Source organism: Bufo bufo, chromosome 4, assembly GCF_905171765.1.
Source record: "Bufo bufo chromosome 4, aBufBuf1.1, whole genome shotgun sequence".
In the NCBI taxonomy this organism is placed as follows: Eukaryota; Metazoa; Chordata; class Amphibia; order Anura; family Bufonidae; genus Bufo; species Bufo bufo.
In genome coordinates this window covers 629107432-629251610 of record NC_053392.1, presented here as the reverse complement: position 1 = coordinate 629251610, position 144179 = coordinate 629107432, and the positions used below count along the sequence as shown (strand labels likewise).

The following is a 144179-nucleotide window of genomic DNA, read 5'->3' as shown; positions in this document are numbered from 1 at the left end:
AAGAAAGCAAAGTAAAAACCATCAGATGTAGATACTGTGGAAACAACCACCCCTGGAGCAGAGACCACTGTCCTGCATATGGAGAAACCTGCAGTAAATGCAAAAAGCAAAACCATTTCTCTAGAGTCTGCAGCAGAAAGCAAATGGCAGAATACATATGGCGGCACAGATCAAGAGCAGCAGCTCAGAAGAATCCGTATTCACTATTATTCATCCAATAGGAGCAGTAAGCAGTCCGGGAGCAGTAAGCAGTCCGGGATCACAGTGGTTTGTACCACTAGAACTCAGCACTGACAGAGAAGCAGGGGAAAGGTTACACTGCCAGTTAGACTGTGGGGCCACCTGCAGTAAGCAGTCCGGGATCACAGCGGTTTGTACCACTAGAACTCAGCACTGACAGAGAAGCAGGGGAACGGTTACACTGTCAGTTAGACTGTGGGGCCACCTGCAACCTTATGACATAAAAAGACTATTGCAAAATTGTTAAAGAAGGAAAGCCAACATTACAGAAGAGTAATGTCAAATTAAAATGGTACAATGATACCTATGGGCCAATGTAATCTAAATTGTACATATAAAAGATAAAACATATACACTGCAATTCCAAGTTGTCCAAGGTAAACACGAACCACTTCTCTCAGCAGAAACATGTCAGAGAATGGGCCTCCTCACACTGAATGTAGAACATAATGTATTATTACAGGATGACCAGCAAACAACTACAACTTCACCCTTTTCTTATGAAATGATCACAACTGAATATAGAGACATTTTCAAAGGACTAGGGTGTCTACCTGGAGAGTATCACCTAGAAATAGATGGAGCAATACCTCCTGTTCAACACCAACCACGTAGAGTGCCGGCTCCACTGAAAGCAGACTTAACCACCTCCGGACCGCCTAACGCAGGATCGCGTTCCGGAGGTGGCAGCGCTGCGCACAGTCACGCATATACGCGTCATCTCGCGAGACTTCCTGTGAACGCGCGCACACAGGCGCGCGCGCTCACAGGAACGGAAGGTAAGAGAGTTGATCTCCAGCCTGCCAGCGGCGATCGTTCGCTGGCAGGCTGGAGATGTGTTTTTTTTAACCCCTAACAGGTATATTAGACGCTGTTTTGATAACAGCGTCTAATATACCTGCTACCTGGTCCTCTGGTGGTCCCCTTTGTTTGGATCGACCACCAGAGGACACAGGTAGCTCAGTAAAGTAGCACCAAGCACCACTACACTACACTACACCCCCCCCCCCCGTCACTTATTAACCCCTTATTAGCCCCTGATCACCCCTAATCACCCCTGATCACCCCTGATCACCCCATATAGACTCCCTGATCACCCCCCTGTCATTGATCACCCCCCTGTCATTGATCAACCCCCTGTAAAGCTCCATTCAGACGTCCGCATGATTTTTACGGATCCACTGATAGATGGATCGGATCCGCAAAACGCATCCGGACGTCTGAATGAAGCCTTACAGGGGCGTGATCAATGACTGTGGTGATCACCCCATATAGACTCCCTGATCACCCCCCTGTCATTGATTACCCCCCTGTAAAGCTCCATTCAGATGTCCGCATGATTTTTACGGATGCACTGATACATGGATCGGATCCGCAAAACGCATCCGGTCGTCTGAATGAAGCCTTACAGGGGCATGATCAATGACTGTGGTGATCACCCCCCTGTCATTGATTACCCCCCTGTAAAGCTCCATTCAGATGTCCGCATGATTTTTACGGATGCACTGATAGATGGATCGGATCCGCAAAACGCATCCGGACGTCTGAATGAAGCCTTACAGGGGCATGATCAATGACTGTGGTGATCACCCCATATAGACTCCCTGATCACCCCCCTGTCATTGATTACCCCCCTGTCATTGATTACCCCCCTGTAAAGCTCCATTCAGATGTCCGCATGATTTTTACGGATGCACTGATAGATGGATCGGATCCGCAAAACGCATCCGGACGTCTGAATGAAGCCTTACAGGGGCATGATCAATGACTGTGGTGATCACCCCATATAGACTCCCTGATCACCCCCCTGTAAAGCTCCATTCAGATGTCCGCATGATTTTTACGGATGCACTGATAGATGGATCGGATCCGCAAAACGCATCCGGACGTCTGAATGAAGCCTTACAGGGGCATGATCAATGACTGTGGTGATCACCCCATATAGACTCCCTGATCACCCCCCTGTCATTGATTACCCCCCTGTCATTGATTACCCCCCTGTCAAGCTCCATTCAGATGTCCGCATGATTTTTACGGATGCACTGATAGATGGATCGGATCCGCAAAACGCATCCGGACGTCTGAATGAAGCCTTACAGGGGCGTGATCAATGACTGTGGTGATCACCCCATATAGACTCCCTGATTACCCCCCTGTCATTGATTACCCCCCTGTAAAGCTCCATTCAGATGTCCGCATGATTTTTACGGATGCACTGATAGATGGATCCGATCCGCAAAACGCATCCGGACGTCTGAATGAAGCCTTACAGGGGCGTGATCAATGACTGTGGTGATCACCCCATATAGACTCCATGATCACCCCCCTGTCATTGATCAACCCCCCTGTCATTAATCACCCCCCTGTCATTGATCACTCCCCCTGTCATTGATCACCCCCCTGTCATTGATCACCCCCCTGTAAGGCTCCATTCAGATATTTTTTTGGCCCAAGTTAGCGGAATTTTTTTTTTTTTTTCTTACAAAGTCTCATATTCCACTAACTTGTGTCAAAAAATAAAATCTCACATGAACTCCCCATACCCCTCATGGAATCCAAATGCGTAAAATTTTTTAGACATTTATATTCCAGACTTCTTCTCACGCTTTAGGGCCCCTAGAATGCCAGGGCAGTATAAATACCCCACATGTGACCCCATTTCGGAAAGAAGACACCCCCAGGTATTCCGTGAGGGGCATATTGAGTCCATGAAAGATTGAAATTTTTGTCCCAAGTTAGCGGAACGGGAGACTTTGTGAGAAAAAAATAAAAAATATCAATTTCCGCTAACTTGTGCCAAAAAAAAAAAATTTCTATGAACTCGCCATGCCCCTCATTGAATACCTTGGGGTGTCTTCTTTCCAAAATGGGGTCACATGTGGGGTATTTATACTGCCCTGGCATTCTAGGGGCCCCAAAGCGTGAGAAGAAGTCTGGTATCCAAATGTCTAAAAATGCCCTCCTAAAAGGAATTTGGGCACCTTTGCGCATCTAGGCTGCAAAAAAGTGTCACACATCTGGTATCGCCGTACTCAGGAGAAGTTGGGGAATGTGTTTTGGGGTGTCATTTTACATATACCCATGCTGGGTGAGAGAAATATCTTGGTCAAATGCCAACTTTGTATAAAAAAATGGGAAAAGTTGTCTTTTGCCAAGATATTTCTCTCACCCAGCATGGGTATATGTAAAATGACACCCCAAAACACATTCCCCAACGTCTCCCGAATACGGCGATACCACATGTGTGACACTTTTTTGCAGCCTAGGTGGGCAAAGGGGCCCACATTCCAAAGAGCACCTTTAGGATTTCACAGGTCATTTACCTACTTACCACACATTAGGGCCCCTGGAAAATGCCAGGGCAGTATAACTACCCCACAAGTGACCCCATTTTGGAAAGAAGACACCCCAAGGTATTCCGTGAGGGGCATGGCGAGTTCCTAGAATTTTTTATTTTTTGTCACAAGTTAGTGGAAAATGATGATTTTTTTTTTGATTTTTTTTTCATACAAAGTCTCATATTCCACTAACTTGTGACAAAAAATAAAAAGTTCCATGAACTCACTATGCCCATCAGCGAATACCTTGGGGTCTCTTCTTTCCAAAATGGGGTCACTTGTGGGGTAGTTATACTGCCCTGGCATTCTAGGGGCCCAAATGTGTGGTAAGGAGTTTGAAATCAAATTCTGTAAAAAATGACCTGTGAAATCCGAAAGGTGCTCTTTTGTATATGGGCCCCTTTGCCCACCTAGGCTGCAAAAAAGTGTCACACATCTGGTATCTCCGTAATCGGGAGAAGTTGGGGAATGTGTTTTGGGGTGTCATTTTACATATACCCATGCTGGGTGAGAGAAATATCTTGGCAAAAGACAACTTTTCCCATTTTTTTATACAAAGTTGGCATTTGACCAAGATATTTATCTCACCCAGCATGGGTATATGTAAAATGACACCCCAAAACACATTCCTCAACTTCTCCTGAATACGGCGATACCAGATGTGTGACACTTTTTTGCAGCCTAGGTGGGCAAAGGGGCCCACATTCCAAAGAGCACCTTTCGGATTTCACAGGTCATTTAACTACTTACCACACATTTGGGCCCCTAGAATGCCAGGGCAGTATAACTACCCCACAAGTGACCCCATTTTGGAAAGAAGAGACCCCAAGGTATTCGCTGATGGGCATAGTGAGTTCATGGAAGTTTTTATTTTTTGTCACAAGTTTGTGGAATATGAGACTTTGTATGAAAAAAAAAAAAAAAAAAAAAATCATCATTTTCCACTAACTTGTGACAAAAAATAAAAAATTCTAGGAACTCGCCATGCCCCTCACGGAATACCTTGGGGTGTCTTCTTTCCAAAATGGAGTCACTTGTGGGGTAGTTATACTGCCCTGGTATTCTAGGGGCCCAAATGTGTGGTAAGGAGTTTGAAATCAAATTCAGGAAAAAATGAGGAGTGAAATCCGAAAGGTGCTCTTTGGAATATGGGCCCCTTTGCCCACCTAGGCTGCAAAAAAGCGTCACACATCTGGTATCCCCGTATTCAGGAGAAGTTGAGGAATGTGTTTTGGGGTGTCTTTTTACATATACCCATGCTGGGTGAGATAAATATCTTGGTCAAATGACAACTTTGTATAAAAAAATGGGAAAAGTTGTCTTTTGCCAAGATATTTCTCTCACCCAGCATGGGTATATGTAAAATGACACCCCAAAACACATTCCCCACCTTCTCCTGAGTACGGAGATACCAGATGTGTGACACTTTTTTGCAGCCTAGGTGGGCAAAGGGGCCCATATTCCAAAGAGCACCTTTCGGATTTCACAGTTCATTTTTTACAGAATTTGATTTCAAACTCCTTACCACACATTTGGGCCCCTAGAATGCCAGGGCAGTATAACTACCCCACAAGTGACCCCATTTTGGAAAGAAGAGACCCCAAGGTATTCGCTGATGGGCATAGTGAGTTCATAGAACTTTTTATTTTTTGTCACAAGTTAGTGGAATATGAGACTTTGTAAGAAAAAAAAAAAAAAAAAAATCATCATTTTCCGCTAACTTGTGACAAAAAATAAAAAGTTCTATGAACTCACTATGCCCATCAGCGAATACCTTAGGGTGTGTACTTTCAGAAATGGGGTCATTTGTGGGGTGTTTGTACTGTCTGGGCATTGTAGAACCTCAGGAAACATGACAGGTGCTCAGAAAGTCAGAGCTGCTTCAAAAAGCGGAAATTCACATTTTTGTACCATAGTTTGTAAACGCTATAACTTTTACCCAAACCATTTTTTTTTTTTACCCAAACATTTTTTTTTTTATCAAAGACATGTAGAACTATAAATTTAGAGCAAAATTTCTATATGGATCTCGTTTTTTTTTGCAAAATTTTACAACTGAAAGTGAAAAATGTCATTTTTTTGCAAAAAAATCGTTAAATTTCGATTAATAACAAAAAAAAGTAAAAATGTCAGCAGCAATGAAATACCACCAAATGAAAGCTCTATTAGTGAGAAGAAAAGGAGGTAAAATTCATTTGGGTGGTAAGTTGCATGACCGAGCAATAAACGGTGAAAGTAGTGTAGGTCAGAAGTGTAAAAAGTGGCCTGGTCTTTCAGGGTGTTTAAGCACTGGGGGCTGAGGTGGTTAAAGGGGAAAAGGCGTGAATGGAGCCTTAGATTGCACACAGGTGACATCATGTCACTAATTATGTGCCTTCTGAAGGTAATTGGTCGCACCAGAGCTTTTTATGGGATTCCTAACAAAGGGGGTGAATACATACGCACAGGACAATTTTATTTTTATTTCTAAACAATAGTTTTATTTATATATTTTTCTCATTTCACTTCACCGACTTAGACTATTGTGTTCTGATCCATCACATAAAATTCAAATTAACAAAACATTGAACTTAAGGCTGCAATGTAACAAAATACGAAAAAAGTCAAGAGGGGTGAATACTTTTGCAAGGCACTGTATATGTATTTAAGCTATATGACAGCTATATGTATCTAAGCTATATGACAGCTATATGTATCTAAGCTATATGACAGCTTAGATACATATAGCTGTCATGGGCAGCACGGTGGCTCAGTGGCATGTCCTCTCCGGACAGCACGGTGGCTCAGTGGTTAGCACTGGTGCCTTGGAGTGCTGGGGTCCTCGGTTCAAATCTGACCAAGAGCAACATCTGCATGGAGTTTGTATGTTCTCCCTGTGTTTCCATGGGTTTCCTCCGGGTTCTCCGGTTTCCTCCCACACTCTAAAGACAGACTGATAGGGGCCTTAGATTGTGAGCTAATGTCTGTAAAATGCTGCGGAATATAGTAGAGCTATGTAAGTGCATAAAATAAAATAAATAAATATAACCTAGATAGGAGGAGGGAGCGGGCACACTTATCTTGAATATTTCCGCCCCGCTGCCGCTGCGCGGTCCCTCACAGGAGGACCCGAGGAGGGAGAGGGGGCGGGCACACTTATCTTGAATATTTCCGCCCCGCTGCCGCTGCGCGGTCCCTCACAGGAGGACCCGAGGAGGGAGAGGGGGCGGGCACACAGGCTCTGACGTCTCGTGTACAGAGCCGGGCCAGGGAGAAGCCGGAGCCTGGTGGATGACGTCGGCCGTTCAGAAATCCTGCAAAATAAATAATGTGAGTGAATTACAAATGTATTTTTAATAACCTTATAAGCCACCATAACATATATAGATATAACTCGGATAACCCCTTCTTAGCTGTGTTTGTCCTTTCCCTGGCCTCTACCTAGCACTGTCAGCAGTTTAGCATAGTCAGAACTCCTGACAGGTTCCCTCAGCCTGACCATCACTCTATGCTATCGCAGTGGTGTGGCTGCTCGGCGTCGGACATTGCTCTTATCTATGCGCGGCTCCTCTGGGTTTCTTCCACGTTCTGCCCTTGTAAATATACAAAGAAGAGTCTAAAATTAGAGGGCACATAAAACCCGAAATATATTGCTACAAATCAGTGTAAGGGTCCATTCACACGTCCGTATGTGTTTTGCATATCCGCAAAACACGGACTCCGGCAATGTGCGTTCCCCATTTTGCGGACCGCACATCGTCGGCATTCTCGTAGAAAATGCCTTTTCTTGTCCGCAATTGCAGACAAGAATAGGACATGTTCTATTTTTTTGCGTAACGGAAGTGCGGATCCGCAAATGCAAATGCGGACAGCACATTCCGGCCCCATTGAAAATGAATGGGTTCGCACCTGTTCCTCAAAATTGCGAAACGGATGCGGACCCATTTTGCGGACGTGTGAATGGACCCTAAATTACACCTGAAAAGGATATTTACTAGATACCATAAACGTGGAGGACGCTCCCAGAGGAAGGGTGAGGTGGAGCACGCTGCGGACTGGTCACAGCCGTGTGGAGGTGTATGCACAGCACTTACATTTATGGTATTTAGCACGTTCTTTCTCAGGTGTGTCAGTACACACTCATTTTTTTGCATTACATTCAGGTTTTGAATGCTGTGTTATTAAGCCATGACTTGGCCTGCACTGCCCTTTCTACTCCTGTGATTGCACTGAATCATGGCCGTCATCTCCTCCGCCGACTAATTGCTTTAATGTGTAGAGATGGCCCGAATAGTTCCCGGCGAACATAGCTTGTTCACGTTCGCTGCGGCGGGCGAACATATGCGATGTTCGATCCGCCCCCTATACATTATCATTGAGTAAACTTTGACCCTGTACCTCACAGTCAGCAGACACATTCCAGCCAATCAGCAGCAGACCCTCCCTCCCAGACCCTCCCACCTCCTGGACAGCATCCATTTTAGATTTATTCGGAATCTGCAGTCTCAGTGAGAGGAAGGACAGTGCTGCTGCTGCTGATTCAATAGGGAAAGCGTTAGCTAGGGCAGTGTTCTGTGTCCACAGACTCATCTGCTGTAAGGACAGCGTCCAGACAGCATCCCAAATAGCCCTTTTCAGGGCTGGTACATCAGTCTGCTTTATTTATTTTATATATACATATATTGCAGTTGCCTGCCCGTGTGTGAGAGGCTGCAGGCTCAGTCACAGACAGTACTGTGTGCACACCATTCATACAGGGGGTGACAGAAAATACCTCGCAGATAAAAAAAATTATATTTAATATTTTTCTGTGATCTAATCCCATTTGCAAGCCCGTGTGTGTCAGGCCCCCACACAGACTGTATTGTGGCCACTGGCTAGTGGCTAGACCTCCACTCATACCGTTACAGGGTGTCACTCACTCACTGTACTGTGCCCACTGCCCACCACTTATATAGGGTGGCACAGTACCTTGCACGCATAGTAACACTTATCTAATAAAAAATGACAGGCAGAGGCAGGCCACGCCGCAGGGGCCGTCATGGTCGTGGTGCTGTGATTTCCACTGGCCCTGGAATAATGCCCAGTGTTCAGAAACCACGTTCCCTGAACCCAAAAAATTCAGAGAAAATAGTTGACTGGCTTACACAGGACACCTAATCTTCAACAGTTTCCGCTAAGAACCTTGACGCACCATCCTCCTCCAGCTCAGCTTTGGTCACCTGCTCTCAAGTTACCACTTTCCCGCCCGCCACCACCACTACCACCACTACCACCACTAGCACCACAGCCGCTTCACTTGATCCCTCAGAGGAGTTATTTATACATCATTTGGATGAAATTAGTGATGCACAACCATTATTGCCAGAGGATGGAGATAACAGGGATATGTCTCAGTCAGGCACCATTACACACATGGACGTACAGTGTGATGATGATGATGATGTTGTACCCGCTGCTGCTTCCTTTGCTGAGGTGTCAGATACAAGTGAAGCGGTTGATGATGACGATGTGTCCGTGGATGTCACGTGGGTGCCTGCTCGAAGAGAAGAAGAAGAGGGGGAAAGTTCAGAAGGGGAGACAGAGAGAAGGAGGAGACGAGTTGGAAGCAGGGGGAGGTCGTCGCAAGGAGCTAGTGGCACAGTCAGACAGCATGTATCAGCACCCGGGGTCAGCCAGACAGCACGCCAATCAGCACATGCTGCTGCCACCACCAGAATGCCGTCATTGCAAAGCTCAGCAGTGTGGCATTTTTTTGTACAACTGCTTTGCGAAGGCACATGATCGCACATCACAAACGCCTATGGGATCAACACATGATGACGAGTAGAAGCAGCACACAAGCTCAAAGCCACCATCCTCCTCCTGGTCCAGCATCTTCAGCCACGTCAACCACTGCTGTCCTCCTTGCCCCCTCTCAACCATCCGCCACTCTGCCTCTCACCTTCAGCAGTTCCTGCTCATCTGCCCACAGTCAGGTGTCTGTCAAGGACATGTTTGAGTGTAAGAAGTCAATGTCACAAAGTCACCCCCTTGCCCGGCGTCTGACAGCTGGCTTGACGGAACTCTTAGCCCGCCAGCTTTTACCATACCAGCTGGTGGAGTCTGAGGCCTTCAAAAAATTTGTCGCTATTGGGACACCACAATGGAAGGTGCCCGGACGAATTTTTTTTTCAAAAAAGGCAATTCCAAACCTCTACTCAGTGATTGAAAAGGAAGTCATGGCATCTCTGGCACACAGTGTTGGGGCAAGGGTCCATCTGACCACTGATACCTGGTCTGCAAAGCACGGTCAGGGCAGGTATATCGCCTACACTGCGCATTGGGTCAACCTGCTGACGGCTGACAAGCATGGAATGCGTGGCTCTGCAGCGCAGTTGGTGACACCGCCATGACTTGCAGGCAGGCCTACTGCCACCTCCTCTACTCCTCCTACTCCATCCTCTTCCATAACCTCCTCGGCTGAGTCCTCTTCTGCTGCGGCGTCAACTGAATCCCCCCAGCTCCCCAGGGGCTATTCCACATCCCGGATACGACAGTGTCACGCCGTCTTGGGGTTGACTTGCCTGAAAGCAGAGAGTCACACCGGACCAGCACTCCTGTCCGCCCTGAACGCACAGGTGGATCAGTGGCTGACTCCGCACCAACTGGAGATCGGCAAAGTGGTGTGTGACAATGGAAGCAATTTGTTGGCGGCATTGAATTTGGGCAAGTTGTCACATGTGCCGTGCATGGCACATGTGTGTAATCTGATCGTACAACGCTTTGTGCATAAGTACCCAGGCTTAAAGGACGTCCTCAAGCAGGCGCACTTTTCAGACATTCAGCGCCGAAGCAACATGCCAGTGAGGCGCTTGATTTGCGACAGCCTGACACGTTGGAATTCAACACTCCTAATGTTCGACCGCCTGCTCCAACAAGAAAAAGCCGTCAACGAGTATTTGTATGACTGGGGTGCTAGGACAGCCTCTGCGGAGCTGGGAATTTTTTTGCCACGTTACTGGACGCTCATGCGCAATGCCTGTAGGCTCATGCGTCCTTTTGAGGTGGTGACAAACCTAGTCAGTCGCACCGAAGGCACCATCCCATTTGTTTTCTTCCTGGAGCGTGCCCTGCGAAGAGTGCTGGATCAGGCTGTAGATGAGCGTGATGAGGAAGAGTTGTGGTCACCATCACCACCAGAAACAGCCTTGTCATCATCGCTTGCTGGTCCTGCGGCAACGCTGGAAGAGGAGTGTGAGGAAGAGGAGTCAGAGGAGGAATGTGGCTTTGAGGAGGAGGAAGACCAACCACAGCAGGCAACCCAGGGTGCTCGTTGTTGTCACCTATCTGGGACCCGTGGTGTTGTACGTGGCTGGGGTGAAGAACAGACCGTCAATGAGATCAGTGAGGATGAGGAACGGGACATGAGTAGCTCGGCATCCAACCTTGTGCAAATGGGGTCTTTCATGCTGTTGTGCTGGTTGAGGGACCCTCGTATAAAAAGGATGAAGGAGAACGACCTGTACTGGGTGGCCACGCTACTAGACCCCCGGTATAAGCAGAAAGTGGCGGAAATGTTACCAAATTACCGAAAGTCAGAAAGGATGCAGCAGTTCAAAACAAAACAAAAAAAATATGCTTTACACAGCGTATAAGGGGGATGTCACAGCACAACGGGAATCTAACAGGGGAAGAGGTGAAAGTAATCCTCCTCCTACCACGACCACGGCGGCAAGGACAGGACGCTTTACAGACATGTTGTTGATGGAGGACATGCGGAGCTTTTTCAGTCCTACACATCGCCACAGCCCTTCGGGATCCAGCCTTAGAGAACAACTCGACCGACAGGTAGCAGACTACCTCGCCTTAACTGCAGATATAGACACTCTGAGGAGCGATGAACCCCTTGACTACTGGGTGTGCAGGCTTGACCTGTGGCCTGAGCGATCCCAGTTTGCGATAGAACTTCTGGCCTGCCCCGCTTCAAGTGTCCTGTCAGAAAGGACCTTCAGTGCAGCAGGAGGCATTGTCACTGTCAAAAGAAGTCGCCTCGGTCAAAAAAGTGTTGATTACCTCACCCTCATTAAGATGAATGAGGTATGGTTCCTGAAGGGACTGACAGTGGGGGATACGTTTGACTAACAAAGGGCCTGATGACATGCCTTGGCCTCAAAATGGTCCCCACGCTGCTGTATTTAATGTCTGCATACCGGATGACTTTCGTGAATTCTCCGCCACCAACTAGGGTTCAAGCCGCAATGTTTTAGTGCACTTTCTGCCTTGAAAACATCATTTTTTCCAGCCACTGCTACAACAGCGGCTGCAACAATACCATTATTTTTCAGGCATGTGTACATGCCTAATTTTTCTGGCCTCTGGTGCTGCACTGTGGCTGCAAAAACAAAACAAAAAAAAAAGGCACATACAAGTGTCAATTCCCCTTCGTGATCGTTACCTTGTTGTGAGTTGTTGCGATCATCACCAGTGGCGTATCTATCATGAGGCAAGCAAGGCATTTGCCTAGGGTGGCACTTGCCAATGGGGCGGCAAAATGCCTTGTTTGCCCCTGTCCCATCCGTCTTATATGTTGCTGCCGGTATACTCAGAAGATCCGATGGTATATTCTAACCCCCAGGCGTTCCCATGGTGACGGGGACGCTTGCCTGGGTGTTAGAATATACCATCGGATCTGTGTTTTCACGATCTCAGTGAGATCGTAAAATCTCAAATCCGATGGTATATTCTAACCCCCAGGCGTTCCCATGGTGACAGGGACGCTTGCCTGGGGGTTAGAATATACAGGGCCACGCCGCTCACAGGAGAACATTTATAAACGAATCATTAACTTTGATCATTGCTAATCTCTTTACTGGATATCTTACTCACTGACGTCACGCGCCTGCTCCTCCCACTAGGCGGCGCAGTGAGTGAGCGCTGCCCGCACTGCCTGCTGTTACCAGAGCTAAGAGTCAAGACAGAGTAAGATATCCAGTAAAGAGATTAGCAATGATTAAAGTTAAAGTTAATGATTTGTTTATAAATGTTCTCCTGTGAGCGTCGGGGAGGGGGATCTGTGGATGGCACTATTTAGGGGGGAGATCTGTGGATGGCACTATTTAGGGGAGGGGATCTGTGGATGGCACTGTTTAGGGGAGGGGGATCTGTGGATGGCACTGTTTAGGGGGAGATCTGTGGATGGCACTATTTAGGGGAGGGGGATCTGTGGATGGCACTGTTTAGGGGAGGGGGATCTGTGGATGGCACTGTTTAGGGGAGATCTGTGGATGGCACTGTTTAGGGGAGGGGGATCTGTGGATGGCACTGTTTAGGGGGGATCTGTGGATGGCACTATTTAGGGAAGGGGGATCTGTGGATGGCACTGTTTAGAGGGGAGATCTGTGGATGGCACTGTTTAGGGGAGGGGGATCTGTGGATGGCACTGTTTAGGGGGAGATCTGTGGATGGCACTATTTAGGGGAGGGGGATCTGTGGATGGCACTGTTTAGGGGAGGGGGATCTGTGGATGGCACTGTTTAGGGGAGGGGGATCTGTGGATGGCACTGTTTAGGGGAGATCTGTGGATGGCACTATTTAGGGGAGGGGGATCTGTGGATGGCACTGTTTAGGGGGGATCTGTGGATGGCACTATTTAGGGAAGGGGGATCTGTGGATGACACTGTTTAGAGGGGAGATCTGTGGATGGCACTGTTTAGGGGAGGGGGATCTGTGGATGGCACTGTTTAGGGGAGGGGGATCTGTGGATGGTACTATTTAGGGGAGGGGGATCTGTGGATGGCACTGTTTAGGGGAGGGGGATCTGTGGATGGCACTGTTTAGAGGGGAGATCTGTGGATGGCACTGTTTAGGGGAGGGGGATCTGTGGATGGCACTGTTTAGGGGAGGGGGATCTGTGGATGGCACTGTTTAGGGGAGGGGGATCTGTGGATGGCACTGTTTAGGGGAGGGGGATCTGTGGATGGCACTATTTAGGGGAGGGGGATCTGTGGATGGCACTGTTTAGGGGAGGGGGATCTGTGGATGGCACTGTTTCGGGGAGGGGGATCTGTGGATGGCACTGTTTAGGGGAGGGGGATCCGTGGATGGCACTGTTTAGGGGAGGGGGATCTGTGGATGGCACATATGAAGGGGTGGGGTTTTGAGAGAAAGGGGTTTGGCCTTGACAGGAAGGGGTGGGGTTTAGAGAGAAAGGGGTTTGGCCTTGACAGGAAGAGGTGGGTCAAATTTATATTAGGGGGGTGCCCGAGTTTAGTCTCGCCTAGGGCAGCACAAAACCAAGATACACCACTGATCATCACCTCTATGAGTGTGTTGGCAATGTTGCCACACCCCAGATGATAAGGCCGTTGCTTCATTATGACCAGACCAAAAGCGATCGGCTGGATAATTCTTCATAGAAAAAACATAATTTTTTTAAATTTTATTTTATTTTAAGTTGTATGGGTGGGTTTTTAATACATAAAATATAAAAATCATAATAAAGTCTCTTAATAGTTTATTAGAAATAATGCAGACAATTTAAAAAATCCCCATCAATTCCAATACAAAGCAAGTACAAAGCTCAGAACTAAATTATTCCAGGATGTTGTAATGGTTCGTTAATTCGACAATGGTTAATCAATTCGACACACGTCCCCGTATAGGGGACGTAACAGGGATTAAACTGATAGGAATAGTACTAGTTAAGACACCACTCATATAGGGTGTCACAGCACATTGCTCCGTGCACGCGCAGTGCCCCAACTTGGGAGTAAGAGGACCGACCAAGCTGCTTTTTCCATCTCCCGGTTCCTAAAATCAATTCAGTTTGGTGTATCAGAGTTTGGTCTGTCACTGTGAAGGCAGTCGAAGGTACCCGGCCTAAATTTTTTTTCACAAAAGGCAATCCCACCCTGATATGGGACGTAACAGGGATTAAACTGATGAGAAGAGAGAACTACAGAAAATAGCACTCATATCCGGTGGGGCAGTAAATTGCACGGCGCAGACGCAGTGACCGTGGCGTGGATTCAAACAAAGGGGAGGGAGCCAGCGTTTTTTTAACCATCTCCCCGTTCGAAAAATCAATTTAATAAATGGACCCCAGATTGGGGACATAACAGGGATTAAACTGATGAGAAGAGAGAACTACAGAAAATACACTCATATCGGGTGTGACAGTAAATTGCACGGTGCAGACGCAGTGACCGTGGCGTGGATTCAAACAAAGGGGAGGGGGGGCGTGGCCTGTGAGTGCATGGAGTAAGACGCACCGTTCACTGCTCCTGCTAGTATCCTGCTCTGTTACACTGGTAGCACACTTAGACTGCTTGGAAAACCTTACCTGGTGAGAGGAAAGTGTCCGGTGACTGCTGTGTCGAGATTGGGAACCTGGAAATGCCGAGAAAATCGAGCAAAGCGGTTAAACAAGACCGCCTGGAGATGGGCCAAGATGGCGCCGAAGGTGGAGAGGTGGCGGCGCTGCAGGAGATGGTGAGCCAGAGCGCGGCAGCTAAACTAAGCAAATATGCCAGACTTGATGGCGGAGTGGGCGACTGGGCTAGTGATAAAGGGACTGATATACCTACCTCCTCTGATCAGAAGGACAGTTCCATGGATGGCGACGATCCGGTCTCGGCCGGTCAGCCTCTGCCCAAACCTGCAGGCCCTGCAAATGCTTCAGTGGGCCCTCGTGCCGAATCTGCAAAGGAACCCACTCTGAAGGATATAATGGCTGCCGTGGCAAGTTGCAACAGTACCCTGAAAGTGCTCACAGTACAAGTTGGCAGCCTGCGATCAGATGTGTCTATAATCAGGCATGACCTGCACAAGATTTCTGAGCGCACCTCTGAATTGGAGAAGAGGGTGTCCTCATTGGAAGACGTAATTCAGCCTTTGCAAATGGCGTCTAAGACAAATGTGAAAGATATTGCTGCCTTATATGCCAAAGCGGATGACCTAGAGCAGTGGTCCCCAACATTTTTTGCACCAAGGACCGGTTTCATGCAAGACAATTTTCCCAGGGACCGGGTGGGGGGGGGGGGGGGGGGGGGGGGGCGGGGGTTCTGTGGGGGGGGGGGGGTGGGGGGGGCTGACTTATTCACGCGCATAACAAAACACAAGGTGCATATTAAAATATATAACACTATATAATGACTATATAAACTGACTATGGTCTCTGCTGCACTGGTCTCTGCTGCACTGGTCTCTGCTGCACTGTACTGTATTTTTCGCCCTATATTAGATGCACCTAGTTTTAGAGGAGAACAATAAGAAAAAAATATTTTTCATTACACCTCAGGTCAGACCAGCAATCAGACCCCCAATGTTAATCAGACCTCAGATCAGACCCACAATGGCTCAGATCAACCCCCAATCTATCAGCCCCCAATGTCAGCCATAAACCCTCCCAATGTCAGTCATAAACCCCCCCAATGTCAGCCATAAACCCCCCAATGTCAGCCATAAACCCTCCCAATGTCAGTCATAAACCCCCCCAATGTCAGCCATAAACCCCCCCCCCCAATGTCAGCCATAAACCCTCCCAATGTCAGTCATAAACCCCCCCCAATGTCAGCCATAAACCCCCCCAATGTCAGCCATAAACCCCCTCAATGTCAGCCATAAACCCCCCCAATGTCAGCCATAAACCCCCCAATGTCAGCCATAAGCCCCCCAATGTCAGCCATAAGCCCCCCAATGTCAGCCATAAGCCCCCCATTAGCCCCTCATGTCAGCCATAGGCCCCCCATTAGCCCCTCATGTTAGCCATAAGCCCCCCATTAGCCCCTCATGTCAGCCATAAGCCCCCCATTAGCCCCTCATGTCAGCCATAAGCCCCCATTAGCCCTTCATGTCAGCCATAAGCCCCCCATTAGCCCCTCATGTCAGCCATAAGCCCCCCATTAGCCCTTCATGTCAGCCATAAGCCCCCATTAGCCCCTCATGTCAGCCATAAGCCCCCCATTAGCCCTTCATGTCAGCCATAAGCCCCCCATTAGCCCCTCATGTCAGCCATAAGCCCCCCATTAGCCCTTCATGTCAGCCATAAGCCCCCATTAGCCCCTCATGTCAGCCATAAGCCCCCCATTAGCCCTTCATGTCAGCCATAAGCCCCCCATTAGCCCCTCGTGTCAGCCATAAGCCCCCCATTAGCCCCTCATGTCAGCCATAAGCCCCCCATTAGCCCTTCATGTCAGCCATAAGCCCCCATTAGCCCCTCATGTCAGCCATAAGCCCCCCATTAGCCCTTCATGTCAGCCATAAGCCCCCCATTAGCCCCTCGTGTCAGCCATAAGCCCCCCATTAGCCCTTCATGTCAGCCATAAGCCCCCATTAGCCCCTCATGTCAGCCATAAGCCCCCCATTAGCCCTTCATGTCAGCCATAAGCCCCCCATTAGCCCCTCGTGTCAGCCATAAGCCCCCCATTAGCCCCTCATGTCAGCCATAAGCCCCCCAATGTCAGCCATAAGCCCCCATTAGCCCCTCATGTCAGCCATAAGCCCCCCATTAGCCCCTCATGTCAGCCATAAGCCCCCATTAGCCCCTCATGTCAGCCATAAGCCCCCCATTAGCCCTTCATGTCAGCCATAAGCCCCCCATTAGCCCCTCGTGTCAGCCATAAGCCCCCCATTAGCCCTTCATGTCAGCCATAAGCCCCCCAATGTCAGCCATAAGCCCCCCAATGTCAGCCATAAGCCCCCATTAGCCCCTCATGTCAGCCATAAGCCCCCCATTAGGCCCCTCATGTCAGCCATAAGCCCCCCATTAGCCCTTCATGTCAGCCATAAGCCCCCATTAGCCCCTCATGTCAGCCATAAGCCCCCCATTAGCCCTTCATGTCAGCCATAAGCCCCCCATTAGCCCCTCATGTCAGCCATAAGCCCCCATTAGCCCTTCATGTCAGCCATAAGCCCCCATTAGCCCCTCATGTCAGCCATAAGCCCCCCATTAGCCCCTCATGTCAGCCATAAGCCCCCCATTAGCCCCTCATGTCAGCCATAAGCCCCCCATTAGCCCCTCATGTCAGCCATAAGCCCCCCATTAGCCCCTCATGTCAGCCATAAGCCCCCCATTAGCCCCTCATGTCAGCCATAAGCCCCCCATTAGCCCCTCATGTCAGCCATAAGCCCCCCATTAGCCCCTCGTGTTAGCCATAAGCCCCCATTAGCCCCTCCTGTCAGCCATAAGCCCCCCATTAGCCCCTCATGTCAGCCATAAGCCCTTCATTAACCCCTCATGTCAGCCATAAGCCCCCCATTAGCCCCTCATGTCAGCCATAAGCCCCCCATTAGCCCCTCATGTCAGCTATAAGCCCCCCATTAGCCCCTCATGTCAACCATAAGCCCCCCATTAGCCCCTCATGTCAGCCATTAGCCCCTTATGTCAGCTATAAGCCCCCATTAGCCCCTCATGTCAGCCATTAGCCCCTCATGTCAGCCATAAGCCCCCCATTAGCACCTCATGTCAGCTATAAGCCCCCCATTAGCCCCTCATGTCAGCCATAAGCCCCCCATTAGCCCCTCATGTCAACCATAAGCCCCCCATTAGCCCTTCATGTCAGCCATTAGCCCCTCATGTCAGCCATAAGCCCCCATTAGCCTCTCGTGTCAGCCATAAGCCCCCATTAGCCCTTCATGTCAGCCATAAGCCCCCCATTAGCCCCTCATGTCAGCCATAAGCCCCCATTAGCCCCTCATGTCAGCTATAAGCCCCTGATTAGCCCCTCATGTCAACCATAAGCCCCCCATTAGCCCCTCATGTCAGCCATTAGCCTCTCATGTCAGCTATAAGCCCCCATTAGCCCCTCATGTCAGCCATAAGCCCCCATTAGCCCCTCATGTCAGCCATAAGCCCCCCATTAGCCCCTCATGTCAGCCATAAGCCCCCATTAGCCCCTCATGTCAACCATAAGCCCCCCATTAGCCCTTCATGTCAGCCATTAGCCCCTCATGTCAGCCATAAGCCCCCATTAGCCCCTCATGTCAGCCATAAGCCCCCATTAGCCCTTCATGTCAGCCATAAGCCCCCCATTAGCCCCTCATGTCAACCATAAGCCCCCCATTAGCCCCTCATGTCAGCCATTTGCCCCTCATGTCAGCCATTAGCCCCTCATGTCAGCCATTAGCCCCTCATGTCAGCCATAAGCCCCCATTAGCCCCTCATGTCAGCCATAAGCCTCCATTAGCCCCTCATGTCAGCCATAAGCCCCCATTAGCCCCTCATGTCAGCCATAAGCCCCCATTAGCCCCTCATGTCAGCCATAAGCCCCCATTAGTGCAGCGTACTCAAGTTGTGTGCAATAGGTGTTTCTGGGTGATGTAGTGCAATAGACACTAACCTGGTACGGCTGACTCTCTGCAAGGGCAGGTATAGGTAAGGAATAGTTCGTGACGCCAGTGCCAAGTAAACGGTGGCACGCCGTTTGCAGATGCAGGAATAATTGAGGAAACGTAGCTTTAAAACAGAACTCCAACTTTAGTAGTTTTGCAAGCAGAGACAATATGGAAATGCAGTTCCTTAGCATACAGTCGATTTTGCAATTCGGTCGATGCAGGCAATTCAGTTATAGCAGGGTAATTACAGAGTGTTGAACACAGGACTTGCAGCACAGGAGCTTGCACTCTAATTCTGTCTGATCCTGGAATACAGCAATTCTTCACCAAGGCCCATTAACCTAATTCTGGCTTTATATCCTTGGCTGTGGCTTTTATCAGTACCTCCTCTGTCTTTCTGAGTACCTCTGGCTTTCCTGATCTTTGCCTCTGTCTCTCTCAGCTTCTGGACACTTCCTCAGGCTCTAGAAACTTCTGAGCTGTGGTCCAGACTGGCCTTTGCTTCCCTGTCTGGGCCTTATATAAACTAGGGCTCTCTAGCTCCCTCTAGCGACTAGAAGCTGGAATGACACCCCTGCAGGCCTGTACATGCAAGTTTCACAGTAACAGGGAAATACATAACATTACATTACATGACATTTTATAAAACTGACATATACCAACTTCTCCATAGTTAAGGAGGGACGACAGCACACCAAGTGACACTTTGGTAGTGACGGGTATTACAGTTCCCGTACACTACATACCCCACTGCTTTAAGCTGAGTACGACCTCGTACTCCATCATGGGTCGCCCAACTGGAATCTCTACCTGAAATAGAAAATAGAGACATGCAGGCATACATACATGTAATTCATCTGCATTTACATTTACATCAGGTCCAATTGGCAAAAGTGAAGGGTAGTGACAAGGGGCGTCGTTCTCTTCTCTCAGGATAGTGAATGGACGGGGGCGCTGACCTGGCACAGCGTAACATTATAACCAGGATAGTCCATGACAATGAATAAGTCCATGATAGAACAGCAAAATGGATAAAACAGTATAAAAGTTCTTGGAGGCTCAAAGAACAAACATGAGTCCGTACCCAGGTTATTTCTTATTAATCACAGAGGCTCTCATGCGGTGGAGTCCATCTCTGGGCACATTACTTTTAAAAGAGTAAGAATCTCAGAGGCTCAGGTACTTTTGAGTCTGTCTCCGGGCACGGTTCCTTAGTATGAAGTTGCACAATAAAAGGACAGCAAAATAACGGAACTACCCAGGAGTTTCCCGTGGGTGTATCACAGGCAAGGGCTCATGTGGAGGAGTCCATTCTTGCGCACAAATGTCAAGTAAAGTATTGCCCGTGGCAACTGTTTGGGAGGAGACACCACCAGAATAATCAAAGTCTCCTAAACGGACTGGTGGGCGTCCCCTGGTCATCCGGGTAGACCTTCTCAAAACAGGGGTCTCCTCTTCCCTTAGCAACGAGGTAGGAGGGAGAGGAGCAACAGGAGGGTCTCCATCCGTGAGACCTTGGTCAGGAACAGCTGGAACAACAGGAACAACTGGAACAACAATATCAACGAGAGGGGGTACTGGATCCGGAGCATCTTGAACCGGCTCTTCTGGAGGTGAAGCTACAGTAGGTGCCGGAGCAGGCACCAGCAAGTTCAACCAAGGTGTCAGAAGCCAATGCATGGGATCAGCGTCATACCTCAGATTACTAACAGCCTGCATAGGATCCTCGGGCTGTAGTGCTGACTCTGACACAGGATATTCAGATCCAGAACTCTCGTCACTAGGTTCTGGTGTCAGGCAGAGCTTTAACCGGTTTCGGTGTACAATTTGGGATCCCTTGTCTTCCCGGGTGATCTCATAAGTGTGAGTTCCAACATTTGGGATTGCAGTGACAACATAAGGACTTCGCTCCCACTTACTGTCCAATTTGCTGGTACGACGGTTATTCTTTAACCATACCACGGCCCCTATGGTCAAGGGTTCTGCATGGGCTGTCTGATCATAGTCCCTCTGCTGTCGGTCTCTAGCAAAGTCCATACGTTCCTGAACAATGGCTTTGGCTGCATCCAATCGCCTTTGGTGCTCAGCAACCCAGTCGGTGTTAGGTAATGGGTTAATGCAATCAGGTACATGTATGTCCAATGAATGATCAGCAGGCAATGTCCCTTGGCGCCCAAACATCAAGTAAAAAGGGGTATACCCGGTGGAACAATGTATGGTATGATTGTATGTGAACATGAGCTGTGGCAACAGACTGGGCCAATCTCCTCTGTTCTCAGGAGGCACGGCCCTCAGCATCTCTATCAAGGTCTGATTCATTTTTTCACATAATCCGTTACCTTGAGGATGGTAGGGGCCGTCGTCCGGATCTTCTTACAGTTGTGTAAGCGGCACAGTTCATGGAACAGATGGGACTCAAAAGCAGGTCCTTGATCGGTGAGGATCTTTTCTGGACATCCATAGGGCAGGAGGAAGTGCTTCCAGAACATTTCGGCTGTAGTCTTGGCTGTCTGGTCTCTCACAGGCACTGCTACAACAAACTTTGTGAAATGATCAATAATAGTCACGGCATAAGCATACCCTGAGCGACTAGGCTCCAGTTTTACATGGTCGATGGCGACAAGTTCAAGAGGACGGGTACTTACAATGGGTCTCAGTGGTGCCCTCTGATCATGGTGCTCACTTCGTTTCAAGGCACAGGCTACACACTCTCGACACCACTTCTCCATGTCTTCTCTCATGCCTACCCAGTAAAACCGCTGGCGGATAGTAGCTTCAGTCTTTTGGACCCCAAAGTGACCGGATTGATTGTGGTACATCTCCAACACCATACCTGCATCTCGTCGGGGTATGAGAATCTGGTGTACTCTTTCATTGGACACTGGGTCTAGGCTTCTCCGTAGCAATAGGCCCTTTTGTATGAAGAGTTGATGGCGCTGTCTCCACAGTTTGATGAGCTCAGGATCTGCACTCTTACGCCGGATCCTCTCAGGGGCTCTGCCACTAGTAATGAAGTCCAACAACTCACCCAGCACTCTACTTTCAGACTGTAGTTTCACCCACCTTTCTTCTTTAGGATCAGGCCTACTGGAGGGTGAAGGAACTGCAGCTCTGTTATTGGTAGCTCGAGCCTGGTCCTGTTGAGCAAACTTGTTATAGAAAGCCGGCATCTCTACATCTCCCAAGCATCTCGTACATCATCAGGAGCTGTCTCTGTGGGAAGTCTGGATAAAGCATCAGCATTATCATTAGTGCGTCCAGCACGATACTTTACAGAGAAATTATAGTTGGCAAGGCGAGAGGCCCATCTCTGCTCCAAGGCCCCCAATCTAGCTGTATTTAGATGTGCTAGAGGGTTATTGTCCGTGAATGCAATGAACGGGGTGGCGGCTAGATAATCCTTGAATTTTTCTGTCACCGCCCACACTAATGCCAGGAACTCTAGTTTGAAGGAACTATAATTCTGGTCATTTTTCTCAGCTCCTTTCAGGGAGCGGCTTGCATATGCTATCACTCTCTCTTTTCCCTCTTGGATTTGGGCTAACACAGCTCCCAGGCCTCGCTTGCTAGCATCAGTATAGAGATGGAAGGGTTTGCTATAATCTGGATAACCTAACACTGGAGGCTCGGTCAGTTTCTTTTTTAGCAATTGGAACGCTATCTCTCTTTTCTCATTCCACTCAATGGGCACAGGAGTTCTAGGGCTTTTCTTGGTTGCCCCCTCAAGAGTTCCTGGATAGGATCAGCTATTTGAGCAAAATGGGGATTAAAACGTCTATAGTAGCCGGCAAAACCAAGGAAACTCCTCACCTCTTTGACGGTAGTAGGAACCGGCCAATTACGGACAGCTGCTAATTTATCAGGGTCAGGTTGCACTCCCTCTCCGCTTACCACATGCCCCAGGTATCTTACTGCAGGTTTGAGCAGGTGACACTTGGATGGCTTTACCTTCAAGCCATATTTGATAAGGATTTCAAATACTTCTGCCAAATGTTTCAGATGGTCTTCATATGTTTTGGAGTACACAATGACGTCATCTAGATACAGCAGCACTGTTTCGAAGTTTTTGTGACCCAAACACCGCTCCATTAGTCTCTGGAAAGTTCCCGGGGCATTACATAGCCCGAACGGCATACAATTGAATTCATACAGGCCCATGGGAGTGGTGAAAGCAGTCTTTTCTCTATCTGCAGGGGCCATGGGTACTTGCCAGTAGCCACTGGTCAAGTCCAATGTGGAGAAATAGGCAGAGGAGCCCAGAGCAGTTAGTGACTCCTCAATGCGGGGCAGTGGGTATGCATCTTTGTGGGTTATTTGATTAATTTTCCTATAATCCACACAGAAACGGATACCACCGTCCTTCTTCTTTACAAGGACCAGGGGTGCAGCCCACGGACTACGGCTGTCCCGGATTACATTAGAGTCCTTCATCTCTTGGATCATTTCCTTTACAGTCTGATATGAAGTAGGCGGTAAAGGTCGGTATCTCTCCTTGATAGGAGGATGAGAGCCAGTAGGTATGGTGTGTTGTATGGCACTCACCTCTCCATAATCAGTGGCATGCTTACTGAAGGCCTGGTGGTGCTCCTTGACAAGCTGTAGAATCCCTTCTTGTTGATGTTGGGGGGTAGTCTCGTCCCCGACATGGAGCTCTTCCCACCAGGGCACTTGTGGCTGGGTCACCGGCGAACATCTGCTGTCTGCAGCTGGCGGCTTTTCTGTCACTGGAAGACGAATGATGTCTTGGAAGGACACCTGGGACAGCTGGGCAACAGGGCAATGCTTAGTAAGCGCAACAGGATGATTACTCAGATTAATCAGACGGACAGGTACTTTACCTTGGGAGACGTTCACCAGGCACTTGGCAGCTCTCACATAAGGATAATCCTCCATCTGGATTGGTTCTACCAGGGCTGGATAATCTCGGCCTTCGACTCCCAGGACAGCACGACACCACAAAAGAGTTTGAGAATTAGGAGGCAAAGTCACAGGCTTAATATCACGGATCCTGGCAGTACAAATTTCTCCTTTCCCATTAGCAAACCTCTGCTGGGCACTTAACACAGTAATAGTCTTTTGAATCACCCTTCTGGATGCAGAGGAAGCTGTGGGCAAAGTCTGATGTAATACAGCAAGTATTTCTGAATAACAGTTCTTGAAGACATTGGTGCCTAGAATGACAGGATGTCCTCCTCTGTCACCGGCCTGTACTACGATCACTCCCTGTTGAGGCAGGGTTACTTCTCCCACCTGCAGGGTGGGTTCCCAGTATCCATGAACCTTTACTGGTTTGCCATTGCTGGCGATAATTTCCACCCAGGATTCAGGCGGTTGGGTCAACTGGTTGGTGTCCCAGAACTTTTCAAATGCAGGCAGCTGAATAGTAGTGACCTGAGACCCAGTATCTAATAGGGCTTCAAAGGGGATCCCGTTGATCTCTATATTGATTTTAGGATGGGATCCTACATAACGTGGCATCCAATTTGGATCCTCTGGACCTAGTGTTCTACCTCCCGAGGGTTGGTCCTCAGCCTCAGGGGTTGCCCGTTTAACTGCCAGCACGTGGATTCTGTGTGTCCCAGCTTTTTGCAGTATGTACACACGGGCTTCTTGCGACCTCTATTACGCCTCCCAGGATCCCTGGGGTGAGTCTCTTGGTAAGGAGGTGGGAACGGCCTAGGAGGTGACAGGAACTCTTCTTCTAGCATTATGGGTTTTTCCCATTCCTCTATTTTTCTGCACACTTTCTCTAGACTTTTAGTGAGGTGATTTACTTGCTCTGTCAGCATGGCGATAGTATCAGTAGCTGACACTTGAACAGCTTGGCCGGCCTCAGCTCGGTTAGTGATAAGCGGTTTTGGCTTGCAGGCTGATGACTCAGATAGGGCGCTCAACTCAGGAGATACTGTGGACCCCCAGAATTTTTATAGCCAGTTCTTTAAAGTCCAGAAAGGCACTGTTAGGGTGCTGGGCGGACAGCATCTTTAACTGGGTCCTTATTTGTTCCCTAGACACCCCGTTGATAAATTGTTCCCTCAGGGTCTGGTCCCGGTTATCAGCCTCTTTGGGATCTATCTGGATTACAGCCCCTAAAGCCTCCTGAAGTGATAGGGCATAGTCACGGAGGGACTCACCGGGCTTCTGTCTCTTGCCAAAGAAGTGCATCTTTATCTCTGAGGCAGTCCTAGTTTCAAAAGTGGCTCTGAGGCGGGTGAAGATCTGTTCTAGAGTACTCCGCTCAGTAGCAGGCCATGATAACACTTCCCTGCGGGCAGCCCCCTCCAGTTGCGCTAGCATGATTTCCATTTGCTGGTCGGCATTTATAGGGTATAATCGGAATAGTGCCAGCAACTTTTCTTCAAAGTCCCGTAGGGTATGGGTCTCTCCCCTGTAGCGGGGGAACCATGGAGCCCCGAAATAATAAGGCATGGTAAAGGGCATCATGCTGGGGGCTGTCGGTTGATTAGGAGCCGCAAGCTCTCCTGGGGCCGGCTGCTCAGGCACTCCTGGCTCTGACATAGTAGTCTATTGAGAGGTGACCGCTGGCGACTAAAGGGGCCGATACACTCCCCTTCCCTCCGGTTACAAGTGCTTACCGGTATCGCTGGTCTTGCGCAGGCCAAGTCTCGCGAGGTTCCGGACGTCCTGAGACCGCGGTGACGCAGGAGAAGCAGGGCCGCGGCGGTGCGATGATGAAGAGGGGCGGGACTCTCTGTGTCTTTGCAGGGATCCGCCCACGAATGTCCTCAGCGGCGCGGGAAACTTTACTCCAGGCAGCCGGTGGCCATCTTTAGCAAAACGCTGTCCATTCACTGACAGCAAGCAGGATTGTAAAAAGTCCACAAAACCACACTCCAATGCGGCGATTTTCTTCCTCTGGGTAGCGCAACACTGCACAGCGCTTTTTAGAGGTTTTTGGTACACTTTGGGTATGATTTTCAGTCCACAAAGTCCACTTGAATAAAACAGGTAAATTGTCACTTTGGTCACAGGGCAACTGTATAAGGCACAAAGTTCACGCTTCTTGCACTAGAAAGCGTGCGTATCCTGTTCGTGACGCCAAAAGAGAGGTGCAGCGTACTCAAGTTGTGTGCAATAGGTGTTTCTGGGTGATGTAGTGCAATAGACACTAACCTGGTACGGCTGACTCTCTGCAAGGGCAGGTATAGGTAAGGAATAGTTTGTGACGCCAGTGCCAAGTAAACGGTGGCACGCCGTTTGCGGAAAGCAGAAATAATTTGAGGAAACGTGGTGTTAAAACAGAACTTCAACTTTAGTAGTTTGCAGGCAGAGACAATAAAGGAAATGCAGTTCCTTAGCATACAGTCGATTTTGCAATTCGGTCGATGCAGGCAATTCAGTTATAGCAGGGTAATTACAGAGTGTTGAACACAGGACTTGCAGCACAGGAGCTTGCACTCTAATTCTGTCTGATCCTGGAATACAGCAATTCTTCACCAAGGCCCAATAACCTAATTCTGGCTTTATATCCTTGGCTGTGGCTTTTATCAGTACCTCCTCTGTCTTTCTGAGTACCTCTGGCTTTCCTGATCTTTGCCTCTGTCTCTCTCAGCTTCTGGACACTTCCTCAGGCTCTAGAAACTTCTGAGCTGTGGTCCAGACTGGCCTTTGCTTCCCTGTCTGGGCCTTATATAAACTAGGGCTCTCTAGCTCCCTCTAGCGACTAGAAGCTGGAATGACACCCCTGCAGGCCTGTACATGCAAGTTTCACAGTAACAGGGAAATACATAACATTACATTACATGACATTTTATAAAACTGACATATACCAACTTCTCCATAGTTAAGGAGGGACGACAGCACACCAAGTGACACTTTGGTAGTGACGGGTATTACAGTTCCCGTACACTACATTAGCCCCTCATGTCAGCCATAAGCCCCCATTAGCCCCTCATGTCAGCAATAAGCCCCCCATTAGCCCCTCATGTCAGCCCCATGTCCCTCATGTCAGCCCCATGTCCCTCATGTCAGCCCCATGTCCCTCATGTCAGCCCCATGTCCCCCAGGTCAGCCATCAGCCCCCAGTGCAAATAAAAAAAAACAAAAAAAAACACTTACCTCTCCTGCTCCTGGTCACCATTGCGATCCTCTTCATCCTGCTGTCGGCTGGCTGTGTATAGCGGCGCACAGCGTGAGGTCACAGAGCGACCTCACGCTGTGCGCAGTCCTGCACAGCCGATAGCCGAGCCGAGGACCAGGAAGTGGTGAGTACAGATCCTTCACCGCTTCCTGTCCTTCTGTACTAATGAAGCGCTTCCATAATGGAAGCGCTTCATTAGTACAGAGTTAAAGACTGCCCTGATCGCCGCGGCCCGGCTAACAATCCTCCACGGCCCGGTCCTGGGCCGCGGCCCGGCGGTTGGGGACCGCTGACCTAGAGAACAGGTCGCGGAGGAATAACCTGCGAATTGTGGGAATGCCAGAGAAGACGGAGGGGGCCAATGCCACTGAATTAGTGGAGAAATGGTTGCACCAGTTATTCCATGAGAAGGGCCTATCTTCCCTGTATGCGGTTGAGTGGGCGCACAGAGTCCCTACGCGGCCGCTCCAGCCAGGCAGGCCTCCTCGCCCCATACTGGCGAAGATTTTGCATTTTAAAGATTGGGACACTATCCTGCGTCAGTCCAGGGACAATGATGAGATGGTCCTGAACGGGGTCAGAGTGTCCATCTTTCCAGATTATTCTAATGAGGTGCAGCGGAGGAGGAGCCGATTTATCGACATCGAGAAAAGGCTTAGAGGGCTACAGGTTCCATACGCCATGTTGTTCCCGGCTAAATTGCGAGTGGTGGCATTTGGATCCACCAGATTTTTTGAGGATCCAGATGAAGCGGCACAGTGGCTGGACGTCCACGAGCGGCAACTGAGAAGTGGAGCCCTGGACACTTGAAGGAAACAGTTTGCTGTTTGGGTTTATATACATGGGATTACACCCTAATGTCACTTTAGTGTTACACCAGTTAAGAAGTGCACTGTGTGTTGCTACCACATGGTAGATCCTGAGGCGGGAGTAGGAGGTTGGGGGAGTGCAATGTGTTTCCCAGTTGTGGAGAGGATTCTCTACCTGAGGGAGAGTATTGGAATCAGTAATGATTATTGTTCAGTAATGGGCAAGGTGCTTACAGATTGCCCTGTTTTAGAGTTGGATGTTGGTGAGGGGGGGGGGGGGTTGGGGAAATTGTTTACAGTAACCTGATTAATGGGGAGGGTGGGGGGGTTAGGGAGACAGATAGGGGATGGGTGAGGGGCGTGAACTCTGAGCGGGTGATGGTTGAGTGGGGTGTGAGATCCAGATATGTCGCAATGTTTCACCATGACACAGGTGATTAAAGTGTTGAGCTGGAATGTGAGGGGTATGGCAGATGCACGGAAATGACAGTGTATATTTCAATATTTGGGACGGTTTCAGCCGGCTATCTGCTGCCTGCAGGAAACGCATTTGTCCAATGATAATGTGCAGTGGCTGAACAAAAACTGGGTGGGTCATGTGGTACATGCAATCCATTCCTCTCACTCCAGGGGTGTAAGTGTGATTGTGCATAAAAGTATAAGGTATGAACATCTGCAGCAATGTGTGGATGCTGAGGGCAGGTATGTATGTGTTGTGTGCAAGATCGATGGGATTCAGGTGGTGTTGGTGTCAGTGTATGTGCCTCCACCGTTTGCTTCTCCCCTGATACGGGATATTATGACCTTTGTGGCGGACTTCCCTGGGTTACCATGGCTACTAGTGGGGGACTTCAATTGCACATTGAATGACTCCTTAGATAGATGTCGGGTGGAAGGAGCCAGTGGATCACCGGGGAGTGTGATGTATGGAGACTGCGTAACCCGGATGAGCGGGTGTTTTCATGTAGATCTGCTACACACCATTCACTATTGCGCATAGATCTGGCTTTGGTGAATGATGTTATGCTACCACCGATCAGGGATGTCATCTATCACCCTCGGTCGTTGTCTGACCATTCCTTGGTGCAGGTTGACGTGTTCCTGGGCGTGCTCAGACAGGGACCGAGGTTGTGGAAATGTAACCCACCATGACTGAATGTGCTTGGTGACCTATCCGGGGTTTCTCTGGAGGTCAGGGAGTACTTTACTATCAATGGAGGGACGGCTTCAATACACGGAGTCTGGGATGCCATGAAAGCGTTCTTGAGGGGTGTACTAAAGAAATTAGTAAGCATAAATCTAAGTCCAGAGAGGCAGACGTTAAAGCTCATGTACAAGTAGCAGAGGCCGAGAGGATGTTTGGTAGATCCCCTACCCTGGTCAATAGTGAGGCGCTGGCGGTGGCTCAGGAACAGTTGAGGTGTCACTTATTACAGGCCGCAGAGAGGAAACGTAGTTTTTACCGCCAAAGATCTTTTGAGGAGGGGGAGAAAGTAGGTCATCTGCTGTCAGTTGTTTCTCAGGCACAGAGGGGCTCCTCCTGCATACAAGAACTAAGGGATGGAACTGGGAATAGTAGCCAGGACACAAAAGGGATATTAGACATTCTAAAAGGTTTCTATGTGTCTCTATACGCCTCCACTGTCTCTAGTTCTGAGGAGGCCTTGTCCGCCTTCTTGGCAGAGGCACAGTTGTCAGTGCTGTCAGACGAGGATAGGGAGAGATTAGAAGAGCCGATCTCACTTGAGGAGCTGGAGGCCGCTCTTGGGGAGATGGCGAATGGTAAGGCGCCGGGGGCAGACGGCCTACCAGTGGAGGTATATAAAAAGTTACAGGGGGTACTTCTCCCTGAGTTACTCAAGGTCCTTGAATATTCTCTGGAGACGGGTTCGCTACCACAGTCTATGCAGGAGGCAATCATCGTAGTTATTCCTAAGCCTGGGAAGGATCCCAATTTTCCCGATTCTTATAGACCAATTTCACTCTTAACAGCGGATGTGAAGCTCCTGGCGAAGTGGTGTTTGTTAGGAGAGGATGTCCTCAGAAGTTTGAGAAGTTGTGGAATGAATGGTTGTCTCATACTCATGTTGTAATATAAGATGCTTTTGAGATATTCACGCTCTGATTAGGGGGGGGAGGGGGGGTGGGTTGGGCTGAGAGTAAGGTCTAAAGTAGTCAAGTAAATGTGCAATTGCTTTTTCCTATATGCACATATTGTACAATGATTGGTGGAGATATACTCGTTATATTGTTATATGCTATTGTTTTATACCAATTTTGCATTTGTGATTTGAAAAAATGAAGACATAGACTGTCATGTAATAAGTCAATTTTATTTGAACAATAAAAACGATTTGATTGAAAAAACAAAGGGGAGGGAGCCAGCGTTTTTTTAACCATCTCCCCGTTCAAAAAATCTATTTAATAAATGGACCCCAGATTGGGGACGTAACAGGGATTAAACTGATGAGAAGGGAGAACTACAGAAAATACCACTCATATCGGGTGGGGCAGTAAATTGCACGGCACAGACGCAGTGACCGTGGATTCAAACAAAGGGGAGGGAGCCATTGTTTTTTAACCATCTCCCCGTTCGAAAAATCAATTCAATTCACCTTTCGGGGACCCTTGGTGTTGTACGTGGCTGGGTGGAGGAAGAAACCTTCAATGACATCGACGGGACATGGCTAGCTTGGTATCCAACCTTGTGCAAATGGGGAGTTTGTGGTTGGGCAAATGGACTGTTTGCGGTTGTTTGCGGTGCGTTAAACGGGGAGTTTGGTCTGTCACTGTGAAGCGGGCGTAACCCTTACACTACCTGATCGATACAACATCATACCTGATCGTATACACACACTGGATGTTTTAAACCACGTTGTTCAAAAAAAAAATTGGGATTGTTAGGTGATTTATGCCTTTTATGGATTAAAATCCAACTCTGCGTCAACTACATAATTTTCCATGGGAGTTTTGCCACAGTCCAGGTGTTAGTCCCCTTGAAACAACTTTTCCACCACTACTGTGGCTAGAAAGAGTCCCTGTGGGTTTTAAAATTTGCCTGCCTATTGAAGTCTATGGCGGTTCGCCCCGGTTCGCCCGTTCGCGAACATTTGCAGAAATTCGCGTTCGCCGTTCGCGAACGGAAAATTTTATGTTTGCGACATCTCTATTAATGTGTCTTCTTGTCACGTATGTGTCATGGCGGCCGTGTACTGCACGTGGAGGCCACTGTCGCTTTCACGGACACATAGACTTGTATGACCGTGTTTGATCTGCAACGTGGACTATGTCGTGCCCCAGGGTCCGGATATGAAAACACTGAAATCAATGGGTCCGTGTAACACGGACAAGACACGGATGTCAATCACCGGCGTGTGAATGAGGGTTTTCACACCACGTTTATTTTATATCAGTTTTTTTTTTAAACTGGATCCATTCCAAAAACGTATGGAAACCGACGTCACTTTTTATGATACAACAGATTTTTCCAAAACTAACCAAAAAAGGCGGGGCTTAGATTGTGCGAGCTGTGATTGGTGGAGTTTTTGGACAAGGAGCCGGATATTTTTGTGTGCAGTCACGGATCCTCCTATTACTTTTAATAGATTTTTATTTTTTTTGCCAGATTGTGGCAGGAAGCGATGCTTCCGTTTTTTTTTTCTGGATGCAATAGTACAGACGTCCGCGCTCTTCCAACCAGTTAAAGAAATGACAGGAATCCAACTATTTTATTTAATTTTTTTACATAGGAGTCGATGCATCAGTTTGTGTAATGTTTCCGGATAAGTACAGCAGAAAATAAACGCCGTGACGTGTGAGAGGCCTGCGCCTATGAGGACACGTCCCCCTGATACATGGTTTCGCTCCTCATTCCTGAGCCCCGTCTTGTCCTGCTGCATGATAATTAGACGTACAGGTTCCCGGCGCCATAATACCCCCCCCCGGGGCTTTCCTGACATTTCTAATATTTGGACAAATGTATTTTCGGAAGGGTTAATAACAGGGACCCTGGGGGCGTTTTCCACCCGTCGGGGGCAGCGCACACGACGAGGCCTCCCGCAGCTGGATTTCTACTTTTTTTAATCCTGTTTCTCTTATGTCAGAGGAAGGCAGAAGGGCTTTAAAGGGACACTCCACCTCTCACTAATAGAGATCCGTCTCCTGTCTGTTGTAGGAAATATTTAATGTCCAATAAAATATAAACTCTGGATAATTATTTTCTTAGAACTCGGTGAAGTCCCTCTGTCACTCCTCCTGGAAATGTATGCACACTCACTTGCATTCTGACGCTGCTCCACAAACCTGCAGTAAAATGCATTGAGAGGACTCCTCGTCAAGTCCTCTCCATTATGGACATGAGCCCAGGAGTCCTGTCAATGCATTTTACTGCTGGTTTACCCCCTGACAGAAGAGGAGAGGTAGGTACACATTGTGACTGACCTCCGCCCTCACAGGCTACATTCACACGGCCGCACTTTCCGCAGACCCTATTAAAGAAATGCCTATCCTGGTCCACAAAACGGATAAGAATAGGACACGTTCTAGAATTTAAGGACAGCCGCACGGATGCGGACAGCACAAGGATGACATCATTTTTTATGGCCCATGTAAAAAATGCGGACCGATAATACGGCAGTGTGAATGTGTTTACACACTGCGGCCACAACCTTGCAAACCTGCAGGAAAAACCCTCACTGAGGACTGATTTAATGAGGTCTGATTGTATCTAAGTCACAATTATTTACAAACACAATGTAACTGATAGCGCACAGACGTACCGCTCATGTCTTATACTGGGCACATGGAGTAAACATCTGAGGGAAGAGAGAAAAGTAAGTGAACCCTTAAATTTAATAACCTGTAGATCTTCCTTTTAGCAGCATCACCTTAACCAAACTATTCCTGTAGCTGCAAAAAAGAATTTAGGACCATTCCTCCCTACAAATGTGCTTCAGTTCACTATTTCAGGGATGCCTTGTGTGCACAGCATGTCACATCATCTCCATAGGGTTACGGTCAGGACTCTTCAGGTCATGTCACATCATCTCCATAGGGTTACGGTCAGGACTCTTCAGGTCATGTCACATCATCTCCATAGAGTAGGACTCTTCAGGTCGTCACAGCATCACCATAGGGTCAGGGCTCTTTAGGTCATCACAGCATCTCCATAGGGTTAAGGTAAGGACTCTTCAGGTCATCACAGCATCTCCATAGGGTTAAGGTAAGGACTCTTCAGGTCATCACAGCATCTCCATAGGGTTAAGGTAAGGATTCTTCAGGTCATCATAGCATCTCCATAGTATTAAGGTCAGGACTCTTCAGGTCATGTCACATCATCTCCATAAGGTTAAGGTCAGGACTCTTCAGGTCAGGCCACCTCTTCTTCATAGGGTATGGGCCTATACATATGAGTAGGGATGAGCGAACCTGAACTTGTAGGAAATCCGTTATGGATTCCATTAGAATATAACGGAATTTGATGACGGAATTCAAAACGGAAGCCTTTAAGAGGCATTTAGTTTTGATCCGTCACAATAGAAGTCTATGGGCAGCATAACGGATCCGTCTGTTTTTTATAATAGCAATTTGCATATACTCCAGAATGTTATGAAGAGTGATCAGATGAATTGCATAGTCCTTCTTTGCCATGAAAATTAACTTAATCCCCAAAAAACCTTTCCACTGCATTTCATTGCTGTCATTAAAGGACCTGCTGAGATCATGTCAGTAATCGTCTTGTTAACTCAGGTGAGAATGTTGACGAGCACAAGGCTGGAGATCATTATGTCAGGCTGATTGGGTTAAAATGTCAGACTTGACATGTTAAAAGGAGGGTGATGCTTGAAATCATTGTTCTTCCATTGTTACCCATGGTGACCTGCAAAGAAACGCGTGCAGCCATCATTGCGTTGCATAAAAATGGCTTCACAGGCAAGGATATTGTGGCTACTAAGATTGCACCTCAATCAACAATTTATAGGATCATCAAGAACTTCAAGGAAATAGGTTCAATTCTTGTTAAGAAGGCTTCAGGGCGTCCAAGAAAGTCCAGCAAGCGCCAGGATCGTCTCCTAAAGAGGATTCTGCTGCGGGATCGGAGTGCCACCAGTGCAGAGCTTGCTCAGGAATGGCAGCAGGCAGGTGTGAGCGCATCTGCACGCACAGTGAGGCCAAGACTTTTGGAAGATGGCCTGGTGTCAAGAAGGGCAGCAAAGAAGCCACTTCTCTCCAAAAAAAACCATCAGGGACAGATTGATCTTCTGCAGAAAGTATGGTGAATGGACTGCTGAGGACTGGGGCAAAGTCATATTCTCCGATGAAGCCTCTTTCCGATTGTTTGGGGCATCTGGAAAAAGGCTCGTCCGGAGAAGAAAAGGTGAGCGCTACCATCAGTCCTGTGTCATGCCAACAGTAAAGCATCCTGAGACCATTTATGTGTGGGGTTGCTTCTCATCCAAGGGAGTGGGCTCACTCACAATTTTGCCCAAAAACACAGCCATGAATAAAGAATGGCACCAAAACACCCTCCAACAGCAACTTCTTCCAACAATCCAACAACAGTTTGGTGAAGAACAATGCATTTTCCAGCACGATGGAGCACCGTGCCATAAGGCAAAAGTGATAACTAAGTGGCTCGGGGACCAAAACGTTGACATTTTGGGTCCATGGCCTGGAAACTCCCCAGATCTTAATCCCATTGAGAACTTGTGGTCAATCCTCAAGAGGCGGGTGGACAAACAAAAACCCACTAATTCTGACAAACTTCAAGAAGTGATGATGAAAGAATGGGTTGTATCAGTCAGGAATTGGCCAGAAGGTGATTGAGAGCATGCGCAGTCGGATTGCAGAGGTCCTGAAAAAGAAGGGCCAACACTGCAAATACTGACTCTTTGCATAAATGTCATGTAATTGTCGATAAAAGCCTTTGAAACGTATGAAGTGCGTGTAATTATATTTCACTACATCACAGAAACAACTGAAACAAAGATCTAAAAGCAGTTTAACAGCAAACTTTGTGAAAACTAATATTTGTGTCATTCTCAAAACTTTTGGCCACGACTGTATATATATAACTTGATGGGGAGAGTGCAGTTCTTAGACGCAGAGAAAGGGTTAATCACGGCTATTCCGCTTCTTCTTGGTTTTGATTTCCTATAAAACTAGAAATCTCTGAAAGTGGAAGTAAATTTCTGCCCCTGGATGTAAATACAAAACGAGAGGAGGATCCGGTTCCCAGGGGTGTACCCCTAGAGCGCCCTCTCAGCTCACCGGAGAAGACAAAGGGATTTCTGCTGGCCGGAGCGATGGAGCAAAGTGACAGAAGGTAAATACACTGTTATGGGGGATCTGTGGATGACATTGTTATGGGGGATCTGTGGATATGCACTATTATGGGGGATCTGTGGATATGCACTATTATGGGGGATCTGTGTATACACACTGTTATGGGGGATCTGTGGATGGCATTGTTATGGGGGATCTGTGGATGACACTGTTATGGGGGATCTGTGGATGACACTGATATAGGGGATCTGTGGATGACACTGAAATAGGGGATCTGTGAATGACACTGTTATGGAGGGGATCTGTGGATGGCACTGTTATGGGGGATCTGTGGATGGCACTGTTATGGGGGATCTGTGGATACGCACTGTTATGGGGGATCTGTAGATGACACTGTTATGGGGGATCTGTAGATGACACTGTTATGGAGGGGATCTGTGGATGACACACTGTTATGGAGGGGATCTGTGGATGACGCACTGTTATGGAGGGGATCAGTGAAAAGGAGTTTAAGAAAAGGAGCAGGAAACTAAGGTTGGATATAATTTCCTTGTGTGTTGTTGGCTTTATTCTAGGTAGTCCTCCAACTACAGCCGACAGGGTCTAATTGTAAATCATATTTACTGTTTTACTTTCTTACTGTTGTAATCCCCATTCAGTATGTGTTGCACAATTGACAGCGCCGTCCAGTGCACATCTTGCATGATGTCTGCAGTCCTGGAACAGCCCTTCGAGGGTGGATATCTTTGTTCAAGATGTGAGCAAATTACCCGCTTGGAATCGCTAATCGAATCTCTAAACGGGCAAGTTGCAACACTGAGAGGCATTGACAATTTGCAAAAGAGTTTGCTTCTCACCGAGCAAGCGCTCTATGGGGTAGATGAGGGGGAGGGGGAGGAAAGTGAGGGAGCTAGCTGGGTAACAGTTAGACAGCGGGGTAGAGGGAGGAGTGCGGGGAGGCTAGCCCTGATCTGACACAAGGTTGGCAGATGAGGGGGATGTCAGTTCAGGGACGGCACTGCCGCAGCCGGACACTTCCTCTGCCAGTCAGGGAAAGGTCAGCTCCGGTAAGAAGGGGACCAGGAGAGCAGGGCAGACGGGTGCTGGTAGTGGGAGACTCCAGTATTAGGGGAACAGATAGGGAAATCTGTCACAAAGACCGTGATCGCCGAACAGTGTGCTGTCTGCCTGGCGCTAGAGTTCGACACATCGCGGATCGGGTTGACAGATTACTGGGAGGGGCTGGAGAAGATCCAGCGGTCATGGTCCATATCAGAACCAATGACAAAGTTAGAGGAAGGTGGAGCGTCCTTAAAAATGATTTCAGGGATTTAGGTCAAAAGCTTAGGGCAAGGACCTCAAAGGTAGTATTTTCCGAAATACTGCAGGTACCACGGGCCACACAAGAAAGGCAGCGGGAGATTAGGGAAATTAACAAGTGGCTCCAGAACTGGTGTAGGAGGGGGGGGGGGTTTGGGTTCCTGGAGAACTGGGCGACTTCTCTATCGGCTACAGGCTCTATCGTAGGGACGGGCTGCACCTCAATGGGGAAGGGGCAGCTGTGCTGGGGAGAAGATGGACAGAAGGTTGGAGGAGTGCTTAAACTAGGGACTGGGGGGAGGGAAATTACACTATAGAAGGGGAAGATAGTGCAGATAGAGACCGGGGGCAGGTAGTGGGACTGGGGGGGTAATTACACTATAGGAGGGGAAGATAGTGCAGATAGAGACCGGGGGCAGGTAGTGGGACTGGGGGGTAATTACACTATAGGAGGGGAAGATAGTGCAGATAGAGACCGGGGGCAGGTAGTGGGACTGGGGGGGTAATGGAAGGAGGGACCAGAACAGTTCAGAAGGAAAGGTGTAGGGTAAAAAATATACATAAGCCTCTCAAATGTATGTATACTAATGCCAGAAGCCTGACTAATAAACCGGGGAGCTGGAATTAGTGATGTGTGAGGAGGACTATGACAGGGGGAATAACTGAGACATGGCTGGATGATAGCTATGACTGTGGGAATAACTGAGACACGGCTGGATGAGAGCTATGACAGTGGGAATAACTGAGACACAGCTGGATGATAGCTGTGACAGTGGGAATAACTGAGACACGGCTGGAGGATAGCTATGACTGTGGGAATAACTGAGACACGGCTGGATGATAGCTATGACAGTGGGAATAACTGAGACACGGCTGGATGATAGCTATGACAGTGGGAATAACTGAGACATGGCTGGATGATAGCTATGACAGTGGGAATAACTGAGACACGGCTGGATGATAGCTATGACAGGGGGAATAACTGAGACATGGCTGGATGATAGCTATGACAGTGGGAATAACTGAGACATGGCTGGATGATAGCTATGACAGTGGGAATAACTGAGACACGGCTGGATGATAGCTATGACAGTGGGAATAACTGAGACATGGCTGGATGATAGCTATGACTGTGGGAATAACTGAGACACGGCTGGATGATAGCTATGACAGTGGGAATAACTGAGACATGGCTGGATGATAGCTATGACAGTGGGAATAACTGAGACACGGCTGGATGATAGCTATGACAGTGGGAATAACTGAGACACGGCTGGATAATAGCTATGACAGTGGGAATAACTGAGACATGGCTGGATGATAGCTATGACAGTGGGAATAACTGAGACACGGCTGGATGATAGCTATGACTGTGGGAATAACTGAGACATGGCTGGATGATAGCTATGACAGTGGGAATAACTGAGACATGGCTGGATGATAGCTATGACAGTGGGAATAACTGAGACATGGCTGGATGATAGCTATGACAGTGGGAATAACTGAGACATGGCTGGATGATAGCTATGACAGTGGGAATAACTGAGACACGGCTGGATGATAGCTATGACAGGGGGAATAACTGAGACATGGCTGGATGATAGCTATGACTGTGGGAATAACTGAGACATGGCTGGATGATAGCTATGACAGTGGGAATAACTGAGACACGGCTGGATGATAGCTATGACAGTGGGAATAACTGAGACACGGCTGGATAATAGCTATGACAGTGGGAATAACTGAGACATGGCTGGATGATAGCTATGACAGTGGGAATAACTGAGACACGGCTGGATGATAGCTATGACTGTGGGAATAACTGAGACATGGCTGGATGATAGCTATGACAGTGGGAATAACTGAGACACAGCTGGATGATAGCTGTGACAGTGGGAATAACTGAGACACGGCTGGATGATAGCTATGACAGGGGGAATAACTGAGACATGGCTGGATGATAGCTATGACAGTGGGAATAACTGAGACACGGCTGGATGATAGCTATGACAGTGGGAATAACTGAGACACGGCTGGATAATAGCTATGACAGTGGGAATAACTGAGACATGGCTGGATGATAGCTATGACAGTGGGAATAACTGAGACACGGCTGGATGATAGCTATGACTGTGGGAATAACTGAGACATGGCTGGATGATAGCTATGACAGTGGGAATAACTGAGACATGGCTGGATGATAGCTATGACAGTGGGAATAACTGAGACATGGCTGGATGATAGCTATGACAGTGGGAATAACTGAGACATGGCTGGATGATAGCTATGACAGTGGGAATAACTGAGACACGGCTGGATGATAGCTATGACAGGGGGAATAACTGAGACATGGCTGGATGATAGCTATGACTGTGGGAATAACTGAGACATGGCTGGATGATAGCTATGACAGTGGGAATAACTGAGACACGGCTGGATGATAGCTATGACAGTGGGAATAACTGAGACACGGCTGGATAATAGCTATGACAGTGGGAATAACTGAGACATGGCTGGATGATAGCTATGACAGTGGGAATAACTGAGACACGGCTGGATGATAGCTATGACTGTGGGAATAACTGAGACATGGCTGAATGATAGCTATGACAGTGGGAATAACTGAGACATGGCTGGATGATAGCTATGACAGTGGGAATAACTGAGACATGGCTGGATGATAGCTATGACAGTGGGAATAACTGAGACATGGCTGGATGATAGCTATGACAGTGGGAATAACTGAGACACGGCTGGATGATAGCTATGACAGTGGGAATAACTGAGACATGGCTGGATAATAGCTATGACTGTGGGAATAACTGAGACATGGCTGGATGATAGCTATGACAGTGGGAATAACTGAGACACGGCTGGATGATAGCTATGACAGTGGGAATAACTGAGACACGGCTGGATGATAGCTATGACATTGGGAATAACTGAGACATGGCTGGATGATAGCTATGACAGTGGGAATAACTGAGACATGGCTGGATGATAGCTATGACAGTGGGAATAACTGAGACACGGCTGGATGATAGCTATGACAGTGGGAATAACCGAGACACGGCTGGATGATAGCTATGACAGTGGGAATAACTAAGACACGGCTGGATGATAGCTATGACTGTGGGAATAACTGAGACACGGCTGGATGATAGCTATGACAGTGGGAATAACTGAGACATGGCTGGATGATAGCTATGACAGTGGGAATAACTGAGACATGGCTGGATGATAGCTATGACAGTGGGAATAACTGAGACACGGCTGGATGATAGCTATGACAGTGGGAATAACTGAGACATGGCTGGATAATAGCTATGACTGTGGGAATAACTGAGACATGGCTGGATGATAGCTATGACAGTGGGAATAACTGAGACACGGCTGGATGATAGCTATGACAGTGGGAATAACTGAGACACGGCTGGATAATAGCTATGACAGTGGGAATAACTGAGACATGGCTGGATGATAGCTATGACAGTGGGAATAACTGAGACACGGCTGGATGATAGCTATGACTGTGGGAATAACTGAGACATGGCTGGATGATAGCTATGACAGTGGGAATAACTGAGACATGGCTGGATGATAGCTATGACAGTGGGAATAACTGAGACATGGCTGGATGATAGCTATGACAGTGGGAATGACTGAGACATGGCTGGATGATAGCTATGACAGTGGGAATAACTGAGACACGGCTGGATGATAGCTATGACAGTGGGAATAACTGAGACATGGCTGGATAATAGCTATGACTGTGGGAATAACTGAGACATGGCTGGATGATAGCTATGACAGTGGGAATAACTGAGACACGGCTGGATGATAGCTATGACAGTGGGAATAACTGAGACACGGCTGGATGATAGCTATGACATTGGGAATAACTGAGACATGGCTGGATGATAGCTATGACAGTGGGAATAACTGAGACACGGCTGGATGATAGCTATGACATTGGGAATAACTGAGACATGACTGGATGATAGCTATGACATTGGGAATAACTGAGACATGGCTGGATGATAGCTATGACAGTGGGAATAACTGAGACACGGCTGGATGATAGCTATGACAGTGGGAATAACTGAGACACGGCTGGATGATAGCTATGACAGTGGGAATAACTGAGACATGGCTGGATGATAGCTATGACAGTGGGAATAACTGAGACACGGCTGGATGATAGCTATGACTGTTGGAATAACTGAGACATGGCTGGATGATAGCTATGACAGTGGGAATAACTGAGACATGGCTGGATGATAGCTATGACTGTGGGAATAACTGAGACACGGCTGGATGATAGCTATGACTGTGGGAATAACTGAGACATGGCTGGATGATAGCTATGACAGTGGGAATAACCGAGACACGGCTGGATGATAGCTATGACAGTGGGAATAACTAAGACACGGCTGGATGATAGCTATGACTGTGGGAATAACTGAGACATGGCTGGATGATAGCTATGACAGTGGGAATAACTGAGACATGGCTGGATGATAGCTATGACAGTGGGAATAACTGAGACATGGCTGGATGATAGCTATGACAGTGGGAATAACTGAGACATGGCTGGATGATAGCTATGACAGTGGGAATAACTGAGACATGGCTGGATGATAGCTATGACAGTGGGAATAACTGAGACACTGCTGGATGATAGCTATGACTGGGCGGTTAATGTACAAGGTTACAGTCTGTTTAGAAAGGATCGTCAAAACCGGAGGGGAGGGGGGGAGGGGTTCTCCTTTATGTAAAGTCCTGTCTAAAGCCCACACTCCGTGAAGATATAAGTGATGGACATGGACATGTGGAGTCTCTGTGAGTAGAGATACATGGAGCTAAAAACAACAATAAATTACTAATAGGAGTTTACTATAAACCGCCTAATATACCAGAGTCCACAGAAAATCTACTACTAAACGAGATAGACGAGGCGGCAAATCATAATGAGGAGGTTATTATGGGGGAACTCCGCAGATATAGACTGGGAAACTGAATCTTGTATATCTCATAAAGGAAACAGGTTCTTGGCAATAACCAAAGACAATGACCTCTCCCAACTGGTTCAGGACCCGACTAGAGGGACGGCCATACTGGACTTAGTACTAACCAATAGACCTGACAGAACAACAGACGTGCAGGTCGGGGGACACCGGGGAAATAGTGACCAGAAAGTAATAACCTTCAAATTATCATTCAAAAGAGCGTTTTTTCAGGGAGGAACAAAAATACCAAACTACAAAAAAGCTAAATTTAGCCAACTAAGAGAGGCCATAGGCCTAACTAACTGAGACAAAGTCCTCAAAAATAAAAATACAGCCACAAAATGGGATATCTTTAAAAGTATCCTAAAATCTCATTGTGAGAGGTACATACCGTATGGGAATAAAAGGTTAAGTAACAAAAAGAAACCAATGTGGATAAATAGAACTGTAAAGAAAGCAATAAATGACAAAAAGAAAGCATATAAATCACTAAAACAGGAGGGTAGCACGGAAGCACTGAAAAACTATAAGGAAAAAAATAGAACATGTAAAAAACTAATAAAAGCGGCCAAACTAGAGACCGAGAGATTAATTGCCAAAGAGAGTAAAACTAACCCTAAAATGTTCTTCAATTATATAAATGTTAAAAAGTATAAATCTGAAGGTGTTGGCCCTCTACAGAGTAATGAGGGGGGAGTCGCAGAGAGCGCCGAGGAGAAAGCAAAGCTGTTAAATATTTTTTTCTCCAATGTATTCACTGAGGAAAATAAACTGTCAGATGACATGCAGAATGTAAAAATAAATTCCCCAGTAAAAGTGTCCTGTCTGACCCAGGAAGAAGTACAACAGCGACTTAAAAAGATTAAAATAGACAAATCGCCAGGACCAGATGGCATACACCCCCGTATCCTAAGGGAATTAAGTAATGTCATAGCCAGACCCTTATTTCTGATATTTGCGGACTCTATACTGACAGGGAATGTCCCACAGGATTGGCGCATGGCAAATGTGGTGCCAATATTCAAAAAGGGTCCAAAAACAGAGCCTGGAAACTATAGGCCGGTAAGTCTAACATCTGTTGTGGGTAAACTGTTTGAAGGTTTTCTGAGAGATGCTATGTTAGAGCATCTCAACGGAAATAAGCAAATAATGCCATATCAGCATGGCTTCGTGAGGGATCGGTCATGTCAAACTAATTTAATCAGTTTCTATGAGGAGGTAAGTTCTAGACTTGACAGCGGCGAATCAATGGATGTCGTGTATCTGGACTTCTCCAAAGCATCTGACACTGTACCACATAAAAGGTTAGTATATAAAATGAGAATGCTCGGACTGGGAGAAAACGTCTGTATGTGGGTAAGTAACTGGCTGAGGGATAGAAAACAGAGGGTGGTTATTAACGGTACACACTCAGATTGGGTCACTGTCACTAGTGGGGTACCTCAGGGGTCAGTACTGGAGGGGTCACTGTCACTAGTGGGGTACCTCAGGGGTCAGTACTGGAGGGGTCACTGTCACTAGTGGGGTACCTCAGGGGTCAGTACTGGAGGGGTGACTGTCACTAGTGGGGTACCTCAGGGGTCAGTACTGGAGGGGTCACTGTCACTAGTGGGGTACCTCAGGGGTCAGTACTGGGCCCTATTCTCTTCAATATATTTATTAATGATCTTGTAGAAGGCTTGCATAGTAAAGTATCAATTTTCGCAGATGACACTAAACTGTGTAAAGTAATTTACACTGAAGAGGACAGTATACTGTATATATACTACAGAGGACAGTATACTGTATATATACTACAGAGGACAGTATACTGTATATATACTACAGAGGACAGTATACTGTATATATACTACAGAGGACAGTATACTGTATATATACTACAGAGGACGGTTTACTGTATATATACTACAGAAGAGAGTATACTGTATATATACTACAGAGGACAGTATACTGTATATATACTACAGAGGACAGTATACTGTATATATATACTACAGAGGACAGTATACTGTATATATATACTACAGAGGACAGTATACTGTATATACACTACAGAGGACGGTATACTGTATATACACTACAGAGGACGGTATACTGTATATATACTACAGAGGACAGTATACTGTATATACACTACAGAGGACAGTATACTGTATATATACTACAGAGGACAGTATACTGTATATATACTACAGAGGACAGTATACTGTATATATAAAACTACAGAGGACAGTATGCTGTGTATATACTACAGAGGACAGTATACTGTATATATACTACAGAGGACAGTGTACTGTATATATTCTACAGAGGACAGTATACTGTATATATACTACAGAAGAGAGTATACTGTATATATACTACAGAAGAGAGTATACTGTATATATACTACAGAGGACAGTATACTGTATATATACTACAGAGGACAGTATACTGTATATACACTACAGAGGACGGTATACTGTATATACACTACAGAGGACGGTATACTGTATATATACTACAGAGGACAGTATACTGTATATACACTACAGAGGACAGTATACTGTATATATACTACAGAGGACAGTATACTGTATATATACTACAGAGGACAGTATACTGTATATATATATACTACAGAGGACAGTATGCTGTGTATATACTACAGAGGACAGTATACTGTATATATACTACAGAGGACAGTGTACTGTATATATTCTACAGAGGACAGTATACTGTATATATACTACAGAAGAGAGTATACTGTATATATACTACAGAGGACAGTATACTGTATATACACTACAGAGGACAGTATACTGTATATATATACTACAGAGGACAGTATACTGTATATATACTACAGAGGACAGTATACTGTACATATACTACAGAGGACAGTATACTGTGTATATATACTACAGAGGACAGTATACTGTGTATATATACTACAGAGGACAGTATACTGTATATATACTACAGAGGACAGTATACTGTATATATACTACAGAGGACAGTATACTGTGTATATACTACAGAGGACAGTATACTGTATATATACTACAGAGGACAGTATACTGTATATATACTACAGAGGACAGTATACTGTATATATACAAACCGGATTCCAAAAAAGTTGGGACACTATACAAATCGTGAATAAAAACTGAATGCAATGATGTGGAGGTGCCAACTTCTAATATTTTATTCAGAATAGAACATAAATCACGGAACAAAAGTTTAAACTGAGAAAATTTACCATTTTAAGGGAAAAATATGTTGAATCAGAATTTCATGGTGTCAACAAATCCCCAAAAAGTTGGGACAAGGCCATTTTCCCCACTGTGTGGCATCTCCCCTTCTTCTTACAACACTCAACAGACGTCTGGGGACCGAGGAGACCAGTTTCTCAAGTTTAGAAATAGGAATGCTCTCCCATTCTTGTCTAATCCAGGCCTCTAACTGTTCCATCGTCTTGGGCCTTCTTTGTTGCACCTTCCTCTTTATGATGCGCCAAATGTTCTCTATAGGTGAAAGATCTGGACTGCAGACTGGCCATTTCAGTAGCCGGATCCTTCTCCTACGCAGCCATGATGTTGTGATTGATGCAGAATGTGGTCTGGCATTATCTTGTTGAGAAATGCAGGGTCTTCCCTGAAAGAGATGACGTCTGGATTGGAGCAGATGTTGTTCTAGAACCTGAATATATTTTTCTGCATTGATGGCGCCTTTCCAGACATGCAAGCTGCCCATGCCACACGCACTCATGCAACCCCATACCATCAGAGATGCCGGCTTCTGAACTGAGCGTTGATAACAACTTGGGTTGTCCTTGTCCTCTTTGGTCCGGATGACATGGCGTCCCAGATTTCCAAAAAGAACTTCGAATCGTGACTCGTCTGACCACAGAACAGTCTTCCATTTTGCCACACTCCATTTTAAATGATCCCTGGCCCAGTGAAAACGCCTGAGCTTGTGGATCTTGCTTAGAAATGGCTTCTTCTTTGCACTGTAGAGTTTCAGCTGGCAGCGGCGGATGGCACGGTGGATTGTGTTCACTGACAATGGTTTCTGGAAGTATTCCTGAGCCCATTCTGTGATTTCCTTTACAGTAGCATTCCTGTTTGTGGTGCAGTGTCGTTTAAGGGCCCGGAGATCACGGGCATCCAGTATGGTTTTACCGCCTTGACCCTTACGCACAGAGATTGTTCCAGATTCTCTGAATCTTCGGATGATGTTATGCACAGTTGATGATGATAGATGCAAAGTCCTTCCAATTTTTCGCTGGGTAACACCTTTCTGATATTGCTCCACTATCTTTCTGCGCAACATTGTGGGAATTGGTGATCCTCTACCCATCTTGGCTTCTGAGAGACACTGCCCCTCTGAGAAGCTCTTTTTATACCCAATCATGTTGCCAATTGACCTAATTAGTGTTAATTGGTCTTCCAGCTCTTCGTTATGCTCAAATGTACTTTTTCCAGCCTCTTATTGCTACTTGTCCCAACTTTTTTGGGATTTGTTGACACCGTGAAATTTGAAATCAACGTATTTTTCCTTTAAAATGATACATTTACTCGGATTGAACGTTTGATCTGTCATCTACGTTCTATTACAAATAAAATATTGACATTTGCCATCTCCACATCATTGCATTCAGTTTTTATTCACAATTTGTTTAGTGTCCCAACTTTTTTGGAATCCGGTTTGTACTACAGAGGACAGTATACTGTATATACACTACAGAGGACGGTATACTACTACAGAGGGATCTGGATAGATTGGAGGCTTGGGCAGATAAGTGGCAGATGAGGTTTAATTTTCAAGAGACCCTTTAGACCCGGGATCATCAACTTATAATTTAATTCAAATAGCCTAGTTACCTAGACTAATAAACTCCCGTTTCTGGTCAGTTTAAAACGTAACATTTATTTCATTTCATTTATTAGAAAAATAACATAACGAGAGAACAAAGAATAGTTTAAAATTCTAGGTGCGGTAGGGCACTAGTGGCTGGGATAGGGGTTACTTCACCCATATATTCTGCCTCCTAGCATCCGTTCATCCCACTTTTTCCTTTTTATCAGTAGTAAATATACTTTATTTGCCTAGATGAACATAATGCTAGAGACACACTTGTTCATTCACCCTGAATCATTTGATTTAAGTGATTTTCCTTTTGTGCGATTCTCCACCACTAGTGTCCAGGCACGATTGAGTCTGCAGTTACTCCGTGCTGCGACACTTGGTCCTACCTACTCCTAATCTAAAAACTAACACAAGAGCTCCCCCAACATGTTTCACCACTACATGTGGCTTCTTCAGGGGATGGAGCTACTATCAACAAGAATGCTTAACAGCTGAACCCTTTTAAGCATTAGGGGAGGGTCATTGAGTGTTCTGTGGCCAAACGCTGCCAAGCATTCCTGTATGACAGACCAGTAACCCAATCATAATACCTTCATGATGTTTTTCCGTCCTTCCGTCACTTCCTTTGTTCGTATGGTGGTTCTGCGCATGCGTGAAAACTCTAACCTCCGATTCGAGAGAACATAAGGGTATGCGCATGTGTGGAGTCTTTAACTTTTTTAGTATACTAACCTTGCGCATGCGTGGGAACTTTGACTTTTGAGTCAAAAGAATTACATCACAGCGCATGCGTCGGAACTTAGGTTTTATTCTATTAGCAATATATAGTAACGTTGCGCATGCATGAAAACTTTGACATTCGGATCTGAGATATTACATCAAGGCGCTTGCGTCCAAACTTAGATTCTGATACATTGGTGATGTATGATGCTTTTGCGCCTGCGTGTAGACTTTAACTTTCAGACCGAAGAAATATCATCACGGCTCATGCGTCGGAACTTAAAATTCGTATGGTAACATTTATATGCTGCTATTGCGCATGCGTGAAAACTTTAACTTTCAGGTTAGAGGGGTAACATCACTGCGCATGTGTGTGGACTTTGATATTTTTATCATTTTGTTGAATCCTTCATTCACATGCTAATATTATATATACATAACCATAGGATCCCTATATTTACATCTGAGCCTAAGATGGTATTGTTTTCTCTGCACTTCTTCTCTTTATTCATTTCGTTTTACATTATCAGATATTATATGCATATATAGTTCTTATAGATTCTATCCCCCTCTTAGGGAACTTTTATTTTATATTCTTAATCTAAATGATTGCTTGGACTTGCCTTTTATAATTGTTATTTTTATTTTTATTTGAAAGTTCATTATTGTTTTCATCTTTTGTCCCTATATTTATAGTGGGGAATACGGTTTCATATGGTTCAATGGACTAAGGGTTACTGTCTTTCTTCTTCCAGGTAATTATACTTTTCTCTTTTTTTCTTTTTTTCATAATAGTACTATTTACTTTTTTAAGGTATACCTACTAGTATCTAGATAAAGGCTGTGAAGGAAAATCCTTCATTAAGGCCCTGTGGACTCATTGTACCCAACCTAGCTCCGTCTTACGATTCTGGGGCATAGAGAAAATATTCGTAGGACCAAGGGGGGGAAATCTTGATAAAAAACTGCTACAGAGTGAGGCTCGTTGGATACATAGGTTGGGTACAATGAGTCCACAGGGCCTTAATGAAGGATTTTCCTTCACAGCCTTTATCTAGATACTAGTAGGTATACCTTAAAAAAGTAAATAGTACTATTATGAAAAAAAGAAAAAAAGAGAAAAGTATAATTACCTGGAAGAAGAAAGACAGTAACCCTTAGTCCATTGAACCATATGAAACCGTATTCCCCACTATAAATATAGGGACAAAAGATGAAAACAATAATGAACTTTCAAATAAAAATAAAAATAACAATTATAAAAGGCAAGTCCAAGCAATCATTTAGATTAAGAATATAAAATAAAAGTTCCCTAAGAGGGGGATAGAATCTATAAGAACTATATATGCATATAATATCTGATAATGTAAAACGAAATGAATAAAGAGAAGAAGTGCAGAGAAAACAATACCATCTTAGGCTCAGATGTAAATATAGGGATCCTATGGTTATGTATATATAATATTAGCATGTGAATGAAGGATTCAACAAAATGATAAAAATATCAAAGTCCACACACATGCGCAGTGATGTTACCCCTCTAACCTGAAAGTTAAAGTTTTCACGCATGCGCAATAGCAGCATATAAATGTTACCATACGAATTTTAAGTTCCGACGCATGAGCCGTGATGATATTTCTTCGGTCTGAAAGTTAAAGTCTACACGCAGGCGCAAAAGCATCATACATCACCAATGTATCAGAATCTAAGTTTGGACGCAAGCGCCTTGATGTAATATCTCAGATCCGAATGTCAAAGTTTTCATGCATGCGCAACGTTACTATATATTGCTAATAGAATAAAACCTAAGTTCCGACGCATGCGCTGTGATGTAATTCTTTTGACTCAAAAGTCAAAGTTCCCACGCATGCGCAAGGTTAGTATACTAAAAAAGTTAAAGACTCCACACATGCGCATACCCTTATGTTCTCTCGAATCGGAGGTTAGAGTTTTCACGCATGCGCAGAACCACCATACGAACAAAGGAAGTGACGGAAGGACGGAAAAACATCATGAAGGTATTATGATTGGGTTACTGGTCTGTCATACAGGAATGCTTGGCAGCGTTTGGCCACAGAACACTCAATGACCCTCCCCTAATGCTTAAAAGGGTTCAGCAGTTAAGCATTCTTGTTGATAGTAGCTCCATCCCCTGAAGAAGCCACATGTAGTGGTGAAACATGTTGGGGGAGCTCTTGTGTTAGTTTTTAGATTAGGAGTAGGTAGGACCAAGTGTCGCAGCACGGAGTAACTGCAGACTCAATCGTGCCTGGACACTAGTGGTGGAGAATCGCACAAAAGGAAAATCACTTAAATCAAATGATTCAGGGTGAATGAACAAGTGTGTCTCTAGCATTATGTTCATCTAGGCAAATAAAGTATATTTACTACTGATAAAAAGGAAAAAGTGGGATGAACGGATGCTAGGAGGCAGAATATATGGGTGAAGTAACCCCTATCCCAGCCACTAGTGCCCTACCGCACCTAGAATTTTAAACTATTCTTTGTTCTCTCGTTATGTTATTTTTCTAATAAATGAAATGAAATAAATGTTACGTTTTAAACTGACCAGAAACGGGAGTTTATTAGTCTAGGTAACTAGGCTATTTGAATTAAATTAGCAGATGAGGTTTAACACTGACAAATGTAAAGTTATGCACATGGGAAGGAATAATGCAAGTCACCCGTACATACTAAATGGTAAAACACTGGGTATCACTGACATGGAAAAGGATCTAGGAATTTTAATAAACAGCAAACTAAGCTGCAAAAACCAGTGTCAGGCAGCTGCTGCCAAGGCCAATAAGATAATGGGTTGCATCAGAAGGGGCATAGATGCCCGTGATGAGAACATAGTCCTGCCACTTTACACATCACTGGTCAGACCACACATGGAGGACTGTGTACAGTTCTGGGCTCCTGTGAACAAGGCAGACATAGCAGAGCTGGAGAGGGTCCAGAGGAGGGCAACTAAAGTAATAACTGGAATGGGGCAACTACAGTACCCTGAAAGATTATCAATATTAGGGTTATTCACTTTAGAAAAAAGACGACTAAGGGGAAATCTAATTACTATGTATAAATATATCAGGGGTCCGTACAGAGATCTCTCCCATCATCTATTTATCCCCAGGACTGTGACTGTGACGAGGGGACATCCTCTGCGTCTGGAGGAAAGAAGGTTTGTACACAAACATAGAAGAGCAGTAAGACTATGGACTCTTTACTGTAAGAGCAGTGAGACTATGGACTATTTACTGTAAGAGCAGTGAGACTATGGACTCTATACTGTAAGAGCAGTGAGACTATGGACTCTTTACTGTAAGAGCAGTGAGACTATGGATTCTTTACTGTAAGAGCAGTGAGACCATGGACTCTTTACTGTAAGAGCAGTGAGACTATGGACTCTTTACTGTAAGAGCAGTGAGACTATGGACTCTTTACTGTAAGAGCAGTGAGACTATGGACTCTTTACTGTAAGAGCAGTGAGACTATGGACTCTTTACTGTAAGAGCAGTGAGACTATGGACTCTATACTGTAAGAGCAGTGAGACTATGGACTCTTTACTGTAAGAGCAGTGAGACTATGGACTCTTTACTGTAAGAGCAGTGAGACTATGGACTCTATACTGTAAGAGCAGTGAGACTATGGACTCTTTACTGTAAGAGTAGTGAGACTATGGACTCTTTACTGTAAGAGCAGTGAGACTATGGACTCTTTACTGTAAGAGCAGTGAGACTATGGACTCTTTACTGTAAGAGCAGTGAGACTATGGACTCTATACTGTAAGAGCAGTGAGACTATGGACTCTTTACTGTAAGAGTAGTGAGACTATGGACTCTTTACTGTAAGAGCAGTGAGACTATGGACTCTTTACTGTAAGAGTAGTGAGACTATGGACTCTTTACTGTAAGAGCAGTGAGACTATGGACTCTTTACTGTAAGAGCAGTGAGACTATGGACTATTTACTGTAAGAGCAGTGAGACCATGGACTCTTTACTGTAAGAGCAGTGAGACTATGGACGCTTTACTGTAAGAGCAGTGAGACTATGGACTCTATACTGTAAGAGCAGTGAGACTATGGACTCTTTACTGTAAGAGCAGTGAGACTATGGACTCTTTACTGTAAGAGCAGTGAGACTATGGACTCTTTACTGTAAGAGCAGTGAGACTATGGACTCTATACTGTAAGAGCAGTGAGACTATGGACTATTTACTGTAAGAGCAGTGAGACTATGGACTCTTTACTGTAAGAGCAGTGAGACTATGGACTCTTTACTGTAAGAGCAGTGAGACTATGGACTCTTTACTGTAAGAGCAGTGAGACTATGGACTCTTTACTGTAAGAGCAGTGAGACTATGGACTCTTTACTGTAAGAGCAGTGAGACTATGGACTCTTTACTGTAAGAGCAGTGAGACTATGGACTCTTTACTGTAAGAGCAGTGAGACTATGGACTCTGTACTGTAAGAGCAGTGAGACTATGGACTCTTTACTGTAAGAGCAGTGAGACTATGGACTCTTTACTGTAAGAGCAGTGAGACTATGGACTCTTTACTGTAAGAGCGGTGAGACTATGGACTCTTTACTGTAAGAGCAGAGAGACTATGGACTCTATACTGTAAGAGCAGTGAGACTATGGACTCTATACTGTAAGAGCAGTGAGACTATGGACTCTATACTGTAAGAGCAGTCAGACTATGGACTCTTTACTGTAAGAGCAGTGAGACTGTGGACTCTTTACTGTAAGAGCAGTGAGACTATGGACTCTTTACTGTAAGAGCAGTGAGACTATGGACTCTTTACTGTATGAGCAGTGAGACTATGGACTCTTTACTGTAAGAGCAGTGAGACTATGGACTCTTTACTGTAAGAGCGGTGAGACTATGAACTCTTTACTGTAAGAGCGGTGAGACTATGAACTCTGAACTGTAAGAGCAGTGAGACTATGGACTCTATACTGTAAGAGCAGTGAGACTATGGACTCTTTACTGTAAGAGCAGTGAGACTATGGACTCTTTACTGTAAGAGCAGTGAGACTGTGGACTCTATACTGTAAGAGCAGTGAGACTGTGGACTCTATACTGTAAGAGCAGTGAGACTATGGACTCTTTACTGTAAGAGCAGTGAGACTATGGACTCTTTACTGTAAGAGCAGTGAGACTATGGACTCTTTACTGTAAGAGCAGTGAGACTATGGACTCTTTACTGTAAGAGCAGTGAGACTATGGACTCTTTACTGTAAGAGCAGTGAGACTATGGACTCTTTACTGTAAGAGCAGTGAGACTATGGACTCTTTACTGTAAGAGCAGTGAGACTATGGACTCTTTACTGTAAGAGCAGTGAGACTATGGACTCTTTACTGTAAGAGCAGTGAGACTATGGACTCTTTACTGTAAGAGCAGTGAGACTATGGACTCTTTACTGTAAGAGCAGTGAGACTATGGACTCTTTACTGTAAGAGCAGTGAGACTATGGACTCTTTACTGTAAGAGCGGTGAGACTATGGACTCTTTACTGTAAGAGCAGTGAGACTATGGACTCTTTACTGTAAGAGCAGAGAGACTATGGACTCTATACTGTAAGAGCAGTGAGACTATGGACTCTATACTGTAAGAGCAGTGAGACTATGGACTCTTTACTGTAAGAGCAGTGAGACTGTGGACTCTTTACTGTAAGAGCAGTGAGACTATGGACTCTATACTGTAAGAGCAGTGAGACTATGGACTCTTTACTGTAAGAGCAGTGAGACTATGGAGTCTTTACTGTAAGAGCAGTGAGACTATGGAGTCTTTACTGTAAGAGCAGTGAGACTATGGACTCTTTACTGTAAGAGCAGTGAGACTATGGGCTCTATACTGTAAGAGCAGTGAGACTATGGACTCTTTACTGTAAGAGCAGTGAGACTATGGACTCTTTACTGTAAGAGCAGTGAGACTATGGAGTCTTTACTGTAAGAGCAGTGAGACTATGGACTCTTTACTGTAAGAGCAGTGAGACTGTGGACTCTATACTGTAAGAGCAGTGAGACTATAGGCTCTTTACTGTAAGAGCAGTGAGACTATGGACTCTTTACTGTAAGAGCAGTGAGACTATGGGCTCTTTACTGTAAGAGCAGTGAGACTATGGACTCTTTACTGTAAGAGCAGTGAGACTATGGACTCTTTACTGTAAGAGCAGTGAGACTATGGACTCTTTACTGTAAGAGCAGTGAGACTATGGACTCTTTACTGTAAGAGCAGTGAGACTATGGACTCTATACTGTAAGAGCAGTGAGACTATGGACTCTTTACTGTATGAGCAGTGAGACTATGGACTCTTTACTGTAAGAGCAGTGAGACTATGGACTCTTTACTGTAAGAGCAGTGAGACTATGGACTCTTGACTGTAAGAGCAGTGAGACTATGGACTCTTTACTGTAAGAGCAGTGAGACTATGGACTCTTTACTGTAAGAGCAGTGAGACTATGGACTCTTTACTGTAAGAGCAGTGAGACTATAGACTCTTTACGGTAAGAGCAGTGAGACTATGGACTCTTTACTGTAAGAGCAGTGAGACTATGGACTCTTTACAGTAAGAGCAGTGAGGCTATGGACTATTTACTGTAAGAGCAGTGAGGCTATGGACTATTTACTGTAAGAGCAGTGAGACTATGGACTCTTTACTGTAAGAGCAGTGAGACTATGGGCTCTTTACTGTAAGAGCAGTGAGACTATGGACTCTATACTGTAAGAGCAGTGAGACTATGGACTATTACTGTAAGAGCATTGAGACTATGGACTCTTTACTGTAAGAGCAGTGAGACTATGGGCTCTTTACTGTAAGAGCAGTGAGACTATGGACTCTTTACTGTAAGAGCAGTGAGACTATGGGCTCTTTACTGTAAGAGCAGTGAGACTATGGACTCTTTACTGTAAGAGCAGTGAGACTATGGACTCTTTACTGTAAGAGCAGTGAGACTATGGACTCTTTACTATAAGAGCAGTGAGACTATGGACTCTTTACTGTAAGAGCAGTGAGACTATGGACTCTATACTGTAAGAGCAGTGAGACTATGGACTATTACTGTAAGAGCAGTGAGACTATGGACTCTTTATGGTAAGAGCAGTGAGACTATGGACTCTTTACTGTAAGAGCAGTGAGACTATGGACTCTTTACTGTAAGAGCAGTGAGACTATGGACTCTTTACTGTAAGAGCAGCGAGACTATGGACTCTTTACTCCAAGAGCAGCGAGACCATGGACTCTTTACTGTAAGAGCAGTGAGACTATGGACTCTTTACTGTAAGAGCAGTGAGACTATGGACTATTACTGTAAGAGCAGTGAGACTATGGACTCTTTATGGTAAGAGCAGTGAGACTATGGACTCTTTACTGTAAGAGCAGTGAGACTATGGACTCTTTACTGTAAGAGCAGTGAGACTATGGACTCTTTACTGTAAGAGCAGTGAGACTATGGACTCTTGACTGTAAGAGCAGTGAGACTATGGACTCTTTACTGTAAGAGCAGTGAGACTATGGACTCTTTACTGTAAGAGCAGTGAGACTATGGACTCTTTACGGTAAGAGCAGTGAGACTATGGACTCTTTACTGTAAGAGCAGTGAGACTATGGACTCTTTACAGTAAGAGCAGTGAGGCTATGGACTATTTACTGTAAGAGCAGTGAGGCTATGGACTATTTACTGTAAGAGCAGTGAGACTATGGACTCTTTACTGTAAGAGCAGTGAGACTATGGACTCTTTACTGTAAGAGCAGTGAGACTATGGGCTCTTCACTGTAAGAGCAGTGAGACTATGGACTCTTTACTGTATGAGCAGTGAGACTATGGGCTCTTTACTGTAAGAGCAGTGAGACTATGGACTCTTTACTGTAAGAGCAGTGAGACTATGGACTCTTTACTGTAAGAGCAGTGAGACTATGGACTCTTTACTGTAAGAGCAGTGAGACTATGGACTCTTTACTGTAAGAGCAGTGAGACTATGGACTCTTTACGGTAAGAGCAGTGAGACTATGGACTCTTTACTGTAAGAGCAGTGAGACTATGGACTCTTTACAGTAAGAGCAGTGAGGCTATGGACTATTTACTGTAAGAGCAGTGAGGCTATGGACTATTTACTGTAAGAGCAGTGAGACTATGGACTCTTTACTGTAAGAGCAGTGAGACTATGGGCTCTTTACTGTAAGAGCAGTGAGACTATGGACTCTATACTGTAAGAGCAGTGAGACTATGGACTATTACTGTAAGAGCATTGAGACTATGGACTCTTTACTGTAAGAGCAGTGAGACTATGGGCTCTTTACTGTAAGAGCAGTGAGACTATGGACTCTTTACTGTAAGAGCAGTGAGACTATGGGCTCTTTACTGTAAGAGCAGTGAGACTATGGACTCTTTACTGTAAGAGCAGTGAGACTATGGACTCTTTACTGTAAGAGCAGTGAGACTATGGACTCTTTACTATAAGAGCAGTGAGACTATGGACTCTTTACTGTAAGAGCAGTGAGACTATGGACTCTATACTGTAAGAGCAGTGAGACTATGGACTATTACTGTAAGAGCAGTGAGACTATGGACTCTTTATGGTAAGAGCAGTGAGACTATGGACTCTTTACTGTAAGAGCAGAGAGACTATGGACTCTTCACTGTAAGAGCAGTGAGACTATGGACTCTTTACTGTAAGAGCAGCGAGACTATGGACTCTTTACTCCAAGAGCAGCGAGACCATGGACTCTTTACTGTAAGAGCAGTGAGACTATGGACTCTTTACTGTAAGAGCAGTGAGACTATGGACTATTACTGTAAGAGCAGTGAGACTATGGACTCTTTATGGTAAGAGCAGTGAGACTATGGACTCTTTACTGTAAGAGCAGTGAGACTATGGACTCTTTACTGTAAGAGCAGTGAGACTATGGACTCTTTACTGTAAGAGCAGTGAGACTATGGACTCTTTACTGTAAGAGCAGTGAGACTATGGACTCTTTACTGTAAGAGCAGTGAGACTATGGGCTCTTCACTGTAAGAGCAGTGAGACTATGGACTCTTTACTGTATGAGCAGTGAGACTATGGGCTCTTTACTGTAAGAGCAGTGAGACTATGGACTCTTTACTGTAAGAGCAGTGAGACTATGGACTCTTTACTGTAAGAGCAGTGAGACTATGGACTCTTTACTGTAAGAGCAGTGAGACTATGGACTCTTTACTGTAAGAGCAGTGAGACTATGGACTCTTTACTGTAAGAGCAGTGAGACTATGGACTATTACTGTAAGAGCAGTGAGACTATGGACTCTTTATGGTAAGAGCAGTGAGACTATGGACTCTTTACTGTAAGAGCAGAGAGACTATGGACTCTACTGTAAGAGCAGTGAGACTATGGACTCTTTATGGTAAGAGCAGTGAGACTATGGACTCTTTACTGTAAGAGCAGTGAGACTATGGTCTCTTTACTGTAAGAGCAGTGAGACTATGGACTCTATACTGTAAGAGCAGTGAGACTATGGACTCTTTACTGTAAGAGCAGTGAGACTATGGACTCTTTACTGTAAGAGCAGTGAGACTATGGACTATTACTGTAAGAGCAGTGAGACTATGGACTCTTTATGGTAAGAGCAGTGAGACTATGGACTCTTTACTGTAAGAGCAGAGAGACTATGGACTCTACTGTAAGAGCAGTGAGACTATGGACTCTTTATGGTAAGAGCAGTGAGACTATGGACTCTTTACTGTAAGAGCAGTGAGACTATGGTCTCTTTACTGTAAGAGCAGTGAGACTATGGACTCTATACTGTAAGAGCAGTGAGACTATGGACTCTTTACTGTAAGAGCAGTGAGACTATGGACTCTTTACTGTAAGAGCAGTGAGACTATGGACTCTATACTGTAAGAGCAGTGAGACTATGGACTCTTTACTGTAAGAGCAGTGAGACTATGGACTCTTTACTGTAAGAGCAGTGAGACTATGGACTATTACTGTAAGAGCAGTGAGACTATGGACTCTTTATGGTAAGAGCAGTGAGACTATGGACTCTTTACTGTAAGAGCAGAGAGACTATGGACTCTACTGTAAGAGCAGTGAGACTATGGACTCTTTATGGTAAGAGCAGTGAGACTATGGACTCTTTACTGTAAGAGCAGTGAGACTATGGTCTCTTTACTGTAAGAGCAGTGAGACTATGGACTCTTTATGGTAAGAGCAGTGAGACTATGGACTCTTTACTGTAAGAGCAGAGAGACTATGGACTCTACTGTAAGAGCAGTGAGACTATGGACTCTTTATGGTAAGAGCAGTGAGACTATGGACTCTTTACTGTAAGAGCAGTGAGACTATGGTCTCTTTACTGTAAGAGCAGTGAGACTATGGACTCTATACTGTAAGAGCAGTGAGACTATGGACTCTTTACTGTAAGAGCAGTGAGACTATGGACTCTTTACTGTAAGAGCAGTGAGACTATGGACTCTTTACTGTAAGAGCAGTGAGACTATGGACTCTGTACTGTAAGAGCAGTGAGACTATGGACTCTTTACTGTAAGAGCAGTGAGACTATGGACTCTTTACTGTAAGAGCAGTGAGACTATGGACTCTGTACTGTAAGAGCAGCGAGACTATGGACTCTTTACTGTAAGAGCAGTGAGACTATGGACTCTTTACGGTAAGAGCAGTGAGACTATGGAGCTCTCTGCCTGAGGAGGTGGTGATGGGGAGTACAATAAAGGAGTTCAGGAGGGGCCTGGATGTATTTCTGGAGTGTAATAATATTACAAGTTATAGCTACTAGAGGGGGGTCGTTGATCCAGGGAGTTATTCTGATGCCTGATTTTATTCCCCTAAAGTGGGGAAAATTGGCTTCTACCTCACAGGTTTTTTTTTTGCCTTCCTCTGGATCAACTTGCAGGATAACAGGCCGAACTGGATGGACAAATGTCTTATTTCGGCCTTATGTACTATGTTACTATGACACTGTTATGGGGGATCTGTGGATGACACACTGTTATGGAAGATCTGGGGATACGCACTGTTATGGGGGATCTGTGGATGACACTGTTATGGAGGGGATCTGTGGATGACACTGTTATGGGGGGACCTGTGGATGACACACTGTTATGTGGGATCTGAAAGGTTAAATAGAATAAACAAAAGAAGAACCAGGGTGCATTAAGAAGCAGATTTCTTTCAAGATCTGAGGATGACACTGTTATGGGGAATCTGTGTATGGCACTGTTATGGAGGGGATCTGTGGATGACACTGTTATGGGGGATCTGTGGATACACACAGTTATGGGGTCATCTGTGGATGCCACTATTATGGGGGATCTGTGGATACGCACTGTTATGGGGATCTGTGGATACGCACTGTTATGGGGGATCTGTAGATGACACTGTTATGGAGGGGATCTGTGGATGATGCACTGTTATGGGGGTCTGTGGATGACACTGTTATGGGGATCTGTGGATGACACTGTTATGGAGGGGATCTGTGGATGACACTGTTATGGAGGGGATCTGTGAATGACACTGTTATGGTGGGATCTGTGGATGACACTGTTATGGGGGATCTGTGGGTGGCACTGTTATAGGGGATCTGTGGATATGCACTGTTATGGGGGATCTGTGGATATGCACTGTTATGGGGGATCTGTGGATATGCACTGTTATGGGGATCTGTGGATGACACTGTTATGGGGTACTGTGTATACGCACTGTTATGGGGGATCTGTGGATGAAGCATTGTTATGGGGGATCTGTGAATATGCACTGTTATGGGGATCTGTGGATGACACTGTTATGGATGGGATCTGTGGATTACACTGTTATGGGGGATCTGTGGATGACACACTGTTATGGGGAATCTGTGGATACGCACAGTTATGGGGGATCTGTGGATATGCACTGTTGTGGGGGATCTGTGGATGACACTGTTATGGAGGGGATCTGTGGATGAAACTGTTACGGGGGATCTGTGGATACGCACTGTTATGGCGGATCTGTGGATGACAATGTTATAGAGGAGATCTGTGGATGACACTGTTATGGAGGGGATCTGTGAATTACACTGATATGGGGGATCTGTGGATGATACTGTTATGGGGGATCTGTGGATGATACTGTTATGGGGGATCTGTGGATGACACTGTTATGGGGATCTGTGAATACGCACTGTTATGGGGGATCTGTGGGTGACACTGTTATGGGTATCTGTGGATGACACTGTTATGGGGATCTGTGGATGACATTGTTATGGGGGGGGATCTGTGGATGGCACTGTTACGAGGGATCTGTGGATGGCACTGTTACGGGGATCTGTGGATACACACTGTTATGGGGGATCTGTGGATACGCACTGTTATGGGGGATCTGTGGATGACACTGTTATGGAGGGGATCTGTGGATGACACTGTTATGGGGGATCTGTGGATGACACTGTTATGGAGGGGATCTGTGGATGACACTGTTATGGGGGATCTGTGGATACACACTGTTATGGGGTCATCTGTGGATGCCACTGTTATGGGGGATCTGTGGATACGCACTGTTATGGGGATCTGTGGATACGCACTGTTATGGGGGATCTGTAGATGACACTGTTATGGAGCGGATCTGTGGATGATGCACTGTTATGGGGGTCTGTGGATGATGCACTGTTATGGGGGTCTGTGGATGACACTGATATGGAAGGGATCTGTGAATACGCACTGTTATGGGGGAACTGTAGATGACACTGTTATGGAGGGGATCTGTGGATGAAACTGTTATGGGGATCTGTGGATGACACTGTTATGGAGGGGATCTGTGGATGACACTGTTATGGGGGATCTGTGGATGACACAGTTATGGAGGGGATCTGTGGATGACACTGTTATGGAGGGGATCTGTGGATGACACTGTTATGGAGGGGATCTTTGGATAACACTGTTATGGAGGGGATCTGTGGATGGCACTGTTATGGAGGGGATCTGTGGATGACACTGCTATGGGGGGATCTGTGGATATGCACTGTTATGGGGGATCTGTGTATGACACTGTTATGGAGGGGATCTGTGGATACGCAATGTTATGGGGGATCTGTGGATGACACTGCTATGAGGGATCTGTGGATGACACATATATAGCATCTTATGCTATATGTGTGTCATCCACCGATCCCCCTCATAAAAGTGTCCCTGTGTAAATAGTGAATGACCCCATACAGGGGTCGAGTGCCGGCAACTGATATTGGAATGGCAGCGGGGCCCGGTGCAGTCACTGTATTCTATTACACCGGTCCCCACTGACTGTAGTATTCATATGTAACCTGTAGGCCTAGGAGCTCAATGGAGCAGGCGGAGCAGGCGCGTGACGTAGTGAGTGACGTTACGCTGCCGCCCGGCCTGCCTGCTACTGGAGTTTTGAGTGAGTACCAAGTGGATTGCGATACTGCTTCAGAGGATTTCTATAGTTTAACAATAGTTGCCCCATAATATGCACTGCCATTTTACCCAACGTTTGGGGGGGGGGGGGGGGGGGGAGTGCGTCTTATAGGGCGAAAAATACGGTAATCTTCCAAAATGCTTGTTAAATACTAAATGACATGCCAAAATATCTCCAACACAAAAGGTACAAGTGCTAACTATTTAATCAACTAAAGTACATAATAGTATTGCCAAGGAGACCAAAAAGAGTCACAAAGCTCCTCAACAGTTCAAAAAACAGTGTTACAGCCACAATACCCATCCCAGTGTCCCCCACTTACCCAACGCATTTCGCCAGATGGCTTCGTCAGGGGAAGTCCCTCTGTGTGTTTTATTCTATTGAATCATATACAAACGGAAAATGCAAATGTGATCGCACACTACATCCAGCCCTCTGCCCTGCCTCCATGCTGGATGAGACATTGGTTTATATTTTGCCCAAAGCATAGTAAGCCACTCACCACGTCAAGGTCGCCTCTATGGAGTGGTCCCTAACACTAGTTCCTACCTGTTCATGGGCCATGACAGCCACACAAAATCCAGGGAATGCAGGTCAGCATGCAAGCCAAGTACACTTTGCTTGTAACCCCGTCCGGTGCCATTACAGCTTTCATCGGATCCAGGGATGCAAGTACCAACATGCATGCTGATCCCACCATATACTTCTCCTGGAGCCAAATGGCTAATGGTAGGTTCTATATAAGCAGACTCAGTTTTATACTGACTTTAAAACCAGCCTCCAGGACAGATTAACTGGTCAGGTGTGCTTGACTCAAAGGAGATCGCCACGCCTCCAATACATACCACAAAGAAAAAAGTGGGGGGTTGAGTCCGCACAACCTGTATGTAGGTGCACATCACTATGGAGAAATACATATACAAACGGAAAATGCAAATGTGATCGCACACTACATCCAGCACTCTGCCCTCCATGCTGGATGAGACATTGGTTTATATTTTGGCCAAAGCATAGTAAGCCACTCACAGCATCAAGGTCGCCTCTATGGAGTGGTCCCTAACACTAGTTCCTACCTGTTCATGGGCCATGACAGCCACATAAAATCCAGGGAATGCAGGTCAGCATGCAAGCCAAGTACACTTTGCTTGTAACCCCGTCCGGTGCCATTACAGCTTTCATCGGATCCAGGGATGCAAGTACCAACATGCATGCTGAACCCACCATATACTTCTCCTGGAGCCAAATGGCCACTGGTAGGTTCTATATAAGCAGACTCAGTTTTATACTGACTTTAAAACCAGCCTCCAGGACAGATTAACTGGTCAGGTGTGCTTGACTCAAAGGAGATCGCCACGCCTCCAATATATACTACAAAGAAAAAAATATAAGGGGTTGAGCCCGCACAACCTGCCTGCAGGTGCACATCACTATGGCGAAATACATACACAAACGGAAAATGCAAATGTGATCGATTTTATGTGGCTGTCATGGCCCATGAACAGGTAGGAACTAGTGTTAGGGACCACTCAATTGAGACGACCTTGACGCGGTGAGTGGCTTACTATGCTTTGGCCAAAATATAAACCAATGTCTCATCCAGCATGGAGGGCAGAGTGCTGGATGTAGTGTGCGATCACATTTGCATTTTCCGTTTGTATATGTATTTCCCCATAGTGATGTGCACCTGCAGGCAGGTTGTGCTGACTCAACCCCCCACTTTTTTCTATTGAATCATGTTGACTCCATTGTGTGTCTTTTACTGTATACATTTAATAAAGATTCTCTGCTAATAAATTGGCCGTGTGTCGTTTCGTGACCTGGGCATGCACATGCAGTTTGTAGGTTTGGTATAGTCTTTATGTGGCCCTGACAGGTCGTTTCTATAGGTTCTTTTTATCACTATTATAGGTAGCGTTAGATACAGAAGAAGCCATAATTACCCTAGGGGGGTTGCTTCGTCTCGGATTTTGGTGGCGTGTTGCAGGGGCGTGCCATCGAGGTCGGATGAGTGGAGGTCTCATCTGGGGACTCGCCCCTATCTCCAGAACAAAACTCCCAAAGTGGCTGCTCTCCATTCACTGCTATGGGAGTTACAAACATGCTCACTCTGCAATTTTTGGAGGTGAGTATAGAGCGCACTGGGCATGCATGACCACCTTTATGTTCTCCGTGGGACTGCCAGAAATAGCCGAGCCAGTGCTCGGCTTTCTTCAGAACTGCCATAAAGGTGAATGAAGGGTGGCCACGCTTGTGCAGCATGCTCTCTATCACTTCAGAAGCCCTTTTCTGGGGATGGGTCCCAAAGGTGGAAAACCCTCGCCTGTCTGACTTTGATGGCGTGTCCTAGTGATGTGCCAGGGTCTGAGATGAGACAATCCCTTTAACTCCAGTTTTTCATTAAACCAATTCAATACAATATTGTGACAGTCTAGTGGATGCCGGCATATAGACATACATCATAGACATCTCCTGACGTAATATTGCAACATTATGTTGTTTAAAAGCTGTTTATCTAGTGACACACATCAGGAGTCAGGACGTGTCCATCACAGAAGAGAGAGAAGGAAGGACACATCTGTATACTAGTGACCTAGATGGGTTGGTCATTTTCTGTGAGACTAAAACCCAAATCTATGGAAACCCTAGGATTTTCCGATGCCCTCAAATCTTGCTACCTGGCAAATTAGTGCTCATTGTAGAACCAAAAGACGGCCGTAGAAATCGAACTGTCCGCTGTATCCAACTTTTTAATGGATGGGATGCAGTTTCTACAGACTGGATGACACTGTGGATGATGTTCCAAGGGCAACTTGACCCTTGTATCAGTTAAACATGCCTCACCACAGTATGGAAAATGTGGGTTAATACTAAATCTGTTCATCATAACTTTCGATTTATCTATTTTACGCTTTATGCATTTTATGTGGTAAGTAAAACCACAATACTCGTCAGCAGAGCATTTCACCACTTCCTCCCTTGGACACAGAACAACAAAGTGTGAAGTGCAGGAATTTGTTTATTGACAAAGAAAAATACAAAATTATTTTCCATACAACTTGATCTTTAACATCATAAAATTTCTCATTTTTACCCCCAAACCCCCCCCCCCCCTTCCTTTCAATGCGTCTCCTACGCCTTCCAAGGTCCAAGACGTAGAAGGGATGACGGTGGGGTGAAAGCAGGAAGACTTAAGACTTCTAAATCCCGCATATCTTATTCTATTTCTCCTCAATATTTCTTTGCTTGTATACATTTTTTTAATATCTCTTAATCTTATTAACCAGATTTAACCATATATAAACACTAGGAATATTTCATGAAAACCATCCTCACGTGATTAAAAGTCTACAGACGCCCTTGAATGGTTGGACTCTGTTGAGAAATAGGACTCTGGCTCAGCGTAGGGGAGCGGTGGGGCGGAGTTGGCGGGTTGGGGTGGGGGGGTCGCGGAGCGGGAGGGGCGTAATGGAAGAGGTTGACAGGGTGAATTCCTTTTGTGAACCAGTCTGGGGGTGTGGGGAGAGGGGGGTTGGCGTGGGTGTGAGTGCGGTCGCGGTTGTCGCTATGGGGTAGTGGACGACTCCCTTACAAAGCTAAAACGTAATGAATGACAACGTTTTAACTTGGAACGTACGAGGGCTAGGGGATAAAACAAAGCGGATTATTGTTTTTGACTTGATTTCTCGACATCTCCCCGCAATTGTGGCATTGCTTAAAACTCACGCGTCACCGGAGATCCCCATATACCTATTGAAGAAATGGGCAAAAGATCAATTCCAATCCAGCTTTTCTTCATACTCCCGTGGGGTCAGCGTATATGTGCACAAAAATGTTGACTACGCATCGGTGGAACATCAGTGTCACAACCAGACAGCTGAGAAGCTCTGACAGAAGCCTTTCAGAACCTCCTCCTTGAGTTTTCTTTGTTTTGGTTTTCAGTTCCTCATCTCGTTAGCCTCTCTCAGCTGTCATGCAGTTGGACTGATTTCTTCCCTTTAAATTCCTCCCCATAATGCAGTAGTGTGCGGCTTATACAACTTCCTGGAGTGTGTGTGCATGCTGTTCCTATTTCCCAGTCTTCTGCAAGATAAGTGCTGTATATTTATTTGTGATTTTCTGTTTGCTGGATCTTAGGTGACCCTGACTCCCTCCGTGCCTAGTGTAGGGAGCCGGTGGTCGTGTCCCCTCACTATTGTAGGGTCTTCAGGTGTTAGATAGTCGAGGTACGTGGATATGCGACCATCCACCTTTGGGGTGTTCGCATAGGCTGAGCAGTCAGGGAGAGTGTGCCAGGTCTCATGCAGGGGTCTCCCTTTTGTTCCTTAGTTGTGGATCCAGTGAGTCATAGATTATTTTGCATTGTCTTGTTTCCTGTACACCATCCGTGACATTATAAGCCGCCAAAACCGTCTCAAGCATGGATCTGGTTTCACTTTTGGCTGAACGCTTCCAGGGTCTTTCATTGGAGGTAGCTGATCTCCGTAAGACTTTTTCTCAGTTTCAAGTGACCGGTTCAGCTTGCGTTCATGGAGTTTGTGCTGAGCCTAAGATCTCGCTCCCGGATACGTTCTCCGGGGGTAGTGAGAATTTTGTGCGTTTTAGAGAGGCTTGCAAACTCCATTTTTGCCTTCTTCCCCATTCCTCTGGTGATGAGGAACGGAGGGTGGGGATCATTATATCGCTGCTCAGGGGTAACGCTCAGTCCTGGGCCTTTTCGCTGCCGGAGGGGGCACAGAAATCATTAAAGGGCATAGTTCACAATATCCGTTTAATTGTTAATGATACTCATGTTGTGGATGTGTCATGTTTCGTCCTTAGCGGTTTGCCTACTCCTCTAGTGTTGGGGCTACCCTGGCTCACTAAACATAACCCCACCATTGATTGGCAAGCGAGACAAATAAATGGTTGGAGTGACTTTTGCAGAGAGAATTGCCTCATAACATCTGTTTCTGAGGTTTCTACTAAGATTGTACCACCTTTCCTCTCTGAATTTTCAGATGTCTTCTCTGAGAGTGGAGTTCAGGATTTGCCCCCGCACAGGGAGTACGATTGCCCTATTAATCTCATCCCAGGCGCCAAGCTGCCTAAATCTCGTTTATACAATCTTTCCCAACCTGAGAGGGTCGCTATGCGTGCTTATATCTCTGAGAGTCTTAGAAAAGGACACATACGACCCTCGAAGTCACCTGTTGCCGCTGTTTTTTTCTTTGTTAAGAAAAAAGATGGTTCTTTAAGACCTTGTCTGGATTTCAGGGAGCTGAACAGTATCACTATTCGTGACCCTTATCCGCTTCCTCTGATCCCGGACCTGTTTAACCAGGTTGTTGGGGCTAAAGTCTTTTCCAAATTAGACCTAAGAGGGGCATACAACCTGGTCAGGGTCAGAGAAGGAGACGAATGGAAGACGGCCTTCAATACCCCTGAGGGCCATTTTGAGAATTTGGTTATGCCTTTTGGTTTGATGAATGCCCCAGCCGTTTTTCAGCATTTCGTGAACAGCATTTTTTATCATTTAATGGGAAAATTTGTATTAGTGTATTTGGATGACATTTTGATTTTTTCTCCTGATTTCAAAACTCATAAGGGACACTTACGTCAGGTCTTGCTCATCCTGCGGGAGAATAAATTATACGCAAAACTGGAAAAATGTGTGTTTGCGGTTCCAGAAATTCAATTTCTGGGGTTTCTTCTCTCCGCTTCTGGTTTTCGCATGGACCCCGAGAAGGTCCGCGCTGTGCTTGAGTGGGAGCTTCCTGAGAATCAGAAGGCGCTGATGCGTTTTTTGGGCTTTGCCAATTATTACAGGAAGTTTATTTAGAATTATTCCTCTGTTGTTAAACCACTCACTGATATGACCAGAAAGGGGGTAGATTTTTCTTCCTGGTCGGTAGAGGCGTGTAAGGCTTTTTCTAATATCAAGGAGAGTTTTGCTTCCGATCCCTTCCTGGTACAACCTGATATTTCTTTACCCTTCATAGTTGAGGTTGATGCTTCTGAGGTAGGTGTGGGTGCAGTCTTGTCTCAGGGTTCCTCTCCTGCCAAATGGCGACCGTGTGCCTTTTTCTCGAAGAAACTCTCCTCCGCAGAGAGAAATTACGATGTGGGAGATAGGGAATTGTTGGCCATCAAGTTGGCTTTTGAGGAATGGCGCCATTGGCTAGAGGGAGCCAGACACCCTATTACCGTGTTTACTGACCATAAAAATCTGGCCTACTTGGAGTCAGCCAAGCGTCTGAACCCGAGACAGGCCAGATAGTCTTTGTTCTTTTCAAGGTTTGATTTTGTTGTCACGTTCCGCCCTGGGGTTAAGAATGTGAAGGCAGATGCCCTGTCACGTTGTTTTCCGGGAGGTGGGAATTTTGAAGACCCGGGTCCCATTTTGGCTGAAGGTGTGGTGGTCTCTGCTCTTTTTCCTGAATTGGAGGCAGAGGTGCAGGCAGCCCAGTCAGAGGCTCCTGATCTTTGTCCTCCTGGGAGGTTGTTTGTGCCTCTCGCTTTGAGACACAAGATTTTTAAGGAACACCACGATACGGTCCTTGCTGGGCACCCGGGGACAAGAGCCACACTGGATCTCATCGCTCAGAGATTCTGGTGGCCTGCGCTTCGTAAGTCGGTTGAGGGTTTTGTGGCAGCCTGCGAGACTTGCGCTCGTGCCAAAGTCCCTCATTCACGTCCATCAGGTTCTCTCCTTCCCTTACCCATTCCTTCCCGTCCTTGGACACATCTGTCCATGTTCATAACGGACCTGCCTAGTTTCTCGGGGAAGACTGTTATTCTGGTGGTGGTAGACCGTTTTAGCAAAATGGTGCATTTCATCCCTTTTCCTGGTTTGCCCAATGCTAAGACGCTGGCGCAGGCATTTATTGACCACATTGTCAAATTGCATGGTATTCCTTCAGACATAGTCTCTTATAGGGGCACGCAGTTTGTTTCCAGATTCTGGAAGGCTTTCTGTTCTCGCTTGGGGGTTCGGTTGTCATTCTCTTCTGCTTTCCACCCGCAGTCGAATGGCCAGACGGAGCGAATCTGGAGACATATCTGCGCTGTTTTGTGGCGGAGAATCAGTGTTCTTTTTTGTCCTTGCTGAGTTTGCTTTAAATAACCGTCGTCAGGAGTCCTCTGATAAGTCACCATTTTTTGGTGCATATGGGTTTCATCCGCAGTTTGGGACTTTCTCGGGAGAGGGGTCTTCTGGTTTACCTGATGAGGACAGATTCTCCTCGTCTTTGTCATCTATTTGGCAAAAGATTCAGGATAATCTAAAGAGCATGAGTGAGAGATATAAACGTGTGGCAGATAAGAGACGTGTGCCTGGTCCGGACCTGAATGTTGGTGATCTGGTGTGGTTGTCTACCAAGAATATCAAATTGAAGGTTCCCTCCTGGAAGTTGGGTCCTAGGTTTATTGGGCCTTACAAGATCCTGTCTGTCATCAATCCTGTTGCCTACCGTCTTGATCTCCCTCAGACTTGGATGATCCATAATGTTTTTCATAAGTCCTTATTGAAACCTTATGTTCAACCCATTGTACCCTCGCCTTTGCCTCCTCCTCCGATTATGGTTGATGGGAATCTTGAATTTCAGGTCTCTAGGATTGTGGATTCTCGTCTTGTCCGCGGTTCCCTCCAGTACCTCGTTCATTGGGAGGGTTATGGTCCTGAGGAGAGGATGTGGGTCCCAGTGACGGACATTAAGGCCACTCGTCTCATCAGGGCTTTCCATAGGTCCCATCCTGAGAAGGTGGGCTCTGAGTGTCCGGAGTCCACTCGTAGAGGGAGGGGTACTGTCACAACCAGACAGCTGAGAAGCTCTGACAGAAGCCTTTCAGAACCTCCTCCTTGAGTTTTCTTTGTTTTGGTTTTCAGTTCCTCATCTCGTTAGCCTCTCTCAGCTGTCATGCAGTTGGACTGATTGCTTCCCTTTAAATTCCTCCCCATAATGCAGTAGTGTGCGGCTTATACAACTTCCTGGAGTGTGTGTGCATGCTGTTCCTATTTCCCAGTCTTCTGCAAGATAAGTGCTGTATATTTATTTGTGATTTTCTGTTTGCTGGATCTTAGGTGACCCTGACTCCCTCCGTGTCTAGTGTAGGGAGCCGGTGGTCGTGTCCCCTCACTATTGTAGGGTCTTCAGGTGTTAGATAGTCGAGGTACGTGGATATGCGACCATCCACCTTTGGGGTGTTCGCATAGGCTGAGCAGTCAGGGAGAGTGTGCCAGGTCTCATGCAGGGGTCTCCCTTTTGTTCCTTAGTTGTGGATCCAGTGAGTCATAGATTATTTTGCATTGTCTTGTTTCCTGTACACCATCCGTGACAATCAGATTGATAGTGATGGGAGATACGTCTTCCTTCATGGCTGGATTAGCATTTTGACATTTTTTTACATCCCCCCCTCCATTTGCCATGACAGTCCTTAATGAACTTGCCACGTTTGTATATAACAGAGAGCGGTGTCCGGTATTAGTATCGGGGGACTTTAATTGCGTCCTGGACCCCGAAATGGACAGAGTATCCAATATCGTAAAATATAATGGGACTCAGGGAAAACACGTATTATTCCAGGGGTTTTGTCAGGAAACGGGGCTAATAGACATTTGGTGGAAGCTATATGGCAATAGGCAGGTGTTCTCATGCTTTAGTAAGACATATAATGCCATGTCTAGAATTGATATTGCAATGGCCAACAGTGATATGATCGCCTTAATCTCTAAAATGAAATATGAGACTCATGGAATCTCAGACCACTCGCCGATCTTGAACTCTCACTGGTTATCTATCATAAAAGACCAAGACAGGATAAATAAGGAATTAGCCCAATTTTGGACACAAAATATGGGATCAACCCATATTCACTTTGTGTGGGACGCGATGAAAGCGTACCTTCGCGGCCTGTACTATAGTATAATTATAGTAAAAAGGGCAGAGTTTCTTAAAGAAGAGAAAGGTCTGGAGGAGAATTTAAAATATCTGGAAGTAACCCTCATAGGATCATTTTAGTGAGTCGGGAAAGCCAGGCAAATTACTAGTCTCCATAATATCTAACCAAAGAGGATGTAATAAAATTAGGCAGATCCAAACAAGTGATGGGCAGATTACGAACAAGGCAGAGGAAATTGAGGGGGAATTTGTAAAGTATTTGTAAAGATGCTCGCCATGTGCCGAGCATCGAGATGCTCAAGCCGAACAGGTGTTCGGCCGAGCATGCTCGATCATCACTAATCATTTAGTCAGAGATCATGTAGACAGAGGTCATGTAGTCAGGATCATGTCGTCAGAGACCATGTAGTCAAAGATCATGTAGTCAGAGACCATGTAGTCAGAAATCATGTAGACAGAGGCCATGTAGACAGAGACCATGTAGACAGAGGTCATGTAGTCAGAGACCATGTAGTCAGAGATCATGTTGTCAGAGACCATGTAGTCAGAGATCATGTAGACAGAGGTCATGTAGACAGAGGTGATGTAGTCAGGATCATGTCGTCAGAGACCATGTAGTCAGAGACCATTTAGTCAGAAATCATGTAGTCAGAGGTCATGTAGACAGAAGTCATGTAGACAGAGGTCATGTAGACAGAGGTCATGTAGACAGAGACCATGTAGACAGAGGTCATGTAGACAGAGACCATGTAGACAGAGGTCATGTAGACAGAGACCATGTAGACAGAGGTCATGTAGTCAGAGACCATGTAGTCAGAGACCATGTTGTCAGAGACCATGTAGTCAGAGATCATGTAGTCAGAGATTATGTATAGAGATGAGCGAATTTCATATTTTGAAATTCGTTCACTGGTAAAAGGTGAATTGCATTATGGATTTCATTACCACGGACCATGACGCAATTCTATGACGGAATGCATAACAGAAACGGGACGGATCCGTTTTTCAGCCCTTAGACTTCTATTATGACGGAATGCCTCTAAAGGCATTCTGTTATGCATTCCGTCATAGAATTGTGTTATGGTAACGGAATCCATAACGCAATTCACCTTTTAGGGTACTTTCATACTAGCGTTCTGATAATACAGCCGTCTGCATCCGTTATGAACAGATCCGGTTGTATTATCTGTAACATTGCCAAGACGGATCCATCATGGACTCCACTGAAAGTCAATGGGGGACGGATCCGTTTACTATTGTGGCAGATTGTGGCAGAGAAAGCGGATCCGTCCCCATTGACTTGCATTTTGGGTCATGACGGATTCGTTTTGCTCCACATCCCAGGATGGAAAGCACGCTGCTCTCCGGTATGAGAACGCAACTGAAAGCATTTTGGAGCGCTCCGTTCTGTTCAGTTACGTTTTGTCCCCATTGACAATGAATGGGGACAAAACTGAAGCGTTTTTTTCCAGTATTGAGACGCTATGACGGATCTCAATACTGGAAAATATTAACGCTAATGTGAAAGTAGCCTAAGCCAGTAAACCAAGCGTGAACGAATTTCATAACCTGAAATTCTCTCATCTCAAGTTATGTAGCAGGAGTCATGTAGTCAGAGGTCATGTAGTCAGAGGTCATGTAGTCAGAGGTCATGTAGTCAGAGGTCATGTAGTCAGAGGTCATGTAGTCAGAGGTCATGTAATAAGAGGTCATGTAGTCAGAGGTCATGTAGTCAGAGGTCATGTAGTTAGAGGTCATGTAGTCGGAGGTTATGTAGTCAGAGGTCATGTAGTCAGAGGTCATGTAGTCGGAGGTCATGTAGTCGGAGGTTATGTAGTCGGAGGTCATGTAGTCGGAGGTCATGTAGTAAGAGGTCATGTAGTCAGAGGTCATGTAGTCAGAGGTCATGTAATCAGAGGTCATGTAGTCAGAGGTCATGTAGTCGGAGGTCATGTAGTAAGAGGTCATGTAGTCAGAGGTCATGTAGTCGGAGGTCATGCAGACAGAGGTCATGCAGTCAGGGGTCATGTAGTCAGAGGTCATGTAGTCGGAGGTCATGTAGTCAGAGGTCATGTAGTCAGGGGTCATGTAGTCAGAGGTCATGTAGTCGGAGGTCATGTAGTCAGAGGTCATGTAATCAGAGGTCATGTAGTCAGAGGTCATGTAGTCAGAGGTCATGTAGTCAGAGGTCATGTAGTCAGGGGTCATGCAGACAGAGGTCATGAAGTCAGGGGTCATGCAGACAGAGGTCATGAAGTCAGAGGTCATGTACTCCAGGTCCTGAAAAAAAAAGAAGTTTAGAACTGAGCACGTCTCATTATCTAGTGATTAACCCTTTATCTTCTACATCCTGTTGTAGTCTGCCTTTTGTGATCCAGTTTGTGTTGCAGCGTAATCCAGAGGCTGCACATCGCTGCCGCAGACCGTTACTACCCCAAGGCCCCGACATCCACTGGTTTTATCCTTTTCTTATAGACCAGCCTCAGGAGAAGAAGAAGACGAGAGCACCCAAGAGACGAGGGAGTCCTGCAGCAGCCAACTGTCCAGTATGTGACATTACCGCAGCCAGTAATCGCCGTCTGTACGTGTTCAGACCTGACTGTCATATTGCTTGTGTGTTCACAGGTCTAGAGATGGACTGCTCGGAGACATACGGCGATCAAACAGAAGGTAAATAGGACCCTTCGTTATTTCGACGGTTCTCGCCACTTGTGGTCCTGGACGGACAAACTGCTGATTCTGTCAGTTCTGAGAAGGGGGCGCTCTAAGTACCTGTAGAAGGGCCGCTGGGCCGAGCGTATTGTCAGCCGGCGGTCTAATGCAGGGATCAGCAACCTTCAGCACTGCAGCTGTGGTGAAACTACGACTCTCCCAGCATGTTCCATTCACTTATTCTGAAAACAGCTAGGCACGTGTGCATGCTGGGAGTTGTAGTTTCACCACAGCTGGAGCGGTGAAGGTTGCTGGCCCCTGGTCTGCCGTGTATGGGAGCATGCAGGAGAGAAGGATCCGTGTCCATTTGTTTTTTTTGCGGCCCGTATGCGGAACCATTCACTTCAATGGGGCTGCAAAATAAAACAGAAATGACTCCGTGTGATTCGCAAAATGAGGTACGCACACGGCCAGTATTCGTGTTTTGAGGATCCACAATTTGCAGACCACAAAACATCCAGCGGTCGCGTGGCACGTTTTGTTTTTTTCTTCTTCTGAACTGTCAGAAGAACAGAACCCCCCCCCAGAAAAAAATAAAAGAAAAAAACGGATCCTTTACTTTAACCATTCGTTGTGCTCATATTGAAATGTACGCCGTCCATCAAATATAAAACAGGAGCCTTAGCCCCTGAAATTGCATAGGTTACGTGTAGGGCATACACAAACACGAGGCGCGGCAGCCGCCAGCTCATGACCCATAGAACAGTCCTCCATCTTGTGTCTTATAAAGAATGGTTTGGAGAAGTTTTGATCCCGATGTCCGGCGTTTTCTTTCTGCTGCAGGATCCAACAACCAGGAGATGAAGAGCGCCTCCAACAGCCTGGAGATGAAGAGCGCCTCCAACAGCCTGGAGATGAAGAGCGCCTCCAACAGCCAGGAGATGAAGAGCGCCTCCAACAGCCTGGAGATGAAGAGCGCCTCCAGCAGCCAGGAGATGAAGAGCGCCTCCAACAGCCTGGAGATGAAGAGCGCCTCCAGCAGCCTGGAGTCCTGTAGGTACCAGCGCGCGCCCCGCCGCACTGTCTGTCACACCGTCATCCGTCTAATCTCTTGTATTGTTTAAGACATGGACTGTTCGGAGGACAAAGAAGAAGAGGAGGAAGAGGAAGAGGAGGAGGAGAGCCGGAAGGAAAACGAGGATAACGGTAAATGCTCGGTGAGGCAGGAAATCGCCCATTGTCGTTACCGACTGCCGCTTTCTTCTTGATAAAGTCTTATCAAAAATATGATAAAACATTTTCAAACATAGGCGAATGAGGCGGGGGCCGCAGTGAGAGCCCCTCGCCTGGACTCGGCCCCTCTCAGAATGAGCAGCACCTTCTGCTGTGACCGGCCATCAGTGGAGCGTCAGGAGGGATCTGGGATCTACCTGTCCTTCCATCTCTCAGTGACGTTCATGTACAAAATCTATAAGTAATGATCAGGAGAAACCTCATAGCAGCCTACAATAACCTGCAGATTGTCCTCTCCTGCTGCAGCCTACATTGGGTAGATGGGTAGAAGGACATGCTCCCTCCAGAGCAGGATTATACCAGAAGAGGATGGCCGCCTGTAAACACCATAATATGATCTATGAAGAGGTCCACAGGATAGGTCGTCAATATCAGATCAGTGAGGGTCCTACTCCCGGCACCCCTATCAATCAGCCGACAGAAAGCAGCGGTGCACCGAAGCCAGCACAGCTCAGTAATGTAATGTACACAGTGACTGCACCAGCAGAATAGTGAGTGCAGCTCTGGAGTATAATACAGGATGTAACTCAGGATCAGTACAGGATAAGTAATGTGTGTACACAGTGACTGCACCAGCAGAATAGTGAGTGCAGCTCTGGAGTATAATACAGGATGTAACTCAGGATCAGTACAGGATAAGTAATGTATGTACACAGTGACTGCACCAGCAGAATAGTGAGTGCAGCTCTGGAGTATAATACAGGATGTAACTCAGGATCAGTACAGGATAAGTAATGTATGTACACAGTGACTGCACCAGCAGAATGGTGAGTGCAGCTCTGGAGTATAATACAGGATGTAACTCAGGATCAGTACAGGATAAGTAATGTAATGTATGTACACAGTGACTGCACCAGCAGAATAGTGAGTGCAGCTCTGGAGTATAATACAGGATGTAACTCAGGATCAGTACAGGATAAGTAATGTATGTACACAGTGACTGCACCATCAGAATAGTGAGTGCAGCTCTGGAGTATAATACAGAATGTAACTCAGGATCAGTACAGGATAAGTAATGTATGTACACAGTGACTGCACCAGCAGAATGGTGAGTGCAGCTCTGGAGTATAATACAGGATGTAACTCAGGATCAGTACAGGATAAGTAATGTATGTACACAGTGACTGCACCAGCAGAATAGTGAGTGCAGCTATGGAGTATAATACAGGATGTAACTCAGGATCAGTACAGGATAAGTAATGTGTGTACACAGTGACTGCACCAGCAGAATAGAGAGTGCAGCTCTGGAGTATAATACAGGATGTAACTCAGGATCAGTACAGGATAAGTAATGTATGTACACAGTGACTGCACCAGGAGAATAGTGAGTGCAGCTCTGGAGTATAATACAGGAGGTAACTCAAGATCAGTACAGGATAAGTAATGTATGTACACAGTGACTGCACCAGCAGAATAGTGAGTGCAGCTCTGGAGTATAATACAGGATGTAACTCAGGATCAGTACAGGATAAGTAATGTGTGTACACAGTGACTGCACCAGCAGAATAGAGAGTGCAGCTCTGGAGTATAATACAGGATGTAACTCAGGATCAGTACAGGATAAGTAATGTATGTACACAGTGACTGCACCAGGAGAATAGTGAGTGCAGCTCTGGAGTATAATACAGGAGGTAACTCAAGATCAGTACAGGATAAGTAATGTATGTACACAGTGACTGCACCAGCAGAATAGTGAGTGCAGCTCTGGAGTATAATACAGGATGTAACTGAGGATCAGTACAGGATGAGTAATGTATGTACACAGTGACTGCACCAGCAGAATAGTGAGTGCAGCTCTGCAGTATAATACAGGATGTAACTCAGGATCAGTACAGGATAAGTAATGTATGTACACAGTGACTGCACCAGCAGAATAGTGAGTGCAGCTCTGGAGTATAATACAGGATGTAACTCAGGATCAGTACAGGATAAGTAATGTATGTACACAGTGACTCCACCAGCAGAATACTGAGTGCAGCTCTGGAGTATAATACAGGATGTAACTCAGGATCAGTACAGGATAAGTAATGTAATGTATGTACAAAGTGACTTCACCAGCAGAATAGTGAGTGCAGCTCTGGAGTATAATACAGGATGTGACTCAGGATCAGTACAGGATAAGTAATGTATGTACACAGTGACTGCACCAGCAGAATAGTGAGTGCAGCTCTGGGGTATAATACAGGATGTAACTCAGGATCAGTACAGGATAAGTAATGTATGTACACAGTGACTGCACCAGCAGAATAGTGAGTGCAGCTCTGGGGTATAATACAGGATGTAACTCAGGATAAGTACAGGATAAGTAATGTATCTACACAGTGACTGCACCAGCAGAATAGGCAGTGCAGCTTGGAGTATAATATAAGATGTAACTCAATGATTTTCCTAGTCTACGACGTAAAGTCATAGTTTTATTAAAGACACGGAGGCGAGTATTGCTATCTCCTTCTTTACTCTCCACCAATAGCAGCAAAGAAAAGATTTACATAATCATAACAATAAAGGACCCTCCCCTGACAGATCCTATAATAAGCAGCTTCCTCTTCTCTAACTTCCTCTTTCTTTGTATCCGTGACACCAACTGCATCACCGTAACTGGAACTGGAACCGGAACTGGTACTGGACCCGAGAAACGACAACCCTTCTGGTCCACCATACCGTAGAATCAAGCCAACCTGGCTAACGCTTCTGAAAACGACGTAGAACTCCATACACAGTGGAAACTCAACCTGGAACAGATAAGTCCAATGCCAACGAAGCGTATCCAACTGGCCAACCTGGCCCAACTGTGGTAGAGAAATCAACCGGAAGTACGGCATCCTAGACTGGATCGACCTTCAACCTGAAAAAGAGAACAGACCATAGGTCCAGGTGAAACAATACGTCAGGACTAATTGCGTCCGGAATCCCCGTACTCAAATAGACACACTTGGGGTTGAAGGACTGAAAACAATATAAATCTTAATAAATAACATTAAAGATAATGATAATTCTAATAAATATAATAACAATAATGACAATAATAATAATAACAAACTTAACAGGATCTATCATACAATGAGGCAAAATGAAAAACCCCTGTAAAAAACTGCGAGGAGACCCCAGGGAGGGAACAGGGTGGGCAATACTCGCCTCCGTGTCTTTAATAAAACTATGACTTTACGTTGTAGACTAGGAAAATCATTGAGTTTTACAGCAAGACACGGAGGCTCATATTGCAAGTTCAAAGTCGCTTAATAATAGAAGCAAACAAATGAGCCTGAGGACGGAAATAGAATTCCCTAAACATGGTGACATTAGACCAATCAGCCAAGCGCATAACGTTCTCCAATCTGGCTCCTGAAACCGACAAAGAGGTGGCAGAAGCACTCCGCGCAAAATGGGCAGTGAAGACGGAAGTGTCTATACCAGCTAGCGACATGACCCATTTAAGCCAGCGTGCCAACGTCGGGCTAGAAACCGGCCCAAAAGGATGTCGGATAGACAGGAACAATTGAGATATGGCGGAAGACCGATGGGCCCTAGTCCTGGATTCGTATTCCCTAAGGCAAGCCACAGGACACAAAATCGGAGATGTAGGGAAACTGGGGTAGGAGAGAAACCTGATGTTAGTCTTGGTGCGACGCAAAATGTTAAAAGTGACCCCCTCCGGGGTGAAAGAACGAGCGTCATAATCAAGGGCCCGAACATCAGAGACCCTTTTGCAAGAAATAAGACAAAACAAAGCCAACAATTTAGCTGACAACTGTCTCAATGAAAGGGCAGAATTATCCGGCCAAGAAGATAAAAAGGAAAGAACCAGAGAGACGTCCCAGGTAGTAGAAAAACGAGGCCGAAGAGGACGCGCCAACCGAGAGCCTCGCAACAGACGAGAGACTGAAGGATGTTGACCTGCAGGGACGCCCTCATAACCTAGATGGGTAGATGAAATAGCTGACCTGAACAGGTTGATGGTCCGGTATGCCTTTCCCGCCTCAAAAAGTGAGGTGAGAAACTGCAACAGGTGAGCTACAGGTGCCGAAACGGGATCCAAGTTCCGTTCCACGCACCAGCCAGCCCAATTTCTCCAGGCTGCCCGATAAGACTTTCTGGTGCCGGGAGCCCATGCGTTGTCCAGTACCGTCGAGTCGCTTCCGAAATGCCATCGACAGCTCCAGGTGTCCGGAGATCCAGCATGCCAGCAGCCGAAGGGAGCCGTCGAGAAGAAGTGGGTGGTGTAGACCCTGAGGGTTGCGGAGGAGATCCGAACGAGACGGGAGAAGTACTTCCACTAGGATCTTCAGCAACGAAGGGAACCAGACCTGAGACCCCCAGAACGAAACCACCAACACCAAGTCCGCCAGATGTCGCTGAACCTGAAGGAGAGTCCTCGGAATCATCGAGAACGGGGGAAACGCGTAAAGACGGGATACAGACCAATCCTGGAGGAAAGCATCCACCGCCACTGCCTCCGGATCCGGACGCCAGCTGAAGAACCGGGTAAGTTGCCTGTTGAGTCCAGAGGCAAAGAGGTCGATGGACATCGGACCCCATATGTCCGAAATCGCTGAGAACACCTCCGGATCCAACTGCCAATCGCTGCCGTCCGACGGGTAGCGAGAGTTCCAATCCGCCCGAACATTGCTCAGGCCCGGCAAGTATTCCGCCTGCACCATGATGTCCCTGGAAAGGCAAAATGACCAAAACTCCTTGGCTAACCGGGCCAAGATTGCCGAGTGAGTACCGCCCAACCGGTTGACGTATCGGACTGCCGAGATATTGTCCATCCGCAGTCTGATGCACGCATTGGCGATCCCGTTGGAGAAGCTCCTGACTGCAAACGAACCGGCTAGGAGCTCCAAGGCGTTGATGTGGAGGAGAGACTCCTCCGCCGACCAGGATCCTCCCGTGGAAACTCCGTTGCAATGAGCGCCCCAAAGCTGGAGGCTCGCATCCGACTCGATGGTCAACTCTGGCAGGAATCCAAAGATACCCTTGCCATTCCACGCTTCCAGATTGGCGATCCACCAACTCAACTCTTCTTGGGCTTCCGAGTCCAGGACCACCACGTCCGCAAAGGAGGCACCGGTCCGAAGATGCGCGATCTTCAGTCGCTGGAGAGCCCGGTAGTGCAATGGGGCCGGAAACACAGCTTGAATTGATGAAGCTAGCAGTCCGATGATGCGGGCCAGGTGACGCAACGAGAGGTGGGGAATGAGAAGAGCATGCTTCAACTCCTTGCGTATCGCACGCAACTTCGTCATCGGAAGACTGAGGGATTCCGAGATCGAATCGACCATGAAGCCCAGGAATTCCATCCACTGCGATGGGATGAGGCATGACTTCTCTGTGTTGAGGAGGAACCCGAGGCCCGTCAGTAGGTCCACTGTCCATTGCAGATGTTCTAGCAGACCCACACTGGACTCGTGCAACAGGAGGATGTCGTCCAGGTAAACGATGAGGCGTACACCACGACTTCTCAACCAAGATACGACTGGACGTAGCAGTTTGGTGAAGCACCAAGGAGCTGAAGACAGCCCGAATGGGAGACAGGTGAACCTCCAGATCTCTCCTTTCCACCAGAACCGGAGAAGATCCCTGGAACGAGTGGCCACTGGGACCGTCAGGTAAGCATCTTTTAGATCCAGCTTTACCATCCAGTCTCCAGGATTCAATAGGTCCCAAAGAAGGTGAATCCCCTCCATCTTGAAATGACGGTAGCGTACCACCGTATTCAGAGCGCGAAGGTTGATGACCGGTCTCATCTGACCCCCTTTTTTCTGAACGAGGAATATGTTGCTGACGACACCCCACTCTGTAGGAGGGGCCCGCTCTATCGTCTGTTTTTGTAGGAGAGAGAATAGCTCCGTGTCTACTAGTGCGCAGTCTGAGCGCAAAAACGGTATGGGCGGGGGGGATGGAACCCGGCACGGGGAACCCGTAAGCTCTATGTGGAAGCCCCTGGTCAGTACCCATGGATCTGATGCGATGAGGCCCCAAGCATGAGAAAAAAGTTGGAGTCTGCCCCCTACACAAGGGACCATAGAATCCCCAATCTGGGGAAGACTTACCAAAGGGTCTGCGGGAGTTGGGGTTGCCTCTGAAGGAGCGAGATCTCCACTGGCCTCCTCTGGTCGAGAAGAAGGGTGAGGGGTTGCGTTGTTCCTGGAAGGGAGGTCGCTGTCCAAAGGAACCTCTACCTGCGCCACGGGCTTGAAAGTTTGTACGGCCGGACAGGCGGCCCCTGTTACTGACGGCCCGATTAGAGACCCGTCCCTGGAATACCCTGCGCATAGATGACTGGGCCTTGTCTAGCGCGGTGAAGGTACCGACATATCGGCCCATATCCTTGATAAAAGAGTCTCCGAATAGGAGCCCCTGGGCGTCCTTACCCGCTTCTGTGAGCGCCAAGTTAGACAATTTGGGGTCTATTTTGAATAAAATGGCTTTACGCCTTTCAATTGCCAAAGAGGTGTTGGCGTTCCCTGCTATGCAGATCGCCCTTTGGGTCCAACCCCGCAATTCTTCAGGGTCGATCGGGGAGCCGTCAGTCCTAGCCGTCTCGGCTAGTTCAAAAATCTTGGCCAGCGGGCCAAATATGTCTAATATTTTATCCTGGCAGCTGCGCAGAGCTGAGTCCAGGTCCTTTTTGGGGTTCCAATCAGTTTTGGCCAGGAATTGTGACATTTTTGGATCCACAACGGGAGTGTCACATACTTTGTTGGGGACTAGTGGCCTGGGGCACTCGGCTCTAAGTTTATTCCGTGTTTCACGGCTTAGAGGGTGACGCACCCAGTGCTCTAAATAACTACCCACATGTTCAGTGGGAAGCCACTCCGCCGATCGAGGGTGATGCAAGGTCTCGGGATCGAACATAGGTTCGCCCGCAGAATCTAGCAGTGCATCAGACCGGTTAATGGCGGAGGAGGACGCTACGTCCTTGGCAGAGGAGGCCGCAGTAGCGGAGACTGAGGGGCCCTGAACTGGGGGAGCAACATCCTCCTCTGACATATAATCATCATCCGCAAAAGCCTCCTCGTCCGATACTCTATCCGAGTCAGACTCATTAGGGGTTTGTGCTCTAGCGCACTTCCATGTTCGCGCCCGTTCTGCCTGGCGTGATGAGGCTCATTTTCGTGAACTATGCACGTAATCTTGGGTGGCAGGATGCGCACCAGTCAAGGTCTCCTGTGGTACAGGAGGTTCAGTACAGGTAGGCTGCGGTGAGCTATGGGTATCCTGCAGAGCTATACTTGTAGGCCACGCTGATAGCGCCTGGGTAATGCTCTGGGACAGAATAGTGGTCATGGAGCCCATGGCTGCCATGAAAGCATCAGACACAGAGCGCTGAAATGCCTGTGCCTGTGCATCCTCCCCAGGAGCCCTATGATCCTCAGGAGAAGAGGGGGGAACATTAGTGGGAGACTGTGCAGGATGGGACATTATGAGGTAAACAGACCTGAAATTCACTGGCCGCAAGTAAGGGGGAGGTAGCTAAGCAAAGACTATCCTAGTAAGCGTAGCGCAAGGTACCACAATACGGGGGACCGCAGCTAGAAGAACGAGGGCGGCAGGAGCAGCAAGCAGGGAGGACCGCTGTGGACGAACGCTGGGTACGAACTGCCCACGAGAAATCGCGACCAAGAACAAGCAAATGGCCGCCGAGATCTCGCGGGACAATCGCGTCATCCAAGATGGCCGCCGAGATCTCGCGAGATCTCGCGTCCGGCCGGGAAGCAAGGCCCGAATTGCGGGCAGACTGAAGCGAGGAAGACGGGGAGGGAGGCCCCGCCTCCCGATGCAGAGATAAGCGGTCGGAAGGGGGAACGCTGCGCAGAAAACGGAGTGTGGTAAGGGGATGAAAATGAAAACAGGTCAATTGGCAAATACAGAACCTAAAGGGGAATAGAAAACAGTGGGGGAAAACCCACCAGGAAGCGCTGCACATAAGGGTTAGTCACCCTAGATGAAAGCAGCGCAGACAAACAACCTGTAAGAAAAACAGCACTATAGCAAAATGACAAGAGAAAATGAAGGTGCACTTAGCTGGAGGAGCAGCAAAGAAAGAGGAAGATACAGAAGAGGACACTGCTTATTATAGGATCTGTCAGGGGAGGGGCCTTTGTTGTTATGATTATGTAAATTTCTTCTTTGCTGCTATTGGTGGAAGTAAAGAAGGAGATAGCAATACGAAGCCTCCGTGTCTTGCTGTAAAACTCAGGATCAGTACAGGGTAAGTAATGTATGTACACAGTGACTGCACCAGCAGAATAGTGAGTGCAGCTCTGGAGTATAATACAGGATGTAACTCAGGATCAGTACAGGATAAGTAATGTATGTACACAGTGACTGCACCAGCAGAATAGTGAGTGCAGCTCTGGGGTATAATACAGGATGTAACTCAGGATCAGTATAGGATAAGTAATGTATGTACACAGTGACTGCACCAGCAGAATAGTGAGTGCAGCTCTGGAGTATAATACAGGATGTAACTCAGGATCAGTACAGGATAAGTAATGTATGTACACAGTGACTGCACCAACAGAATAGGGAGTGCAGCTCGGGGGTATAATACAGGATGTAACTCAGGATCAGTATAGGATAAGTAATGTATGTACACAGTGACTGCACCAGCAGAATAGTGAGTGCAGCTCTGGAGTATAATACAGGATGTAACTCAGGATCAGTACAGGATAAGTAATGTATGTACACAGTGACTGCACCAACAGAATAGGGAGTGCAGCTCTGGAGTATAATACAGGATATAACTCAGGATCAGTACAGGATAAGTAATGTATGTACACAGTGACTGCACCAGCAGAATAGTGAGTGCAGCTCTGGAGTATAATACAGGATGCAACTCAGGATCAGTACAGGATAAGTAATGTATATACACAGTGACTGCACCAGCAGAACAGTGAGTGCAGCTCTGGAGTATAATACAGGATGTAACTCAGGATCAGTATAGGATAAGTAATGTATGTACACAGTGACTGCACCAGCAGAATAGTAAGTACAGCTCTGGAGTATAATACAGGATGTAACTCAGGATCAGTACAGGATAAGTAATATATGTACACAGTGACTGCACCAGCAGAATAGTGAGTGCAGCTCTGGAGTATAATACAGGATGTAACTCAGGATCAGTACAGGATAAGTAATATATGTACACAGTGACTGCACCAGCAGAATAGTGAGTGCAGCTCTAGAGTATAATACAGGATGTAGCTCAGGATCAGTACAGGATAAGTAATGTATGTACACAGTGACTGCACCAGCAGAGTAGTGAGTGCAGCTCTGGAGTATAATACAGGATGTAACTAAGGATCAGTACAGGATAAGTAATGTATGTACACAGTGACTGCACCAGCAGAATAGTGAGTGCAGCTCTGGAGTATAATACAGGATGTAACTCAGGATCAGTATAGGATAAGTAATGTATGTACACAGTGACTGCACCAGCAGAATAGTGAGTGCAGCTCTGGAGTATAATACAGGATGTAACTCAGGATCAGTACAGGATAAGTAATGTATGTACACAGTGACTGCACCAGCAGAATAGTGAGTACAGCTCTGGAGTATAATGCAGGATGTAACTCAGGATCAGTACAGGATAAGTAATGTATGTACACAGTGACTGCACCAGCAGAATAGTGAGTGCAGCTCTGGAGTATAATACAGGATGTAATTCAGGATCAGTACAGGATAAGTAATGTATGTACACAGTGACTGCACCAGCAGAACAGTGAGTGCAGCTCTGCAGTATAATACAGGATGTAACTCAGGATCAGTACAGGATAAGTAATGTATGTACACAGTGACTGCACCAGCAGAATAGAGAGTGCAGCTCTGGAGTATAATACAGGATGTAACTCAGGATCAGTACAGGATAAGTAATGTATGTACACAGTGACTGCACCAGCAGAATAGTGAGTGCAGCTCTGGAGTATAATACAGGATCAGTAATGTATGTACACAGTGCTGCAGAATAGTGAGTGCAGCTCTGAAGTATAATACAGGATCAGTAATGCTGTGTTCACACTAGTTGGATCCCTGATGAATATAAATGCTGCGGATCTGATGAACAGTATCTTGACTGTTTGTGTGGAGTCTTTGGGTGCGATCTAGTGCAGGTAAATAACATCCCCTTATATAAAGGTTGTCACGTTCCGCTGGTATTATAACCACAAACCCCATATAATGCTGTGGGTGATGCTGCTCCGTGACTAGTATCCGGTAGCAGCTGGCTGACTTGCTGTGGGCCACCTCCGCCTGCCGCTGGATTGCTTGCACTGTGGGTCTCCTGCAGCCTGGAATCGGGGTCATTCTTGTTGGAGGAGGTTCTGATTGTCTTCTCTCTTGCAGAGCCTCAATGGCGTTTTCCTCAATAAACAGAAGCTGGAGCCTCAGAAGCCCTACGTCGTGACCAGAGGGAGCTGCGTCCAGGTGGGGGTGGCTCTACCCAACACAGAACAGGCCGAGTTTGAATATGAACTGGTTCAGGAAAATCTAGAACAGATCCGACCGCATTTGACTCCGCAGTCGGGGAAGAGAAAGTCGACCAGAACCAAACGTAAGCTGAACTGTGAGGACTCTGAGGCCTCTGGGACGGAGGGCACCTCCGGCACCTCCAGGGCCAAAATCCACCGGGTCTCGAAAGACTGCAGAGAGCCAACCAGGTCCCGTAAGACTGAGATGGCCAAGCAGCCCACAGTGAAAGTGGAGGCTGTGGTGGATTTGGAGAGCTCCATGGACGCTGATATGATGGCCCCCTCTCAAACACCGTCTCAGAGCAATTTCCATTTGACCAAAATGAGACAGTCTATTGTAGAACTTAGGGACCTAAATGCTCAGGTCCAGGAGAAGCTGAAGATCCCTGAGCAGAGCGGCTCCACGGGCAGCAGACAACCAGCGTCCACACAGCAGCAGCTCCAGGACCTTCAGAAGGAGCTGTGCAGTAAACATGAGGAGCATCTCCAGAGGGTCAGTGAGCTGAAGAAGGTCTTCCAGGAGGAGCAAGGAAGCACGGTACGGATGACCGCCAATGACCCAGTGCTTGTTGTTTCCACACGTGGGGTGAGCCGCGCTACAGCATGCCCATATGTGCAGGTCCCGTCCTGGCAGGCTAGTCCTCCTGGTGCCGGCTCAGGAGCTGTTCCCACACTAGTGACATCCAAAATATGTACCTAAATCCCCTGCTGCAATGTCCACGATCGGAGTGAACTCCAATCTCAGACATTTAACCTTTTAAATTCCATTCAATAGCAACCACAGAATGTCAGAGATTCGGGGGATGGGCCCCTATTTATTTGCTCATCGGTGTCCCCGTGACATGACTGTGGGGTGCCGATGCGCAGCCTTTTGTTAAAGGGGTTATCCCATGAACGCTCCGGAGCAGGCACCATCTTTAAAGACCCAATATCCGCCATACATGTGTGGCAGATGTCATGAAGGGGTTAAAGTGGCCACTCCTAAAGGCACAGATAGTCTAGGGCTAAAGGGGTTCTCCGGGTAAAGGTAATGATGACCTATCCTAAGGTGTTTCAGGGAGCCGCCATACTTATCTGAGCCCTCGTCAGTGCCGTACATCGTATAGTGGCAGTGCTTGGTAGTGCAGCTCAGCTCCATTGACTTCCGCGGGATGTCACATGACCTAGGAAGAGGCCTAAGCGCTCAGAGCTCCGGCCTCTTTTAACAGCTGATCGGCAGGGATCCCGGGTGTCGGACCCCCGCTGATACTGGTGATCTACCCTGAAGATCATCAATAGTAGTTCCAGGAGAACCCCTTTAACCACTCGCCCATCTGAAGGCCCGGTATCGCCCTCATTTGGCTTTCCGCCTTGTTGCAGAGGATTTCCTCTGTATGTAATGAGGCTGTGCTGTGGAATGTGGGGGTCTTCAGTGTTTGGGGTCAAATTAAATTTGTCTCCTTCTGATCACAGGGGAAACCATCGCAGGCAGAAGAGGAGCATCTGGGGGAGCAGCTGGCGCAGGCGCTGAAAGAGGTGACGTCAAGATCTAGATATCTGTGCTGTCTGAGGAATGTGGTAACACTGAGTAATATTGTATGAGGGTGCAGTGATTATAGGTGGAGCCCTGGGTCTGTAGTAATATTGTATGAGGGCGCAGTGATTATAGGTGGAGCTCTGGGTCTGTAGTAATATTGTATGAGGGCGCAGTGATTATAGGTTGTGCTCTGGGTCTGTAGTAATGTATGAGGGTGCAGTGATTATAGGTGGAGGTCAGGATTATAGGTGGAGCTCTGGGTCTGTAGTAATATTGTATGAGGGCGCAGTGAGTATAGTTGGAGCTCTGGGTCTGTAGTAATATTGTATGAGGGCGCAGTGAGTATAGTTGGAGCTCTGGGTCTGTAGTAATATTGTATGAGGGCGCAGTGATTATAGGTGGAGCTTTGGGTCTGTAGTAATATTATATGAGGGCGCAGTGAGTATAGTTGGAGCTCTGGGTCTGTAGTAATATTGTATGAGGGCGCAATGAGTATAGTTGGAGCTCTGGGTCTGTAGTAATATTGTATGAGGGCGCAGTGATTATAGGTGGAGCTCTGGGTCTGTAGTAATATTGTATGAGGGCGCAGTGATTATAGGTGGAGCTCTGGGTCTGTAGTAATATTGTATGAGGGCGCAGTGATTATAGGTGGAGCTCTGGGTCTGTAGTAATATTGTATGAGGGCGCAGTGATTATAGGTTGTGCTCTGGGTCTGTAGTAATGTATGAGGGTGCAGTGATTATAGGTGGAGGTCAGGATTATAGGTGGAGCTCTGGGTCTGTAGTAATATTGTATGAGGGCGCAGTGAGTATAGTTGGAGCTCTGGGTCTGTAGTAATATTGTATGAGGGCGCAGTGAGTATAGTTGGAGCTCTGGGTCTGTAGTAATATTGTATGAGGGCGCAGTGATTATAGGTGGAGCTTTGGGTCTGTAGTAATATTATATGAGGGCGCAGTGAGTATAGTTGGAGCTCTGGGTCTGTAGTAATATTGTATGAGGGCGCAATGAGTATAGTTGGAGCTCTGGGTCTGTAGTAATATTGTATGAGGGCGCAGTGATTATAGGTGGAGCTCTGGGTCTGTAGTAATATTGTATGAGGGCGCAGTGATTATAGGTGGAGCTCTGGGTCTGTAGTAATATTGTATAAGGGCGCAGTGCTTATAAGTGGAGCTCTGGGCCTGTAGTAATATTGTATGAGGGCGCAGTGATTATAGGTGGAGCTCTGGGTCAGTAGTAATATTGTATGAGGGCGCAGTGATTGTAGGTGGAGCTCTGGGTCAGTAGTAATATTGTATGAGGGCGCAGTGATTATAGAAGGTGGAGCTCTTGGTCAGTAGTAATATTGTATGAGGGCGCAGTGATTATAGAAGGTGGAGCTCTGCGTCAGTATTAATATTATATGAGGGCGCAGTGAGTATAGTTGGAGCTCTGGGTCTGTAGTAATATTGTATGAGGGCGCAGTGAGTATAGTTGGAGCTCTGGGTCTGTAGTAATATTGTATGAGGGCGCAGTGATTATAGGTGGAGCTCTGGGTCTGTAGTAATATTGTATAAGGGCGCACTGCTTATAGGTGGAGCTCTGGGCCTGTAGTAATATTGTATGAGGGCGCAGTGATTATAGGTGGAGCTCTGAGTCTGTAGTAATATTGTATGAGGGCGCAGTGATTATAGGTGGAGCCCTGGGTCTGTAGTAAAATTGTATGAGGGCGCAGTGATTATAGGTGGAGCTCATGGTCAGTAGTACTATTGTATGAGGGTGCAGTGATTATAGAAGGTGGAGCTCTGGGTCTGTAGTAATATTGTATGAGGGCGCAGTGATTATAGGTGGAGCCCTGGGTCTGTAGTAATATTGTATGAGGGCGCAGTGATTATAGGTGGAGCTCTGGGTCTGTAGTAATATTGTATGAGGGCGCAGTGATTATAGGTGGAGCTCTGGGTCTGTAGTAATATTGTATGAGGGCGCAGTGATTATAGGTGGAGCTCTGGGTCTGTAGTAATATTGTATGAGGGCACAGTGATTATAGGTGGAGCCCTGGGTCTGTAGTAATATTGTATGAGGGTGCAGTGATTATAGGTGGAGCTCAGGGTCTGTAGTAATATTGTATGAGGGCGCAGTGATTATAGGTGGAGCTCTGGGTCTGTAGTAATATTGCATAAGGGCGCAGTGCTTATAGGTGGAGCTCTGGGCCTGTAGTAATATTGTATGAGGGCGCAGTGATTATAGGTGGAGCTCTGGGTCTGTAGAAATATTGTATGAGGGCGCAGTGATTATCGGTGGAGCCCTGGGTCTGTAGTAATATTGTATGAGGGCGCAGTGATTATAGGTGGAGCTCAGGGTCTGTAGTAATATTGTATGAGGGCGCAGTGATTATAGAAGGTGGAGCTCTGGGTGTGTAGTAATATTGTATGAGGGCGCAGTGAATATAGGTGAAGCTCTTGGTCTGTAGTAATATTGTATGAGGGTGCAGTGATTATAGGTGGAGCTCAGGGTCTGTAGTAATATTGTATAAGGGTGCAGTGATTATAGGTGGAGCTCTGGGTCAGGATTATAGGTGGAGCTCTTGGTCAGTAGTACTATTGTATGAGGGTGCAGTGATTATAGAAGGTGGAGCTCTGGGTCTGTAGTAATATTGTATGAGGGCGCAGTGATTATAGGTGGAGCCCTGGGTCTGTAGTAATATTGTATGAGGGCGCAGTGATTATAGGTGGAGCTCTGGGTCTGTAGTAATATTGTATGAGGGCGCAGTGATTATAGGTGGAGCTCTGGGTCTGTAGTAATATTGTATGAGGGCGCAGTGATTATAGGTGGAGCTCTGGGTCTGTAGTAATATTGTATGAGGGCGAAGTGATTATAGGTGGAGCCCTGGGTCTGTAGTAATATTGTATGAGGGTGCAGTGATTACAGGTGGAGCTCAGGGTCTGTAGTAATATTGTATGAGGGCGCAGTGATTATAGAAGGTGGAGCTCTGGGTCTGTAGTAATATTGTATGAGGGCGCAGTGAATATAGGTGGAGCTCTGGGACTGTAGTAATATTGTATGAGGGTGCAGTGATTATAGGTGGAGCTCAGGGACTGTAGTAGTAATGTATGAGGGTGCAGTGATTATAGGTGGATCTCTGGGTCTGTAGTAATATTGTATGAGGGCGCAGTGATTATAGGTGGAGCTCAGAGTCTGTAGTAATATTGTATGAGGGCGCAGTGAATATAGGTGGAGCTCTGGGTCTGTAGTAATATTGTATGAGGGTGCAGTGATTATAGGTGGAGCTCTGGGTCAGGATTATAGGTGGAGCTCTTGGTCAGTAGTACTATTGTATAAGGGTGCAGTGATTATAGAAGGTGGAGCTCTGGGTCTGTAGTAATATTGTATGAGGGCGCAGTGATTATAGGTGGAGCTCTGGGTCTGTAGTAATGTATGAGGGTGCAGTGATTATAGGTGGAGGTCAGGATTATAGGTGGAGCTCTGGGTCTGTAGTAATATTGTATGAGGGTGCAGTGAGTATAGTTGGAGCTCTGGGTCTGTAGTAATATTGTATGAGGGCGCAGTGAGTATAGTTGGAGCTCTGGGTCTGTAGTAATATTGTATAAGGGCGCAGTGATTATAGGTGGAGCTCTGGGTCTGTAGTAATATTATATGAGGGCGCAGTGAGTATAGTTGGAGCTCTGGGTCTGTAGTAATATTGTATGAGGGCGCAGTGAGTATAGTTGGAGCTCTGGGTCTGTAGTAATATTGTATGAGGGCGCAGTGATTATAGGTGGAGCTCTGGGTCTGTAGTAATATTGTATGAGGGCGCAGTGATTATAGGTGGAGCTCTGGGTCTGTAGTAATATTGTATAAGGGCGCAGTGCTTATAGGTGGAGCTCTGGGCCTGTAGTAATATTGTATGAGGGCGCAGTGATTATAGGTGGAGCTCTGGGTCTGTAGTAATATTGTATGAGGGCGCAGTGATTATAGGTGGAGCTCAGGGTCTGTAGTAATATTGTATGAGGGCGCAGTGATTATAGAAGGTGGATCTCTGGGTCTGTAGTAATATTGTATGAGGGCGCAGTGAATATAGATGGAGCTCTGGGTCTGTAGTAATATTGTATGAGGGTGCAGTGATTATAGGTGGAGCTCAAGGTCTGTAGTAATATTGTATGAGGGTGCAGTGATTATAGGTGGAGCTCTGGGTCAGGATTATAGGTGGAGCTCTTGGTCAGTAGTACTATTGTATGAGGGTGCAGTGATTATAGAAGGTGGAGCTCTGGGTCAGTAGTAATATTGTATGAGGGCGCAGTGATTATAGGTGGAGCCCTGGGTCTGTAGTAATATTTTATGAGGGCGCAGTGATTATAGTTGGAGCTCTGGGTCTGTAGTAATATTGTATGAGGGCGCAGTGATTATAGGTGGAGCTCTGGGTCTGTAGTAATATTGTATGAGGGCGCAGTGATTATAGGTGGAGCCCTGGGTCTGTAGTAATATTGTATGAGGGTGCAGTGATTATAGGTGGAGCTCAGGGTCTGTAGTAATATTGTATGAGGGCGCAGTGATTATAGGTGGAGCTCTGGGTCTGTAGTAATATTGTATGAGGGCGTAGTGATTATAGGTGGAGCTCTGGGTCTGTAGTAATATTGTATAAGGGCGCAGTGCTTATAGGTGGAGCTCTGGGACTGTAGTAATATTGTATGAGGGCGCAGTGATTATAGGTGGAGCTCTAGGTCTGTAGAAATATTGTATGAGGGCGCAGTGATTATAGGTGGAGCCCTGAGCCTGTAGTAATATTGTATGAGGGCGCAGTGATTATAGGTGGAGCTCAGGGTCTGTAGTAATATTGTATGAGGGCGCAGTGATTATAGAAGGTGGAGCTCTGGGTCTGTAGTAATATTGTATGAGGGCGCAGCGAATATAGGTGGAGCTCTGGGTCTGTAGTAATATTGTAGGAGGGTGCAGTGATTATAGGTGGAGCTCAGGGTCTGTAGTAATATTGTATGAGGGTGCAGTGATTATAGGTGGAGCTCTGGGTCAGGATTATAGGTGGAGCTCTTGGTCAGTAGTACTATTGTATGATGGTGCAGTGATTATAGAAGGTGGAGCTCTGGGTCTGTAGTAATATTGTATGAGGGCGCAGTGATTATAGGTGGAGCCCTGGGTCTGTAGTAATATTGTATGAGGGCGCAGTGATTATAGGTGGAGCTCTGGGTCTGTAGTAATATTGTATGAGGGCGCAGTGATTATAGGTGGAGCTCTGGGTCTGTAGTAATATTGTATGAGGGCGCAGTGATTATAGAAGGTGGAGCTCTGGGTCTGTACTAATATTGTATGAGGGTGCAGTGATTGTAGGTGGAGCTCTGGGTCTGTAGTAATATTGTATGAGGGTGCAGTGATTTTAGGTGGAGCTCTTGGTCAGTAGTAATATTGTATGAGGGTGCAGTGATTATAGCTGGAGCTCTGGGTCTGTAGTAATATTGTATGAGGGCGCAGTGATTATAGAAGGTGGAGCTCTGGGTCTGTGGTAAGATTGTATGAGGGCGCAGTGATTTTAGGTGGAGCTCTGGGTCAGTAGTAATATTGTATGAGGGTGCAGTGATTGTAGGTGGAGCTCTGGGTCTATAGTAATATTGTATGAGGGCCCAGTGATTGTAGGTGGAGCTCTGGGTCTGTAGTAATATTGTATGAGGGCGCAGTGATTATAGAAGGTGGAGCTCTGGGTCTATAGTAATATTGTATGAGGGCGCAGTGATTATAGAAGGTGGAGCTCTGGGTCTGTACTAATATTGTATGAGGGTGCAGTGATTGTAGGTGGAGCTCTGGGTCTGTAGTAATATTGTTTGAGGGTGCAGTGATTTTAGGTGGAGCTCTTGGTCAGTAGTAATATTGTATGAGGGTGCAGTGATTATAGCTGGAGCTCTGGGTCTGTAGTAATATTGTATGAGGGCGCAGTGATTATAGAAGGTGGAGCTCTGGGTCTGTGGTAAGATTGTATGAGGGCGCAGTGATTTTAGGTGGAGCTCTGAGTCAGTAGTAATATTGTATGAGGGTGCAGTGATTGTAGGTGGAGCTCTGGGTCTATAGTAATATTGTATGAGGGCGCAGTGATTGTAGGTGGAGCTCTGGGTCTGTAGTAATATTGTATGAGGGTGCAGTGATTATAGGTGGAGCTCATGGTCTGTAGTAATATTGTATGAGTGTGCAGTGATTATAGGTGGAGCTCATGGTCTGTAGTAATATTGTATGAGGGTGCAGTGATTATAGGTGGAGCTCTGGGTCAGTAGTAATATTGTATGAGGGCGCAGTGATTGTAGGTGGAGCTCTGGGTCAGTAGTAATATTGTATGAGGGCGCAGTGATTATAGAAGGTGGAGCTCTTGGTCAGTAGTAATATTGTATGAGGGCGCAGTGATTATAGACGGTGGAGCTCTGCGTCAGTATTAATATTGTATGAGGGCGCAGTGATTATAGAAGGTGGAGCTCTGGGTCTGTAGTAATATTGTATGAGGGCGCAGTGATTATAGAAGGTGGAGCTCTGGGTCTATAGTAATATTGTATGAGGGCGCAGTGATTATAGAAGGTGGAGCTCTGGGTCTGTACTAATATTGTATGAGGGTGCAGTGATTGTAGGTGGAGCTCTGGGTCTGTAGTAATATTGTATGAGGGTGCAGTGATTTTAGGTGGAGCTCTTGGTCAGTAGTAATATTGTATGAGGGTGCAGTGATTATAGCTGGAGCTCTGGGTCTGTAGTAATATTGTATGAGGGCGCAGTGATTATAGAAGGTGGAGCTCTGGGTCTGTGGTAAGATTGTATGAGGGCGCAGTGATTTTAGGTGGAGCTCTGGGTCAGTAGTAATATTGTATGAGGGTGCAGTGATTGTAGGTGGAGCTCTGGGTCTATAGTAATATTGTATGAGGGCGCAGTGATTGTAGGTGGAGCTCTGGGTCTGTAGTAATATTGTATGAGGGCGCAGTGATTATAGAAGGTGGAGCTCTGGGTCTATAGTAATATTGTATGAGGGTGCAGTGATTATAGAAGGTGGAGCTCTGGGTCTGTACTAATATTGTATGAGGGTGCAGTGATTGTAGGTGGAGCTCTGGGTCTGTAGTAATATTGTATGAGGGTGCAGTGATTTTAGGTGGAGCTCTTGGTCAGTAGTAATATTGTATGAGGGTGCAGTGATTATAGCTGGAGCTCTGGGTCTGTAGTAATATTGTATGAGGGCGCAGTGATTATAGAAGGTGGAGCTCTGGGTCTGTGGTAAGATTGTATGAGGGCGCAGTGATTTTAGGTGGAGCTCTGGGTCAGTAGTAATATTGTATGAGGGTGCAGTGATTGTAGGTGGAGCTCTGGGTCTATAGTAATATTGTATGAGGGCGCAGTGATTGTAGGTGGAGCTCTGGGTCTGTAGTAATATTGTATGAGGGCGCAGTGATTATAGAAGGTGGAGCTCTGGGTCTATAGTAATATTGTATGAGGGCGCAGTGATTATAGAAGGTGGAGCTCTGGGTCTGTACTAATATTGTATGAGGGTGCAGTGATTGTAGGTGGAGCTCTGGGTCTGTAGTAATATTGTATGAGGGTGCAGTGATTTTAGGTGGAGCTCTTGGTCAGTAGTAATATTGTATGAGGGTGCAGTGATTATAGCTGGAGCTCTGGGTCTGTAGTAATATTGTATGAGGGCGCAGTGATTATAGAAGGTGGAGCTCTGGGTCTGTGGTAAGATTGTATGAGGGCGCAGTGATTTTAGGTGGAGCTCTGGGTCAGTAGTAATATTGTATGAGGGTGCAGTGATTGTAGGTGGAGCTCTGGGTATATAGTAATATTGTATGAGGGCGCAGTGATTGTAGGTGGAGCTCTGGGTCTGGAGTAATATAGTATGAGGACGCAGTGATTGTAGGTGGAGCTCTAGGTCAGTAGTAATATTGTATGAGGGCGCAGTGATTATAGAAGGTGGAGCTCTGTGTCTGTGGTAAGATTGTATGAGGGCGCAGTGATTATAGAAGGTGGAGCTCTGGGTCTGTGGTAAGATTGTATGAGGGCGCAGTGATTATAGGTGGAGCGCTGGGTCAGTAGTAATATTGTATGAGGGCGCAGTGATTGTAGAAGGTGGAGCTCTGAGTCTATAGTAATATTGTAAGAGGGCGCAGTGATTGTAGAAGGTGGAGCTCTGGGTCTATAGTAATATTGTATGAGGGTGCAGTGATTGTAGAAGGTGGAGCTCTGGGTCTATAGTAATATTGTATGAGGGTGCAGTGAATATAGAAGGTGGAGATCTGGGTCAGTAGTAATATTGTATGAGGGCGCAGTGACTGTAGGTGGAGCTCTGGGTCAGTAGTAATATTGTATGAGGGCGCAGTGATTGTCGGAGGAGCTCTGGGTCAGTAGTAATATTGTATGAGGGCGCAGTGATTGTCGGTGGAGCTCTGGGTCAGTAGTAATATTGTATGAGGTCGCAGTGATTGTCGGTGGAGCTCTGGGTCAGTAGTAATATTGTATGAGGGCGCAGTGATTATAGAAGGTGGAGCTCTGGGTCTGTAGTAATATTGTATGAGGGCGCAGTGATTGTCGGTGGAGCTTTGGGTCAGTAGTAGTATTGTATGAGGGCGCAGTGATTGTCGGTGGAGCTCTGGGTCAGTAGTAATATTGTATGAGGGCGCAGTGATTATAGAAGGTGGAGCTCAGGGTCTTTAGTAAGATTGTATGAGGGCGCAGTGATTATAAAAGGTGGAGCTCAGGGTCAGTAGTAGTATTGTATGAGGGCGCAGTGATTGTCGGTGGAGCTCTGGGTCAGTAGTAATATTGTATGAGGGCGCACTGATTATAGAAGGTGGAGCTCTGGGTCTGTGGTAAGATTGTATGAGGGCGCAGTGATTTTAGGTGGAGCTCTGGGTCAGTAGTAATATTGTATGAGGGTGCAGTGATTGTAGGTGGAGCTCTGGGTCAGTAGTAATATTGTATGAGGGCGCAGTGATTATAGAAGGTGGAGCTCTGGGTCTGTGGTAAGATTGTATGAGGGCGCAGTGATTTTAGGTGGAGCGCTGGGTCAGTAGTAATATTGTATGAGGGTGCAGTGATTGTAGGTGGAGCTCTGGGTCTATAGTAATATTGTATGAGGGCGCAGTGATTGTAGGTGGAGCTCTGGGTCTGTAGTAATATTGTATGAGGGCGCAGTGATTATAGAAGGTGGAGCTCTGGGTCTATAGTAATATTGTATGAGGGCGCAGTGATTATAGAAGGTGGAGCTCTGGGTCTGTACTAATATTGTATGAGGGTGCAGTGATTGTAGGTGGAGCTCTGGGTCTGTAGTAATATTGTATGAGGGTGCAGTGATTTTAGGTGGAGCTCTTGGTCAGTAGTAATATTGTATGAGGGTGCAATGATTATAGCTGGAGCTCTGGGTCTGTAGTAATATTGTATGAGGGCGCAGTGATTATAGAAGGTGGAGCTCTGGGTCTGTGGTAAGATTGTATGAGGGCGCAGTGATTTTAGGTCGAGCTCTGGGTCAGTAGTAATATTGTATGAGGGTGCAGTGATTGTAGGTGGAGCTCTGGGTCTATAGTAATATTGTATGAGGGCGCAGTGATTGTAGGTGGAGCTCTGGGTCTGGAGTAATATAGTATGAGGACGCAGTGATTGTAGGTGGAGCTCTAGGTCAGTAGTAATATTGTATGAGGGCGCAGTGATTATAGAAGGTGGAGCTCTGTGTCTGTGGTAAGATTGTATGAGGGCGCAGTGATTATAGAAGGTGGAGCTCTGGGTCTGTGGTAAGATTGTATGAGGGCGCAGTGATTATAGGTGGAGCGCTGGGTCAGTAGTAATATTGTATGAGGGCGCAGTGATTGTAGAAGGTGGAGCTCTGAGTCTATAGTAATATTGTAAGAGGGCGCAGTGATTGTAGAAGGTGGAGCTCTGGGTCTATAGTAATATTGTATGAGGGTGCAGTGATTGTAGAAGGTGGAGCTCTGGGTCTATAGTAATATTGTATGAGGGTGCAGTGATTATAGAAGGTGGAGATCTGGGTCAGTAGTAATATTGTATGAGGGCGCAGTGACTGTAGGTGGAGCTCTGGGTCAGTAGTAATATTGTATGAGGGCGCAGTGATTGTCGGTGGAGCTCTGGGTCAGTAGTAATATTGTATGAGGGCGCAGTGATTGTCGGTGGAGTTCTGGGTCTGTAGTAATATTGTATGAGGGCGCAGTGATTGTCGGTGGAGCTCAGGGTCAGTAGTAATATTGTATGAGGGCGCAGTGATTATAGAAGGTGGAGCTCTGGGTCTGTAGTAATATTGTATGAGGGCGCAGTGATTGTCGGTGGAGCTTTGGGTCAGTAGTAGTATTGTATGAGGGCGCAGTGATTGTCGGTGGAGCTCTGGGTCAGTAGTAATATTGTATGAGGGCGCAGTGATTATAGAAGGTGGAGCTCAGGGTCTTTAGTAAGATTGTATGAGGGCGCAGTGATTATAGAAGGTGGAGCTCAGGGTCAGTAGTAATATTGTATGAGGGCGCAGTGATTGTCGGTGGAGCTCTGGGTCAGTAGTAATATTGTATGAGGGCGCAGTGATTATAGAAGGTGGAGCTCTGGGTCTGTGGTAAGATTGTATGAGGGCGCAGTGATTTTAGGTGGAGCTCTGGGTCAGTAGTAATATTGTATGAGGGGGCAGTGATTGTAGGTGGAGCTCTGGGTCTATAGTAATATTGTATGAGGGCGCAGTGATTGTAGGTGGAGCTCTGGGTCTGGAGTAATATAGTATGAGGACGCAGTGATTGTAGGTTGAGCTCTAGGTCAGTAGTAATATTGTATGAGGGCGCAGTGATTATAGAAGGTGGAGCTCTGGGTCTGTGGTAAGATTGTATGAGGGCGCAGTGATTATAGAAGGTGGAGCTCTGGGTCTGTGGTAAGATTGTATGAGGGCGCAGTGATTATAGGTGGAGCGCTGGGTCAGTAGTAATATTGTATGAGGGCGCAGTGATTGTAGAAGGTGGAGCTCTGAGTCTATAGTAATATTGTAAGAGGGCGCAGTGATTGTAGAAGGTGGAGCTCTGGGTCTATAGTAATATTGTATGAGGGTGCAGTGATTGTAGAAGGTGGAGCTCTGGGTCTGTAGTAATATTGTATGAGGGTGCAGTGATTATAGAAGGTGGAGCTCTGGGTCAGTAGTAATATTGTATGAGGGCGCAGTGACTGTAGGTGGAGCTCTGGGTCAGTAGTAATATTGTATGAGGGCGCAGTGATTGTCGGTGGAGCTCTGGGTCTGTAGTAATATTGTATGAGGGCGCAGTGATTGTCGGTGGAGCTCTGGGTCAGTAGTAATATTGTATGAGGTCGCAGTGATTGTCGGTGGAGCTCTGGGTCTGTAGTAATATTGTATGAGGGCGCAGTGATTATAGAAGGTGGAGCTCTGGGTCTGTAGTAATATTGTATGAGGGCGCAGTGATTGTCGGTGGAGCTTTGGGTCAGTAGTAGTATTGTATGAGGGCGCAGTGATTGTCGGTGGAGCTCTGGGTCAGTAGTAATATTGTATGAGGGCGCAGTGATTATAGAAGGTGGAGCTCAGGGTCTTTAGTAAGATTGTATGAGGGCGCAGTGATTATAGAAGGTGGAGCTCAGGGTCAGTAGTAGTATTGTATGAGGGCGCAGTGATTGTCGGTGGAGCTCTGGGTCAGTAGTAATATTGTATGAGGGCGCAGTGATTATAGAAGGTGGAGCTCTGGGTCTGTGGTAAGATTGTATGAGGGCGCAGTGATTTTAGGTGGAGCTCTGGGTCAGTAGTAATATTGTATGAGGGTGCAGTGATTGTAGGTGGAGCTCTGGGTCTATAGTAATATTGTATGAGGGCGCAGTGATTGTAGGTGGAGCTCTGGGTCTGGAGTAATATAGTATGAGGACGCAGTGATTGTAGGTTGAGCTCTAGGTCAGTAGTAATATTGTATGAGGGCGCAGTGATTATAGAAGGTGGATTTCTGGGTCTGTAGTAATATTGTATGAGGGCGCAGTGATTGTCGGTGGAGCTTTGGGTCAGTAGTAGTATTGTATGAGGGCGCAGTGATTGTCGGTGGAGCTCTGGGTCAGTAGTAATATTGTATGAGGGCGCAGTGATTATAGAAGGTGGAGCTCAGGGTCTTTAGTAAGATTGTATGAGGGCGCAGTGATTATAAAAGGTGGAGCTCAGGGTCAGTAGTAGTATTGTATGAGGGCGCAGTGATTGTCGGTGGAGCTCTGGGTCAGTAGTAATATTGTATGAGGGCGCACTGATTATAGAAGGTGGAGCTCTGGGTCTGTGGTAAGATTGTATGAGGGCGCAGTGATTTTAGGTGGAGCTCTGGGTCAGTAGTAATATTGTATGAGGGTGCAGTGATTGTAGGTGGAGCTCTGGGTCAGTAGTAATATTGTATGAGGGCGCAGTGATTATAGAAGGTGGAGCTCTGGGTCTGTGGTAAGATTGTATGAGGGCGCAGTGATTTTAGGTGGAGCGCTGGGTCAGTAGTAATATTGTATGAGGGTGCAGTGATTGTAGGTGGAGCTCTGGGTCTATAGTAATATTGTATGAGGGCGCAGTGATTGTAGGTGGAGCTCTGGGTCTGTAGTAATATTGTATGAGGGCGCAGTGATTATAGAAGGTGGAGCTCTGGGTCTATAGTAATATTGTATGAGGGCGCAGTGATTATAGAAGGTGGAGCTCTGGGTCTGTACTAATATTGTATGAGGGTGCAGTGATTGTAGGTGGAGCTCTGGGTCTGTAGTAATATTGTATGAGGGTGCAGTGATTTTAGGTGGAGCTCTTGGTCAGTAGTAATATTGTATGAGGGTGCAATGATTATAGCTGGAGCTCTGGGTCTGTAGTAATATTGTATGAGGGCGCAGTGATTATAGAAGGTGGAGCTCTGGGTCTGTGGTAAGATTGTATGAGGGCGCAGTGATTTTAGGTCGAGCTCTGGGTCAGTAGTAATATTGTATGAGGGTGCAGTGATTGTAGGTGGAGCTCTGGGTCTATAGTAATATTGTATGAGGGCGCAGTGATTGTAGGTGGAGCTCTGGGTCTGGAGTAATATAGTATGAGGACGCAGTGATTGTAGGTGGAGCTCTGGGTCAGTAGTAATATTGTATGAGGGCGCAGTGATTATAGAAGGTGGAGCTCTGGGTCTGTAGTAATATTGTATGAGGGCGCAGTGATTATAGAAGGTGGAGCTCTGGGTCTGTGGTAAGATTGTATGAGGGCGCAGTGATTATAGGTGGAGCTCTGGGTCAGTAGTAATATTGTATGAGGGCGCAGTGATTGTAGAAGGTGGAGCTCTGAGTCTATAGTAATATTGTAAGAGGGCGCAGTGATTGTAGAAGGTGGAGCTCTGGGTCTATAGTAATATTGTATGAGGGTGCAGTGATTGTAGAAGGTGGAGCTCTGGGTCTATAGTAATATTGTATGAGGGTGCAGTGATTATAGAAGGTGGAGATCTGGGTCAGTAGTAATATTGTATGAGGGCGCAGTGACTGTAGGTGGAGCTCTGGGTCAGTAGTAATATTGTATGAGGGCGCAGTGATTGTCGGTGGAGCTCTGGGTCAGTAGTAATATTGTATGAGGGCGCAGTGATTGTCGGTGGAGCTCTGGGTCAGTAGTAATATTGTATGAGGTCGCAGTGATTGTCGGTGGAGCTCTGGGTCAGTAGTAATATTGTATGAGGGCGCAGTGATTATAGAAGGTGGAGCTCTGGGTCTGTAGTAATATTGTATGAGGGCGCAGTGATTGTCGGTGGAGCTTTGGGTCAGTAGTAGTATTGTATGAGGGCGCAGTGATTGTCGGTGGAGCTCTGGGTCAGTAGTAATATTGTATGAGGGCGCAGTGATTATAGAAGGTGGAGCTCAGGGTCTTTAGTAAGATTGTATGAGGGCGCAGTGATTATAGAAGGTGGAGCTCAGGGTCAGTAGTAGTATTGTATGAGGGCGCAGTGATTGTAGGTGGAGCTCTGGGTCAGTAGTAATATTGTATGAGGGCGCAGTGATTATAGAAGGTGGAGCTCTGGGTCTGTGGTAAGATTGTATGAGGGCGCAGTGATTTTAGGTGGAGCTCTGGGTCAGTAGTAATATTGTATGAGGGTGCAGTGATTGTAGGTGGAGCTCTGGGTCTATAGTAATATTGTATGAGGGCGCAGTGATTGTAGGTGGAGCTCTGGGTCTGGAGTAATATAGTATGAGGACGCAGTGATTGTAGGTTGAGCTCTAGGTCAGTAGTAATATTGTATGAGGGCGCAGTGATTATAGAAGGTGGATTTCTGGGTCTGTGGTAAGATTGTATGAGGGCGCAGTGATTATAGAAGGTGGAGCTCTGGGTCTGTGGTAAGATTGTATGAGGGCGCAGTGATTATAGGTGGAGCGCTGGGTCAGTAGTAATATTGTATGAGGGCGCAGTGATTGTAGAAGGTGGAGCTCTGAGTCTATAGTAATATTGTAAGAGGGCGCAGTGATTGTAGAAGGTGGAGCTCTGGGTCTATAGTAATATTGTATGAGGGTGCAGTGATTGTAGAAGGTGGAGCTCTGGGTCTATAGTAATATTGTATGAGGGTGCAGTGATTATAGAAGGTGGAGATCTGGGTCAGTAGTAATATTGTATGAGGGCGCAGTGACTGTAGGTGGAGCTCTGGGTCAGTAGTAATATTGTATGAGGGCGCAGTGATTGTCGGTGGAGCTCTGGGTCAGTAGTAATATTGTATGAGGGCGCAGTGATTGTCGGTGGAGCTCTGGGTCAGTAGTAATATTGTATGAGGTCGCAGTGATTGTCGGTGGAGCTCTGGGTCTGTAGTAATATTGTATGAGGGCGCAGTGATTATAGAAGGTGGAGCTCTGGGTCTGTAGTAATATTGTATGAGGGCGCAGTGATTGTCGGTGGAGCTTTGGGTCAGTAGTAGTATTGTATGAGGGCGCAGTGATTGTCGGTGGAGCTCTGGGTCAGTAGTAATATTGTATGAGGGCGCAGTGATTATAGAAGGTGGAGCTCAGGGTCTTTAGTAAGATTGTATGAGGGCGCAGTGATTATAGAAGGTGGAGCTCAGGGTCAGTAGTAGTATTGTATGAGGGCGCAGTGATTGTCGGTGGAGCTCTGGGTCAGTAGTAATATTGTATGAGGGCGCAGTGATTATAGAAGGTGGAGCTCTGGGTCTGTGGTAAGATTGTATGAGGGCGCAGTGATTTTAGGTGGAGCTCTGGGTCAGTAGTAATATTGTATGAGGGCGCAGTGATTGTAGGTGGAGCTCTGGGTCTATAGTAATATTGTATGAGGGCGCAGTGATTGTAGGTGGAGCTCTGGGTCTGGAGTAATATAGTATGAGGACGCAGTGATTGTAGGTTGAGCTCTAGGTCAGTAGTAATATTGTATGAGGGCGCAGTGATTATAGAAGGTGGATTTCTGGGTCTGTGGTAAGATTGTATGAGGGCGCAGTGATTATAGAAGGTGGAGCTCTGGGTCTGTGGTAAGATTGTATGAGGGCGCAGTGATTATAGGTGGAGCGCTGGGTCAGTAGTAATATTGTATGAGGGCGCAGTGATTGTAGAAGGTGGAGCTCTGAGTCTATAGTAATATTGTAAGAGGGCGCAGTGATTGTAGAAGGTGTAGCTCTGGGTCTATAGTAATATTGTATGAGGGCGCAGTGATTGTAGAAGGTGGAGCTCTGGGTCTATATTAATATTGTATGAGGGTGCAGTGATTATAGAAGGTGGAGATCTGGGTCAGTAGTAATATTGTATGAGGGCGCAGTGATTATAGAAGGTGGAGCTCTGGGTCAGTAGTAATATTGTATGAGGGCGCAGTGATTGTCGGTGGAGCTCTGGGTCAGTAGTAATATTGTATGAGGGCGCAGTGATTGTCGGTGGAGCTCTGGGTCAGTAGTAATATTGTATGAGGGCGCAGTGATTATAGAAGGTGGAGCTCTGTGTCTGTGGTAAGATTGTATGAGGGCGCAGTGATTATAGAAGGTGGAGCTCTGGGTCTGTGGTAAGATTGTATGAGGGCGCAGTGATTATAGGTGGAGCGCTGGGTCAGTAGTAATATTGTATGAGGGCGCAGTGATTGTAGAAGGTGGAGCTCTGAGTCTATAGTAATATTGTAAGAGGGCGCAGTGATTGTAGAAGGTGGAGCTCTGGGTCTATAGTAATATTGTATGAGGGTGCAGTGATTGTAGAAGGTGGAGCTCTGGGTCTATAGTAATATTGTATGAGGGTGCAGTGATTATAGAAGGTGGAGATCTGGGTCAGTAGTAATATTGTATGAGGGCGCAGTGACTGTAGGTGGAGCTCTGGGTCAGTAGTAATATTGTATGAGGGCGCAGTGATTGTCGGAGGAGCTCTGGGTCAGTAGTAATATTGTATGAGGGCGCAGTGATTGTCGGTGGAGCTCTGGGTCAGTAGTAATATTGTATGAGGTCGCAGTGATTGTCGGTGGAGCTCTGGGTCAGTAGTAATATTGTATGAGGGCGCAGTGATTATAGAAGGTGGAGCTCTGGGTCTGTAGTAATATTGTATGAGGGCGCAGTGATTGTCGGTGGAGCTTTGGGTCAGTAGTAGTATTGTATGAGGGCGCAGTGATTGTCGGTGGAGCTCTGGGTCAGTAGTAATATTGTATGAGGGCGCAGTGATTATAGAAGGTGGAGCTCAGGGTCTTTAGTAAGATTGTATGAGGGCGCAGTGATTATAGAAGGTGGAGCTCAGGGTCAGTAGTAGTATTGTATGAGGGCGCAGTGATTGTCGGTGGAGCTCTGGGTCAGTAGTAATATTGTATGAGGGCGCAGTGATTATAGAAGGTGGAGCTCTGGGTCTGTGGTAAGATTGTATGAGGGCGCAGTGATTTTAGGTGGAGCTCTGGGTCAGTAGTAATATTGTATGAGGGTGCAGTGATTGTAGGTGGAGCTCTGGGTCAGTAGTAATATTGTATGAGGGCGCAGTGATTATAGAAGGTGGAGCTCTGGGTCTGTGGTAAGATTGTATGAGGGCGCAGTGATTTTAGGTGGAGCTCTGGGTCAGTAGTAATATTGTATGAGGGTGCAGTGATTGTAGGTGGAGCTCTGGGTCTATAGTAATATTGTATGAGGGCGCAGTGATTGTAGCTGGAGCTCTGGGTCTGTAGTAATATTGTATGAGGGCGCAGTGATTATAGAAGGTGGAGCTCTGGGTCTATAGTAATATTGTATGAGGGCGCAGTGATTATAGAAGGTGGAGCTCTGGGTCTGTACTAATATTGTATGAGGGTGCAGTGATTGTAGGTGGAGCTCTGGGTCTGTAGTAATATTGTATGAGGGTGCAGTGATTTTAGGTGGAGCTCTTGGTCAGTAGTAATATTGTATGAGGGTGCAGTGATTATAGCTGGAGCTCTGGGTCTGTAGTAATATTGTATGAGGGCGCAGTGATTATAGAAGGTGGAGCTCTGGGTCTGTGGTAAGATTGTATGAGGGCGCAGTGATTTTAGGTGGAGCTCTGGGTCAGTAGTAATAATGTATGAGGGTGCAGTGATTGTAGGTGGAGCTCTGGGTCTATAGTAATATTGTATGAGGGCGCAGTGATTGTAGGTGGAGCTCTGGGTCTGGAGTAATATAGTATGAGGACGCAGTGATTGTAGGTGGAGCTCTAGGTCAGTAGTAATATTGTATGAGGGCGCAGTGATTATAGAAGGTGGAGCTCTGTGTCTGTGGTAAGATTGTATGAGGGCGCAGTGATTATAGAAGGTGGAGCTCTGGGTCTGTGGTAAGATTGTATGAGGGCGCAGTGATTATAGGTGGAGCGCTGGGTCAGTAGTAATATTGTATGAGGGCGCAGTGATTGTAGAAGGTGGAGCTCTGAGTCTATAGTAATATTGTAAGAGGGCGCAGTGATTGTAGAAGGTGGAGCTCTGGGTCTATAGTAATATTGTATGAGGGTGCAGTGATTGTAGAAGGTGGAGCTCTGGGTCTATAGTAATATTGTATGAGGGTGCAGTGATTATAGAAGGTGGAGATCTGGGTCAGTAGTAATATTGTATGAGGGCGCAGTGACTGTAGGTGGAGCTCTGGGTCAGTAGTAATATTGTATGAGGGCGCAGTGATTGTCGGTGGAGCTCTGGGTCAGTAGTAATATTGTATGAGGGCGCAGTGATTGTCGGTGGAGCTCTGGGTCAGTAGTAATATTGTATGAGGGCGCAGTGATTGTCGGTGGAGCTCTGGGTCAGTAGTAATATTGTATGAGGGCGCAGTGATTATAGAAGGTGGAGCTCTGGGTCTGTAGTAATATTGTATGAGGGCGCAGTGATTGTCGGTGGAGCTCTGGGTCAGTAGTAGTATTGTATGAGGGCGCAGTGATTGTCGGTGGAGCTCTGGGTCAGTAGTAATATTGTATGAGGGCGCAGTGATTATAGAAGGTGGAGCTCAGGGTCTTTAGTAAGATTGTATGAGGGCGCAGTGATTATAGAAGGTGGAGCTCAGGGTCAGTAGTAGTATTGTATGAGGGCGCAGTGATTGTCGGTGGAGCTCTGGGTCAGTAGTAATATTGTATGAGGGCGCAGTGATTATAGAAGGTGGAGCTCTGGGTCTGTGGTAAGATTGTATGAGGGCGCAGTGATTTTAGGTGGAGCTCTGGGTCAGTAATAATATTGTATGAGGGTGCAGTGATTGTAGGTGGAGCTCTGGGTCTATAGTAATATTGTATGAGGGCGCAGTGATTGTAGGTGGAGCTCTGGGTCTGGAGTAATATAGTATGAGGACGCAGTGATTGTAGGTGGAGCTCTAGGTCAGTAGTAATATTGTATGAGGGCGCAGTGATTATAGAAGGTGGATTTCTGGGTCTGTGGTAAGATTGTATGAGGGCGCAGTGATTATAGAAGGTGGAGCTCTGGGTCTGTGGTAAGATTGTATGAGGGCGCAGTGATTATAGGTGGAGCGCTGGGTCAGTAGTAATATTGTATGAGGGCGCAGTGATTGTAGAAGGTGGAGCTCTGAGTCTATAGTAATATTGTAAGAGGGCGCAGTGATTGTAGAAGGTGTAGCTCTGGGTCTATAGTAATATTGTATGAGGGCGCAGTGATTGTAGAAGGTGGAGCTCTGGGTCTATATTAATATTGTATGAGGGTGCAGTGATTATAGAAGGTGGAGATCTGGGTCAGTAGTAATATTGTATGAGGGCGCAGTGACTGTAGGTGGAGCTCTGGGTCAGTAGTAATATTGTATGAGGGCGCAGTGATTGTCGGTGGAGCTCTGGGTCAGTAGTAATATTGTATGAGGGCGCAGTGATTGTCGGTGGAGCTCTGGGTCAGTAGTAATATTGTATGAGGTCGCAGTGATTGTCGGTGGAGCTCTGGGTCAGTAGTAATATTGTATGAGGGCGCAGTGATTATAGAAGTTGGAGCTCTGGGTCTGTAGTAATATTGTATGAGGGCGCAGTGATTGTCGGTGGAGCTTTGGGTCAGTAGTAGTATTGTATGAGGGTGCAGTGATTGTCGGTGGAGCTCTGGGTCAGTAGTAATATTGTATGAGGGCGCAGTGATTATAGAAGGTGGAGCTCAGGGTCTGTAGTAATATTGTATGAGGGCGCAGTGATTATAGAAGGTGGAGCTCAGGGTCAGTAGTAATATTGTATGAGGGCGCAGTGATTGTCGGTGGAGCTCTGGGTCAGTAGTAATATTGTATGAGGGCGCAGTGATTGTCGGTGGAGCTCTGGGTCAGTAGTAATATTGTATGAGGGCGCAGTGATTGTAGGTGGAGCTCTGGGTCTGTAGTAATATTGTATGAGGGCACAGTGATTATAGAAGGTGGAGCTCTGGGTTTGTAGTAATATTGTATGAGGGCGCAGTGATTGTCGGTGGAGCTTTGGGTCAGTAGTAGTATTGTATGAGGGCGCAGTGATTATAGAAAGTGGAGCTCTGGGTCTGTAGTAATATTGTATGAGGGCGCAGTGATTGTCGTTGGAGCTTTGGGTCAGTAGTAGTATTGTATGAGGGCGCAGTGATTGTCGGTGGAGCTCTGGGTCAGTAGTAATATTGTATGATGGCGCAGTGATTATAGGTGGAGCTTAGGGTCAGTAGTAATATTGTATGAGGGCGCAGTGATTGTCGGTGGAGCTCTGGGTCAGTAGTAATATTGTATGAGGGCGCAGTGATTATAGAAGGTGGAGCTCTGGGTCAGTAGTAGTATTTGAGGGATTTGCGGCGCCATATTTCCTGCTGGGTCGTCCTGATTTGAGATCCTCCGATGTCTTCTCAGCACTCGCTGCTCATGGAAGATCTGAACCGCAGTCGCCGGGATTTTGAACAAATAATTCAAGCAAAAAATAAAGAGCTACAGGAAACCAAGGTGCAGTATTGTGACGGCTCTGCTGGGGGTTGTAGTCCTTAGATTGTTGGATGTGACTTTCCTGCATTTTAACAGGAGGAGAAGGAAAAGGTGGCCGCGCAGAAGGAGGAGGTCTTCAACCACATGAACGACGTCCTGGACAACGAGCTGCAGTGCATCATCTGCTCCGAGCACTTCATCGAGGTGAGGGGTCGCAGCGCGTGGCCGCGGTTAGAGTCCGGAACCAGTGTGTAACTGTCTACTGCCCCCACAGGCCGTGACCCTGAACTGCGCCCACAGCTTCTGCTGCTTCTGCATCCAGTCATGGAGAAAGAGAAAAGAAGAATGTCCCATCTGCCGGCAGGAGATAACGACCCAGAGCCGTTCCCTCGTCCTGGACAATTGTATTAACCGCATGGTGGACAAACTGAGCCCCGAAATGCAGGACCGTCGCCTGGCTCTCATACTAGAGCGCAAAGGTGAGAGGTGGGTGACCCATACTCCAGCATCCGGCGACTGAGGCTTCCAGGAGACCGCCACTATAAGAGATCGCATTCCCAGTGATGGCATCGCTAGTGATAGGCGGCATTCTCAGTGATGTCACCGCTGATCTCTAGTGATGGATAGGCTGCATTCTCAGTGATGTCACCGCTGATCTCTAGTGAATGGATAGATCTCTAGTGAGCATGGGGTCTGTGTGGTTTATATAGGGGAGGGGGGGACCCCATTATCTAGAGGCCTCCTGGGTGTACGGACTGGGCCGCTGATCTCTGAACTACCAGACAATGAGACGTTCTGCAGCATTATACCTCATCGTTGCTCAGATTTCTGCTTGCTGTCTGTGAATGGGAACATGCTTGACTACATCCAGAGGCTGACCCCAAGACTAAATCCTTCTCGCAGCTGAAGGTTTGTTACTAGCATGAAAGTTCCCATTCGCTGACAGCAGGTAGAGATCTTACCCTGTTGTGTACTGATGAGGGGAGGCGCAGCCCCTTTGTCCCGGGTGTCCCTAGCCCTTGGCTGTAGTCAGAGTAACCCTTTATGTTCCGGCCTGTGACCTGCGGTGTATAACCCCTTCTTGTCTGGTTTTCAGATCAGGCAGCAGAGACGCTCCTCCGCTCCATCCCGGTCTCCTCTGACAGCGAGGGCAGCCCCCTACCCTCTGACATCATCCTCTCCAGCAGCGAGGAAGCCGATGACCTGCTGCAGGAGGACATCTTGTGGGACAGCGAAGACTCGCACTACTCCTTCTCGGACGAGGACATCGAGGATCAGGGGGATCTCTTCTCCGACGACGATGATGACGACGACGACTTTTTTTTCATGATGTGATCCGTCCTCCTGGTCAGGGCCGCGGACTCGAGTCTCTGCCAGGAGGAGCATTAAAGTCTTGCCGCCGTCCGCTGGACTCCATGACAGTTGGTTGATTTGGTGGCTGTAGCTAAGAGGCGGCGTGCCCTGTGGTGGGAGGTTGTACTATGTTCTGTACAGGATCGGGGTTACATGAAGAGCACCGTTGCTCAGTCACCCTGTCGGTAACCCCCCGTCCCCCCCTCAGTCATCCATGTGAAACTTTAGATGCGAGCCACAGCGGAGGAGGCTCTGATGTCACCAAGAAACTGCTGAATATAACTGACAATTGCCTCGTCTTCTGTACCAGTAAACAGCGGGGGGGAGAAATCAAGATGGGGGGTGGGGAGGGGGGAACAGAAATCAAGATGGGGCCCAGGTCATTGATTTACACCGTCCGGCAGCTCCTGGAGATGTCCAGCATATCGTGTACTCCGCCATGCTTCCATCTGCTCACGTCTTCAAGGCATAGAGTTACAGTCTCTCCGCTATGCTTTACACTGCAGCTCAGTCCCACCATCTGATGGAGGTCCCCATCGTTCATCCTCAGCTTGCCAACCACAGTTTTCAAAAACCAAACCTAAACCTTGTTTTCTCAGGGTGTGGGTGCTGGTTTTATTGGTGGTGGTGAGGGGGAGATGAGCGGCTCCAGTTGGAACCCCCTGTCCCCCCCTCCCTTTTTTTTTTTTCCTTATAGAATTGTGCTCTTGCCCTTTAAGCCGTTGGCTGTACAATGTGCCGGATGTAGCGCTGAGCTCTCCCATCATCCTCTGTTATTCGGTCAGTAATCGCAGCTCCGCGCCCTTGTGTTGTCACCTAGGGCCCCTGCATCACTCGGCCTGTTCTACTGGTTCTGTGATTAACCCCGACTGTGCTGAACACCTGTAAAATGTTGCACTAAGAATTCCTTGTACTTTGGGCAGCGCCGGATTGAGAGACGTTTTACCATGTCCTTTATAGACCGGACCGTGCGTGCGCAGCCGCCCTGCGTTCATTTCTTGTGCTCTCATAGAAATGAATGGAGGACGGCTACGCATGCGCGATGCACTCTCCCAAACTTTTGGCGCTCTGTCCCACCTCCTATTTTATTTTTTTCTATATACACTGCTCAAAAAAAAAAGGGAACACTTAAACAACACAATGTAACTCCAAGTCAATCACTTCTGTGAAATCAAACTGTCCACTTAGGAAGCAACACTGAGTGACAATCCATTTCACATGCTGTTGTGCAAATGGGATAGACAACAGGTGGAAATTATAGGCAATTAGAAAGACACCCCCAATAAAGGAGTGGTTCTGCAGGTGGTGATCACAGACCACTTCTCAGTTCCTATGCTTCCTGGCTGATGTTTTGGTCACTTTTGAATGCTGGCGGTGCTTTCACTCTAGTGGTAGCATGAGACGGAGTCTACAACCCACACAAGTGGCTCAGGTAGTGCAGCTTATCCAGGATGGCACATCAATGCGAGCTGTGGCAAGAAGGTTTGCTGTGTCTGTCAGCATAGTGTCTAGAGCATGGAGGCACTACCAGGAGACAGGCCAGTACATCAGGAGACGTGGAGGAGGCCGAAGGAGGGCAACAACCCAGCAGCAGGACCGCTACCTCCGCCTTTGTGCAAGGAGGAACAGGAGGAGCACTGCCAGAGCCCTGCAAAATGACCTCCAGCAGGCCACAAATGTGCATGTGTCTGCTCAAACGGTCAGAAACAGACTCCATGAGGGTGATATGAGGGCCCGACATCCACAGGTGGTGGTTGTGCTTACAGCCCAACACCGTGCAGGACGTTTGGCATTTTCCAGAGAACACCAAGATTGGCAAATTCGCCACTGGCGCCCTGTGCTCTTCACAGATGAAAGCAGGTTCACACTGAGCACATGTGACAGACGTGACAGAGTCTGGAGACGCCGTGGAGAACGTTCTGCTGCCTGCAACATCCTCCAGCATGACCGGTTTGGCATTGGGTCAGTAATGGTGTGGGGTGGCATTTCTTTGGAGGGCCGCACAGCCCTCCATGTGCTCGCCAGAGGTAACCTGACTGCCATTAGGTACCGAGATGAGATACTCAGACCCCTTTTGAGACCATATGCTGGTGCGGTTGGCCCTGGGTTCCTCCTAATGCAAGACAATGCTAGACCTCATGTGGCTGAAGTGTGTCAGCAGTTCCTGCAAGACGAAGGCATTGATGCTATGGACTGGCCCGCCCGTTCCCCAGACCTGAATCCAAATGAGCACATCTGGGACATCACGTCTCGCTCTCTCCACCAACGTCACGTTGCACCACAGACTGTCCAGGAGTTGGCAGATGCTTTAGTCCAGGTCTGGGAGGAGATCCCTCAGGAGACCGTCCGCCACCTCATCAGGAGCATGCACAGGCGTTGTAGGGAGGTCATACAGCAAAGTGGAGGCCACACACACTACTGAGCCTCATTTTGACTTGTTTTAAGGACATTACATCAAAGTTGGATCAGCCTGTAGTGTGTTTTTCCACTTAAATTTTAAGTGTGACTCCAAATCCAGACCTCCATGGGTTGAAAAATTTGATTTCCATTTTTAATTTTAGTGTGATTTTCTTCTCAGCACATTCAACTATGTAAAGAACAAAGTATTTCAGAAGAATATTTAATTAATTAAGATCTAGGATGTGTTATTTTTGTGTTCCCTTTATTTTTTTGAGCAGTGTATATAATCGCAGTATGCTCTCGCTGTGCCATTTTTTTTTCTGATGTTTCCTGTAGATTGACTAAAATGAGTGACTAAAAAAACACGTAAATTTTTTTTTTAAAAAAAGTCTGAATTTCGTATTGTGTCTTCACAATTATTAAAACAACCTCTGTGTGTGGCTGCAGGGTGACGGAGCTCTGGACTTCTGCTTCCTTGGTGGTAAGGTCTGGTGTGATTCCAGAATTATGAATGCAGCTCTAGAGGTAACTGGAGTGTTGCTGCAGGTGAGGAAGCGAGGTGGCGGCCGCGATTCTCCGGGGACTTTACTCTGGATTTTCCTCTAAAACGCTGATGATGTTAAAAATTTTTTTTGAACAGCGGAAATATTTTATACTGAAAGCCACATTACAGTTTAATCCCCGCGGTGGTCGAAGGCTGTCCGCCTATGTGACCGCCACCCCCTGTATGTGCAGCACGAGACTCCAGAGTGGGCATGCTCGGCCATTGGTTTGTACCGGACGCCCCCGTTATTCCTGGCGATTTTTCATGGGCAGACCCTCAGGTTTGGGGACAAGCGCCTGATCGCTGAGGGTCCCACATCTCCCACCTGAATGGAGTGGTGGTCGGGAAATAGCGCCACTGCGCACTATGGACCATATGGGACTGAGAACTGCGACCATGAAAGGAGTGACCAGGGACCCCAGTGCGACGCTTATCCTCTGTATAGAGGGATACGATTTTGGATCTTGGCTCTGTACCTCGTACGATGCTCTGCGCTGAGGGCAGCCGGGGCCCCACACCCGGGGCGTGCCGGGGGCCGTCACCCCAGTCTTTATAGAGTCATAAATGACTTCACCGCAGTATAATGAGACCGGGCGACGCCGCTTATCCTGGCTGATGACTGTAAAAGTGTCAGTGAGGGGCCCGGCTCTGGTAACCTTGTTGTCAGACCTCTTTCACACGACCGTTTTTTTTTTTTTCCCATTCACGGGCCGTTTTTTGCGTTCCGTTCATTTCAATGGTTCTGCAAAAAAAAACGGAATGTACTCCGTATGCGTTCCGTTTTTCCTTTTCGTTCAAAGATAGGACATGTCCTATTATTGCACGCAAATACCGTTCTATGGCTCCATTCAAGTCAATGGGTCTTCAAAAAAAAACGGAACACATACGGAATGTACTCCGTATGTCTAATGCATCCGTTCCATTTTTGCGGAACCATCTATTGAAAATTTTATGCCCAGCCCAATTTTTTCTTTGTAATTATACAGAAAAATGGAACCGGAAACACTACTGAAACAAAAAACTGAACCGTAAAAACGGCCCGCAAAACACTGAAATAGCAATACGGTCGTGTGAACGAGCCCTCAGCGAGTGCCATGTGCTGAGATGGACCATCCTGCTGTGGGGGCAGGGCGCGGGGGTCCAGGCTGGGTCTCATCCTCAGGAGTCGGATTTTGGGAAACGTGAAATCCTGGCTCCGGCTCAGAAAGAGAAGCGGCAATCAGAGAGAATTCTCTTTAGTCACTGGGCACAGGAGCTTACATTCTAAATTACCTATCACACCCATTATTACATAGGATGTGTCATAAGGTGCTCAGCACTTCATGGCCTGTAATCTCCCTAATATGATGATGAGGGTAGTAGTGACTCGGGTAGTCACACTCTGCCATAAGACCCCAGGATTCTAGATGACGCAAGGTGGTTGTAGTAATGGAAATGATGGGGGTGGGAGTGGTCCCTATTTCCGTGTGATAAAGACGCCCTAAATTAGGGTATTTTAGATACACTCTGGTGTTCCCAATCAATGTACCCCCCCCAGGGGTTAATATCCATGCGTGGCTGAGAGACTAGACGCTGACACATAGATGGTCAATGCAATCTCTAACTTTTATTACATGGGGTGAGCGTATATACATCTTCAGAAGAGGGCAGTCCTCACTGAGGCATAAAACATTGTTTCATTGGTCAAAAAGGAAGAAGAGATTAGAGAGAGGAGATAATACACCAGCATCTGCGCACTGGGCCCTACTTTGGAATGTGAACTACAGGGAGTGCAGAATTATTAGGCAAGTTGTATTTTTGAGGATTAATTTTATTATTGAACAACAACCATGTTCTCAATGAACCCAAAAAACTCATTAATATCAAAGCTGAATATTTTTAGAAGTAGTTTTTAGTTTGTTTTTAGTTTTAGCTATTTTAGGGGGATATCTGTGTGTGCAGGTGACTATTACTGTGCATAATTATTAGGCAACTTAACAAAAAACAAATATATACCCATTTCAATTATTTATTTTTACCAGTGAAACCAATATAACATCTTAACATTCACAAATATACATTTCTGACGTTCAAAAACAAAACACAAACAAATCAGTGACCAATATAGCCACCTTTCTTTGCAAGGACACTCAAAAGCCTGCCATCCATGGATTCTGTCAGTGTTTTGATCTGTTCACCATCAACATTGCGTGCAGCAGCAACCACAGCCTCCCAGACACTGTTCAGAGAGGTGTACTGTTTTCCCTCCTTGTAAATCTCACATTTGATGATGGACCACAGGTTCTCAATGGGGTTCAGATCAGGTGAACAAGGAGGCCATGTCATTAGATTTTCTTCTTTTATACCCTTTCTTGCCAGCCACGCTGTGGAGTACTTGGACGCGTGTGATGGAGCATTGTCCTGCATGAAAATCATGTTTTTCTTGAAGGATGCAGACTTCTTCCTGTACCACTGCTTGAAGAAGGTGTCTTCCAGAAACTGGCAGTAGGACTGGGAGTTGAGCTTGACTCCATCCTCAACCCGAAAAGGCCCCACAAGCTCATCTTTGATGATACCAGCCCAAACCAGTACTCCACCTCCACCTTGCTGGCGTCTGAGTCAGACTGGAGCTCTCTGCCCTTTACCAATCCAGCCACGGGCCCATCCATCTGGCCCATCAAGACTCACTCTCATTTCATCAGTCCATAAAACCTTAGAAAAATCAGTCTTGAGATATTTCTTGGCCCAGTCTTGACGTTTCAGCTTGTGTGTCTTGTTCAGTGGTGGTCGTCTTTCAGCCTTTCTTACCTTGGCCATGTCTCTGAGTATTGCACACCTTGTGCTTTTGGGCACTCCAGTGATGTTGCAGCTCTGAAATATGGCCAAACTGGTGGCAAGTGGCATCTTGGCAGCTGCACGCTTGACTTTTCTCAGTTCATGGGCAGTTATTTTGCGCCTTGGTTTTTCCACACGCTTCTTGCGACCCTGTTGACTATTTTGAATGAAACGCTTGATTGTTCGATGATCACGCTTCAGAAGCTTTGCAATTTTAAGAGTGCTGCATCCCTCTGCAAGATATCTCACTATTTTTGACTTTTCTGAGCCTGTCAAGTCCTTCTTTTGACCCATTTTGCCAAAGGAAAGGAAGTTGCCTAATAATTATGCACACCTAATATAGGGTGTTGATGTCATTAGACCACACCCCTTCTCATTACAGAGATGCACATCACCTAATATGCTTAATTGGTAGTAGGCTTTTGAGCCTATACAGCTTGGAGTAAGACAACATGCATAAAGAGGATGATGTGGTCAAAATACTCATTTGCCTAATAATTCTGCACGCAGTGTAATGTAAACATCTGGTTACCAGCGCCATTTTGTAATGGCTTCTATTCTAACAATAATACTGCATACGTCATATGTGACACTTCAAAGAGGTGCTTCTCTATAGGCAGTGAATAATATATATATCATCAAGCCATATGATTGGCTTATGCACTCCTTCACTCTATGGGACACCTGTAGAAAGATGAGAAATCAGACACTTCTCACAGCACAGCACTTTGCCCCCTCTCTTCTACAGTCTTGAAACAAAGAGAGGGATGGGAGGAAGGCACTTGGAAAAGAAAAAGTTAACTCATTACAGTCCTAGAGATACAAAATATAGAATAAAATTCACACATCTTTAACAGTCCCCCCTTGAATTTCATTCTCTCCCTAAACCTAAACATCTGTCCCAATGCTCCGCCTCCTCTTCACCAGCTTCCACGACAAGCCATTCCTAGCGAACAGCCTCCCATGACACTGGATTTGAGCACGGGGAAGTCAGATGATCATTCCCTAACTGGCGTTGACATTATATGGGGGGACTGGAGGTCATCAATGCTTCTGATTTTCTGGATTGATGTTTTCATACAATTTTCCATATTCAACAGATCAACAGTCACACAAGGGAAAACCAGTCTCAACACTTCCTTGAAATCAATCCAATTATGCTTTTCTTTGAGCTTCACTGTGCTTGTGGTCAACAACACTCGGAATGGACCATCAAACCAGGGTTTTAGGACTTTTCTAACGTGTCTTTTTCTACCACCCAATCTCCAGACACAAGTGGGTGGGTTCCTGGTACTTTATCAAAACCTGGAAGTGAAGCAAAAACTCGAAAATGTACTTTAGTCAAATGCTTGTACAAAACTGATCACATAATCTGCCAGACAACCATGTTGCATCTGAAGCTGCTGTGGGAAATAAATCCTATCCTAGGGGCTGACCCAAAAAGGACCTTATAGGGACAAAGGCCTGTCTCACGGTTAGACGTATACCTTACTAAAAGAGGGCTACCAGCAGGCACTCTATTAAGGCTTTTTTAATCTTTAACTTAGTGTCCCGTTCAGTTCCTTTTCCCTACTCTACTGCTGCTTTGTGGATGGTACGAAGCATGTAAGGCCTGTCCTACACCCAAAACCTTCATCATCTCCTGCATCACTTCACCTGTGAAGTGAACACCTGTGTCACTTTCAATGATCTAAGGTACCCCATACCTGCACACAACTCCGGCCATCATCTTCTTTACTTCTTTGGGTACGGTTTTGGCCATCCTGAAAACAAGTCACATATCAATACATACTCATACATGCCCACCTTGTGTATTTGAAGGTAGTCTGCAAACGTTGAAACAGATACAAAAAGCAAGACGTGTTTCTTGGGTACCTTAACCACCTTGCCCACGTTGTTATGGGCACAACCGTTTATCCTTGAGTATGTCTGACTGTTACAGTGCTGAACCCTGGGGCGTACCATATGCTACGTACTAAATCACACATAGCAGTTTTTGTCTGGTGCGTCACTCCATGGGTTGCCTGTGCCATCGTGGAGTAGAGGGACCTTGGAAGGTAAAGTTTTCCCTTCTTTTTTTGTAGTCCCCCCTTTTCCATCCACCAGTCCCTTTCCTCCTTCCCCATCTGTTTCTGTAAGGTCTTAAGAACTTTCGGGAGACATGAGGAGTTATTTCAGGGACCTGAACTGTGGCCACTTAAGACAGGGGTCTGCTTAGGTAATTTGGCAGCCATTTTTTTATTTTTTTGCCGCCTGATCTGCCGTGGCTTTCCCCTTTGCCTCCTCTGCATCTGTTTACAGTGGCCTTTCGTTGCTATCATCACCTCTCATGTTAGTGACAAGAGGGCTTCCATCAGAGGCTTCCCCATTTTTGATGGGTTTACCTGAAGCGATCAAGGAGTCTCTGGCTTTCCATATGGGCCCATAGTCATGGGCTATCCCAAAAGCACACCTGGAATCAGTGTAAATGTTGGCTGTTTTTCCATCTGCATATCTGCAAGCCATCTTCAGAGTCTTTTAGCTCCACTTCTTGAGCAGACATGTGTGGTAGTTCACGTTTAATCACCACTGCCCAACCTGTGTAGTACCTGCCATCCTGGCCATACCTCGATCCATCCACAAAGAGCACATGATCTAGATTACCTAATGGCTGATTTACCAAATCCCACTACCTCTCGTGACATCATCTGCAAACAGTCCGGAGCCTCTTCCTTTGAATCTGGAAGAAAAGTTTAAAGTGCGGTGCCCTAACTCTTCCCTCCCCCCTTGGTCCAGAGGCAACAGGGTGGCTGGGTCCAAAGTATTACACCTTTGGAGAGCAACATTGTCAGGCAACAAAATGGAACAGTGCATTCTCAAATAACGGGCAACAAAACAATCATTTGGATTGTACGTTCATGAGGATAGATGTAATATCACCATCACTTTGTGGTTCAGAACTATCTCCGAGCTTTCATCAAGCATAGCTAGTACAACTACTACAGCTCTGATGCAGAAAGGGGCACCTCTGGCCACGGGATCAAGTCTGGCTGAATAATATGCTACGGGGCGTTATTGCTGGCCATGCAGTTGGGTGAGGACAGCTGAGTCATGGCAACTCTCTTCATAGCAATACAATCTAAATGTAATAATCTGATAGTACATTGTGGGGGAACACAAAATTGCCAGTTCTAGGCATAAAAAGCATCTACCACCTCATCTGTGAGGCAGTAGGGACTAAAGGACAAATCAATCACAGTGGAGTGAGCAGGAGTAATGGGAACCTGAGCCAACAAGGTGTGTGTATTGGCCACGATGTGGGTGTTAGAAACTGTGGCTTCATTAAGGGCATGTAGGTCATGTACCATCCAATGGTGAGTGGTTTTGCTTTTCTCAGCTTCTGGGAGTACTGATACAAACATGGACCAGGGAATTTTGTCACTAATGGCCAACAAACAAAGTTCCTGGTCGTTGAGGGCACCTGTAAGCTTCACAGTGCCGTCCTCCTGATGTGAGATACCAGTATGTTCTTTTGCAAGCAAATCTGCACCCAGGAGGCAACAAGGGTCGTTACCACTGACCAGCAAACGGGCAAGCGCATCTTGGTTAGGGGCAAATCTAATATGGATGGTTTCTGTTGAAAAAGGAGTGTACTACTTTCCCATCCACTTCTACCCAAAGACTGGTGTCCTTGGGGAGTAAATCAGGGGAGGCCATGTTTGCTGTGCACAACTGTCTTGGCTGCTCCAGTATCAATCAAAAACGGGACTACTTCTTTATCACCCAGAGTGAGGGATATCATTGGGCCAGAATGAATCTGCTTAAAATGTTTAAAAGTAGAGCCGATACTGGATTTCCTGTTTCCTAATCTTGATCTAACTCCCCCCATCCCCATTACCTGTCTTTGTGTTCTCCTTATAACAAAAAAACATGGGTGTCTGTGGGGACGGACAGTGATCCGGGCATGGTCAACATAGAATACAATCCTCTCGTGTGGTGTGGACGAGGAGTACCACACACAGCACAACACTCTGTCTTCTTGGATCTGGGTCCCACAGACTCTGCAGGCCCATCATAGGGTGGCAGACTTACTTTTTCCTCACTTCAATGAGGCGTTTGGCATCAGGGCTGAAGCAATGCCAAAGGAACACTACCTATGGTTGGCACCACTGAACCACCCAATGCCGCTTGATGTTACTTTACATTTTGGCTTACAGAAGTATCCAACTTTTCCTATCGCGGAATTAGTAGACTGGAAAACAAAACAGGACTTCTCATCTTCCATGGGAGTGTCTTATAACTAGGGGATGGGCACAAGGGCTGTCGTTGTCTGTAACGTCCACCCCTATCCTCCTCCCTCCGCTCTGAGTCATCTAAGTCCACCCCCTTCAGTCGGACGCTGTGGTCCTCCTTTTGTCCATCAGTAATGTGCCAGCTGTCCATTAGAACAGAGCTCTGATGTTTAGCACAACACTTAACATGTAACACGTAACTTCAAACATTGAAACAAACAGATCTGACAATACAGACATGAACACACAAAGGGCCCATAAGAAACTTTTCATTGACTTCGATAAAAAAAAATGTACAGCTTGATCAATGCTGTTGGCACCAATAAAAACCAAAAAACTTCCAAGAAAAATAAAATAAAATCCTCAATGCGCATATTATTTAAAAAACAAATACCGTACTCCATACGCATTCATTTTTCCATGTACTCATTTTCATTAACAGCTCATAATCAGTCTTCACACATATTCGCCCCAATTACAACTCAAAGCCACACCCATTCACATTCCACTGAATCATTTATGTCTTCCAACCCACATTGTTTCATCCCAAAACTTGCAGCACAGACAAACACAGCTTTCCTGGAAACAGATAGCCACACCACACCCAGAATTGCTGATGGTCTGTCGCTGTAAGACAATATACATGTTATAATCATACAGTCATTTTGTTAAAAGCTGGATTCCCACAGTACACTGCTTGGGAAAGAGGAAAGAAGAAAGAAGATTATTGAACAATTCTTTGTCTTCTATAATAATATTACACATATAACATCACTTACTCTGCATGATTCCCTGCCCCCATGATTCCCTGCCCCCATGATTCCCTCCCCCCATGATTCCCTCCCCCCTTTCCCTGCTCCTCTTATCTCAGGAATGTTTCTGTGTGAAGGCGGGGGGGAAATGACTTTCTCTATTTCACAGTTCCTGACCATCTTTTGGATCTTCCCTATTTAACCAGTTCATTTCTGAACATTTAACACAAGCACCTTTCTGATTGCAGACACTGGGGCACTTTCTTTCTTGCTAATGCCCTCAATTATCATCCTGACACTGCTCTGTTTTCTCACTCGTTAAAACTCCCCTTTCAACATCACCGGAGTTCTGATGCCCTCAGTCTGTAGGCTCTAACTTCACAGTTTCTTACAGATTTTCATCCCTGTTGCCAGCCGGGCGACCTTCTGTCCGGGGCCACACTTTCTCTAACATTCTTTGTCACATTTTAACTTTCAATTCTCCATATCACATGCTATAATCTCCCTCTTTCCTCGCTACTAGCTAGGGGCTGTATTTTCTCCTTCTTTATAATACTGGGACTGACCCATCTTAACCTCCTCAGGACCGCCGTACGCAGGATTGCGTCTTTGCGGCGGTCCTGTTGTTCTGGGTGGACGCGCCGGTGCGTCCTCTCGCGAGACGCGAGATTTCGTGCATTGCCGGCCCGCGCATGCGCATCGCGGGCCGGCAAAAGTTAAAGAAGTATTTCGTCACCAGCCTGCCAGCCACGATCATTGGCTGGCAGGCTGGCGATTTTCAAAAAATCAAATCAGAAGCCAGATAACAGATCATATTAGTAAATATGATCTGTTATATGGCTTCTCTGCTTCTCTGCTGGTCCTTTTCGTCGGTTGGATCCAGCAGAGGAGCAGAGATCACTGTGAGTACCCACCAACACTACACCTTAGCCCCTGATCACCTTCCATCACCCCCATCATCCTAATTAACCCCTTGATCGCCCCCTGTCAATCACTTAGTGAAAGAGAAAAAGTGATCAGTGTAAACTGTCACTTTTTTTTTTCACTAGTATTGGCTGTTAGGTTTTAGGGATAGTTTAGGCCCCTTGGTTAGGTAGTTAGCGTCAGTTAGCGCCCAGCCCACCGCAGTCACTTTTATTCGCTGTTTAGCGTATCGCTAATCAGCATTTGTACTTTTATAGTATCTGTAAGTGATCAAAACTGATCACGGTCAGATCTATAATAGTATTAGTGTCACCTTAGCTCGCCCTCCACCCAAAACGCAGTGTTTGCCCGATCAGGCCTGATCGGTCGCCCACACGTGCGTTCACCCACGCCCGCCCCACCGCAGTGACAAAAAAAAAATTGTTTTTTGATCACTGCACATTCACTTTAAAAGCGAGATGCTTGGTCAATGCATTTTGTACAAAACCATCTAAGCCCGTATGCCAAACGTCAAGGCGATCTCTGTTACACGGGTCCTAACACTAAATACTACCTGTTATGCGCCATAATGACCGCCATAAAATTCAGGGAGTGTTGGACCCACATGCATGTTGGATCCACTCTGCCTTTTTCCATTTTTGTGCCAAAATGGCCTCCATTACAAGGGATGCAGGTACCAACATGCATGCTGAGCCCACTCTATACCCTTCCTGGTGCTAAACAGCTTCCAATGAATGTAGTGAGAGCAGGCCACAGCTTTATACTGAAAATAATTAAAATCAGCCTATGGGGCAGACAGGCTAATCAGGAGTGCACGACTCGCTGGAGTGCCACATCTCCAGCATTGTAAATCTGCAAAAAAAGAGGGTTAGTCAGCCCTCTTTTTTTGCAGATTTACAATGCTGGAGATGTGGCACTCCAGCGAGTCGTGCACTCCTGATTAGCCTGTCTGCCCCATAGGCTGATTTTAATTATTTTCAGTATAAAGCTGTGGCCTGCTCTCACTACATTCATTGGAAGCTGTTTAGCACCAGGAAGGGTATAGAGTGGGCTCAGCATGCATGTTGGTACCTGCATCCCTTGTAATGGAGGCCATTTTGGCACAAAAAACGGAAAAAGGCAGAGTGGATCCAACATGCATGTGGGTCCAACACTCCCTGAATTTTATGGCGGTCATTATGGCGCATAACAGGTAGTATTTAGTGTTAGGACCCGTGTAACAGAGATCGCCTTGACGTTTGGCATACGGGCTTAGATGGTTTTGTACAAAATGCATTGACCAAGCATCTCGCTTTTTAAGCGTAGTATTAGCACCACAATTTTTGTAAGCATTGTTGTACTTTGTCTGATTTGCAGAGTGCTGCCGCATTGTTTCCCTTTTTTTCCTCTAGGTCTTTGCCATGGCGGCGTGCACCTGCGCACTGGGAGGTGCTGACTAACCCTCTTTTTTTGCAGATGCACATTCACTTTACACGCACTGCGGCGATAAAAAAATCAGTTTTGATATTTTTTATCAACCGCAGCGGCCTCCGGTACTTCGCTAGCCTCCCCTTTGTAAGACAGGCTTGCTTTTTTTCTTGGGTAGTCTCAGGGAATACCCCTAAATTTAGTAGTCCAAAATGTCAAACAGGGGGTATTCTTCTGAAGAGGCCTACAGGATTCTGACCCAGTCGGATGAGGAGTGGGAACCCTCATCTGACGAATCTAGCGGGTCAGAATATGAACCTGTGGAAAGCAGTGGCTCTCTGACCCAAAGTTCGGACGAGGAGGTGGAGGTCCCTGGCAGCACCAGGCGTACCCGGCCCCGTGTCGCTAGACCACAGGTTATGCAGGATCCGCTTCAAGAGCAGCAGAGTGGGGCTGTCGCTGCCGGATCACGTGGTGAGGCATACACCAGCAGCGCAGCCCTTCCTGGACCTAGTACCAGCACTGCCGTACAACATGGTGACGTGGCGAGCACCAGAAGGGCAGTTGAAGCTGGTACGGTGGCACGTGCAGTAGTTACCCCGTCGCAGCCACCGCGCAGACAGGCCCGTAGAGCCCCTAGAATCCCTGAGGTGCTGGCAAACCCTGATTGGCAGTCACCAACTTCAGCCGCACCTGTAGTTCCCCCTTTCACCGCCCAGTCTGGAGTTCGGGTTGAGACGGCTCAAATCGGTTCGGCCCTGGGATTTTTTGAGCTGTTCTTGACTGCGGAGCTCTTGGACTTAGTCGTGGCAGAGACAAACCGGTATGCCACACAATTTATATCCGCCAACCCGGGAAGCTCTTATGCCCAGTCTTTCCGGTGGAAACCAGTCCAAGTTTCCGAACTTAAAATTTTTCTGGGCCTTTTCCTCAACATGGGTCTAACTAAAAAGCATGAATTGCGGTCATATTGGTCCACGAACCCGATTCATCACATGCCCATGTTCTCTGCTGCTATGTCCAGGACACGATTTGAGACCATCCTGCGTTTCCTGCACTTTAGCGACAACACCACCTCCCGTCCCAGAGGCCACCCAGCTTTTGACCGGCTCCACAAAATTCGGCCCCTCATAGACCATTTCAACCAGAAATTTGCAGATTTGTATACCCCCGAGCAAAACATCTGCGTAGACGAGTCCCTAATACATTTTACCGGGCGCCTTGGCTTCAAACAATACATCCCAAGCAAGCGTGCCCGGTATGGGGTCAAATTGTATAAGCTCTGTGAAAGGGCCACAGGCTATACCCACAAATTTCGGATCTATGAGGGAAAAGATCAGACCCTGGAGCCGGTCGGTTGCCCTGACTACCTGGGGAGCAGTGGGAAGACAGTCTGGGACTTGGTGTCACCCTTATTCGGCAAGGGGTACCATCTTTATGTGGACAATTTTTACACAAGTGTGGCCCTCTTTAGGCATTTGTTTCTAGAACGGATTTGCGCCTGTGGCACCGCGCGAACTAGTCGCGTGGGCTTCCCCCAACGGCTTGTAACCACCCGTCTTGCAAGGGGGGAGAGGGCTGCCTTGTGTAACGAAGAACTGCTCGCGGTGAAATGGAGAGACAAGCGTGACGTTTACATGCTCTCCTCCATTCACGCAGACACGACAATCCAAATTGAAAGGGCAACCCGTGTCATTGAAAAGCCCCTCTCAGTCCACGACTATAATGCGCTCATGGGAGGGGTGGACTTCAATGACCAGATGTTGGCTCCCTATTTAGTTTCCCGCAGAACCAGACGCTGGTATAAGAAGGTGTCTGTATATTTAATTCAATTGGCTTCCTATAATAGTTTTGTTCTCTACAGTAAGGCTGGGAGAACAGGATCCTTCCTCAAATTCCAGGAAGAGATCATTGAGAACCTCATTTATCCGGGAGGTTCCGTGGCCCCATCCACCAGTGTAGTTAGCCGTCTACACGAGCGACATTTCCCCAGTGTCGTTGCTGGTACCTCAACCCAACCGCCACCCCGAAAAAAATGTCGTGTCTGTAGCAGGAGTGGAATAAGGCGTGACACCCGCTATTTCTGTCCTGACTGTCCGGACCACCCTGCCCTATGCTATGGTGAGTGTTTCCGGAAGTACCACACACAGGTACACCTAGCATAGGGATCACATCTCACCAGGACAGGCACACAGGGCTATTAGGGCCCTTTCTCTGACAGCTGCTGCAAACCTCTCCTTTCACCTGGGATAAAGTGCATAACGTACTTCGCCACATCTTTGGGCGATTTGCGCTTTGCACATTGTCCCATGGGGAAGGAGAGGTTTGTTCTATAAAGGTAAAAAAAACTAAACAAAAAAAAAATTACCGGTAAGTAAAAAAGTTAAAAAAGTTAAAAAAAGTTAATATGTTCTGTTCTAAAGTTAATAAAGTTATTGCTTTGCGGCCTGGTTTTTTCTTTTTTGTTTTGTTTTTTTTACCTTCCAGGTGGACCAACCGATCGACCAGCTGCAGCACTGATGTGCATTCGGACAGAAGCATTGCGCAGCTGTCAGATTACACACAAGTCTGTGTATGCGGCGCTGCAAGACGAGATTTCTCCTCTGCAGTAAAAGATATGTTTGCCGAGGCATATGAGCTGAGGAGGTGGCGGTGTTCATATACTTTGGCAAACACTTTGTATATATAAAAAAAAAAAAATCCCGGCAATGATTTATTCATCCACATCGATTGATGTGAATGGAGAAATCTGGTTTGCCAGGGCATACGAGCTGAAGTGGGTATGGATGTTGGGCGGAGCTCCTATGTCCTGGCAGACGCCTTTCCCCTCCTTTTTCTTTTTTTGGCAGAGATTTTTTCATCCACATTGATCGATGCGAATGAAGAAATCTGTGCCGTTCATTTTTTTCTTTCAGCCCAGAGGCTGAACGGAAAAAAAATATCTCATTACCCGTATGCTCAATATAAGGAGAATAGCAGAAACTCCTAATGCTGGGTATACATGTAATGATTGCGGAGACCCTCAAATGCCAGGGCAGAACAAACACCCCACAAATAACACCATTTTGGAAAGAAGACACCCCAAGGTATTCGCTGAGGGGCATATTGAGTCCATGAAAGATTGAAATTTTTGTCCCAAGTTAGCGGAAAGGGAGACTTTGTGAGAACAAAATCAAAAAAATCAATTTCCGCTAACTTGTGCCAAAAATTTTTTTTTTCAATGAACTCGCCATGCCCCTCATTGAATACCTTGGGGTGTCTTCTTTCCAAAATGGGGTCACATGTGGGGTATTTATACTGCCCTGGCATTTTAGGGGCCCCAAAGCGTGAGAAGAAGTCTGGTATCCAAATGTCTAAAAATGCCCTCCTAAAAGGAATTTGGGCCCCTTTGCCCACCTAGGCTGCAAAAAAGTGTCACACATCTGGTATCTCTGTATTCAGGAGAAGTTGAGGAATGTGTTTTGGGGTGTCATTTTACATATACCCATGCTGGGTGAGAGAAATATCTTGGTCAAATGCCAACTTTGTATAAAAAAATGGGAAAAGTTGTCTTTTGCCAAGATATTTCTCTCACCCAGCATGGGTATATGTAAAATGACACCACAAAACACATTCCCCACCTTCTCCTGAGTACGGAGATACCAGATGTGTGACACTTTTTTGCAGCCTAGGTGGGCAAAGGGGCCCACATTCCAAAGAGCACCTTTCGGATTTCACAGGTCATTTACCTACTTACCACACATTAGGGCCCCTGGAAAATGCCAGGGCAGTATAACTACCCCACAAGTGACCCCATTTTGGAAAGAAGACACCCCAAGGTATTCCGTGAGGGGATGGCAAGTTCCTCGAATTTTTTATTTTTTGTCACAAGTTAATGGAAAATTATGATTTTTTTTTTTTTTTTTCATACAAAGTCTCATATTCCACTAACTTGTGACAAAAACTAAAAACTTCCATGAACTCACTATGCCCATCAGCGAATACCTTGGGGTCTCTTCTTTCCAAAATGGGGTCACTTGTGGGTTAGTTATACTGCCCTGGCATTCTAGGGGCCCAAATGTGTGGTAAGGAGTTTGAAATCAAATTCTGTAAAAAATGACCTGTGAAATCCGAAAGGTGCTCTTTGGAATATGGGCCCCTTTGCCCACCTAGGCTGCAAAAAAGTGTCACACATCTGGTATCTCCGTACTTAGGAGAAGGTGGGGAATGTGTTTTGGGGTGTCATTTTACATATACCCATGCTAGGTGAGAGAAATATAACTACCCCACAAGTGACCCCATTTTGGAAAGAAGAGACCCCAAGGTATTCGCTGATGGGCATAGTGAGTTCATGGAAGTTTTTATTTTTTGTCACAAGTTAGTGGAATATGAGACTTTGTATGAAAAAAAAAATAAATAATCATTTTCCACTAACTTGTGACAAAAAATAAAAAATTCTAGGAACTCGCCATGCCCCTCACGGAATACCTTGGGGTGTCTTCTTTCCAAAATGGGGTCACTTGTGGGGTAGTTATACTGCCCTGGCATTCTAGGGGCCCAAATGTGTGGTAAGGAGTTTGAAATCAAATTCTGTAAAAAATGACCTGTGAAATCCGAAAGGTGCTCTTTGGAATATGGGCCCCTTTGCCCACCTAGGCTGCAAAAAAGTGTCACACATCTGGTATCTCTGTATTCAGGAGAAGTTGAGGAATGTGTTTTGGGGTGTCTTTTTACATATACCCATGCTGGGTGAGATAAATATCTTGGTCAAATGCCAACTTTGTATAAAAAAATGGGAAAAGTTGTCTTTTGCCAAGATATTTCTCTCACCCAGCATGGGTATATATAAAATGACACCCCAAAACACATTCCCCACCTTCTCCTGAATACGGAGATACCAGATGTGTGACACTTTTTTGCAGCCTAAGTGGGCAAAGGGGCCCATATTACAAAGAGCACCTTTCGGATTTCACAGGTCATTTTTTACAGAATTTGATTTCAAACTCCTTACCACACATTTGGGCCTCTAGAATGCCAGGGCAGTATAACTACCCCACAAGTGACCCCATTTTGGAAAGAAGAGACCCCAAGGTATTCGCTGATGGGCATAGTGAGTTCATAGAACTTTTTATTTTTTGTCACAAGTTAGTGGAATATGAGACTTTGTAAGAAAAAAAAAAAAAAAAAATCATCATTTTCCGCTAACTTGTGACAAAAAATAAAAAGTTCTATGAACTCACTATGCCCATCAGCGAATACCTTAGGGTGTCTACTTTCCGAAATGGGGTCATTTGTGGGGTGTTTGTACTGTCTGGGCATTGTAGAACCTCAGGAAACATGACAGGTGCTCAGAAAGTCAGAGCTGCTTCAAAAAGCGGAAATTCACATTTTTGTATCATAGTTTGTAAACGCTATAACTTTTACCCAAACCATTTTTTTTTTACCCAAACATTTTTTTTTTATCAAAGACATGTAGAACAATAAATTTAGAGCAAAATTTATATATGGATGTCGTTTTTTTTGCAAAATTTTACAACTGAAAGTGAAAAATGTCATTTTTTTGCAAAAAAATCGTTAAATTTCGATTAATAACAAAAAAAGTAAAAATGTCAGCAGCAATTAAATACCACCAAATGAAAGCTCTATTAGTGAGAAGAAAAGGAGGTAAAATTCATTTGGGTGGTAAGTTGCATGACCGAGCAATAAACGGTGAAAGTAGTGTAGGTCAGAAGTGTAAAAAGTGGCCTGGTCTTTCAGGGTGTTTAAGCACTGGGGGCTGAGGTGGTTAACAACAGTATTACAAACTGACACACACACAAAACAGAGGAGTGATCAGCACCTTTAGCCCTTTCTTCCGCAGACAAAGGATTCACCCTCCGCACTGGTTTGCTCAAATCTGACTATCACGTCTGACTAGTCAGCTGGGACTCCCCGCATGTCTTCCCCAAAACCAGGGGTCAGACGGGCTCCGTCGCGTCTTCCTGGGGTCAGGTCAGGTAGTCTCTGCAGTCTTCCCTTAGATCAATGAGTCATGTGGAACCACCGTCTTCCTAGGGTCAGGTCAGGTAGTCTCCGCAGTCTTCCCTTAGATCAATGAGTCATGTGGAACTACCATCTTCCTGGTCAGGTCAGCCGGAGTTCCTTTGTCCCACACCTCGGCGCTACAGCGCCCCCTTCCAAACCAGGAAAACATATACACACCAGAGTGATCTATAATTTCAGACTATTGGTTCAATAGACTCCAAGCTTTCAGCATTACAGCCGACTACTATACTTACATCAGTACCACCTCACAGCAGACTGAGCTATCTGAGCATGATGAAGTAAATAGCAGAAAGGCAGATAAGATAAAAAGTTTTCTCACCTTTCTTTGAGGTTGCAATCCTCTCCCCTCTGCCGTTCGTCAAGCTCAGGGGCCTGTCTTGTCAGCTGTTTGATGCTACATTCGCTCAGAGTCCCTTCGTGGTCGCCATTTTGATAAAGACGCCCTAAATTAGGGCATTTTAGATACACTCTGGTGTTTCGAATCAATGTACCCCCCCAGGGGTTAATATCCACGCGTGGCTGAGAGACTAGACGCTGACACATAGATGGTCAATGCAATCTCTAACTTTTATTACATGGGATAAGCCGTATATACATCTTTAGAAGAGGGCAGTCCTCACTGAGGCATAAAACATTGTGTCATTGGTCAAAAAGGAAGAAGAGATAAGAGAGAGAAGATAATACACCTGCATCTGCGCACTGGGCCCTACTTTGGAATGTGAACTGATGTAAACATCTGGTTACCATCGCCATTTTGTAATGGCTTCTATTCTAACAATAATACTGTATATGTCATATGTGACACTTCAAAGAGGTGCTTCTCTATAGGCAGTGAATAATATATATATCATCAAGCCATATGATTGGCTTATGCACTCCTTCACTCTATGGGACACCTGTAGAAAGATGAGAAATCAGACACTTCTCACAGCACAGCACTTTGCGCCCCCCTCTCTTCTACAGTCTTGAAACAAAGAGAGGGGTGGGAGGAAGGCACTTGGAAAAGAAAAAGTTAACTCATTACAGTCCTAGAGATACAAAATATACAGGGTGGGCCATTTATATGGATACACCTTAATAAAATGGGAATGGTTGGTGATATTAACTTCCTGTTTGTGGCACATTAGTATATGTGAGGGGGGAAACTTTTCAAGATGGGTGGTGACCATGGCGGCCATTTTGAAGTTGGACAGTTTGAATCCAACTTTTGTTTTTTCAATAAGAAGAGGGTCATGTGACACATCAAACTTATTGGGAATTTCATAAGAAAAACAATGGTGTGCTTGGTTTTAACGTAACTTTATTCTTTCATGAGTTATTTACAAGTTTCTGACCACTTATAAAATGTGTTCAATGTGCTGCCCATTGTGTTGGATTGTCAATGCAACCCTCTTCTCCCACTCTTCACACACTGATAGCAACACCGCAGGAGAAATGCTAGCACAGGCTTCCAGTATCCGTAGTTTCAGGTGCTGCACATCTCTTATCATCTGAAGGCAATCGTCTATGCTGTGAAGATACGAGATGTGCAGCACCTGAAACTACGGATACTGGAAGCCTGTGCTAGTATTTCTCCTGTGGTGTTGCTATCAGTGTGTGAAGAGTGGGAGAAGAGGGTTGCCTCTTTTATTCACAAACCAAAAGCATAGTACTGCCCACAGGGTTTTGAAATACAACCAATCAATATATTACAACACATCCCCACAATGCATCATGGTTTCCTCCTCTCTGCCCTAGAGACACCCGCGGAGCAATTCAATTATCTCTCAGGACAAAGGGGAATGGCCAATACACACGTGGGGACAATGGAACAGACATCACTTACTCAAACATACAATGTCCCACCCTTTACAATACACATAGACATTTAACACATTCCCAGACAGCTCAAGTCTGAGTGCATATTATTAGGTGAATGGCACTCAGACAACATGAATACAATAAAATGAGCTAACTGGGTACCCTCACATGGCGGTTTTCATGCAGCCAGCATAGGAACGTTACAGTCCACCTGAACCATATTACACAAAACATATATACGCTTGGTTTTTTAAAGTGGCATACACATATGCAATAACATCGTACATACAGGATTGACAATATACAGTGGCTGGGTTTGCCACAATGCTCCCCCAGAACCAAGCCGGCATACCCAGTTTGATCCTAACGGATCGGCTTGGGGATGTCCGGAGGAGTACTCAGAGTGGTTAGGTGGTGCTGTGGTGCGAGCCCGGATAAGCTTCATGGCTGATGGACTGGGGAACAAAAGCTGAAGTCAGCTCCCCCAGGTTGTTGCCCAAAATAACGTCTGCGGGTAAGTCCTGCATCAGGCCCACCTCCACATTCCCATTCCCCGCTCCCCAATTCAGGTGGACTTTGGCCGTGGGGATCTTGTAGATCGCTCCCCCTGCTACACGCACTGCTACACCCTCCCCCGTGAGGTTGCCTTTGGGTACTAGGTGGTTGCGGACCAGCGTTATAGTAGCCCCAGAGTCTCGTAACCCCTGTACTTTCTCCCCTCCACCTGTACCTCTTGTCGGTGCCCTTGGCGGTTGTCAGAGGCGGCTTGGATAGGGTTCACCTCATGTAGTGTGCCCAGGGGTTCCTCGGTGGAAGCTAGGACCTCGGGTACTCTGTAGGGTTCCGCTTGGGCACAATGAACCGCTGCCCGGTTGTTGGGTACCGGGGGGTTCCAGCTGGGCCGTGGTCGGTTGCGGGGACAGTCCCGCTGCATATGTCCCTGTTGGTTACAGGTGTGGCATCGTATCGGGGGGCGAGCTTGATACCTGGGGGTGTAGGTGTTATTGCTTACCCCCGGGCGTGCTGGAACGGCTGTGTTTACGGTTGGTACTGGTGTGGTAGATCCATAGGTTGGTTTCGATTGAGTGCGCTGTTCCCTCCTGGTATCCTGGAACTCATCTGCTAGCTTGGCTGCGTCTTGTAGGGTGCGTGGCTTCCGATCCCGCACCCAATTCTGCAGGTGCGCGGGTATCCCGTCAAAGAACTGCTCCATTACAATGAGTTGGAACAGGTCTTCCAGGGTGTTAACTTGGGTGGCCTCCAACCACCCCTTTGCCGCTCGTTGTAGGCGGTGTGCCCATTCTGTGTGAGTGTCTCTGGCGAGCTTTTTAATGTCTCTGAACTTTAGTCGGTAGGCCTCGGAGGTAATCGCATACCTAGTTAAAATGGCCTGTTTTACCTTGGCATAGTTTGTACTGTCGTCATCAGGTACGGCACGATATGCCTCTGCGGCGCGACCAGATAGTCTCCCTGCCAGTAGGGGTACCCGATCCTCCGCACTGATATTGTGCAACTGGCATAACCGTTCAAAATCCTGCAGGTAGTCATCTACCTCACCCTCCGCTTCCTAATAGCTCCTAAAAGCTTGGTAGGGAATTTTAGCTTTCCCTGGCAGGATGTTAACAGGCGTCGTGGCTCTTTCTCCAGTCTGCTGGTTCATCTGCGACCTCCGAAGCATGATGTATTCCTGCACATCTCCAAAAACTCTGTCAGCCATCTGGTCATATAGCGCTGGTAGAAGTAGAGCCATCCTGCTCCTGTATTCCTTCTCAAATTCTGTTGGCTCCTCCTCCCTTGGAGGTGCTGCAGCAGCCGCGGCTCTGTCTCCTTCCATTAGCTCTGCTATTAATATAACCTTTGTCTTGTTGCTGGCTACTGTTCCCCTTGCCTCCAGTAACTCTTTCAAAGTACTTCGTTTCAAAAGTGCATAATTCGTGCCCATTCACCGGCCGTTCGTGAGTTTCCACGTGTTCCCGGGTTCCGTTTTCAACCAAATGAGTAAACTCACGAATTGCTGCTTCCTTTCTTCTATTCGCTAGAATTCTGCCGAAAGTTGCTTTGCTGGGTAGTTGAAATCCCGTTGCTTGCCACCAATTGTAGCGGAGGGGTAGCACGATCCACAAGGTCTCCGCTGGTAGACAGGAAAAGCAGGCAATGATCCAAATAGGCCGGTACAGCATACAATCCTTCCCTCCCAAGAACTGTAACGGAACCCGACCGGGTACCTCCGTCGATAGTGCTTCCAGAGGACTCCAAGCACTCCACTTGACCCCGTCAGCACTGCAGACCCCACGAACCGCCGAAGCTTGGTGGAGGTCTCGCCGTCTCCTACCCACCATGGACCTATGACAAGGCTCCAGTGGGTGAACCTCTCCTAAATCCAGAGACAGGAACCAGGAGCAAGCTCTTACAAGAGCTAGGAGTTATAGCCAGGGGGGTATACAGCGTATAGCAATCCCCATACACATGAGACGAGGCTCTATGTTGAGTGTAAAACAGGAACTGCCTGTACTTCACGTACAGCCTCTTTTATTCACAAACCAAAAACATAGTACTGCCCACAGGGTTTTGAAATACAACCAATCAATATATTACAACACATCCCCACAATGCATCATGGTTTCCTCCTCTCTGCCCTGGAGACACCCGAGGAGCAATTCAATTATCTCTCAGGACAAAGGGAATCACCAATACACATGTGGGGACAATGGAACAGACATCACTTACTCAAACATACAATGTCCCACCCTTTACAATACACATAGACATTTAACACATTCCCAGACAGCTCAAGTCTGAGTGCATATTATTAGGTAAATGGCACTCAGACAACATGAATACAATACAATTAGCCATCTGGGTCCCCTCACATAACATACAATTGCCTGAATGCTGGCGGTTTTCATGCAGCCAGCATAGGAACGTTACAGCCTACCTGAACCATATTACACAAAACATATATACGCTTGGTTCTTTAAAGTGGCATACACATATGCAATAACATCGTACATACAGGAATGACAATATACAGTGGCTGGGTTTGCCACAGCCGGGTAAAGTCCAGTCAGTTCAGGTGTTCAGTACCTGGAGGACGGAGGAGACCGAGAGGCTGAGGTGCCCGGGGAGGGGCAGGTACGGGGCCTGAGGGGTAGGTTTATGGGGTACAGGGGGTATATAGTGGGGTGTATAGGGCACAGGGATATATAGCAAGGTGTGTAGGGCACAGGGTTATATAGTGGGGTGTGTAGGGCACAGGGGTATACAGTGGGGTGTGTAGGGCACAGGGGTATATAGCGGGGTGTGTAGGACACAGGGGTATATAGCGAGGTGTGTAGGACACAGGGGTATATAGTGGGGTGTGTAGGGCACAGGGGTATATAGTGGGGTGTGTAGGACACAGGGGTATATAGTGAGGTGTGTAGGACACAGGGGTATATAGCGAGGTGTGTAGGGCACAGGGGTATATAGTGAGATGTGTAGGACACAGGGGTATATAGTGGGGTGTGTAGGACACAGGGGTATATAGTGGGGTGTGTAGGGCACATGGGTATATAGCGAGGTGTGTAGGGCACAGGGGTATATAGCGGGGTATATAGGACGCAGGGGTATATAGTGGGGTGTGTAGGGCACAGGGGTATACAGTGGGGTGTGTAGGGCACAGGGGTATATAGTGAGGTGTGTAGGGTACAGGGGTATATAGTGGGGTGTGTAGGGCACAGGGGTATATAGTGGGGTATATAGGACACAGGGGTATATAGTGGGGTGTGTAGGGCACAGGGGTATATAGCGGGGTGTGTAGGGCACAGGGGTATATAGTGGGGTGTGTAGGGCACAGGGGTATATAGCGGGGTGTGTAGGGCACAGGGGTATATAGCGGGGTGTGTAGAGCACAGGGGTATATAGCGAGGTGAGTAGGGCACAGGGGTATATAGCGAGGTGTGTAGGGCACAGGGGTATATAGTGAGGTGTGTAGGACACAGGGGTATATAGCGAGGTGTGTAGGGCACAGGGGTATACAGTGGGGTGTGCAGGCCACAGGGGTATACAGTGGGGTGTGTAGGGCACAGGGGTATATAGCGGGGTATATAGGGCACAGGGGTATATAGCGGGGTATATAGGGCACAGGGGTATATAGTGAGGTGTGTAGGGCACAGGGATATATAGCGGGATATATAGGGCACAGGGGTATATAGTGGGTGATGAGGGCTCGGGTGAGATAGTAGAGGGGCACAGTTGGTGTCTGGTGGCAGAGGGCTCAGTCCTGCATCCCCCCCAGTTGGCACCCAGCTCTTGCCATGCGGCTGACCCTACACAAGAAGAAGATCGCCGCCCTGCTGCTGCTCCTGGCCCTCGGCACCTGGCTGCTGCTCACATCTTCCCGCCTGGATGACCCGTCGCCCACAGAGCCGCCCAGCGAGAAGGATCCCTCCGGCTTCCAGCTGCCAAGTGGCGCTCCGCTACAGAGGAGACTGGCAGCCTACCGCAACAACCTCCGGCAGCCGATGCGCAATGCAGAGCGGTTTCCCGGTCCCCATGAGCTGGTGCTGGTGGTGCAGGTCCGAGGAGGGCCGGGCAGAGGGTCCCGGCTGCAGCTGCTGGCTGAGTCTCTGCAGATCGCTGGCCCGGGTGCCACTAGCCGCCTACTACTGGTGCTGAGCATGCAGCAGCCGTGCCCGGAGGCTGCCCGCTCCATGACGTCCATAAACTTCTTCCGGGTGCTGCCAGTCTACTTCCCATACAGCCTGAGCTTCTATCCAGATGAGTTTCCTGGCAGCGACCCTGCCGACTGCCCACAGGATATACCCAAGGAGTCTGCCCTTCTCAAAGGCTGCAGCAATGCCAAGTACCCGGACAGCCTACACATGTATCGCCTCCCTGATGTCCAGGTCCATTAAGAGAATGGGCCAATGCTCCACGAGAATCCATATTGTACGGTCAGCACAACCATCAAATGTGGCAATTAACCTGATTTTTTTTATCATCTCCAGCTTTCTCTTTTGGTACCAATAGGTTTGAACGGGCTGTCGTGGCAGCCCTGTGGGAAGCATTTCTAACTATATCACCCTCTGCTACTAAACCTAGCTCTAAGGTCATCAGCTTGTCAGCTCCCTTGCGTTTCCCCTGATGCGAAACGTGCATGTAGGGATAAGGCAGGAGAGGGCCTACTAGGGCGCACAATTCCAGGGTTAGGTTCCTGTAGCACCTGGTCGTGGGGGTCCGTGACTAGGTGATCAGGGTTTAGTGTAGGACCTTGCAGGGCAATCCAGGGCAAGGTAGCCAGCTTCCCTAACCCTTCCTTGTCATCCTCTTTAGCCTCGGACGACATCTACCATTGCGAGGCCACTGGTGGACAAGGATCGTTTCTACTGGAGCGGTAGGACCAATGGTTAGACTTGAAGTGCCGCCGAGCACTGTACGGTTATATCTTAATTACTCTTGGCCACTAAGTGTTATAATGTATCTAGGACCTCCTACTAATACTCCATAGATGTATTGAGTTTATATCTTAGTATCTTATTATTGGGACCTATTTTTCTATCTGCAGATCTATTAAAAGTTAAGTCTTAGACTGATCATCTTCCAAATTGTTCCATCAATTGTTAACTTTTATTTTGTGAAACAGATGCCCTCTTCTCTTCTGAGCAGGGGGTGCCTGGGGTTCTCCCATTGACTTCTATTGTGCATGGTAGAGCATACCGATGTGTTCAGCCAGTGCACCCGAGCACTTTGGTACTCGATCAACGCTAGCAGTTACCTCTTGCCCCCGATATGTGGTGTGGAAGCCGATGTCTCTGCCCCAAGGTGATTCTCATCTGCTATTTATTCAGGGACATCTGGACTTCAGTAGTCTGAAATACACCCTGTTTATCATAAATGTCTCTAGCGGCTCCACTGTCCCTCATGCTTTACACTTCAGCTCTGCAGTGTATAAGTACAGACAGTAGTAGAACACTGCTGTAACGGATCCGCTTCCGTTAATGGACGCTTCCTAGCTTGCGCCGAGGACCACAAGCACCGCACTGGACACCACAAGCACCGCAGACTCCACAACCGCCGTAGCTTAACTGCAGCCGCTCCGTCTTCCTTCCACCCTGAATGAACCTCCAGCATTCAGGACCGTGTGGGAAAGATCTCTCCTCCAGGGAATATGCAGAGCATAGCAATCCCCAGCGTGATGCAGCAATTCCCTCCAATAACGAGACGAGGCTGCGTTTTGAAGGGTTAGAAAAACATGAACTGAGCATGAACTCTTTATTGAGGGCTACCCGCCCGTATTTATGCAGGTCCCCACAATGCATCATGGTCTCCTCCTCTCTGCCTGGAGACACCCGAAGTGCAATTCAATTATCTCCTAGGACAAAGGGAGATCACCAATACACATGCGGGAACAATAGGAGAGGAATCCCCACCCGAATACACAAAATCCTCCTTTCTGTCTGGGATATAATTATGGATTAACATAACTATCACAGACAGTAAAAATACAGTTTTTAAACATACACTGTAACTTTAAAACCATACATTCCATCTCCATAAAAATTACATATTTAAACTCAGCTTACATCAAGCATAAACACTTCCAAAAATCACACAAATCCCTCCAGCGGATCAAAAGTTTAGTGGAAGTCCTTTATGACCGACCGCAAGCACAATTTCCTGCCCAAAACACTTCCATAGATTTGGGCTGTGCGGTCGGTCAATTTCATGCAGAAAAAGGACATCTTCGAACGGGACTTAGTCTCTGGAGCTGAAAGTTCAGTATGGAAGAAGGTAAGAGTCAGCGGCGTTCGTGTATCTGTGCATCCGATTCCAGCTCCACAGAATCCCCAGCTCCACAGAAACACCGCTGACCGCGTTCGGTCCCATCAACAGTCCAGACATGCGGCACAGTTCTGTCACACTGTTCCGGAAGGGCAACATGTCCCGGGGCCATAGTCGTAGGGCAGGAGGCTAGCCATAAGTCCTCTACAATGCCCAGTGGCAAATGGCAGTTTGTCACACATCTCCCCTTTGGGGGGAAGACTAACCAGGCACCTGACCTTCTGTCGGTCAGTGCCTCCGTTAGTCGATCCACCAACTCACAGTAACCAGATGCCCGAGTAGCCCACCCACAACAAACAGGTACAAGGGTGACCCACCCACAAGAAACAGTTACTGCACCTGGGTATTTTTCTGTGGTGATGGGGCAACATGCCGTGGGGACTTGAGGGAGGGCAGAGGCTGACTGCACTCTGCCCAGCTGCCAGCTCTTCTGCTGGGGTGCTGAGACCATAGTCCGGCTCAGTAGCCAGAGGAACATGGGAGTCAGCAGGGGTTAACATTGCCTCTGTTAACCCTGAGGCCACGTTAGGAGTTAACTGGGGAGGGGAATTTGTACTTACCCCCTCCTCCTGTTGTCCTGGTGAGGGTAGTGGGGGATTTGGACAGGCTGTCCAGCATCCCGGTAGGTCAGGCGCAGAGACCACGGTCCCATCTGCGCCGTCTGGGCGATTGGTGTCTCCCCTTGTTATGGTAAGCTGCCGCTGGGGAGAGAGGGTCCTTCGCTCCTCTCCCTGAAACACAGGCTGCCGCTGGGGAGGAAGGACGACACCTTCAGCTCCCTGGGGTACACACTGCCGCTGGGGGGGAAGGAGGACACCTTCAGCTCCCTGGGGTTCACACTGCCGTTGGGGGGGAAGGACGACACCTTCGGCCCCCTGGGGTACACACTGCCGCTGGGGAGGAAGGACGCCACCTTCAGCTCCCTGGGGTTCACACTGCCGCTGGGGGGGAAGGACGACACCTTCGGCCCCCTGGGGTACACACTGCCGCTGGTGGGGAAGTACGTCACCTTCAGCTCCCTAGGGTTCACACTGCCGCTGGGGGGGAAGGACGACACCTTCGGCCCCCTGGGGTACACACTGCCGCTGGGGGGGAAGGACGACACCTTCGGCCCTCTGGGGTTCACACTGCCGCTGGGGGGGAAGGACGACACCTTCGGCCCCCTGTAACTCACGTTTTTGCTGGGGCGCAGGGACGGAATACTTCGCTATCTCTGCCCGATATTCTGCTTCCTGCTGCAGATACTCCGCCAGTTATCTCCTCACTTCCGGTACAATTTCCTCTGTTAGGTGGGGCCCGTAGATAGCCAACCGCCTCTTCAGCATAGCGTCAAACCGTACGTGACTATACCAATAGTCCAGTTTTGCTTGGTGTTCCCAGGATGCTGCTCCTCGCACTAGGGAAGCCATCCCACTGCTGCCACCAATGTAACGGATCCGCTTCCGTTAATGGACGCTTCCTAGCTTGCGCCGAGGACCACAAGCACCGCACTGGACACCACAAGCACCACAGACTCCACAACCGCCGTAGCTTAACTGGAGCCGCGCCGTCTTCCTTCCACCCTGAACGAACCTCCAGCATTCAGGACCGTGTGGGAAAGATCTCTCCTCCAGGGAATATGCAGAGCATAGCAATCCCCAGCGTGATGCAGCAATTCCCTCCAATAACGAGACGAGGCTGCGTTTTGAAGGGTTAGAAAAACATGAACTGAGCATGAACTCTTTATTGAGGGCTACCCGCCCGTATTTATGCAGGTCCCCACAATGCATCATGGTCTCCTCCTCTCTGCCTGGAGACACCCGAAGTGCAATTCAATTATCTCCTAGGACAAAGGGAGATCACCAATACACATGCGGGAACAATAGGAGAGGAATCCCCACCCGAATACACAAAATCCTCCCTTCTGTCTGGGATATAATTATGGATTAACATAACTATCACAGACAGTAAAAATACAGTTTTTAAACATACACTGTAACTTTAAAACCATACATTCCATCTCCATAAAAATTACATATTTAAACTCAGCATACATCAAACATAAACACTTCCAAAAATCACACAAATCCCTCCAGCGGATCAAAAGTTTAGTGGAAGTCCTTTATGACCGACCGCAAGCACAATTTCCTGCCCAAAACACTTCCATAGATTTGGGCTGTGCGGTCGGTCAATTTCATGCAGAAAAAGGACATCTTCGAACGGGACTTAGTCTCTGGAGCTGAAAGTTCAGTATGGAAGAAGGTAAGAGTCAGCGGCGTTCGTGTATCTGTGCATCCGATTCCAGCTCCACAGAATACCCAGCTCCACAGAAACACCGCTGACCGCGTTCGGTCCCACCAACAGTCCAGACATGCGGCACAGTTCTGTCACACTGTTCCGGAAGGGCAACATGTCCCGGGGCCATAGTCGTAGGGCAGGAGGCTAGCCATAAGTCCTCTACAATGCCCAGTGGCAAATGGCAGTTTGTCACAACTGCATGGATAGATTTTATAACAAAGATTATAATCTACAAGTAAGTGAACCACCAGTTAGAAAACGAGGGCATTACTGTACATGGTCTGGGGGGGGGAGGAGCCTGAATAAAGAGGAGGAGCCTGAAGAACTGATATAAATGCCTCTGGCAGGGCGATGCATGTAGGGTGTGTATGGGGCCCTGGCAGTTGTTTATGAAAATACATCTTGGCCGGCCGTGTTACCTCAGTGCAGTGGAGATAAGCGACCCTTGGATCTTCTGATCTCCAGGAACAAACAAAAGCAACAGACAGGAGAACTCCCAACTGATCCTGCTTTCTTCCCAAAGACAAAGCCTGTCCTTACCTAACAATCCTATCATTGCATGACGATTGGGGGGTGGACTACAGTCTTGGGCCTAGCTGCAGAGGTGGTAGGTGCACCTGGTGCCTGAGGGAGCCCAAAAGACCACCAATATTACTAATGTCAACTGGTTAGCACTAGGTGAAGGGGATTATTTGCATGGCACCGAGCGTTGTGAAGGAACAGCACCACTCCTGTGTGGGCGCTATGAAGGGACGCCACCCTTCCTGTGTGGGTGCTGTGAAGGAACGCCACCCTCCTGTGTGGGCGCTATGAAGGGATGCCACCCTTCCTGTGTGGGTGCTGTGAAGGAACAGTGCCACTCCTGTGTGGGCGCTATGAAGGGATGCCACCCTTCCTGTGTGGGTGCTGTGAAGGAACAGTATCACTCCTGTGTGGGCGCTATGAAGGGACGCCACCCTTCCTGTGTGGGTGCTGTGAAGGAACGTCACCCTCCTGTGTGGGCGCTGTGAAGTAATGGAACGCCTCCTGTGTGGGCGATATGAAGGAACAGTGCCACTCCTGTGTGGGCACTGTGAAGGAAAGGCATCCCTCCTGTGTGAGTGCTGAGAAGGGACGCCACCACTCCTGCGCCCCCCTCCTGTGTGGGCGCTGTGAAGTAATGGCACCCCTCCTGTGTGGGCACTGTGAAGGAAAGGCACCCCTCCTGTGTGAGTGCTGAGAAGGGACGCCACCACTCCTGCGCCCCCCTCCTGTGTGGGCGCTGTGAGGTAATGGCACCCCTCCTGTGTGAGTGCTGAGAAGGAATAGCACCCGTCCTATGTGGGCACTGTGATGTACTCCCTGCATTAAGCAGCCTAATAGCCCTTCCCCTCCTAGACACCAGCAGGAGCGAAATCTGGCAGAATAGAACTTCATATTTATGCTACTCCTTATGTGAAAAGCTTCACATAAAGGGAACCTGTCATATAGAGCAGGAGGAGCTGAGCAGATTGATATAAAGTCATGTCCGAAAAGATTAGTAAAACTTGTAATTTATTCATTTAAATTCCTGCTCATTCTGGGTTTTGAAGTTCCGGAGGCGGTCCTATCAGTGATTGACAGCCTTCCGTTAATCGCTGATAGGACCGCCTCCTGATCTTCAAAGCCCAGAATAAGGAGGAATTTAAATGAATAAAATACAGGTTATACTGAATCTATTCCCACCAATCTATCAGTCTGCTCAGCTCCCCCTGCTCTATAACATGCTGCCTCAGCCCCCCTGCTCTATAATGTGCTGCCTCAACTTTCCCTGCTCTATAATAGGCTGCATCTGCTGCATAAAATGCTGCCTCCGCTCCCCCTGCTCTATAACATGCTGCCTCCGCTCTCCCTGCTCTATAACATGCTGCCTCCGCTCCCCCTGCTCTATAACATGCTGCCTCAGCTCCCCCTGCTCTATAACATGCTGCCTCTGCTCAGCCTGCTCTATAACATGCTGCCTCTGCTCCCCCTGCTCTATAACATGCTGCCTCAGCTCCTCCTGCTCTATAACATGCTGCCTCAGCTCCCCCTGCTCTATAACATGCCGCCTCAGCTCCCCCTGCTCTATAACATGCTGCCTCCGCTCAGCCTGCTCTTTAACATGCTGCCTCTGCTCCCCCTGCTCTATAACATGCTGCCTCAGCTCCTCCTGCTCTATAACATGCTGCCTCCGCTCCCCCTGCTCTATAACATGCTGCCTCCGCTCCCCCTGCTCTATAACATGCTGCCTCTGCTTTCCCTGCTCTATAACATGCTGCCTCCGCTCCCCCTGCTCTATAACATGCTACCTCAGCTCCCCCTGCTCTATAACATGCCGCCTCAGCTCCCCCTGCTCTATAACATGCTGCCTCCGCTCAGCCTGCTCTATAACATGCTGCCTCTGCTCCCCCTGCTCTATAACATGCTGCCTCAGCTCCTCCTGCTCTATAACATGCTGCCTCCGCTCCCCCTGCTCTGTAACATGCTGCCTCCGCTCCCCCTGCTCTATAACATGCTGCCTCCGCTCCTCCTGCTCTATAACATGCTGCCTCCGCTCCCCCTGCTCTATAACATGCTACCTCAGCTCCCCCTGCTCTATAACATGCTGCCTCCGCTCCCCCTGCTCTATAACATGCTGCATCCGCTCCCCCTGCTCTATAACATGCTGCCTCCGCTCTCCCTGCTCTATAACATGCTGCCTCAGCTCTCCCTGCTCTATAACATGCTGCCTCCGCTCCCCCTGCTCTATAACATGCTGTCTCCGCTCCCCCTGCTCTATAACATGCTGCCTCTGCTCCGCCTGCTCTATAACATGCTGCCTCAGCTCTCCCTGCTCTATAACATGCTGCCTCCGCTCCCCCTGCTCTATAACATGCTGCCTCCGCTCCCCCTGCTCTATAACATGCTGCCTCCGCTCCTCCTGCTCTATAACATGCTGCCTCTGCTCCCCCTGCTCTATAACATGCTGCCTCCGCTCCCCCTGCTCTATAACATGTTGCCTCCGCTCCCCCTGCTCTATAACATGTTGCCTCCGCTCCCCCTGCTCTATAACATGCTGCCTCCGCTCCCCCTGCTCTGTAACATGCTGCCTCCGCTCCCCCTGCTCTATAACATGCTGCCTCCGCTCCTCCTGCTCTATAACATGCTGCCTCCGCTCCCCCTGCTCTATAACATGCTACCTCAGCTCCCCCTGCTCTATAACATGCTGCCTCCGCTCCCCCTGCTCTATAACATGCTGCATCCGCTCCCCCTGCTCTATAACATGCTGCCTCCGCTCTCCCTGCTCTATAACATGCTGCCTCAGCTCTCCCTGCTCTATAACATGCTGCCTCCGCTCCCCCTGCTCTATAACATGCTGCCTCCGCTCCCCCTGCTCTATAACATGCTGCCTTCGCTCCCCCTGCTCTATAACATGCTGCCTCTGCTCCCCCTGCTCTATAACATGCTGCCTCTGCTCCGCCTGCTCTATAACATGCTGCCTCAGCTCTCCCTGCTCTATAACATGCTGCCTCCGCTCCCCCTGCTCTATAACATGCTGCCTCCGCTCCCCCTGCTCTATAACATGCTGCCTTCGCTCCCCCTGCTCTATAACATGCTGCCTCTGCTCCCCCTGCTCTATAACATGCTGCCTCTGCTCCCCCTGCTCTATAACATGCTGCCTCTGCTCCCCCTGCTCTATAACATGCTGCCTCAGCTCTTCCTGCTCTATAACATGCTGCCTCTGCTCCCCCTGCTCTATAACATGCTGCCTCCGCTCCCCCTGCTCTATAACATGTTGCCTCCGCTCCCCCTGCTCTATAACATGCTGCTTCCGCTCCCCCTGCTCTATAACATGCTGCCTCCGCTCCCCCTGTTCTATAACATGCTGCCTCCGCTCCTCCTGCTCTATAACATGCTGCCTCCGCTCCCCCTGCTTTATAACATGCTACCTCAGCTCCCCCTGCTCTATAACATGCTGCCTCCGCTCCCCCTGCTCTATAACATGCTGCCTCCGCTCTCCCTGCTCTATAACATGCTGCCTCAGCTCTCCCTGCTCTATAACATGCTGCCTCCGCTCCCCCTGCTCTATAACATGCTGCCTCCGCTCCCCCTGCTCTATAACATGCTGCCTTCGCTCCCCCTGCTCTATAACATGCTGCCTCTGCTCCCCCTGCTCTATAACATGCTGCCTCTGCTCCCCCTGCTCTATAACATGCTGCCTCTGCTCTCCCTGCTCTATAACATGCTGCCTCTGCTCCCCCTGCTCTATAACATGCTTTAAATATGGCGCCTGCTCATAATAACATTGAAAGCATACATTTACATGTGCCCATGGCATCTGGGAGGTAAAATACTGGGAGGGAGGATCAGGGGAGCTGGATGCAGTGTGTAGCAGCCTAGGTCCTCCTGAGTGACACAAGGCTGCTACACATTAGTTACTATGGAGTCCTTGCCTGTGGCTTTATTCACAGGTCCATGGAACACGTTCCATGAGATACCGGACTGGCATCCTGCTTAGTGCAGGAGCGCACAGCGTCATTGGTTGCTATGACGCCATGCGCTTTGTGCCGCCGCAGTACAGTAATACACTCGGATAGATCATACGAGTGTATTACTGTCCGAACTATAAAGCAAATGCTTTATATAAACGAAATGATCGAAGGAAATTTTTTAAAGGGAATTGATCCTAGGGGTGGACATATAAAACACCTCAGAAAGAGTTTGGCATTAATTTAATTATATTGTGCAATCAGTAAAACATGGTACAAAAATATAAATGATTTATTATACAATAACTTAAAATACAATCAAAGCTTAATCAGTATAAAATTCAATAATATGCAATAACACGCAGTGATATGCAGTGCCCTAAATTCGCCACTAGATGGCACTAACACAAAAACCTGCGTTCCATATTACCTCTCAAACATAAAATCTAATACAACCGTCTCAACCACAATTATGCGATATACTATCAGTTGATTATTGAAAGAAAAGGCAGCTCTCACCTGTGTCTCCTTGCCACGAGCACAGACCTAGCGCCTGGATTGCACTATTAGTAGAAAACTCCAAAAAAACTTTGCAAGTCCAGCTTCAGTATGCAAGGTAAGAAAACTTTATTCCAGCGGTTTTAAAATTTCCAATTCACGGATATCCGTGTATTGGAAGTTTTAAAACCGCTGGAATAAAGTTTTCTTACCTTGCATACTGAAGCTGGACTTGCAAAGTTTTTTTTGGAGTTATCAGTTGATTATACACAGAAACGTAATAGTGATAAGCATTGATACGAACCCTTGCTCTGCTCAAACTATGACCAATCTCGAATATCGGGTAGTATTGCTACACAACTTATAAATTATCAGGCCTGATATTACTATGGAATTTGAATATTCCAATCAGAGAGTTTCTCCAATATATATCAATATTAGATCTTTTATTCAGTAATATGCATCTTTACTGAATAGTGATAATATTGATGTAGCACTTTTAACATTATACATCCGCACTAATGCGGGGAGTTACTAAATATCAAGCCAAATAATTCAATCAATACTACACATATTAAAGTTATACTTTACCTGAGAATGCAGATGATATGCAGATTCTAAGGGAAGTCAGCTCTAAAGTCCATTCTGATCATTGGGATTTTCCTTCTGGGGTCTCTCTTTTCTTTCTTTGTTTCTTAGTGTTCTCTTTCTTTTTCGTCTCTGGCTTATCCCGATCCGCAGAGTTGTCATAGCCGCAGGATTGGGGTACAACCCTAGCACGATATCCGGGCACTCCTTTCATATAGGGGACGCTTCCACAGCATCTAGTCATTAGGTACCGGCGCACGTCATCCGCAAGATGGGTCGTTGGCGGTCGTCCTGCTTCGCAAGGTACATTCCAAATCCATGGGCTGAGATCTCCAGAGCCTTTTGTTCTTTGGCATTATACCTTGCAATGTGCCAGTTCTCTTTTTGCCCACTTATTCAGGCCGTACCTCGTCACTGGCGCCGGGCACACTCCAGCCAGTTAGGTCAGGATAGTACGTAGGCATGCCTATTCTGTTCCTCGCTCAGCTCCTCCCACAAATGTATCTAAGCTATATGACAGCTATACGTATCTAAGCTATATGAGAGCTTTACGTATCTAAGCTATATGAGAGCTATATGTATCTAAGCTATATGACAGCTATATGTATCTAAGCTGTATGACAGCTATATGTATCTAAGCTATATGACAGCTATATGTATCTAAGCTATATGACAGCTATATGTATCTAAGCTATATGACCGCTATATGTCTCTAAGCTATATGACAGCTATACGTATCTAAGCTATATGAGAGCTATACGTATCTAAGCTATATGAGAGCTATATGTATCTAAGCTATATGACAGCTATATTTATCTAAGCTGTATGACAGCTATATGTATCTAAGCTATATGACAGCTATATGTATCTAAGCTATATGACAGCTATATGTATCTGAGCTATATGACAGCTATATGTATCTAAGCTATGACACCTACAGTAGGTGTCATAGCTTAGATACATATAGCTATCATATAGCTTAGATACATATAGCTATCATATAGCTCAGATACATATAGCTGTCATATAGCTTAGATACATATAGCTGTCATGGGCAGCACGGTGGCTCAGTGGCACGTCCTCTCCGGGCAGCACGGTGGCTCAGTGGTTAGCACTGGTGCTTTGCAGCGCTGGGGTCCTCGGTTCAAATCCGACCAAGAGCAACATCTGCATGGAGTTTGTATCTTCTCCCTGTGTTTCCATGGGTTTCCTCCGGGTTCTCCGGTTTCCCCCCACACTCCAAAGACAGACTGATAGGGGCCTTAGATTGTGAGTCCCATTGGGGACAGTTGGATGCTAATGTCTGTAAAGCGCTGCAGAATATAGTAGCGCTATATAAGTGCATAAAATAAAACAAATAAATATAACCTAGATAGGAGGAGGGAGCGGGCACACTTATCTTGAATATTTCCGCCCCGCTGCCGCTGCACGGTCCCTCACAGGAGGACCCGAGGAGGGAGAGGGGGCGGGCACACAGGCTCTGACGTCTCGTGTACAGAGCCGGGCCAGGGAGAAGGCGGAGCCTGGTGGATGACGTCAGGGGTCACGTGACCCACATCGGCCGTTCAGAAATCCTGCAAAATAAATAATGTGAGTGAATTACAAATGTATTTTTAATAACCTTATGTCACCATAACATATATAGATATAACTCGGATAACCCCTTCTTAGCTGTGTTTGTCCTTTCCCTGGCCTCTACCTAGTACTGTCAGCAGTTTAGCATAGTCAGAACTCCTGACAGGTTCCCTCAGCCTGACCATCACTCTATGCTATCGCAGTGGTGTGGCTGCTCGGCGTCGGACATTGCTCTT

The 144179-nt window shown here is 46.9% G+C and overlaps 2 protein-coding genes and 1 long non-coding RNA gene across 3 annotated transcripts; all 3 read left to right on the top strand.

Annotated features, from left to right (window-relative positions):
* The first annotated feature begins 34977 nt into the window (after positions 1 to 34977).
* LOC120999804 lies at positions 34978 to 72803 on the top strand. The gene is made up of 4 exons (XR_005778651.1): positions 34978 to 35106; positions 71725 to 71795; positions 71875 to 71919; positions 72745 to 72803. It is a non-coding gene; the product is annotated as an uncharacterized LOC120999804 (long non-coding RNA).
* Positions 72804 to 83532: 10729 nt separating this feature from the next.
* On the top strand, positions 83533 to 107467 carry RNF8 (ring finger protein 8; the record flags this gene model as incomplete). The annotated part of the gene is made up of 6 exons (XM_040430279.1): positions 83533 to 84204; positions 85119 to 85181; positions 105357 to 105446; positions 105522 to 105629; positions 105700 to 105904; positions 106522 to 107467. Coding segments are annotated over 6 exons (1377 nt in total), but the record flags the coding sequence as incomplete, so codon positions are not given.
* Positions 107468 to 131397: 23930 nt separating this feature from the next.
* LOC120999396 (alpha-1,6-mannosyl-glycoprotein 2-beta-N-acetylglucosaminyltransferase-like) lies at positions 131398 to 132609 on the top strand. The gene is made up of 2 exons (XM_040430278.1): positions 131398 to 131420; positions 131931 to 132609. The coding sequence occupies exon 2, from the start codon at positions 132010 to 132012 to the stop codon at positions 132607 to 132609; it is 600 nt and encodes a 199-aa protein (XP_040286212.1). The 5' UTR covers positions 131398 to 131420; positions 131931 to 132009.
* Positions 132610 to 144179: the final 11570 nt, after the last annotated feature.

Excerpts from the sequence above, each read along its gene's own strand:
- LOC120999396 (XM_040430278.1), top strand. The coding sequence starts at position 132,010 with ATGCGGCTGACCCTACACAAGAAGAAGATCGCCGCCCTGCTGCTGCTC.